The 144,179-nt window shown below is 42.7% G+C and overlaps 6 protein-coding genes across 6 annotated transcripts in view; all 6 read left to right on the top strand.

Moving 5' to 3' along the window:
- Positions 1 to 9,045: 9,045 nt before the first annotated feature.
- mr1-like (major histocompatibility complex, class I-related -like) lies at positions 9,046 to 31,351 on the top strand. The gene is given in 6 exon segments (NM_001130199.1): positions 9,046 to 9,118; positions 18,015 to 18,272; positions 19,982 to 20,257; positions 21,584 to 21,853; positions 25,262 to 25,369; positions 29,929 to 31,351. Coding segments are annotated over 6 exon segments (1,014 nt in total). The 5' UTR covers positions 9,046 to 9,063; the 3' UTR covers positions 29,976 to 31,351.
- A 3,946-nt stretch (positions 31,352 to 35,297) lies between these two features.
- LOC100494130 (major histocompatibility complex class I-related gene protein) lies at positions 35,298 to 43,382 on the top strand. The gene is made up of 6 exons (XM_004918936.4): positions 35,298 to 35,519; positions 35,624 to 35,881; positions 39,229 to 39,513; positions 40,618 to 40,890; positions 40,979 to 41,080; positions 42,229 to 43,382. The coding sequence occupies exons 1-6, from the start codon at positions 35,465 to 35,467 to the stop codon at positions 42,273 to 42,275; spliced, it is 1,020 nt and encodes a 339-aa protein (XP_004918993.1). The 5' UTR covers positions 35,298 to 35,464; the 3' UTR covers positions 42,276 to 43,382.
- A 2,496-nt stretch (positions 43,383 to 45,878) lies between these two features.
- On the top strand, positions 45,879 to 63,508 carry LOC100496024 (major histocompatibility complex class I-related gene protein-like). Its single transcript, XM_031891824.1, has 6 exons — positions 45,879 to 45,998; positions 57,048 to 57,311; positions 59,414 to 59,698; positions 60,727 to 60,999; positions 62,007 to 62,105; positions 63,495 to 63,508. The coding sequence occupies exons 1-6, from the start codon at positions 45,929 to 45,931 to the stop codon at positions 63,506 to 63,508; spliced, it is 1,005 nt and encodes a 334-aa protein (XP_031747684.1). The 5' UTR covers positions 45,879 to 45,928.
- Positions 63,509 to 87,612: 24,104 nt separating this feature from the next.
- Positions 87,613 to 92,288, top strand: LOC100495868 (major histocompatibility complex class I-related gene protein). The gene is made up of 3 exons (XM_031890985.1): positions 87,613 to 87,652; positions 89,311 to 89,592; positions 91,822 to 92,288. Exons 1-3 carry the CDS (start codon positions 87,613 to 87,615, stop codon positions 92,190 to 92,192), a joined length of 693 nt encoding a protein of 230 aa, XP_031746845.1. The 3' UTR covers positions 92,193 to 92,288.
- Positions 92,289 to 109,499: 17,211 nt separating this feature from the next.
- LOC100495703 (major histocompatibility complex class I-related gene protein) lies at positions 109,500 to 129,127 on the top strand. The gene is made up of 6 exons (XM_002940066.5): positions 109,500 to 109,617; positions 117,902 to 118,159; positions 119,104 to 119,385; positions 120,387 to 120,659; positions 126,301 to 126,411; positions 128,909 to 129,127. The coding sequence occupies exons 1-6, from the start codon at positions 109,545 to 109,547 to the stop codon at positions 129,001 to 129,003; spliced, it is 1,092 nt and encodes a 363-aa protein (XP_002940112.2). The 5' UTR covers positions 109,500 to 109,544; the 3' UTR covers positions 129,004 to 129,127.
- Positions 129,128 to 142,359: 13,232 nt separating this feature from the next.
- Positions 142,360 to 144,179, top strand: part of LOC101734387 (major histocompatibility complex class I-related gene protein-like) — a 9,691-nt gene continuing 7,871 nt past the window's right edge. Inside the window, exon 1 of the mRNA XM_031890828.1 lies at positions 142,360 to 142,870. Coding sequence (XP_031746688.1) covers positions 142,816 to 142,870 — 55 coding nt within the window. The 5' untranslated portion in view covers positions 142,360 to 142,815. The remainder of the gene's footprint in view (positions 142,871 to 144,179) is intronic.

The raw sequence follows: 144,179 nt of genomic DNA, 5'->3' as shown, positions 1-144,179 counted from the left end.
GGGAAATACTTATGGGCAAATAATCAATAGTTAACAGTTTGATTGAACCCTAAGCATTGAGGTATTAAAACTTATTAAATAAATTAATTAAAATTCCTCTCATATATAATAGCTAAGTCTGTAACATACAATTAGTGATGGGTGAAATGTTTCGCAAGGCATGGATTCGCAGCGAATTGTTTTTGCGAAACAGATGGAATCATTTGCAGCGGAAAAATTTGCCACACATCCAAAAATTGTCACGGGCATCAAAAGAATAGTTGCGTATCAAAATAAATAGTCGTGGGCATCAAAAGAATAGTCGCGCGTCAAAAGAATAGTCACGCGTCAAAAGAATAGTCGCGACAATTCATTTCTCGCCCCCGGCCATTCCAGATGCGACTCTCAGACACATCCCTTACAGATTCCATCATGGAGATGAGATTACAGCTAAACACGAAAAAATTATATTTCCACAGCACACAGTTTAAGAGCTAGTTCAAACATAGAAATTAATTTAAAAATACAGGTGCCTGTCTGCAAAAAGCAATACAGGTTCCCCCACATAAAAACTGCTCACCGCTCAAATCCTCTGGCCCAGGTACAACCTGCCCCGGCCCCTGCGCTCAGGTGGAAAAACTCACGGCCAGGGGGAACCCACTCCCAAACAAGAAAGCATTATGCTTACCAAACGGTCCTGTTGGCCCGGTGCTCCTGCCCCGAGTCTGTAGCCAGGGGACAAATCTCGTCTCAAAATTTCACACATGGGCAGTGCACTCCAGGTCGTATAAAAAGCCGCAACAGTTGGTATTAAAATCGACCAACCTTTATTTGCATCTAAACACGCAGCTTGAGGCCTTACACATTCCGTGACAGCCACTCCCTCAGAGACCTCTCTCCATTTCTTACACATAGGAAATATATACCCATAATCCTACATTGCCATTACTGCACTCACTAAAGTGCCTAGAGACTGTTGTTATTTCACTTCTTGATTCAATTAAGTTTAAATGTTCCCTATCCCTCTCCTTTAGTGTTCCCTTAGCCCTCTCCTTTAGTGTTCCCTATCTCTCTCCTTTAGTGATCCCTTAGCCCTCTCCTTTAGTGTTCCCTATCTCTCTCCTTTAGTGTTCCCTATCTCTCTCCTTTAGTGTTCCCTATCCCTCTCCTTTAGTGTTCCCTTAGCCTCCCCTTTAGTGTTCCCTTAGCCCTCTCCTTTAGTGTTCCCTATCCCTCTCCTTTAGTGTTCCCTTAGCCCTCCCCTTTAGTGTTCCCTTAGCCCTCTCCTTTAGTGTTCCCTATCTCTCTCCTTTAGTGTTCCCTTAGCCCTCTCCTTTAGTGTTCCCTTAGCCCTCTCCTTTAGTGTTCCCTATCTCTCTCCTTTAGTGTTCCCTATCCCTCTCCTTTAGTGTTCCCTTAGCCCTCTCCTTTAGTGTTCCCTATCCCTCTCCTTTAGTGTTCCCTTAGCCCTCTCCTTTAGTGTTCCCTTAGCCCTCTCCTTTAGTGTTCCCTTAGCCCTCCCCTTTAGTGTTCCCTTAGCCCTCTCCTTTAGTGTTCCCTTAGCCCTCTCCTTTAGTGTTCCCTTAGCCCTCTCCTTTAGTGTTCCCTTAGCCCTCTCCTTTAGTGTTCCCTTAGCCCTCTCCTTTAGTGTTCCTATCCTCTCCTTTAGTGTTCCCCCTTATCTCTCTCCTTTAGTGTTCCCTTAGCCCTCTCCTTTAGTGTTCCCTATCTCTTTCCTTTAGTGTTCCCTATCCCTCTCCTTTAGTGTTCCCTTAGCCCTCCCCTTTAGTGTTCCCTTAGCCCTCTCCTTTAGTGTTCCCTTAGCCCTCCCCTTTAGTGTTCCCTTAGCCCTCTCCTTTAGTGTTCCCTTAGCCCTCCCCTTTAGTGTTCCCTTAGCCCTCTCCTTTAGTGTTCCCTTAGCCATCCCCTTTAGTGTTCCCTTAGCCCTCTCCTTTAGTGTTCCCTATCCCTCTCCTTTAGTGTTCCCTATCTCTCTCCTTTAGTGTTCCCTTAGCCCTCTCCTTTAGTGTTCCCTTAGCCCTCTCCTTTAGTGTTCCCTATCTCTCTCCTTTAGTGTTCCCTTAGCCCTCTCCTTTATTGTTCCCTTAGCCCTCTCCTTTAGTGTTCCTTAGCCCTCTCCTTTAGTGTTCCCTTAGCCCTCCCCTTTAGTGTTCCCTTAGCCCTCTCCTTTAGTGTTCCCTATCTCTCTCCTTTAGTGTTCCCTTAGCCCTCTCCTTTAGTGTTCCCTTAGCCCTCTCCTTTAGTGTTCCCTATCTCTCTCCTTTAGTGTTCCCTTAGCCCTCTCCTTTATTGTTCCCTTAGCCCTCTCCTTTAGTGTTCCTTAGCCCTCTCCTTTAGTGTTCCCTTAGCCCTCTCCTTTAGTGTTCCCTTAGCCCTCTCCTTTAGTGTTCCCTTAGCCCTCCCCTTTAGTGTTCCCTATCCCTCTCCTTTAGTGTTCCCTATCTCTCTCCTTTAGTGTTTCCTTAGCCCTCCCCTTTAGTGTTCCCTTAGCCCTCTCCTTTAGTGTTCCCTATCTCTCTCCTTTAGTGTTCCCTTAGCCCTCTCCTTTAGTGTTCCCTTAGCCCTCCCCTTTAGTGTTCCCTTAGCCCTCTCCTTTAGTGTTCCCTTAGCCCTCCCCTTTAGTGTTTCCTTAGCCCTCTCCTTTAGTGTTCCCTTAGCCCTCCCCTTTAGTGTTCCCTATCCCTCTCCTTTAGTGTTCCCTATCTCTCTCCTTTAGTGTTTCCTTAGCCCTCCCCTTTAGTGTTCCCTTAGCCCTCTCCTTTAGTGTTCCCTATCTCTCTCCTTTAGTGTTCCCTTAGCCCTCTCCTTTAGTGTTCCCTTAGCCCTCCCCTTTAGTGTTCCCTTAGCCCTCTCCTTTAGTGTTCCCTTAGCCCTCTCCTTTAGTGTTCCCTTAGCCCTCCCCTTTAGTGTTCCCTTAGCCCTCTCCTTTAGTGTTCCCTTAGCCCTCTCCTTTAGTGTTCCCTTAGCCCTCTCCTTTAGTGTTCCCTTAGCCCTCTCCTTTAGTGTTCCCTTAGCCCTCTCCTTTAGTGTTCCCTATCCCTCTCCTTTAGTGTTCCCTTAGCCCTCTCCATTAGTGTTCCCTATCCCTCTCCTTTAGTGTTCCCTTAGCCCTCTCCTTTAGTGTTCCCTTAGCCCTCTCCTTTAGTGTTCCCTTAGCCCTCTCCTTTAGTGTTCCCTATCCCTCTCCTTTAGTGTTCCCTTAGCCCTCTCCTTTAGTGTTCCCTTAGCCTTCCCCTTTAGTGTTCCCTTAGCCCTCCCCTTTAGTGTTCCCTATCCCTCTCCTTTAGTGTTCCCTTAGCCCTCCCCTTTAGTGTTCCCTTAGCCCTCCCCTTTAGTGTTCCCTATCCCTCTCCTTTAGTGTTCCCTTAGCCCTCCCCTTTAGTGTTCCCTTAGCCCTCTCCATTAGTGTTCCCTTAGCCCTCTCCTTTAGTGTTCCCTATCCCTCTCCTTTAGTGTTCCCTTAGCCCTCTCCTTTAGTGTTCCCTTAGCCCTCTCCTTTAGTGTTCCCTATCCCTCTCCTTTAGTGTTCCCTTAGCCCTCTCCTTTAGTGTTCCCTATCTCTCTCCTTTAGTGTTCCCTTAGCCCTCTCCTTTAGTGTTCCCTATCCCTCTCCTTTAGTGTTCCCTTAGCCCTCTCCTTTAGTGTTCCCTATCTCTCTCCTTTAGTGTTCCCTTAGCCCTCTCCTTTAGTGTTCCCTTAGCCCTCTCCTTTAGTGTTCCCTATCCCTCTCCTTTAGTGTTCCCTTAGCCCTCTCCTTTAGTGTTCCCTATCTCTCTCCTTTAGTGTTCCCTTAGCCCTCTCCTTTAGTGTTCCCTTAGCCCTCTCCTTTAGTGTTCCCTATCTCTCTCCTTTAGTGTTCCCTTAGCCCTCTCCTTTAGTGTTCCCTTAGCCCTCTCCTTTAGTGTTCCCTATCCCTCTCCTTTAGTGTTCCCTTAGCCCTCTCCTTTAGTGTTCCCTATCTCTCTCCTTTAGTGTTCCCTTAGCCCTCTCCTTTAGTGTTCCCTTAGCCCTCTCCTTTAGTGTTCCCTATCCCTCTCCTTTAGTGTTCCCTTAGCCCTCTCCTTTAGTGTTCCCTATCTCTCTCCTTTAGTGTTCCCTTAGCCCTCTCCTTTAGTGTTCCCTTAGCCCTCTCCTTTAGTGTTCCCTATCTCTCTCCTTTAGTGTTCCCTTAGCCCTCTCCTTTAGTGTTCCCTTAGCCCTCTCCTTTAGTGTTCCCTATCTCTCTCCTTTAGTGTTCCCTATCCCTCTTCTTTAGTGTTCCCTATCCCTCTCCTTTAGTGTTCCCTTAGCCCTCTCCTTTAGTGTTCCCTATCCCTCTTCTTTAGTGTTCCCTATCTCTCTCCTTTAGTGTTCCCTTAGCCCTCTCCTTTAGTGTTCCCTATCCCTCTCCTTTAGTGTTCCCTTAGCCCTCTCCTTTAGTGTTCCCTTAGCCCTCTCCTTTAGTGTTCCCTATCCCTCTCCTTTAGTGTTCCCTTAGCCCTCTCCTTTAGTGTTCCCTATCTCTCTCCTTTAGTGTTCCCTTAGCCCTCTCCTTTAGTGTTCCCTTAGCCCTCTCCTTTAGTGTTCCTTAGCCCTCTCCTTTAGTGTTCCCTTAGCCCTCTCCTTTAGTGTTCCCTATCTCTCTCCTTTAGTGTTCCCTTAGCCCTCTCCTTTAGTGTTCCCTATCCCTCTCCTTTAGTGTTCCCTTAGCCCTCTCCTTTAGTGTTCCCTATCCCTCTCCTTTAGTGTTCCCTTAGCCCTCTCCTTTAGTGTTCCCTTAGCCCTCTCCTTTAGTGTTCCCTATCCCTCTCCTTTAGTGTTCCCTTAGCCCTCTCCTTTAGTGTTCCCTTAGCCCTCTCCTTTAGTGTTCCCTTAGCCCTCCCCTTTAGTGTTCCCTTAGCCCTCTCCTTTAGTGTTCCCTTAGCCCTCTCCTTTAGTGTTCCCTTAGCCCTCTCCTTTAGTGTTCCCTATCCCTCTCCTTTAGTGTTCCCTTAGCCCTCTCCTTTAGTGTTCCCTTAGCCCTCTCCTTTAGTGTTCCCTTAGCCCTCTCCTTTAGTGTTCCCTATCCCTCTCCTTTAGTATTCCCTTAGCCCTCTCCTTTAGTGTTCCCTTAGCCCTCTCCTTTAGTGTTCCCTTAGCCCTCTCCTTTAGTGTTCCCTATCCCTCCCCTTTAGTGTTCCCTTAGCCCTCTCCTTTAGTGTTCCCTTAGCCCTCTCCTTTAGTGTTCCCTTAGCCCTCTCCTTTAGTGTTCCCTTAGCCCTCTCCTTTAGTGTTCCCTATCTCCCTCCTTTAGTGTTCCCTTAGCCCTCTCCTTTAGTGTTCCCTTAGCCCTCTCCTTTAGTGTTCCCTATCCCTCTCCTTTAGTGTTCCCTTAGCCCTCTCCTTTAGTGTTCCCTTAGCCCTCTCCTTTAGTGTTCCCTTAGCCCTCCCCTTTAGTGTTCCCTTAGCCCTCTCCTTTAGTGTTCCCTTAGCCCTCTCCTTTAGTGTTCCCTTAGCCCTCTCCTTTAGTGTTCCCTATCCCTCTCCTTTAGTGTTCCCTTAGCCCTCTCCTTTAGTGTTCCCTTAGCCCTCTCCTTTAGTGTTCCCTTAGCCCTCTCCTTTAGTGTTCCCTATCCCTCTCCTTTAGTATTCCCTTAGCCCTCTCCTTTAGTGTTCCCTTAGCCCTCTCCTTTAGTGTTCCCTTAGCCCTCTCCTTTAGTGTTCCCTATCCCTCCCCTTTAGTGTTCCCTTAGCCCTCTCCTTTAGTGTTCCCTTAGCCCTCTCCTTTAGTGTTCCCTTAGCCCTCTCCTTTAGTGTTCCCTTAGCCCTCTCCTTTAGTGTTCCCTATCTCCCTCCTTTAGTGTTCCCTTAGCCCTCTCCTTTAGTGTTCCCTATCCCTCTCCTTTAGTGTTCCCTTAGCCCTCTCCTTTAGTGTTCCCTTAGCCCTCTCCTTTAGTGTTCCCTTAGCCCTCTCCTTTAGTGTTCCCTATCTCCCTCCTTTAGTGTTCCCTTAGCCCTCTCCTTTAGTGTTCCCTTAGCCCTCTCCTTTAGTGTTCCCTATCTCCCTCCTTTAGTGTTCCCTTAGCCCTCTCCTTTAGTGTTCCCTATCTCTCTCCTTTAGTGTTCCCTTAGCACTCTCCTTTAGTGTTCCCTATCTCTCTCCTTTAGTGTTCCCTTAGCCCTCCCCTTTAGTGTTCCCTTAGCCCTCCCCTTTAGTGTTCCCTTAGCCCTCTCCTTTAGTGTTCCCTTAGCCCTCTCCTTTAGTGATCTGGTGGTACAGCCAGCGTATTGCTTTGAACATCTCGTGTAGGTATACAACTGACTTAGTATTGCAGTTTATATAACTCCTTATATAACGCTTATTCCTTGCACTGCACCTATACATCCCTTTACTTTGTAACCAAGTGGTTCTCTAATCCCCCCGCACATACAGACTAGGAGCTAAAATTTCTCGCTACCATCCAAAAACCTGAATCAAGGACTTCTTTAGGCTTGGTCAGTATACAACACCAGCAGATATTTTCCTATAATCTGTTTAATCTGATCAAACTGTAAATTGTACTTAGTTATAAGCATCACTGGGCTGGCCTCTTTTCTTTCTCTGAAATTCTTATCATAGTCTCTTCTCCTATATTTAAGCAATTCCTGTCTATCAGTTTCCATTGCAAAGTTCATAGCATAGCCCCTGTCCAGAAACCTATCATGCAACTTGCAGACCTCCTTAACAAATTCCCCATCAGAACTACGGTTCCTGTGCAAGGGAAAAAACTGACTCATTAGAATGCCCCTATTAAGGTGCAGAGGATGGCATGAATCAGCTCTCAAAAGGGAATTTCCAGAGCAAGGTTTTATATACTGTTGTCTCTATCTCCCCTTCTTTAATGGTGAGTGAAAAATGGTTTGCATTACAGACACTGGTATACTGTAGGGTTAGAGCCATATTATTAAGACCTTTAACAAAGTCATTAAAATGCTCCTCAGTTCCATCCCACATGAATAACAAGTCGTCGATGTAGCGACGATAAACTACCGCATGGTCGATACCAGGTGCATCACCCCCAAGGATACGGGTCTCCTCCCACCACCCCATGTAGACATTGGCATAAGTGGGTGCAAATCACGCCCCCATGTCAGTTCCACTCTCCTGGAGGTAATTCACCCCACCGAACATGAAGTAGTTATGTGTGAGAAGATACCAAATTGCTTCCACAATGAATTCTTTCACTTCCTCAGTATATCAACTGTACTTATCTAAGTGCTTTAACCCCACTTGTATGTGGTATATGATTGGTCTACCTTTAGGTGGTATATCCCCTTTATGAACTTGGTGGTAAAACACTGGTATCTGGGGGTGCTTGGGCACTAACACCTCCCACATACTCCTTGTTACAAGACCTACATTTTCACCATGAAATACCAACTACCTCAACATTTCCCTGAATGCTTTTGTGGGGTTGGTTTGAAGCACTCTATAAGTCTCAGTATCACTTAGCTGTCTCACTGCTTCCTTTTCATAATCTGATGAGTTAAGCACAACAATCATTCCACCCTTATTAGCTTTCTTGAAAACCAGTGCCTTATCCGCTTTCAAATCATTCAGTAAATGTGCCCTGTGTATTGGTTGCTTGCTGGGTAACAAGCCCCTAACCCTCTGTGAACAAGAAACAACACAGAGCGGCTTCAAGAACAAGATCCCCTCTGTACAGCAGGACACAGAGACCCATTAATTGTGCTGTGGCTTTAGGCAGTCTAACAGCACAGATTTGGGATTGCTGAAGATACCAGTAAGCACTCTGTGTGGGCTGCAGCTCACTAACATGCATATTGCCCAGTACAGAAAACAGTAATTCGGCTGAAGCTTTTAGTATGCTTATTGCCCAAATCGTCACCCGGTCAGTAATTCAGTTTGCTGTAGCGTCCCAGGCGATCAGCAGAACAATGGGAAGGGAGCAAGCTAGCAGCTCCCAGTAATGTGTAGCGCTGGCTGAAAGCTCAGACTCAGGCACACTTTACTGCTGCGCTGCAAGTTGGAGTGATATCCCCCCCTCACCCCCAGCAGCCAATCAGCAGAACAATGGGAAGGGAGCAAGATAGCAGCTCCCAGTAGGTATCAGAATAGCACTCAATAGTAAGAAATCCAAGTCCGGCTTGGGACTCCTCCAGTTACATGGGAGTAGGAGAAACAATAGGTTAGCTGAAAGCAGTTCTAATGTGTAGCGCTGGCTGAAAGCCCAGATTCAGGCACAATGCACTGAGATGGCGCCTACACACCAATAAGAATAAAGGTTTAAATGGCAGATGGAATTATTTGTTATGTAAACAGTGTAATTTAGAAATAAAAAGTACCCCATAAAAATCAAAATCCTTTTAAATATGCATAAAACAGGGTTCCACAATCAGTGCAGAACATAGGGGCAGATTTATCAAATCACGAGTTCGAATCCTGAATGGGAAAAATTCGGATTGGAAATGAAAATTTCTGAAGATCGCAAATATCACGAAAATGCTTACGAAAAAAATCGTATTAGTCACGATAATATCGTATTGGTGATCCGAAAGTCACAAAATTTTCATACTGTACAATTGTAAACAGCGGTAAAACCTTTTTGATTTTTTCGTGCACCGTACGAAAAGTCATGCGGCGTACGACAAAATCGTGCGGATGCCCGAAAAATTCACCAAAAATACGCTCGGAGCGTTCGTGCCTTTGTAAATGTGCCCCATAGTGTAACAATACAAATCAGCTACTGAGGATTGTACAATAAAACATACAACATAAATATTGTCACATTAATACATGACAGTAGTATACACATTGCCACAAAATAATATTCATTATAAATAAATTCATTACTTCAATCTGATTAATTCATTCATTTAATTCTATCCCCATCTCAGATTTCAACAGCCTTTAGCACAGCCTGTGGCATTTCTAGCAAGCGCATAGATCTCCTGCAAAATGCCCTTTCTGCCTAGTAACAGTGACTGTTGTATTTATCATTGGACAGAATTGATTCCATGTCTAATCAGGGCTTAAGCTCTTGAAACAGAGCAGGTTATTGTGATTATTACTCCGAGTGACAGTATAGGAAGCACAGTGACAGAATGGCTTGTTATATCTCTCTAGTGTTCCTTCTGGGCTTCCCTGCCGTGTATTCTGGTGAGTCTGATTGTATTGTTATAGGGCATTTCTGTACTCCTGATACCTTGGGTTATTCCCCACCCAACTGACTAGGACAGGCTCCTACCTTCCTTTCCTTTATTAGAAGAGAATATAAGGACCCGCTCCCCAGCAGACCGTGTTTTTTTCCCTAATGACTAGACTTTTTGGCTCACCTGGGTGACATATTCACCCTGCCAGGGCAAGTTTCTTTGGGTCCCCCCTCAGCTCTGCTTCTAAGCCGGGGACCCAGTGGGAGTCCCATTAGGTGGCTGGGACAGATGATGCCTATTAAGGCTAAAATATCTATGGGAATGGCTGCCAGGGCTCTAAGGTTTCATTCTGCTGCTGTTCTTTTCTGCTATTTCTCTCCCATATTGCTCATTTACCTGTGCAGATTCTGTATTCAAACTACAGTGTAGGTCATTTATAAAGTTTATGCAGTGCATATTTTTTTGAAATAGGGTTGTTTTGCACCTATTTTACCCTTAACGGTTACATTTTGCACTGCTGTTTCCATTTTTGCTATGAAATGCACATTACGCCAAAAAGCTCATAAATGGCTCACAAATAAGATTAAGGTTTGCACGATGGCCACTGTGCATGTTGGTTGTGCGCAGAGTTGGAAGTTATAGTTCTACCATGCTTATAGGGTTATAAGGCTGGCGTTTACATTCTAAAGTGTGCCATACACGCACTGATAATATTGTACAAAACCTCGTTTTGTACGATATTCGGTGCGTGTATGGCGGCTCAACAAGGCCACCGATATCGCAAAAGGCTGTGGATTCTTCGATCGGCCAGGCAACAATAGGACCAATGGTCGCACGAAAGATCAAAATTGTTACGTGTATGGTCACCTTAAGGCTAATGATAAACAGAGCGAGTTAGTTGCCCGTGAGTTCTGACGTCACACAAAGTTTCCTCCTGCAGCGGAAAGCTAAAGTGATGTGTTGGCCTTTCCACCAGCGACTCCTATTGTTGCCCTCTGTGTGCCATTAGCCTAAGGGCCATGGTGGACAGGGAGATTAGTCGTTCGTGGCAGCAGAGATTAACCGAGGGCAACAATAGGAGTCGCTGGAGTCGCTCCCCAAAATGCCCTCCCTCTGGCAATAATGTGAATCATCGCGAGAAACTCTTATAAGTGATCAGCACAAGTGGATAATTGACTCCACAGCAGAGTCTTCAGGTCTGATAGATCAGTAAGAGCCTAATAAGATAATGTCCATGACACAGAGGACAGAACATATTTGGGAGAGGTTGAAAAGGCTGTAGGCCCTATAAGTAACATAGTAACATAGTAAGTTGGGTTGAAAAAAGACATACGTCCATCACGTTCAACCATAATGCCTATATATAACCTGCCTAACTGCTAGTTGATCCCGAGGAAGGCAAAAAACCCCATCTGAAGCCTCTCTAATTTGCTGCAGAGGGGAAAAAATTCCTTCCTGACTCCAAGATGGCAATCGGCCCAGTCCCTGGATCAACTTGTACTAAGAGCTATCCCCCCTACCCCTGTATTCCCTCACTTGTACTGAGAGCTATCCCCCTACCCCTGTATTCCCTCACTTGTACTGAGAGCTATCTCCCATACCCCTGTATTCCCTCACTTGTACTGAGAGCTATCCCCCCTACCCCTGTATTCCCTCACTTGTACTGAGAGCTATCTCCCATACTCCTGTATTCCCTCACTTGTACTGAGAGCTATCTCCCCTACCCCTGTATTCCCTCACTTGTACTGAGAGCTATCCCCCCTACCCCTGTATTCCCTCACTTGTACTGAGAGTTATCCCCCATAACCCTGTATTCCCTCACTTGTACTGAGAGCTATCTCCCCTACCCCTGTATTCCCTCACTTGTACTGAGAGCTATCCCCCCTACCCCTGTATTCCCTCACTTGTACTGAGAGCTATCTCCCATACCCCTGTATTCCCTCACTTGTACTGAGAGCTATCTCCCATACCCCTGTATTCCCTCACTTGTACTGAGAGCTATCTCCCATACCCCTGTATTCCCTCACTTGTACTGAGAGCTATCTCCCATACCCCTGTATTCCCTCACTTGTACTGAGAGCTATCCCCCATACCCCTGTATTCCCTCACTTGTACTGAGAGCTATCTCCCATACCCCTGTATTCCCTCACTTGTACTGAGAGCTATCCCCCATACCCCTGTATTCCCTCACTTGTACTGAGAGCTATCTCCCCTACCCCTGTATTCCCTCACTTGTACCGAGAGCTATCCCCCCTACCCCTGTATTCCCTCATTTGTACTGAGAGCTATCTCCCATACCCCTGTATTCCCTCACTTGTACTGAGAGCTATCCCCCATACCCCTGTATTCCCTCACTTGTACTGAGAGCTATCTCCCCTACCCCTGTATTCCCTCACTTGTACTGAGAGCTATCTCCCCTACCCCTGTATTCCCTCACTTGTACTGAGAGCTATCTCCCATAACCCAGTATTCCCTCACTTGTACTGAGAGCTATCTCCCCTACCCCTGTATTCCCTCACTTGTACTGAGAGCTATCCCCCCTACCCCTGTATTCCCTCACTTGTACTGAGAGCTATCCCCCCTACCCCTGTATTCCCTCACTTGTACTGAGAGCTATCCCCCCTACCCCTGTATTCCCTCACTTGTACTGAGAGCTATCCCCCCTACCCCTGTATTCCCTCACTTGTACTGAGAGCTATCTCCCATACCCCTGTATTCCCTCACTTGTACTGAGAGCTATCCCCCCTACCCCTGTATTCCCTCACTTGTACTGAGAGCTATCTCCCCTACCCCTGTATTCCCTCACTTGTACTGAGAGCTATCCCCCTACCCCTGTATTCCCTCACTTGTACTGAGAGCTATCTCCCCTACCCCTGTATTCCCTCACTTGTACTGAGCGCTATCTCCCATAACCCTGTATTCCCTCACTTGCTAAGAATCCATCCAGCCCCTTCTTAAAGCTATATAATGTATCAGCCAGTACGACTGATTCGGGGAGGGAATTCCAGAACCTCACAGCTCTCACAGTAACAAATCCTTTCCCAATATTTAAATGGAACCTCCCTTCTTCTAAACGGAGTGGGTGCCCTCGTGCCCGTTGGAAGGACCTACTGGTAAATAAAACATTAGAAAGGTTATTATATGATCCCCTTATATATTTATACATAGTTATCATGTCACCCCTTAAAGGAGACATATCCTATAAAAATGATGAATGTACCAGGGAATTATACTCCTCTAGATATAGAAGGATTGTGCTTAAAAAGTTGTGTTTCTGATTTATTGAGAAATTCCCCCCAAACCCCACTAGCCCCGCCCATCTGTTCCACTTCCTGCTGGCTGAATTCTCTGGATGAGCTGGGGAGCCGGCGGCCCTCCGTACCCTGCACTGTAGGATAGGAACCAATCAGCAGCTGGGCTGACCTGATAGGGAACTGCAGCCTGTCTGTGCTTTTGTGACTGCAGGGCTGTGATTGGCTCTCCCCCTCCTACTGTGCTTCTGGCAGAGACCGTTAGGACACGCCCACTCTCCATTTCACACTGGACAGAGAAGTGAGAGGATCTATAGGGAGCTCCAATAAAGGGGCCATTGTTACAGATAGGATTAATTTTTAGCCCAAAGGGAAACCAGCACCGGATATTATTCATAATTGCCTACAAAATTAGCCATTTTTCCCATTTATCCAATATGTCTCCTTTAAGCGCCTCTTCTCCAGTGTAAACAGACCCAACTTGGCCAGCCTTTCCCCATAACTGAGACTTTCCATACCCTTTACCAGCTTAGTTGCCCTTCTCTGGACCCTCTCTAACTCAATAATGTCCCGTTTGAGCACTGGAGACCAAAACTGAACAGCATATTCTAGATGGAGCCTTACCAGCGCTCTGTAAAGGGGAAGAATAACCCCCTCCTCCCGTGAATCTATACCCTTTTTAATACAGCTCAAAACCTTGTTTGCCCTTGCAGACCTTGCCTTGTTGTCATCATCCTGGTGTCACAGGACAAAAAAAGAAAGAATTTCTTCACTTTTTCATGTTTAAGAATCCAAAAAGTACTGAACCATTCTAGACTTCAGGAGGGTGAAATTTCAAGATTGGGCCATTTAAGTGGATAAGGAACTTGATCTTCCATAGACCTCACAGATGCCTACTATCAAGTACCTATAACCTGGTGGATTAAGGTTCTTGATCCCTGCAGTTTAGGTCCCTGCTTCACGTCACCTCACTCTTATCTGGTCTTGTTAAGTCTAAGGATATTTTCCAAGGTTCTTAGGGGTTTTCTCAGGAGCCATGGTATGTAGAATTTCCTATGTGGATGCCCTCCATGTGTGGTCCCAAAGGGAAAAAGGTTCTTTTAATAATTCAGGTTAAGGTGGTGGAAGTATCCAATCAACATGGCCAAAGGGGGTCTGATGAAGAGAGCTTGGCAGAAGCCCTACCACTGATACTCTCCTTTGTCATTTGTCAGTTGTCCCGGACTGGCCGCTCAGAATATGAGTTCTAATATTGACCAGAAGGATAGTGAGTGTCCATACTCTATTAACTCCCTCAGCTCGTTCAGTAGGTTGAAATATCAACAGATCTGTTCCATTAACTTGTAGTCTGGGAAATTGGGAGGTCAGATTATTGTTCGTTTAGGAGAACAATAAGAAGGAATACAGAATTAAGTTTGTTAAAAAATGTCAAAACTGTCTTAATCAAATGTGCGTATTCTACAGGCTGGGCCTTAGTGCTGGAAAAGTTTAAAATTCAGCTATTCTAGTCCAGAAGGGTATAAAGCTCTCCATTGATAAACTTATTCAAAGACTGAAGGACATGTATCTCATTACCCCCAAGTGGATACTTACAGTCCCTTAAGTACTGTCAAAGTTTCTGTTCATACCTCCTGTGATGGGGCGAGACCTCCGTCCTGGCATGTGTAAAATCTCTTAAAGGAGAAGGAAAGGCTAATAAAGAGTTAATCTCAAGCTGCAGGCATACCTTCAGTTCTCTCAATAGTGCCCTTAAGTCTCCCCATATTTCTCCCGTTCAGATGATCAGAAGCCAAACAGGAAGAAAAAATGCTGAATTGTGTAGAAAAAGTTCCCATTATGCCTTGCTCCCCTATGAGTCAGCTTCCTGCTGATTGGCTCAGACCCACATTCCTGGGGGGGTGGGAGGGAGCTCTTAGCATTCTTGAGGGAGGGGGGAGCAGGAGAGGGGAGAGAGTTGCGTGTCTCTGGCAGAGGAAAACAGACACAACAAATCTTTTGACAGGGAACTCAGTGCAGCGTTTCTGTGAGTTGTTAATGCTATGTGAATCACTCTCGTAACGAAACACCAGAGGAAAACTTGTAGTAAGCTCGTGCCCCACCCTACCCCTTTATATAGTCCAACTGTCCTTGTTTTTGTCAGTTTTAGGCAGTTAGGCAGTTGCCCTCATGGCCTTTTAAGGTCATCCATCTGTTCTTCTGCTTTTCCTGTTGGTGTCGACACAACGCTGGGGGTGAGCAGGTGCGATCTTAGTCTTGTATCGTTTCATTTCCTTGTACCTTGCTGCATAGCTCGTGTCCTTAACCACAAGTGGAAGCTGCAACTCAAGCAAAAATAGATCAAAGGCAGGGGCATGAAGGGGATTTTGGTGTTTGCACACACAACATTGAACTTTATCATTTGTGACATTTATGTTATATTGCATAGATATGGGATGTCTTTAACAGAGTGCTTATGGCTGTATTTACATAGACCTTTCTGATAAAGCTTACTGAGTAGTGATGGGCGAAATGTTTCGCCAGGCATGGATTTGCGGCGAATTTACGCGTTTCGCCATTGGCGGATTGTTTCGCGAAACGGATGAAAAAATTCGCCGAGGAAAAATTCGCCGCACGTCCAAAAATTGTCGTCGGCGTCAAAAAAGAATTGTCGCAAGATAATAGCCGCGTGCGACGAAACACTAGCCGCGCGACAAAATAATAGCCGCGGGCAACGAAACAATAGCCGCGCGACAAAATAATAGCCGCGGGCGATGAAACAATAGCCGCGCGACAAAATAATAGCCGCGGGCGACGAAACAATAGCCGCGCGACAAAATAATAGCCGCGGGCGACGAAACAATAGCCGCGCGACAAAATAATAGCCGCGGGCGACGAAACAATAGCCTCGCGACAAAATAATAGCCGCGGGCGACGAAACAATAGCCGCGCGACAAAATAATAGCCGCGGGCGACGAAACAATAGCCTCGCGACAAAATAATAGCCGCGGGCGACGAAACAATAGCCGCGCGACAAAATAATAGCCGCGGGCGACGAAACAATAGCCGCACGACAAAATAATAGCCGCGGGCGACGAAACAATAGCCGCGCGACAAAATAATAGCCGCGGGCGACAAATTTTTTTTGTCGCACGACATTTTCGCCGTTTCGCGAATTTTTCGCCGTTTCGCGGATCTTTTTAAAGATTTGCGAATTTTTCGGCGAAGCGAAACGGAACAGATTCGCTCATCACTAGTACTGAGTTTTTACTTTCTCCTTTAAAGGGGACCTGTCTGCCAGACATAAAAAGCTGTATAATAAAAGTGCTTTTCAAATGAAACATGAAAAGGTGTTTAAAAATCCCAGCTGTCAGTCATATATTGCCTTCCCCGCCTCTTTGCCTTGGGCACATAGACGTTTCCATTCTGCCTTTCCTAGATGTCATCGGGGGACCTAGTTACAATCTTGAGCACTGTCAAGGTCTCTAATCGTACCTTTGCAATATGTGTTGATGTATAAGGCAATATTTGCCAATATACTTTATAGTATATTGTGTGGAAAGGGCTTCAGCCCTAATAAGCACAAATGTCTCTAGGGTTTAAATTACTTGAGCGCATTTAAGTCCAAAAGCTGGAGATATCTGCCCCACAGGGGACCTCTTTACAATCTTAAAGTGCAAAAATCTCCAAGGATGAGCTTACTTGAAGGCCAGATCTTTTTGTTCCCCCATGTGGCCCCTGTAAGAAAGAATGGGATGTGTTCCTTCCTACCCCCCCTGCAGTGGAACGCAGGAGAACCCACCACAGGGAAGAGCAGGTAGAAACGCTTGTGTGTACGAGCCCTAAGGCTAATGTCTCTCATCTGCCCCATGCCCCTCATGAGTTGTTAGCTAATTGGCCCATATATAGAGGCAAACTGACAACATGAATGACAAAATAAGCCATATATACTCTTGGCCTGTAGTTGTGGTCTTGTACCAATTAACCTGCATAGACCCCTAATATAATCTGATTATTGTATTTGGAGGGGGGGTTAGAAAATCAGATCGGCCTGTTTCAGCCCTATGTAACTCTTGTTTGTTAAACCAAACTCAAACTACATCATGCCATCTGCCTAACGCTGTCTGTATTAAGGGAAATACATAGAAGATGAACACTTGTATGTGAGTCCTATTTGACACACTGTTGTGCAACTGTTTTGTGGTCTTCCTCCTCTGTTTTCATGGGAAAACATGTTTGTTATAAAAACCCATCAGTTAATAGAGCTTCTCCAGCAGAATCCTGCATTGTGATCTGTTTTTCCCATGGGGCTAGCCATATTCTTCATTTCCCAGGGTGCCCCAGCCATGTGACCTGTGCTCTGATAAATATCAGTCACACTTTACTGCTGCGCTGCAAGTTGGAGCAATATCCCCCCCCCCAGCAGCCGATCAGCAGAACAATGAGAAGGCAACAAGATGGCGGCTCCCTGACATCTGTATTGTTAAAAAGCCAAGTTCCGTTCATAACTCCTCCAGTTACACTGAGTAAGAGAAACAATATCTTATTTGTTCTAATGTGTAGCGCTGGCTGAAAGCTCAGACTCAGGCACAATGCACTGAGATGGCGCTTACACACCAATTAGAATAAAAGTTTAGAGGGAATTATTTGCTATGTAACAGTACAATATAGCAATAAAATGTATACCATAAACATCATGACAGTTTCCCTGTAACCTTAGGAAGTTAGGGTAATGTTAGGGGGCTGCCTGTGGCTGGTAGAACTGGAAAAGGGATGTGGGAAGGCCTTTACTGTGACAGGCCAATATCTCTCATACAGACGTGCAATGAACCAAGACAGACTTTTATTAAAGCAGCTTCTCACAGGGGGCAATGTACAACACTGGGGCACTGGGAACCCGACATTCTCCAAATAATCAGTTACACAAAGAGGATCCTCTCTCATCCCCTCTCTCTTTCACAGCATTCCCTCTCTCTCCAAAAGCCTCCAGTGAAGCTGCCATGTGGAAAGGCACTAGCAGAGCGTCATTAAGCGTTTAGGGGTCTCTGACTCCTAATTTTATTTCCCCTCTTTTCTGTTGAGCCCAGCATACAGGGCACAAGCTTCTCCCAGCAGTCTCACAGCCCATAGGTTCCTCACTAACCTGAACACTCAAGTCCCTAACTGGCGCACAATCACCCCTGGGTACTTACCCCCTGAAACACTTTCCTCATCTCTTCAGACTCCTTGTCACCACAGACTGCCCAGCTAACTAACAACTACCTACCACCTCTGAGGTGGTCCCAATACTGAACTCCTACTCACCCTACCACCTGCTGGTTAAACTAGTAAATTACCCACATATTTACATTTAAAATAAAGCTTTATTTAACCTCCTTACAGTCAGACTGGCCCTCTTGGTGCCCACCAGGGAACCTGACACTTGGGATCAACTCAAAAAATATAACTGTACGTGTAAAATGTTATAGTTGTTATATAGGTGAATAATGGGAGAAAGGTTTGCTGGCAGTTATTCTTGGCTGGGCCTACTAGGGTGTGGGCCCTCCTGGAAATGCTCTAGTACCCTGGGAGCCCATTGGACCCTGCTATGCTACCAGTTGGCGAGAAAGAAAACTTGTTTCCCAGTTGTTCTTATCACTGATCCAGTTAACGTTTTTCTGTTTTTGTTTTTTTTAGGCAGTCACACACTACAATTTTATGTAGCCGTATCATCCACTGCTTACCCAGGCCTGCTGCAATATTCAATCATTGCGTATGTGGATGACGTGCGGTACGGAAGGTACAACAGTGACACGCGCCGCTGTGAGTCTTTGATTCAGTCTCCGATGGTATTTTCTGAACACTTGGATGGTCAGACCAACATGGCACAACAAACTGAAATAACCCAAAAAGTGCTCATGAACTTAATTATTGATCTTTTAAACAAGACTCATGGTAAGAATAATATTCAAATATAATACCTGAACACAAATTAAAATGTGTGTTTATATCATACCAGCCAGAGTCTGTCATGCTATTGTGCACTGCATAGAGATCTCTACCTGAATTTTTTGAAGACATTTCACTACTCATCCGAGCAGCTTCTTCAGTTCAACTGACTGGTATGGGAAGGTCTCAGCATATGTACTCTTCCACTAATCCAATCACAATGGTGCACTGTAACTCTTCAGAGAGGTGACACCTGAAACTCACAGAGGTGTGAATGCTGTGGGGTTACTGTGATAGGATTACCAAAGTATCATGCAACTCATAGAGACAGGTGTTACTTGTGAAAGTTGCATGAATGGATGTGAGAAAAGTTCTGAAGCCTCCAAGGTACAGGTGCTAGAACAGCATTGTATGTAGCAGACAGTGTTGAAGGCCTCTGTTTAGGGATGGTTTCTCCACTTCAACATGAATAGCCTGTTTTACACCTCTTTCAAACCAGTGGTCTTCTTTGTCCAAAATTTGGATGTTGCTAATATCCAAGGAGTGTCCCTTGTCTTTTAGCCATAGAAATACAGCAGAGTTCTGCCCTGTAGAGTTTGCCCTCCTATTCTGAGCCATTCGCTTGCAGATTAGTTGCTTTGTCTCCCCAATGTATAGGTCTGTGCACTCCTCGTTACACTGGACTGTGTGGACAACGTTGCTTTATTTTTCCTTTGGTGTTGGATCCTTTGGGTGTACAAGTGTCTCAAACACTTGTCAAAGGCCCAGTCTGGGTAGCCTCAAGCTTTTAGTGCTCCTCTGAGATGTTTGTGTTCCTTGTCACACTATCCGCCCTGTGGTGTAGAATTCTAATGACACCCAGTTTGTGTTCCAGCGGAGGGTGGGAATTGGACAACAGATATTGATCCGTTTAATTGAACAGTCCAAAAAAGCAAGTTTGTTCTTATGGACATTTTTCCCTTGTGTTATTGTCCACTGAGTTAATGTATTCTGAAAAAGCTGCCACTTCATTGGATCTGATTTTAACCCAAGGGTCATCTACAAAACTGAACCAGTGACTTGGTTGAATTATGGCCTTCCTTTCCACTTCCTCCATATACAAGTTGGCTACAATGGGAGAAACTGGTGAACCCATTGCAGAGCCATGTTTCTGCCTGTAAAATTGGTCCTTGTATTTGAAGTAAGTGGTGTTAAGGCACAATTGCCTCTGTGGGTAGGTATACGTGTGAATAGTGTAGTGATATCATATAATATCATTGTTTCTTCTGCCTCTAGTTTAACTCCATGAATCTTGGTGACAAACTATTTGGCATTTTGGATATGATGCACTGTTTTACCTACCAATGGGGCTAAGATGTTGGCCAAGTATTTTGCTGCTGTAAGTCACTGAATTGATGCTGCTGCCAATAGGCTCCATCTTTGGGGCTCCATCTTTGTGTAACATCTTCAATGATTACTTAGCAAGTCCATTTGTTTTAGATTTATTTATACTAGATATACCATGACCTGGATGAATGAAAATCTTCATAGTCAAAACAATATTGTTTCTCCCAATTGGAGTACAGTCTCTATTAGCCCACAATTTTTATATGATTGGTGCCCATTGCAATAGTGAGTCTGGCTGACAATAGTAACATGGTGTCATTTGTGTGCCTGACTATACTTATTAGGCTTTGACCAGAATTTCTATGTAACTCTGAACCTTTGTATTGCAGATATTAATTACGTGATTCAAACCAAGGCTGCCTGTGTGCTGCATGAAGATGGTACAGTTGATGTATACGAAGAGGTGGCTTTAGATGGCAAAGAGCTCGTAGTGTTTGATAAAGAGAGAGTGGAGTTTGTACCTGCGACCCAAAAGGCCGTGCTACTGGCACAGTGGTTGAATAAACAGGCATTTGCAATGGAAGATAAAATATTCATGGAAAATGAGTGCACTCAGCATTTGACATTGTATCTACCATATATAAAGAGTTACTTGGATGAGAAAGGTGAGCTCACAAACCAACATTTCTACTATGCAAATGCACTTTAAAGGGGATGTTCACCTGAAAAATGAATTTGTACAAGGTAACAGGATTCTAACTGCTCTACATTTGATGAAATATAAGGATTAGAATCCACTCCTTAATTTGTATTTACTTAAACCTTGGAACAGTACAGAATCATCCACAAGCAAAAATATGTTCTTTTAGGGGTCAGTTTGGTTAAGGCCACACTAAAGTAAATAAATATTCATATTCAGTTCTTTCAATTCCCCAACTACATCTGGGAACCCCCCAAATTCAGTTCATGACTAATATTCACACACACATATGTTATCACTGAACATTTTGAAGTGGGTTCTAGCTGCCTGAGAGATGTATGAGCGAAGGATCCAGGCACAAGTGTTACATGAAACCCATTGAGGCAGGTATTAGATATTTGTGTTACCTACCTTCCAGGGCTGTATCTATATATAGGCACCCGTGGGGGGTGCCACTCGGCCCCCCCTCAGGAACTGACTTTGGCTCTTGGCTTACTGAGCATGCTCAGTTCTGCTTGGATTATTAAACAAGTCCTCCAGTCTATCAGCCAATGAAGAGATGACACTACTGATTTGCATTGAAACTCTACTCTCGCTGTGTACTCTGCTTGAAAAACATATTTTTTTCTCCCAACCTTCTCTCCTGAGCTCAGTTTAATGACTGCAGTGCTCAATCAAAGCAGGACTTTTTATCAAAGTAAGTTCTGCCTGTGTAAGCCTGCATTCTTTATGTGTACATGTGCTGTTTGCAGATGTAAATGTCACATACTGTATGATGTGTCAGAAGGAAAATGGCCACTGGGTGAAAGCTGCTATTTGTTTTAGGAAAATGTGATGGTGGTGATGAAGTGGTGTTTTGACCACGAAACGCGTTAAGCCATGAGGTGAGGATGCTCTGCTCTGTTTTTAACTGATGGAAATAAATATGTGATTTTATATATGAGTTATCCAGTGCTCCGCTTCTTCATTGATTTGCTTTGGATATTCTGGCCTTATCGGGGGCGGCACGAAGCGTGGCAGCACGGAAAAATACTTACAGTTGGCTATCCTGGTGAGTGCTCCCCCCCCTTTTCCATATCTGCATGCTGGCAAACAGAGGGAATATATGCAGTACAGGTGGGGTAGATGTGCTCAGTATATATTGCCCTTAAAAAAAAAAAATAGAAAAAAGTGGCACTGGACCTAAATACAGCACTGCTATGTTCCCTAACAAGCTCAGATGAGTGGTGACGTATTTTCAAGAATATTCACTCTATGTACTTAATGTTTATATTCTTCTTTTTCCTAACAGTGCCCCGTGTTAAATTGTCAAGCTCAGAGTCAGAGAGCGGCACAGAGCTGCACTGCCGGGTGTATGGGTTCTACCCCCGAGATGTGGAAGTGAAGTGGATAAAGAATGGGAGAGATGAGATTCACTCAGAGGAGGCAGCACAGATCCTGCCAAACCCTGATGGCACCTATCAGATCAGAGTCAGTGTGGGGGTAACACCAGAGGAGGGCGCCACTTACTCCTGCCATATAGATCACAGCAGTTTGGAGAACCCTCTGATTGTTCCCTTTGGTGAGTGTTTTAAACTGTTACAATTCACCATCTGATAAATGTGCTTATAAGAATCCCATAGGAATAAATAGAAATTGGGTGAATTTTTCTGTGGTGAGCTTTAGTCTCACATTTTGAGAAAGCTATCCCTTAGGGTAAGAACTTCCAAGGGATAGAAAGTATGGAATGGAAAAAATAAAATAAAGGATTAACCCACAAGGAGGGAGAAATGCAATAGAAAATTACCTCTATGGGAGATGTTAAGATAGGTTGCCAAACTAGCTAACTTGTACCCAGGTCTAAAAGAGTGAGACCTCTAGTGGCTAAATCTAACACATATTGCTATATCCTTTATCTTTTAAAGAAAACAAACATGTATAACTACAAACATTGTTCATAATAACAGTGCTTAACTTACAATGTTATGTTGTGGCCAGTCATACATAATCCTTGAGGTGGGCTGGCACATATTTACAGCTCTTGACACATACGGTATTTCTTTAGACGAATGAAGCACTTCGGAGACATGCAAATCATTGTCTGTTGTGGGCTGTCCATTTTCTTGGTATGACAACTCTTTCTCCCTTGAATATGATGCCCTGACGTATTGACAGTTCATCTTTGATGTGAAAAAAGGGAGAAATTTCAACAGGGGTATATTGTTTATAGTTTGGCCAACCCTATAAAATGGTAGTCTTTAGAATTTGCATTGTGGAATCGTGTTCTGTGCATGTTTGTATCTCTTTAAGTCTATCTTTACTGATGGTCACAATAGCCTTGTCACCTCCATGTGAGTTAAGAAGGTAGGACCTGCTCAGATCCACTTTTAAGCCACTTGATGTCATAAGATGCCCTATATATGGCCTATATATGGCACGTCACGTCAGTCATTTTCCAGGTTGAGTTTAATACCTTTTTGTCTATATCTTTCTAGAAGCTTGATCATTTTCAGATCATGATCCCGGGTGGCAGATTCTAGGCTGTCACCTTTACCAACAAGTGCCTCTAGAACTTAATGTTAGCCTTCGCTGAAATACTTCTGGAGCTGGACTGATTCCCATTGGCTTTCTGAGCCATCTCTATCTCCCAAATGGGGTGGAAAAAGTGGTCAAGTAACTTGATTTCTCAACTAGTTCCACATGCCAGAATCCATTTTTAACATCACATACTGAAAATATCCGGGCTTCTGATAATTCTGGCAGAATATATTCTATTGTAGGCATTGGGTAATGATTCCTTTTTAGGGCTTTGTTAAGTGGTTTAGGATCTATACGTATCCTTAGTTTGCCTGATGGTTTCTTTACTATTACCAAGTTACTTATCCAGTCAGTGCCCTTCTGTACTGATTCTATAATGTGCCTGTGGTGTAAATCCTGAAGTTCTTCTTTAGTGGTTGCATCAAAGCTACAGGCACTCTCCTTGTGGTTAGCCTCAATGGTGCTATGGCAGTATTGACCTCCAGTTTATATTTGCCTTCCAAGCACCCATCCCCTTTAAACAGGTCAGCATAGTTTGCTTGTATTATCTGTAAATCTAAATCACAGTCTGGAGAACTTGCAGAGCCCCGTAGAGCCATTATGTTGTGAAACTGTACTTTTATTAAAGTCCATAGCCTGAACAGCTTTTACTCCCAGCAGTGGAATATTGATTTGAGTCATTAACCATTGGTGGTTTTATCACATTTACACTTTCTGCTTCCAGGCCCGGATTTGTGGAAAGGCCACAAAGGCCCGGGCCTAGGGCGGCACAAGGTTAGGGGCGGCATGCCACCCTGCTGCAACAGTTTTTTTAAAATTTGGCTCCCATACGGAGCAGTCGGGACCTCTCCCCACTGCTCCGTATGGGAGCTTAAATGTGCGTTTGCACATGCGCATTGATCGCGCATGCGCACTGGAGGGAGAGGGCGCCGCGCGATTGCGCATGCGCACTCGTGGGGGGGGCGGGGGCGGCCTCGGGGCACTGACAAGGTAAATCCAGCCCTGTCTGCTGCTGACTGTAGTTGCAGCCACATTATGTCTCTGTGCTGTCAGTCTGTGCCCTGCGTGACTGTATTTGCAGCTCTGTGCTGTGACTTGCTGCTCTGCCTGCACTGGGCTGAGAAATGATTTCTTTTGCCACAGAGCCTGCATGTCTGGCCATAAGCAGGGCATTTCTCTTTGTCTCTTTCATGCCTTTTAACACAGTATTTACACAGAATTGATACTCCCTGGATTTTATATCTTATTTTGCCTTTGCCGGTTACTGCATGTACCATATTAAGATGGGCCCTCAATCATTTTCAGACAATCTTTTGTCAGCTCAGAGACTCTGCAGATCTGGAGACATTTTTCCAGGCCCAAATTCTCTTCCCTAAGCAGGCTCTCTCTCAGGTGTGTGTCCCGGATTCCACATACTAGTCTGTCTCTTATAAGGGAATCTCGTATATCCCCAAATTCACAAGTGGATGCTAGTATTTTTAGTTCTGTGATATATGTGTCAATATTTTCCCCAGGCTCCTGATTCCTTGAAAAGAATGTATATTTTTCCACAGTTTCATTCTTTTTTGGATCACAGTATTTATCAAATATCTGGATTATGTCTCTTAAAGTGGGATTATCATCTCTGCCACTTGTTATGCCTAAAGTCTGGGAGATTTCTCTGCCCTTTTCCCCAATCAAAAAATGAAAGAGCTTTATTTTGCGGTTCTCATCACTGGGTGCTACTGTGAGGTCCACATACAGGCGGAACTCCTCTCTATCAAGATGATACAATCTCAGGATCAGCACAAACATTATTAGATGATTCTAACAGAAGCCATTACTGCTGAACACACTCTCTGCAGCTACCCACAAGTCTCTGTTAGCTAACTTGTACCCAGGTCTAAAATAGTGAGACCTCTAGTGGCTAAATCTAACATCATATTGCTACAGGAGGAATTAAAATATAGAGAAATTCCAAAAGGTTACAGAGAGATGGGTCTATGGATGGGCAATAGATACAGTATAGCATCGGGGGGGGGGCAAAGGGATCGTAGGCAGGGTATAACCTTATGAGAAGGATGGGGGTTTTTATGTTGAAAACTTTACAAAATATAATTAACAGAGCTAAGGACAACATGCCGACTAACAGTACAAATATCAGAGACAATCACATTTCCCCCGCCCAGTCCACTGGCCAGAAATCCTGAGGAAGGACTGTAAATCTTAGCAAATCCCATCCCAGCCCAGGTGTTTGCTGCGGAGGCGCTGAAGCTGCTGAAGGGAAAACAGAAGGAAGGCTGGTGTCAATATGCATATAAATATGGTAATACATAGGGTTATATACACATGTAACGTGTGTTTTTGGGATATGCCGGTACTGCCAAATCATATGTGTGTGTGTGTAATTCAGTGATTATGGGTGTGAGTGTGTCTGTCAGTAATGATCTGCCTCTCTCTATTCATTCTGTAGAAACAGAGATCAAGAATTCACATATTACTTACATCCTTATTGCTGTCGGTGTGATTGTTCTCTTCCTTGCTTTTGGCCTGGGATTTTTTATACAAAGAAAAATGAAAGGTATTATTTTATATATATTTTTTTTTTTTTTTTGACATTGTTATATTGTACATGATAAGAATATTGGAAGTCACTGAGGGGTTCTGTGCCCATATAAAGGCACAAGGCTGCAGGCTGAGTTATACAGGGAACTCTGAGTATCACTCATGTATTATAAGGGATAATGTACCCCCTACTGTAAATGATAAGGATATTAGCAGTCACTGAGGGGTTCTGTGCCCATATAAAGGCACAAGGCTGCAGGCTGAGTTATACAGGGAACTCTGAGTATCACTCATGTATTATAAGGGATAATGTACCCCCTACTGTAAATGATAAGGATATTAGCAGACACTGAGGGGTTCTGTGCCCATATAAAGGCACAAGGCTGCAGGCTGAGTTATACAGGGAACTCTGAGTATCACTCATGTATTATAAGGGGTAATGTACCCCCTACTGTAAATGATAAGGATATTAGCAGTCACTGAGGGGTTCTGTGCCCATATAAAGGCACAAGGCTGCAGGCTGAGTTATACAGGGAACTCTGAGTATCACTCATGTATTATAAGGGATAATGTACCCCCTACTGTAAATGATAAGGATATTAGCAGACACTGAGGGGTTCTGTGTCCATATAAAGGCACAAGGCTGCAGGCTGAGTTATACAGGGAACTCTGAGTATCACTCACAGGGCTGCCATCAGAAATCACGGGGCCCATCACAAGAAAATTTTCTGGGCCCCCCTCCACCCACGTCCTGCCCCTCAATGGCCCCTCCCATTAGTAAAAAGGACACACAGACATTGGTAGCCAGGGCCCCCTAAAACAGTGGTAGCCCGGGGCCCCCTAAAACATTAGTAGCCAGCATCTCCCCAGCATCCTCCAGTTAACCCCCCTCCCTTGTCCTCCTGTTCCTCCCCCTCAGCATCCTCCAGCTCCCACCTGCCCAAGCATCCTCAGGCTCCCCCCTGCTCCCACCAGCATCCTCCAGCTCCCCCCAGTGGCTTCCTGCGGTTCCCCCCTCTTGATATGTGCCCAAGCTCCCCCCAACATCTGCACAGCTCCCCCAGCATCCTCCAGCCACCCCACCAGCGACTTCCTTCAGCTCCCTCCCCACCAGCGACTGCCTCCAGCCCCCCCCAGCAACTTCCTTGAGCTCCCCCCCAACAGCGGCTTCCTCTAGCCCCCCCCAACAGCTACTTCCTCCAGCTCCCCCCCAACAGCTACTTCCTCCAGCCCCCCCAGCAACTTCCTCGAGCCCCCCCAAACAGCTACTTCCTCCAGCCCCCCCCACAACATCAGCTTCCTCCAGCCCCCCCAGCAACTTCCTCGACCCCCCCAACAGCTACTTCCTCCAGCTCCCCCCCAACAGCGGCTTCCTCCAGCCCCCCCAGCAACTTCCTCCAGCCCCCCTAGCAACTTCCTCCAGCCCCCCCCACAACATCAGCTTCCTCCAGCCCCCCCAGCAACTTCCTCCAGCCCCCCCCACAACATCAGCTTCCTCCAGCAACTTCCTCGACCCCCCCAACAGGTACTTCCTCTAGCTCCCCCCCACACCCAGTGACTCTCTCCAGCCCCCTCCCAGCGGCTTCCTCCAGCTCCCCCACAGCGACTTCGTCCAGTCCCCCGCCCCACACCCAGCGACTCCCTCCAGCTCCCATGCGGCTTCCTCCAGCTCACCTTCCTCTTCTGCGTCCTCGCGATCTGTGCCCGGCCCTCCGCTGATCTGCACCTTTCATATGGTTGCGCCCCGTGCGTATGGACGCACGGGGCGCAACCAATCAAATTTCCCACTGGCCACCAATGACAGCCAGGGCCCGGAGTTCTTTAAAGGGGGCCCGAGCTAAAAAAAAACCTGTCACGGCCGGGCCCCCTTTAAAGCGAGGATATCGTCCGGGCCCGGCACAACAGTACCCCCTGTGCCCCCCTGATGGCGGCCCTGATCACTCATGTATTATAAGGGATAATGTACCCCCTACTGTAAATGATAAGGATATTAGCAGTCACTGAGGGGTTCTGTGCCCATATAAAGGCACAAGGCTGCAGGCTGAGTTATACAGGGAACTCTGAGTATCACTCATGTATTATAAGGGATAATGTACCCCCTACTGTAAATGATAAGGATATTAGCAGTCACTGAGGGGTTCTGTGCCCATATAAAGGCACAAGGCTGCAGGCTGAGTTATACAGGGAACTCTGAGTATCACTCATGTATTATAAGGGATAATGTACCCCCTACTGTAAATGATAAGGATATTAGCAGTCACTGAGGGGTTCTGTGCCCATATAAAGGCACAAGGCTGCAGGCTGAGTTATACAGGGAACTCTGAGTATCACTCATGTATTATAAGGGATAATGTACCCCCTACTGTAAATGATAAGGATATTAGCAGTCACTGAGGGGTTCTGTGCCCATATAAAGGCACAAGGCTGCAGGCTGAGTTATACAGGGAACTCTGAGTATCACTCATATATAACAGGTATATGGGGGTTACCCCAAAACTTGTCTGCTTCTATGATTATGCTATAGTCCAGACCCTGGTAAGGACCTAATTTCCAGCAACGCCCGGTAGGCACTTATTGAATTAGAATAAATGTATCCTCAGGTAGGCCTCTCACTTAAAGGGGACCTGTCACCCTAAGAAAAAACTCCAAATTCTTTTCTATCATGCTAGTCAAGCAAAATAACCCTTATTTACACTATACAGATAGTATAAATCTTGTTGCCTTCAGTCTTGGAACTATTCAATCACAGCAAGCAGGCAACTGCCATTTTGTGGACACTGTTAGTAAGGCAAAATTTGCATCACACCAAAATCTTGTTAAAGGACCAGATGCCGATACCCATGCACTGGCTACATAATTAGGTGATGGGGAGGGAGTTGAAAAGTGTGAAGTGCAGTGACATCTAGGAAGTGCTGAATGGAAAGCTAAAGGTATTGTCTGTCCCGCCTCTATGCCTAAAGGCGGGGCAGGCAATATATGATTGACAGTTGGGATTTTTAAATGTCTTTATAAAGGGTATGAATGTGTTATTTAAAAAAAGGAATTTGGGTTTCATGTTTAACTTGAAAAGGGCTTTTATTATTCAGCTTTTTATGTCTGGGTGACAGGACCACTTTAATATGGAGGAAGGGTTTCCACACCGATAAGTGCACAGAGCATTCACTCTCTCAATAACTTTTGGGCAACAATCCATCTTAAAAACCGTGGGACAATTGCTTTTGGAGGTGTGTGCTCAATTGATTGTAACCCCTATTTGGCTGTAAAACAGTCAAACCATGGCTAGTATAGGTATTAGAGCATGGGGTACATGCGACTCAATACTTTAGGGTGGGCCTTCCCTATATGGAAGGGAACTACAACTAACTACAACTCACTGTAGCTGTGTGCCGTGCAATTTAGCAAATAATGGTTGCCAGAAGGTTCTTGCAGTTGAATAAATAATAACTGAGACAAATAGAAATGCAGGGTTAGGTTAGATACTCACAATGCAGATACGGATGTAATAATAGTAGTTCTCTCTGAGAGAGGATGCACACCGGTTTATCCCACCTCTTTGGGAGTCTGGGCAGGGTAAATGCACCTGGGCAGCTTGGCACCCCTTTGGAAGCAGTCAGGATAGATACCTCAGTCCTCAGGTTGATAACCCCTAGCGTGAGAGTCCTACAGCCGACTGTGGATCAGGGTTTAGGTACTGCCTGTCTCCTATGTCTTAACCGTGGCCCTATGCTGAGGCAACATTGCCTGTATGGAAGGGTACTTCCAGCTACTTTCCTTGGTGGAGCAGAAACTGCTCTTGCTTCCTTCCTTCTCTATCTCAGTTTCCTAGAAAGTGCTTCACAATAGTAATTATCTAACTAGTCCTCATTCACGGGGTCCCTGTCCCCGACTTCACTAGAGTAGGTGATGACTCGAGGGTAAAGTATGGCTTTACTGGGGCCCTGTTGATCCCAGGCTCAGTGGACCTTCACCTGAGACACAGAGGCAGCCGAAGAAGAAGACCCACCCCCCTGCTAAACACTATATTGGAGTGCAAAGGGTCAAAGAGTCAACCTGCTAACCAATAAGACACATATGTAAAACTATAAACTGGATACATGGGTCTTTGCCCAGTAACAGCATAAACTAAGGAAGTTGTAGGGTTTAAATCCATAGGGGCATATTAACCCTATGGGCCCCTGCATGACTATGCAGCATATATCACAAGTGGCAGCAGGTCTTTACTCATATAGTACTCACAAGACCTCGTATAAATAAATATATGTACTATTAATTTGACAGGGACCTTTTCCACCAGGGAGTCCAGGTTATTAGCTCCCTATAATTCCCAAATATCGCCCATTAGCAAGCTTCATCCTTTGTGGAACCAGCAAACCTTGACCATCATACCTGCTGGGGCCCCTACTGGAACCAAGACTCTGAAAGGAATCTCTGTACCCCCTTAATGGCGGACCTACACTTTCTTTATTTGAGGCGTGCCAGAATGATATTGCCAATAAGTAGTAGAAAGGTCCATGTATAGCAGGATATGAAAATGCAATACTGCGATTCTCCAAATAAATACTTTTATTTTTATAGGATTGAAAGGCAGCCGGCAGAGTGTGAGCTCAGAGGAACAAGACTAAGATTCAAGTGCACAGCAACAGATTTTTTTTGTAACACTCTCTAATGGGAATCGTGTGAACTTTATTCATCTGCCACTGAAATGTTATAAATGGGCCAATATCAAGCACAAAATGGAGCCTGTTATATACAGAAACCTTGTAGATGGAAGCAAAGAGAACATACCTCCCAACTGTGCCAATTTTTGCGGGACAGTCCCTTTTTTAACAGCTCCGCCCACAGTCCCTCATTTCTCTTTGATCTCCTGCACTGAACTCTAAAAAAAATACAAAATTTCATGCAAATACAGTGGGAGAACATACCAAAAGTGTTATAATAAGTGTTTTTTGTTTTTAAATTAAATGTAAAGCAATGCAGCTCTTCTAGCTAGATTTTGTAAAACTATTTCTTTATACATGATATGGTAACATTTCTATGAGCCAGGTAAATGCATTTTGTGGATATAGAGGTTCATTATCCCTGTCATAAATCATAACGGAAGTACAATTTTCATGTTGCCAAAATAAATATTGCGCCAATCCATTTATCATAGTCACGTTTCATTTTGTGGCTATAACACATTTTTTTGTGCACAGAATTTATTTTGTAATTATGAAAAAATATCTAAATGGCCATAGAATTTATTTTACTTTACAAAATGTTTTGCATTCCAAAATGCCTTTTCCTGGGACATAATTAATTTTGTTAATTCTGAAATGTGTTTAACCACAAAAGTAACATTGTCAGCATAATATAATGCCTGGATTTTGAATTTACAAAATGCAAGCAGTACAACCCACCAGAGACTTTGGGTTTGGGTTCCTTGCCCTAATCCTACAGCTAGAAGGAAAGTATTAACCATATAATCAAAATCAGGACAGGCACTCAAAGAAATTCCAACCGTGATGGTTCAATGAAGTAAAAACATACATGTATTAAGTATCAGATGTCCATAAAAAGCCTGGAATTGGAATTTTTGGAGTGTCTGTCCAGATTTTAATAATATGTATAAAGTTACCCCTGTGAGGTTTGACATAATATCTTATATTATCATACTGATATAATCATTTATTCATATATCCATATACTTTGATATACCTTGAAGCTTATTATACGCCATTTTAGAAAGGTATCTCTATTTTGTGACTGCAAACAGCAAGGCTCGAACATCCCACAAAAGTTTGTTTTTCCCAAAAAGTACCCTTGCACGGCTGGCACCTTACGAAATATATGGTTTGAAATATATCTTATTCTTATCTGTATACTGACGGATCCATTACTTTTTGTATACTAAGGAGGGCTCGTTCTATTTTTATAATAAATTCATTTGTATCTGCATGTACACAAAAGGTATAAAAGTTATTAGTATGTAAGAATAAATTGAACAAGTTTGAACTGCCTCCGTGGTTGCGTCCTTCCTGTTCCCGTATACATCTTGTCCTGGCATGAGAGCTCCCAAAGGCGTGACTTTTTCGTATGTCCCGAGATTTTTTCGTCACCGTTACGACTTTATGGGATTGGTTTTTCCGCCGTTTACAATTGCTCAATACGAAAAAAACGCGGCGGCAATGAAAAAGTCTCGCAAAATACGATAAAGTTGTGACGGCAACGGAAAAATTGCGCAAAATCCGAAAAACCCGCGACGGCGACGAAATTTTTGTTTCCAATCCAATTTTTTCCCATTCAGGATTCGGATTCGCGGATTAGTAAATGTGCCCCTTAGTCTGCGGTCAGGAACCCTAACAACCCCATCATTTATTTTGCTTTTAATTGTATGTATGTATATCTTTATTTATAAAGCACTACTTATGTACGCAGCGCTGTACAGTAGAATAGATTAATACAAACAGGGGGTTATTAAGGTAATAATAGATAAATACACAGTAAAACAATAAATACAATTAAATAAATACAAATAAATAAAAGATACAGTTGCAATAAGTCAAAGAGTCAAAGACACAAGAGGATGGAGGTCCCTGCCCCGTAGAGCTTACAATCTATATGGGAGGGTAAGAGTCAAAGACACAAGAGGATGGAGGTCCCTGCCCCGTAGAGCTTACAATCTATATGGGAGGGTAAGAGTCAAAGGCACAAGAGGATGGAGGTCCCTGCCCCGTAGAGCTTACAATCTATATGGGAGGGTAAGAATCAAAGGCACAAGAGGATGGAGGTCCCTGCCCCATAGAGCTTACAATCTATATGGGAGGGTAAGAGTCAAAGACACAAGAGGATGGAGGTCCCTGCCCCGTAGAGCTTACAATCTATATGGGAGGGTAAGAGTCAAAGGCACAAGAGGATGGGGGTCCCTGCCCCGTAGAGCTTACAATCTATATGGGAGGGTAAGAGTCAAAGGCACAAGAGGATGGAGGTCCCTGCCCCGTAGAGCTTACAATCTATATGGGAGGGTAAGAATCAAAGGCACAAGAGGATGGAGGTCCCTGCCCCATAGAGCTTACAATCTATATGGGAGGGTAAGAGTCAAAGACACAAGAGGATGGAGGTCCCTGCCCCGTAGAGCTTACAATCTATATGGGAGGGTAAGAGTCAAAGGCACAAGAGGATGGAGGTCCCTGCCCCGTAGAGCTTACAATCTATATGGGAGGGTAAGAGTCAAAGGCAAAAGAGGATGGGGGTCCCTGCCCCATAGAGCTTACAATCTATATGGGAGGGTAAGAGTCAAAGGCACAAGAGGAAGGAGGTCCCTGCCCCGTAGAGCTTACAATCTATATCTATATTGTATTTATATATAAATACACATGTAGAGGGCCAGGCCCTCCAGTCATCCCCTCAGGAATACCTGCTAAGATATCATTATAATGTGGCTGAATGATCTAACTGGCCATGGAGTGGGAATCGCATGAAGGGAGGTCTGGGAATGTAGGAGACTCCGAAGGAGCCTGACTTTGGTTCCCAATTAAAAGGAAGGTACCCTTAGAAACTATAAAAGCCTACCCTTAAGTACTCCATGCAAGACTGTCCAGCAGAATAGGGAGGGTGCTACCTCTGCTGAGCTCATTCAGGAGTTGTGCTTTGGAGCCCCAACACCCCACATTGAGTCAAAGCCATTGTGGACCAAGCTGGAAGATGCCCAAGAAGTGACCGACACCTCTGATAAGAGTGATCATCTGAAAATGATGGGCCAAGTTGCTGGGCTGCAATGCAAAATAATTTATTAACGTTAAATGTTATCGGTACAGACCTTTCCGCTAGATTTTGAGTGTTTTGGTTTTTGCTATAAACCTCATACTAACTACTAAGTCATGTCCCTATTGAGACCTGTTTGCAGACAACATTACTCTTGATTTCAGTGCTGTCAGTGTGGTGCTCTCTTTAGGCCCGTGGCACACCCACTTGTATGTATGTATGTATAACTTTATTTATAAAGCGCCACAAGGGTACGCAGCGCTGTACAGTCTTACAATATACACAATTACACACAGGGAGAACAAGTGATATAATAAATAAATACAATAAATATATATATATAAGTGCCATGTGGTAAGAGACACAGTAGGAAGGAGGTCCCTGCCCCGTAGAGCTTACAAGCATGGGAAGGCTTTGCCAATGGCAGAGCAGTCACTTATCACTATATTTCTAATGGCCAGCACCTTCCAACAACATTTTGCATCTACCTGTGCCGGTAAAATCCCACATTGTTAAGTACCATTGGGTCACAGCCTGTGTATGGTTGATTTGTAGATTGTAAGCTCTTTTGGGCAGGGCTCTCTTCACGTCGGTTACTGATTGCTTTATATGTTACTCTGTATGTCCAATGTATGTAACCCACTTATTGTACAGTGCTGCGGGGTATGTTGGTGCTTTATAAATAAATGTTAATAATAATAATAATAATAATGTAGAGTGTAAGCTCTTTTGGGCAGGGCTCCCTTCCCCTCCTGTATCGGTTACTGATTGCTTTATATGTTACTCTGTATGTCCAATGTATGGAACCCACTTATTGTACAGCGCTGTGGGATATGTTGGCGCTTTATAAATAAATGTTAATAATAATAATAATAATAATAATAATAATAATAATGGAAGCTCACCACCTTTACCCAAACCTTCTGAATTATTGGTTGGATCATATGTGTTACCTGTTGGCTGAGTGTGTTCGCTGTTGCACAGAGTCTATTGCCAACATTATTTTACTGATTGGAAATTAAAAAATGGGTCAGGCTTTTTATAATAAGTCACACTGATCCCCCCCGAATACGGTAACATTTACTCCTATCATAGTAGTCGTTAAAGCAAGGCACAGAAACAGATTTTTGGTTCACAATCTTTGTTACCCGTAATCTGAATCTGAATAAGTCCCAGAATCCATCTTTAAGATGGAACAAGGTGAGGGAGGGGTGGAATGATTCTGCCAGCCTGAGGGGCTCCCTTTGCCTGTGTATAATATATAGTTATAGAAGGTAAGATGCAGGATTTTAAAATATTCCCAAGTGAATAAGGATCAAGGCAAAAAGGGAGATATATTTTCCCCTTAAGTGCAAGTACCAAGCTGTATAATTAGGCTTGCCATTTGTCTGCTCAAAATGGTACTGCCCAATGGCGCTCCTCTCTCCTACTGAGCTGTGTCCAAAATGGCGCTGGCACGGAGGTAAGGGCATGATATCATATAAATAAAGAGACACCAAAGACCTGAATAAAGTACTTTCTTGCAAGTTCCTAGGAGCACTCTAAATTGCTATTTCTGACTGTTTTGGTTGCCGACCCTTTGGCCATACACGTTAAGATCCGCTTGCCTGGCAAGGTCGCCAAGCGAGCGGATCTTCTCCCAATATCCCCACCTATGGGTGGGCGATATTGGGGGAATATAGGCTAATCTGGTCGCTTGGCCCTGGGGCCAAACTATCAAATTATGATGACTGTTAAGGACGCAGACGGTTCGGGGACCACGGTTCGGGGATCCGACTGAATCTTTTAACCTGCCTGATCGATATCTGCCCAATTTCAGGCCAGATATCGGTCGGGCAGGCCCGTCGGTAGTGCCCATACACGGGCAGATAAGCTGCCGAATTTGTCTAAAGGACTGATATTAGCAGCTACAATCGGCCCGTGTAAGGCCACCTTATCTCTGACTGCCTTTTGGATCCTGCATATTGGACTATTTGTTTACCTGAACTATAGCTTTCTCCTGACTACAAACCTGCATAGTGTCGAGCCGGCCCTGACAGACTTACTTCCAATGATAACAAAAGGAAATCTGTATGAAATGCAGACAAGCAGTCTCTTCACTTATGCGTTTCCTTGAACATTTAAAAGAAACTTAACCCTTTATTGTAGTTGAAGTGTTTTCTGAGCCTCGTACGTCTCTCTCACCAGGGCTCTGTTCAACAATTCAACAAAAGTCGCTGATTTTCTGTAAGCTTCATACTCTGCCTAGTAACAACCACAATACATTTTATCATTGGACTGAATTGTTTCCTTGTCCAATCAGTGCTGACCTGGGGAACTAAGCAGGTTATGGCTTAGTTACAGGCAGTGTAGGAAGCAGAGTAAGAGAATGGCTTGTTATATCTCTCTAGTGTTCCTTCTGGGCTTCCCTGCCGTGTATTCTGGTGAGTCGGATTTCCCCTTGTATTGCCCCAGGCTGCTGTTACATGTCTATTTAGGAATCTGAGGAATGCAACAAAGTGTTCACAGCTGCTTTCCTGTTTCCTAGGCAGTCACTCTTTGCACTACTATATATCCATGCTTTCAGCACCGGCCCATGAAGTGCCCCAGTATTCCATTGTGGTATATGCCGACGGCTTACCAATTGGGCGATATAACAGTGACTTACATCGGGCTCAGTTTCTGATTCCATCTCTGAATGTACTTACTGAGCACTTGGAGCTGCAGACTAAATTTGCACAAAGGTGGCAGGTTTATCAGGAACGCAAGATGGCGTTTCTAATGGGGTTCTTAAACAGGACATCCGGTGAGTGTAACAATAGCACAGGTATATTGTGTGGGCACAACTTGGTCTTTAGGGTTGGCTCCTGTAACATATAACAAGGTTACAGATGTATAGAAACATTGGGGTAACAGTCACCCTGCTATAGTTCCAGGGGTACCCAGGGCACAAATAAGCACTCACCCCAAATCCCCCCCTAACTGGCCTTCAGGCTGGGCCCCCTTAGCCCATAACAAGGTTACAGATATATAGAAACATTGGGGTAACAGTCACCCTGCTATAGTTCCAGGGGTACCCGGGGCACAAATAAGCACTCACCCCAAATCCCCCCCTAACTGGCCTTCAGGCTGGGCCCCCTTAGCCCATAACAAGGTTACAGATGTATAGAAACATTGGGGTAACAGTCACCCTGCTATAGTTCCAGGGGTACCCAGGGCACAAATAAGCACTCACCCCAAATCCCCCCCTAACTGGCCTTCAGGCTGGGCCCCCTTAGCCCATAACAAGGTTACAGATATATAGAAACATTGGGGTAACAGTCACCCCGCTATAGTTCCAGGGGTACCCAGGGCACAAATAAGCACTCACCCCAAATCCCCCCCTAACTGGCCTTCAGGCTGGGCCCCTTTAGCTCATAACAAGGTTACAGATGTATAGAAATATTGGGGTAACAGTCACCCTGCTATAGTTCCAGGGGTACCCAGGGCCCAAATAAGCACTCACCCCAAATCCCCCCCTAACTGGCCTTCAGGCTGGGCCCCCTTAGCCCATAACAAGGTTACAGATATATAGAAACATTGGGGTAACAGTCACCCTGCTATAGTTCCAGGGGTACCCATGGCACAAATAAGCACTCACCCCAAATCCCCCCCTAACTGGCCTTCAGGCTGGGCCCCCTTAGCCCATAACAGGGTTACAGATATATAGAAACATTGGGGTAACAGTCACCCCGCTATAGTTCCAGGGGTACCCAGGGCACAAATAAGCACTCACCCCAAATCCCCCCCTAACTGGCCTTCAGGCTGGGCCCCCTTAGCCCATAACAAGGTTACAGATATATAGAAGCATTGGGGTAACAGTCGCCCTGCTATAGTTCCAGGGGTACCCAGGGCACAAATAAGCACTCACCCCAAATCCCCCCCTAACTGGCCTTCAGGCTGGGCCCCCTTAGCCCATAACAAGGTTACAGATATATAGAAACATTGGGGTAACAGTCCCCCTGCTATAGTTCCAGGGGTACCCAGGGCACAAATCCCCCCTAACTGGCCTTCAGGCTGGGCCCCCTTAGCCCAAACAAGGTTACAGATATATAGAAACATTGGGGTAACAGTCCCCCTGCTATAGTTCCAGGGGTACCTAGGGCACAAATAAGCACTCACCCCAAATCCCCCCCTAACTGGCCTTCAGGCTGGGCCCCCTTAGCCCATAACAAGGTTACAGATATATAGAAACATTGGGGTAACAGTCCCCCTGCTATAGTTCCAGGGGTACCTAGGGCACAAATAAGCACTCACCCCAAATCCCCCCTAACTGGCCTTCAGGCTGGGCCCCCTTAGCCCATAACAAGGTTACAGATATATAGAAACATTGGGGTAACAGTCACCCTGCTATAGTTCCAGGGGTACCCAGGGCCCAAATAAGCACTCACCCCAAATCCCCCCCTAACTGGCCTTCAGGCTGGGCCCCCTTAGCCCATAACAAGGTTACAGATATATAGAAACATTGGGGTAACAGTCACCCCGCTATAGTTCCAGGGGTACCCAGGGCACAAATAAGCACTCACCCCAAATCCCCCCCTAACTGGCCTTCAGGCTGGGCCCCCTTAGCCCATAACAAGGTTACAGATATATAGAAGCATTGGGGTAACAGTCGCCCTGCTATAGTTCCAGGGGTACCCAGGGCACAAATAAGCACTCACCCCAAATCCCCCCCTAACTGGCCTTCAGGCTGGGCCCCCTTAGCCCAAACAAGGTTACAGATATATAGAAACATTGGGGTAACAGTCCCCCTGCTATAGTTCCAGGGGTACCTAGGGCACAAATAAGCACTCACCCCAAATCCCCCCCTAACTGGCCTTCAGGCTGGGCCCCCTTAGCCCATAACAAGGTTACAGATATATAGAAACATTGGGGTAACAGTCCCCCTGCTATAGTTCCAGGGGTACCTAGGGCACAAATAAGCACTCACCCCAAATCCCCCCCTAACTGGCCTTCAGGCTGGGCCCCCTTAGCCCATAACAAGGTTACAGATATATAGAAACATTGGGGTAACAGTCACCCTGCTATAGTTCCAGGGGTACCCAGGGCACAAATAAGCACTCACCCCAAATCCCCCCCTAACTGGCCTTCAGGCTGGGCCCCCTTAGCCCATAACAAGGTTACAGATATATAGAAACATTGGGGTAACAGTCACCCTGCTATAGTTCCAGGGGTACCCAGGGCACAAATAAGCACTCACCCCAAATCCCCCCCTAACTGGCCTTCAGGCTGGGCCCCCTTAGCCCATAACAAGGTTACAGATATATAGAAACATTGGGGTAACAGTCACCCCGCTATAGTTCCAGGGGTACCCAGGGCACAAATAAGCACTCACCCCAAATCCCCCCCTAACTGGCCTTCAGGCTGGGCCCCCTTAGCCCATAACAAGGTTACAGATATATAGAAACATTGGGGTAACAGTCACCCCGCTATAGTTCCAGGGGTACCCAGGGCACAAATAATCACTCACCCCAAATCCCCCCCTAACTGGCCTTCAGGCTGGGCCCCCTTAGCCCATAACAAGGTTACAGATATATAGAAACATTGGGGTAACAGTCACCCCGCTATAGTTCCAGGGGTACCCAGGGCACAAATAAGCACTCACCCCAAATCCCCCCCTAACTGGCCTTCAGGCTGGGCCCCCTTAGCCCATAACAAGGTTACAGATATATAGAAACATTGGGGTAACAGTCACCCTGCTATAGTTCCAGGGGTACCCAGGGCACAAATAAGCACTCACCCCAAATCCCCCCCTAACTGGCCTTCAGGCTGGGCCCCCTTAGCCCATAACAAGGTTACAGATATATAGAAACATTGGGGTAACAGTCACCCCGCTATAGTTCCAGGGGTACCCAGGGCACAAATAAGCACTCACCCCAAATCCCCCCCTAACTGGCCTTCAGGCTGGGCCCCCTTAGCCCATAACAAGGTTACAGATATATAGAAACATTGGGGTAACAGTCACCCCGCTATAGTTCCAGGGGTACCCAGGGCACAAATAAGCACTCACCCCAAATCCCCCCCTAACTGGCCTTCAGGCTGGGCCCCCTTAGCCCATAACAAGGTTACAGATATATGTTTTGAATAGATATCAAGCTCACTTTTGGTTTCCAGACAGGGGCACAATCCATATCTACCAGAGGAAGTTTTCCTGTGAGTTGGAAGAAGACGGCACCATTGGGGGATATCAGGAATTTGCACTTGATGGCAGGGAGGTTATTACGTTCGATAGAGAGAATGAAGTGTTTGTGCCGGCGACACAAGAGGCCGTGACTATGCTGCCGCGGTGGAATCAGTATCTCGGCAATGCAAAAGGGAATAAGATGTACATGGAAAATGAATGTATTGAACATATAAAACTCTACCTCCCTTTAATAATGATGGACTTAGAGAAGAAAGGTGAGACTACAGAGAGATTACATACATAGTAATACACTGTCATTTAGGTTGAGAAAAGAAAACACATATCACTGAATTCAGCCTTATGGTCTAAATGAAAACTCACCAACTGCCTAGTTGATCTAAAGGAAGGCAAAAAAAAAAGTTCTCAAACCACCTTAGAGAGAATATTCCCCAACTGCACAGCTCCCCCCAATGTAACCAGCCCCTTTATATGGAACCTCCTTTCTTCTGATCTCATGGTTTATTATGACGACCACTTACAGTACATAATTATACCTGTACATAGTTATGTTATCCTCTTCCCTAGTATAAACAGACCCAACTTGGCCAGTCTCTCCCCATAACTGAGACTTTCCATACCCTTTACCAGCTTAGTTGCCCTTCTCTGGACCCTCTCTAACTCAATAATGTCCCATTTGAGCACTGGAGACCAAAACTGAACAGCATATTCTAGATGGGGCCTTACCAGCGCTCTGTAAAGGGGAAGAATAACCCCCTCCTCCCGTGAATCTATACCCCTTTTAATACAGCTCAATACCCTGTTTGCCCTTGCAGCTGCTGCCTGGCATTGCTTGCTACAGCCAAGTTTATTATCTACAAGGACTCCAAGGTCCTTCTCCATTATGGATTTGCCTAGTGCAGTCCCATTAAGGGTATACGGGGCTGCACATTGTTACATCCCAGGTGCATGACCTTACATTTATCCACATTAAATCCCATCTGCCACTTAGCTGCCCAGATTGCCAGTTTGCCCAGGCCCTGCTGCAAGGTGCCACATCCTGGATAGAACTGACTGGGCTGCAGAGTTTTGTGCCATCTGCAAACACTGATACATTACCCATAACACCCTCCCCTAAGTCATTTATGAACAAATTAAACAAAAGTGGCCCCAGTACAGAACCCTGAGGGACCCACTGAGAACCTTATTCCAAGTAGAGAATGTACCACTGAAAAGTTGTATATTTTATTTCTCATTGATTGTGTCTCCAGACCATTTCTTCTCTGTCTCCCTTTATATAAAGATCTGTATAAGCTGGGCTGTGTTACAGTGCTTGGGTGGCCCCATTGCATTTGAGTAAATTCTCCTCTTTATTCTGCCAGTGAAGCCCAAAGTGAAGGTTTCCATCTCAGAATCAGACAGCGGAGTTGAACTGCACTGCCGGGTGTATGGGTTCTACCCCCGAGATGTGGAAGTGAAGTGGATAAAGAATGGGAGAGATGAGATTCACTCAGAGGAGGCAGCACAGATCCTGCCAAACCCTGATGGCACCTATCAGATCAGAGTCAGTGTGGGGGTAACACCAGAGGGGGGCGCCACTTACTCCTGCCATATAGATCACAGCAGCTTGGAGAAGGCACTGGTTGTGCCCTTTGGTGAGTAACTTTATATAGCGTCCTGCTAATGTGTAGATGTTTTATTGACTTTATCTGTCAGTCATTATCTGCTGCTTTTATTTTGTAGAAGGAGAAACCAAAGGATACGTTATTTACATTGTAATTGGCGTTGTTGTGGCTGCTCTCCTTGCTCTTTGCCTGGGACTTTTTATACAAAGAAAGATGAATGGTAATGTTTCATTTTGTCTGCAAAATAGAATGTACTGTAAATGATAAGGATATTAGCAGTCACTGAGGGGTTCTGTGCCCATATAAAGGCACAAGGCTGCAGGCTGAGTTATACAGGGAACTCTGAGTATCACTCATGTATTATAAGGGATAATGTACCCCCTACTGTAAATGATAAGGATATTAGCAGTCACTGAGGGGTTCTGTGCCCCCCATATAAAGGCACAAGGCTGCAGGCTGAGTTATACAGGGAACTCTGAGTATCACTCATGTATTATAAGGGATAATGTACCCCCTACTGTAAATGATAAGGATATTAGCAGTCACTGAGGGGTTCTGTGCCCATATAAAGGCACAAGGCTGCAGGCTGAGTTATACAGGGAACTCTGAGTATCACTCATGTATTATAAGGGATAATGTACCCCCTACTGTAAATGATAAGGATATTAGCAGTCACTGAGGGGTTCTGTGCCCATATAAAGGCACAAGGCTGCAGGCTGAGTTATACAGGGAACTCTGAGTATCACTCATGTATTATAAGGGATAATGTACCCCCTACTGTAAATGATAAGGATATTAGCAGTCACTGAGGGGTTCTGTGCCCATATAAAGGCACAAGGCTGCAGGCTGAGTTATACAGGGAACTCTGAGTATCACTCATGTATTATAAGGGATAATGTACCCCCTACTGTAAATGATAAGGATATTAGCAGTCACTGAGGGGTTATGTGCCCATATAAATGCACAAGGCTGCAGGCTGAGTTATACAGGGAACTCTGAGTATCACTCATGTATTATAAGGGATAATGTACCCCCTACTGTAAATGATAAGGATATTAGCAGTCACTGAGGAGTTCTGTGCCCATATAAAGGCACAAGGCTGCAGGCTGAGTTATACAGGGAACTCTGAGTATCACTCATGTATTATAAGGGATAATGTACCCCCTACTGTAAATGATAAGGATATTAGCAGTCACTGAGGGGTTCTGTGCCCATATAAAGGCACAAGGCTGCAGGCTGAGTTATACAGGGAACTCTGAGTATCACTCATGTATTATAAGGATATTAAAAGTCACTGAAGGGTTCTGGGACCTTATAAAGACATCTAATTCAGTTCTCTGACTAAAAGACCCTTTTTAATTTTTTTAGGATTCAAAGGCAGCCGGCAGAGCGTAAGCACAGATGAACAAGATTAAACTCCATATCAGAGTCCAGGCAGATTTTTCAACACCAAATAATGTGAATATTTTTTACCCTATTGTCAAAAGTCTGTTACGTACAGTTGATCTTTCTCGGGGAAGGCGCACACAGCCTATGGGCGGATATGACTATTCTGAAGTATAAGCGAATACCTCGGGAAGTGTATCATGAAATGAGGGCATTATAAGTCTCATCTATTTCCATAGAGGTTGGTTTGACTACTTTAACCCTTATGGGAGATGGGAGTCAGAAGGGCACTGCTGAATATGCTTTGGCCCAAGGCTAACTGGAATAGGCCACACAGTGACCCTATGTTTTACCTTTTTTCACCCAAACAGTAGACTAAGGATTCAGTTCAAGGGCTTTACAGATTATTTACTTTTTGCCTGGTCTAAATTGACAAGACTATAAATACAGTGAAAGCCCATTGGGTATATTTATCAATAAGTGAAATTAGAGCTCACTGCAGTCTGCTAGAGTGAAATTCTACATTTCTATGGCATTTTTAAAAACATATTTATCACAGTGTAAACTTTCATTTTTATTGATTAATACGCTTTTAAAAATCCCATAGAAATGAATGGAGAGCGGCAGAACTTCACTCAGCAAAACTAGAAAACTCTGTGTTGGAACTGGAATAGGAAACCGCCTGCTGGGGGTATAGGTTAAATGGGCTGCACCCCCATGGATTTACTAAGGATTATGATCAGTATCTTATTGTGTATTTGCTTTGCTAACATTGATTAGAGTTGGAAATCATAGAAGAATGTGAACTTGTTTGCACTTTTATATTATTCTACAGGTCCTAGGTATTTACACTGCTTTGTGACTGTTACATATTTATATTTATTTTTATGATGATATGAAGGTTGTAATAATGTTGTAATACTGTTAATAATTGTAATCTTAAATGGGAAAATATTGTTGGTTAAAACCCTGCACTATGTATATATTTACCATAATGGTAACAATTTCAGTCTTGGTGCCACCTCGAGTACGACTCAATTTCGGTGGCCATACAGGTTAAGATCCGCCCACCTGGCAAGGTTGCCAAGTGAATGGATCTTCTCCCGATATCCCCACGTACGGGTGGGCGATATCGGGTGAATTCAGGCTAATTCGGTCATTTGGCCCCGGGGCCAAATAATCGAATTAGAACGCCGGTAATAGGCGCAATCGATTCAGAGACCGCATAAACGAGCCAATGTGGTCCTCGATCCAACTAACCTTTTTTAACCTGCCCAATCGATATCTGCCCAATTTCAGGCCAGATATTGGTTGGGCAGACCCGTCGTTCCTGCCCCTACACGGGCTGATAAGCTGCCGAATCAGTCTAAGGGCTCTGGCACACGGGGGAGATTAGTCGCCCGCGATTAACTCCCTGTTCGCGGGCGACTAATCTCCCCGAGTTGCCTACCCCTGCCATCCCACCGGCGAACACGTAAGACGCGGCGGGGCAATTTCAGGGAATCTGCGAAAAAGACTCGCGAGTCTTTTTCGGCGATTTGCGCGAAATCGCGCCGCCGCGTCTGCCATCCCGCCGGCGACTTACATGTTCGCCGGTGGGATGGCAGGGGTAGGCAACTCGGGGAGATTAATCGCCCGCGAACAGGGAGTTAATCGCGGGCGACTAATCTCCCCCGTGTGCCAGAGCCCTAAGGGACCGATATTGGCAGCTACAATCGGCCCATGTATGGCCACCTTAATTGCTTATCTGTAATCATCAATGGTGTTGTACATGTAGGGGGATTAAGGTTTTGTCAACCTTTATTTAATGTACAGGGCTGGACTGGCTGCCGGGGCACCAGGAAAAAATCCAGTGGGCCCCACTGGCCCATAACTGATCCCTACCGCAGTCCCCCAGCCCACAGATCCCCCTCTCCACGCCTCAACCCCCCCTTAACACACCTAAGGTAAGAATTAAGTATGCGTGCTCGGGGTGGGTGGGTTGGGCAGGCAGTGGGGCCCTGGGGGGGCAAGGTGGGGGTCCAACCCTGTTCATGTAGTCCCCTCGGAGGGTTCTTGACAGCTTGGAGCGAATCCTGAGTTACAGTTTTGATGTTCCTGTTTAATAGTATTTCCCTGGCAGTTCAGTAACTGACCAGTGGTATCAAGGTCCTCATATTTTGTCTATTTTGGTTCCCCCTAAGTTGAGGATTAGGTGTGCTGAAGAGCCTGGGGCAGAGGTAGGTTCCAGTAGGTGCAGTGAAATATTCTAGGAGTGTGAGGCAGGATCAGGGTAGTTAGTAGAGCAGCCAAAGGCTCCAACAAGGAGTCCAGGAAGGGTTAGTGCCCTCCAGTGTTAATGCTGCCAGGATAGGGATTCGAGTAGTCAGGCTAAGGAAGAGGAGGTTCCTGGAGTTATACCCACTGTGAGCTTTGCCTAGTGTTTGGGATTGTTTTACCAATCTGTACCATCTCTGAGGTGCTTTGAACACTACAGCAGAGATTGTGAGAGTGCCATCTATGGGAAGAGTATATTTAAGTATTGATGAAGTGATTGATGTTTCTACCATTTAACTATCACCAGCAAAGAGACCGTGAACCATTAAAGAGTCATCATTTAGTTCTAAGAACTATTATCGCCCAAGTTATTTGGGATCTCAAGTTCAATGTGGGCAACCAGTACAGCAAAGGCCCACCTACCAGGAAAGAGCTGAATGTAACCCATGCTCTACCAGGAGTTGCAGGGAGTTACAACAGGCAGAAGCAAGTTGTGGGTAAGACTAAGGTAGGTAGAAGTTGCCAGTAAGCAGGCCATTTTGAAAAAGCTGTTACATACAAATGTGGCATTAATATCTGATAAAAGGGTATAATGACACTATATACAGGTATGGGATCCCTTATCTGGAAACCCGTTATCCAGAAAGCTCCGAATTACGGAATGCCCGTCTCCCATAGACTCCATTTTAATCAAATAATTCAGAATTTTAAAACGGATTTCCTTTTTCTTTTTTTTTTTACGGAAAGACCCCTTATCCAGAATACCCTTGGTCCCGAGCATTCTGTATAACGGGTCCTATACCTGTATTATTGTAGGTGCTACACTTGTTTGTTTATGACATTGTTACCATGTGACTATAAGGGCATTTACAGGTGATGGCGAGAGTGTATTGTACCTGTAGCCTTAATAAATGGCACATTGATTATAAACTGTGTGATTTTTATATTATTTCATATTCACCTCCACTGATTTATATGAAAATAACAGGTATGTATTGCTCCTTTTTGGACAGTGGCAGCAGAAACAGCTTTCAGGCAATTCTCAGAGTCATAAACAATAGAATGCAGTTTTGGGTGATTTGCACCCATGTACCCCTGTCCTGTTCCCCGGGTGCCGCACTCTGTTGGACTCTCAGCTCTCTATAATTATTATTAACATTTATTTATAAAGCGCCAGCATATTCCATAGCGCTGTACAATAAGGCACAGCAGAATCAGCAGCAGAAACCACTGTCTATAAATAAACTTTCTCCATTCAGCATAGCAACAGTGACTGATCTATTTTCTTATTGGACACAATACCTGCCCCCGCCCAATCAGGTCAAAGTAAGAGACTTTTATGAGTGAAACTGGTTATCTCTAAGGTTAGTCCATATGATAAAGAGGAGACAATGGGCTGAATGGGGCTGTGTAACTGCCGTGTGTAATGGATCCCAAGAGAATGGTTTGGCTCGTGTGTCTCATCCTCAGCCTCGGCATCTCACCCGTTTATTGTGGTAAGTTAGTTGTGCCTCCTTCTGTGTTATGGTACCAGCTGTGACTTATTGTATGTGGGTTAGCAGGTGTATTAGCAGCAAATACAGTAGGAACTGACTTAATTGGTTACATTACAACACCGAAACAACTAAAGCCTAGATGGGGTAATGTTGATATACGGATTCATTTATAAATACGTGTAATTTTGCACCTTGTCCTAATTAAATTTGCACCTGGCACCCATAGGTGCTCCCAGAATGGTGCATAATAAGCTGCACTTCTCTCTGCATACAGACAGGCCTGGGCACCCCCGGGCATTACCCTAGCTTGCTCATCATTCAGAAGCTGCATGCCGGGGTGCCATGGGAGGCAATGCGTTTAGAGCACCGTACTTGCACAGGGAACCCCTCAGCCTGTGTGCCCTGCTGTTTGCCCCTCACAGAACTTGCTAATCTCAAATGATTAATGCTTGGGGTTCCTGCCCTTGGATCCAGCCATGGGTAACTGAGACCAGTATAGTGTTATTGTCACCATCTTGCTCTACTGACACCATCTTCTACTCTACTTGCTATCTTCCTATCTAATACCTATGGCTGCCCTACTGTGGGTGGAGTTTTTAATGTGCCACCCTGTGCTCCTGTATACAACATACTCTCCTGTTTTGCTCTAATGTGTGGAATCTAACAAACAGGGGTATGGCACATCTGGCCTTTGCAAGAACATCGTCCACTAAATATTCCTCAAGGAATTTGTCTTTTTTGTGCTTTAAAATATAACTACACTGAATAAGCAACATGTAATTAGCTTGTATTTCTGCTGCAAAAGTCTCATAACCGCTGCCTAATAAAAATGCCCTTTAGCCCATGATATCTAGAGGCACATTGGCGGTGGGAAGGGCTGGGAGAGCGGTTACATTACTGGCAGAATAAATACATACAGTTTTTCCAATCAAAGGCGCCTGTTTGATAATTTATTACTTTATAGCTTTTTTACAGCATTCGGCCTCTCCTCTAGTTGGCACTTATTACACTAGAAAGCAGACGGTTTATAATAAGGAAGGTTATAACTGATTAATGAAAGAGCAATGTTTATGAAATGTATCTCATGTGGGGCTGAATATGCTTCAACCCTGGTACCGGGTATATATAATAGGTATGTGCTATATACGCCCTTTAAAGCCAGATACAAGCAAGAATAGGACTCCCTTAATCTTAAAGCGACAGGGATGTGGAGAGACAGTGTTGGACTGGCCCATCAGGGTTACAGGAAAACTCCCGGTGGGCCCAGGTGTCAGTGGGACCTGATGCTTCTGAATATTTGGCCAATTGCATGGTCATTCCCTATTTCTGGGGAAAAGAGATGGAAGGATAGAGAAAAGAGACTTGGATAATGAAGAAGTTGAGGAGGAGAGGTAGAGCGAGGAGGGGAATAATAGTTTAGAGAGTGGGCCTATGGTCCCAAGGTTTTCTGGTATCTCAGTCCGACACTGTGGAGAGAACATATAGACAGACCAGTGATCCCCAACCAGTTGCTCGCAAGGAACATGTCGCTCACCAACCCCTTTGATGTTGGCCTCAAAGTAGGTGCCTATTTTTAATCTCTGGCTTGAAGACAGCCAATTACAGCCCATATTCTGCATCCCCAAAGGACTTTTTTCATGCTTGTGTGGCTCACCAACCCTTTTTACATCTGAGTGTGGCTCATATTGGCTGTCAAACCACAGTGCTAAAGATTACTAGGGGCCATATTTACTTTTAAAGACCATCTCTATTAGTTTATGAACATAAAATTGTTTATGAACAGCCTGGTTTGCACCATAAAATTAAAGCATGGTATCCAATGGAAAAAGCAACAGAATCTCTTTAGGATTAAATGGCACAGTGACCCACAGAATTACACAGTACATTGCCCACCCAGCAATAAATACACAGTAATCCCACCATTACACGGCACAGTGACCCACAGAATTACACAGTACATTGCCCACCCAGCAATAAATACACAGTAATCCCACCATTACACGGCACAGTGACCCACAGAATTACACAGTACATTGCCCACCCAGCAATAAATACACAGTAATCCCACCATTACACGGCACAGTGACCCACAGAATTACACAGTACATTGCCCACCCAGCAATAAATACACAGTAATCCCACCATTACACGGCACAGTGACCCACAGAATTACACAGTACATTGCCCACCCAGCAATAAATACACAGTAATCCCACCATTACACGGCACAGTGACCCACAGAATTACACAGTACATTGCCCACCCAGCAATAAATACACAGTAATCCCACCATTACACGGCACAGTGACCCACAGAATTACACAGTACATTACCCACCCAGCAATAAATACACAGTAATCCCACCATTACACGGCACAGTGACCCACAGAATTACATAGTACATTGCCCACCCAGCAATAAATACACAGTAATCCCACCATTACACGGCACAGTGACCCACAGAATTACACAGTACATTGCCCACCCAGCAATAAATACACAGTAATCCCACCATTACACGGCACAGTGACCCACAGAATTACATACAATAATCCCACCATTACATGGCACAGTGACCCATAGCATTAAAGGGTACAAAGACCCCCCTTTATAAAGGACAATGGATTTTGAAAGACAGCAGGTCTCACAGTGCAACATTCTTTTTTGAAGTTGGGTGACTGGATCCCTGAATATAGCTAGAAATGCCATATTTTATATACTGTACTTACTGCACCAGCCTAAAGGTCCGGCATCCCAATAGCAGTAATGATTGAGGCCTTCAAACTTGTTACAGGAGCTGCCCATCTTGGAAAGTGTCAGTGGCACTGCACATGCTCAGTTGGCTCTGGGCAGCTGTTAAGAAGCTGAACTTAGGAGTTGTCACTAATTATCAAGCGGAAAATGAGGTTGGCTTGTATTATAAGCTGATGCTGATTATTACATTCTGATCCTAATTACTCTGAGCTGCCATTTAATAATTATCTGTATTAATTACTAATCATCCTTACTTTGTGACATTATTATTCTGTATATATACAGTATATAGTGAGTGGGCCCTAAGCTCAGGTTATACTGTGACATTTATAGTGTATATATACAGTATATAGTGAGTGGGACCCTAAGCTCAGGTTATACTGTGACATTTATAGTGTATATATACAGTATATAGTGAGTGGGACCCTAAGCTCAGGTTATACTGTGACATTTATAGTGTATATATACAGTATATAGTGAGTGGGGCCCTAAGCTCAGGTTATACTGTGACATTTATAGTGTATATATACAGTATAGTGTGACATTTATAGTGTATATATACAGTATAGTGTGACATTTATAGTGTATATATACAGTATATAGTGAGTGGGCCCTAAGCTCAGGTTATACTGTGATATTTATAGTGTATATATACAGTATATAGTGAGTGGGCCCTAAGCTCAGGTTATACTGTGACATTTATAGTGTATATATACAGTATAGTGTGACATTTATAGTGTATATATACAGTATAGTGTGATATTTATAGTGTATATATACAGTATAGTGTGATATTTATATTGTATATATACAGTATAGTGTGACATTTATATTGTATATATACAGTATAGTGTGATATTTATAGTGTATATATACAGTATAGTGTGACATTTATAGTGTATATATACAGTATAGTGTGATATTTATAGTGTGTATATACAGTATAGTGTGACATTTATATTCTATATATACAGTATAGTGTGACATTTATTTTGTATATATACAGTATAGTGTGATATTTATATTCTATATATACAGTATAGTGTGATATTTATATTCTATATATACAGTATAGTGTGATATTTATAGTGTATATATACAGTATAGTGTGACATTTATATTGTATATATACAGTATAGTGTGATATTTATATTCTATATATACAGTATAGTGTGATATTTATATTCTATATATACAGTATAGTGTGACAGTTATATTGTATATATACAGTATAGTGTGATATTTATAGTGTATATATACAGTATAGTGTGACAGTTATAGTGTATATATACAGTATAGTGTGATATTTATATTCTATATATACAGTATAGTGTGATATTTATATTCTATATATACAGTATAGTGTGACAGTTATATTGTATATATACAGTATAGTGTGATATTTATAGTGTATATATACAGTATAGTGTGACAGTTATAGTGTATATATACAGTATAGTGTGATATTTATATTCTATATATACAGTATAGTGTGATATTTATATTCTATATATACAGTATAGTGTGATATTTATATTCTATATATACAGTATAGTGTGATATTTATATTCTATATATACAGTATAGTGTGATATTTATATTCTATATATACAGTATAGTGTGATATTTATAGTGTATATATACAGTATAGTGTGATATTTATATTCTATATATACAGTATAGTGTGATATTTATATTCTATATATACAGTATAGTGTGACATTTATATTGTATATATACAGTATAGTGTGATATTTATAGTGTATATATACAGTATAGTGTGACATTTATATTGTATATATACAGTATAGTGTGATATTTATAGTGTATATATACAGTATAGTGTGATATTTATATTCTATATATACAGTATAGTGTGATATTTATATTCTATATATACAGTATAGTGTGACATTTATATTGTATATATACAGTATAGTGTGATATTTATAGTGTATATATACAGTATAGTGTGATATTTATATTCTATATATACAGTATAGTGTGATATTTATATTGTATATATACAGTATAGTGTGACATTTATATTGTATATATACAGTATAGTGTGATATTTATAGTGTATATATACAGTATATAGTGAGAGGGCCCCTAAGCTCAGGTTATACTGTGACATTTATATTCTATATATACAGTATATAGTGAGTGGGTCCCTAAGCTCAGGTTATACTGTGACATTTATAGTGTATATATACAGTATATAGTGAATGGGCCCCTAAGCTCAGGTAAGTGCCAGTAGCACAGAGTATGGGCAGGGAATCAGCAGAAAAGAAGATGGGGGGCTACTGGGGCATCTTTGGGGGCACATTCTTCCCTGCTAAAGGGCTGTGGGTGCCTTGGGCTGGTACAGTCATGGCCAACATCAGAAATCACGGGGCCCCTCACAACAAAATTTTCTGGGCCCCCACTCCTCCCACGCCCCCAATGGCCCCTCCCCCAGTGACCCCTCCCATCAATACAAAGAACACACAGACATTGGTAGTCAGGGTCATTTATATTCTATATATACAGTATAGTGTGACATTTATTTTGTATATATACAGTATAGTGTGATATTTATATTCTATATATACAGTATAGTGTGATATTTATATTGTATATATACAGTATAGTGTGATATTTATAGTGTATATATACAGTATAGTGTGACATTTATATTGTATATATACAGTATAGTGTGATATTTATATTCTATATATACAGTATAGTGTGATATTTATATTCTATATATACAGTATAGTGTGACAGTTATATTGTATATATACAGTATAGTGTGATATTTATAGTGTATATATACAGTATAGTGTGACAGTTATAGTGTATATATACAGTATAGTGTGATATTTATATTCTATATATACAGTATAGTGTGATATTTATATTCTATATATACAGTATAGTGTGACAGTTATATTGTATATATACAGTATAGTGTGATATTTATAGTGTATATATACAGTATAGTGTGACAGTTATAGTGTATATATACAGTATAGTGTGATATTTATATTCTATATATACAGTATAGTGTGATATTTATATTCTATATATACAGTATAGTGTGATATTTATATTCTATATATACAGTATAGTGTGATATTTATATTCTATATATACAGTATAGTGTGATATTTATATTCTATATATACAGTATAGTGTGATATTTATAGTGTATATATACAGTATAGTGTGATATTTATATTCTATATATACAGTATAGTGTGATATTTATATTCTATATATACAGTATAGTGTGACATTTATATTGTATATATACAGTATAGTGTGATATTTATAGTGTATATATACAGTATAGTGTGACATTTATATTGTATATATACAGTATAGTGTGATATTTATAGTGTATATATACAGTATAGTGTGATATTTATATTCTATATATACAGTATAGTGTGATATTTATATTCTATATATACAGTATAGTGTGACATTTATATTGTATATATACAGTATAGTGTGATATTTATAGTGTATATATACAGTATAGTGTGATATTTATATTCTATATATACAGTATAGTGTGATATTTATATTGTATATATACAGTATAGTGTGACATTTATATTGTATATATACAGTATAGTGTGATATTTATAGTGTATATATACAGTATAGTGTGATATTTATATTCTATATATACAGTATAGTGTGATATTTATATTCTATATATACAGTATAGTGTGACATTTATATTGTATATATACAGTATAGTGTGATATTTATAGTGTATATATACAGTATAGTGTGATATTTATATTCTATATATACAGTATAGTGTGATATTTATAGTGTATATATACAGTATAGTGTGACATTTATATTGTATATATACAGTATAGTGTGACAGTTATAGTGTATATATACAGTATAGTGTGATATTTATAGTGTATATATACAGTATAGTGTGAAATTTATATTCTATATATACAGTATAGTGTGACATTTATATTGTATATATACAGTATAGTGTGATATTTATATTGTATATATACAGTATAGTGTGATATTTATATTCTATATATACAGTATAGTGTGATATTTATAGTGTATATATACAGTATAGTGTGACATTTATAGTGTATATATACAGTATAGTGTGATATTTATAGTGTATATATACAGTATAGTGTGACATTTATATTCTATATATACAGTATAGTGTGACATTTATATTGTATATATACAGTATAGTGTGATATTTATATTGTATATATACAGTATAGTGTGATATTTATAGTGTATATATACAGTATAGTGTGACATTTATATTGTATATATACAGTATAGTGTGATATTTATATTGTATATATACAGTATAGTGTGACATTTATATTGTATATATACAGTATAGTGTGACATTTATATTGTATATATACAGTATAGTGTGATATTTATAGTGTATATATACAGTATAGTGTGACATTTATATTGTATATATACAGTATAGTGTGACATTTATATTGTATATATACAGTATAGTGTGATATTTATATTGTATATACAGTATAGTGTGATATTTATATTGTATATATACAGTATAGTGTGATATTTATATTGTATATATACAGTATAGTGTGACATTTATATTCTATATATACAGTATAGTGTGATATTTATATTCTATATATACAGTATAGTGTGATATTTATATTGTATATATACAGTATAGTGTGACATTTATATTGTATATATACAGTATAGTGTGATATTTATAGTGTATATATACAGTATAGTGTGACATTTATAGTGTATATATACAGTATAGTGTGATATTTATAGTGTATATATACAGTATAGTGTGACATTTATATTGTATATATACAGTATAGTGTGACATTTATATTGTATATATACAGTATAGTGTGATATTTATATTGTATATATACAGTATAGTGTGATATTTATAGTGTATATATACAGTATAGTGTGACATTTATATTGTATATATACAGTATAGTGTGATATTTATATTGTATATATACAGTATAGTGTGACATTTATATTGTATATATACAGTATAGTGTGACATTTATATTGTATATATACAGTATAGTGTGATATTTATATTGTATATACAGTATAGTGTGACATTTATATTGTATATATACAGTATAGTGTGACATTTATATTGTATATATACAGTATAGTGTGATATTTATAGTGTATATATACAGTATAGTGTGACATTTATATTGTATATATACAGTATAGTGTGACATTTATATTGTATATATACAGTATAGTGTGATATTTATATTGTATATACAGTATAGTGTGATATTTATATTCTATATATACAGTATAGTGTGATATTTATATTCTATATATACAGTATAGTGTGACATTTATATTCTATATATACAGTATAGTGTGATATTTATATTCTATATATACAGTATAGTGTGACATTTATATTGTATATATACAGTATAGTGTGATATTTATATTGTATATATACAGTATAGTGTGATATTTATATTGTATATATACAGTATAGTGTGACATTTATATTCTATATATACAGTATAGTGTGATATTTATATTGTATATATACAGTATAGTGTGATATTTATATTGTATATATACAGTATAGTGAGACATTTATAGTGTATATATACAGTATAGTGTGATATTTATAGTGTATATATACAGTATAGTGTGACATTTATATTGTATATATACAGTATAGTGTGACATTTATATTGTATATATACAGTATAGTGTGACATTTATATTCTATATATACAGTATAGTGTGATATTTATAGTGTATATATACAGTATAGTGTGACATTTATATTGTATATATACAGTATAGTGTGACATTTATATTCTATATATACAGTATAGTGTGATATTTATAGTGTATATATACAGTATAGTGTGACATTTATATTGTATATATACAGTACAGTGTGACATTTATAGTGTATATATACAGTATATAGTGAGAGGGCCCCTAAGCTCAGGTTATACTGTGACATTTATATTCTATATATACAGTATATAGTGAGTGGGTCCCTAAGCTCAGGTTATACTGTGACATTTATAGTGTATATATACAGTATATAGTGAATGGGCCCCTAAGCTCAGGTAAGTGCCAGTAGCACAGAGTATGGGCAGGGAATCAGCAGAAAAGAAGATGGGGGGCTACTGGGGCATCTTTGGGGGCACATTCTTCCCTGCTAAAGGGCTGTGGGTGCCTTGGGCTGGTACAGTCATGGCCAACATCAGAAATCACGGGGCCCCTCACAACAAAATTTTCTGGGCCCCCACTCCTCCCACGCCCCCAATGGCCCCTCCCCCAGTGACCCCTCCCATCAATACAAAGAACACACAGACATTGGTAGTCAGGGTCCCCCAAAAACATTGGTAGCCTGGGGTTATGATTTGCATTGGTGCCGGGGCAGGGATCCCCTAAAACATTGGCGGTCCTCCCCCAGTGTCCTCATACTATGGCCCACTCCACGCTGCTTCCTTATGACAGGGCGTGGAGTTGATTAAAGGGGGCCAAAGCTATGAAAACTCTAGCACGGCCGTAACCCCTTTAGTAAAAGTTAAAAACACCTGGGACGACTCTTCCCCCTGTGCTTGATGACGGCCTTGGTACAGTACCCCAAAACATAAGGAACAGCATTTCTACTCTACTTCTTTATTTGACTTTCTGGTTCCCAGACACTTCCTGTTCCTGTTTATGCCGCTCTGCTCCCTGCCATGACTTGCCCAGTCCTTCTGGTTCCTATTGGCCTGTATCCTGCAACTCCCAGTAGCCTGAGTCCTTCTTAGTCCTCAACAGTTTTCCTTTTCCATTATCCACCCCCCTTTATAAATATACCGCGCTCTTAATACTCTGTGAAATTATAAATCAGCCACTCAAAAAAAATTGACAAAAGCTATTGAGAAAACAGCAGCTGTCAGTCAGTAACTGCCGTGCATCTGTGCTGTCATTTACTGTATCTGCCCCAGATCTGAGCAGAGAGATTAAAGGAAATATCTCCTTCCTTTTGTCTGCCCCCCACTCTCTAAGGCCCCCCTAAACCCATTGATCTCCAGCCCCACCCTCACTCACTGTGCCCCAGGTGCTTATCTCTCATCTCTGCCCCTTTCCTTGAGCATTATATATTGCACCCTTAGAGCTTCATCTGAATTAACTGCTGACTCTTAATAACAATTAACTCCCACTGATAAAAATAAAGCCCCCAAAGGGCTATAGCATCTGTAATCCCCATGGGGTTCTTCATTCTAAAATTAACTTGTAGCATGATGTCGAGAATGCTATTCTGAGACAATTTGCAATTGGTTGCGATTTTTCCATTATTTGTGGTTTTTGAATTATTTAGCTGCTGGTTCAACTCTCCAGTTTGGAATTTCAGCACCTATCTTGTTTGCTAGGGTCTAAATTACCCTAGCAACCAGGCAGTGGTTTGAGTGAGAGACTATGAATAAGAGATGGCCTGACTAGGGGCCAGAACTAGGGGTAGGCAGAAGAGGCAGCTGCCTAGGATGCAACGATTGGGGGGCACCAGCCAGGAGCCTCTCCTGCCTACCCCTAGTGCTACTTTGTCATTGCCTCCACCGCTTGTCATTAACGGCGGAGGCAATGACCGATCTAATCGCCCCGCCCCCCCTGCACCACCTCCTGTGCTTTGGCGCGCATGCGCGGTTCGGGGGGGCGGGGAGGTGGGCGGAGTTGGCCGACCGGGTTGCCTAGGGCGTCCGGTCGACTTGGCCCGCCTAGAAAGATAAGTATGTTTTTTTGGGTCAGTAAACCCCACCTGAAAGCTGGGAAGAGTCAGCTTTCAATTAAAAAACGATACAAAATAAAAAAATCAAGACCAATTGAAAAGTTGCTAAGAACTGGATATTCTATAACATACTAAACATGAACTTAAAGTTGAACAACCCCTTAATGATTGACTAGGGAGTGTGTTATAAGGGTTTACTGAATGGTGGAGCTGAAAGCCTGCGTCATTTTACCCTTTCAGGCCTGGCCTCCCTCATCAAGGATGGGTAAGGAGTTGTAACTAGAGGTAATTCGATATATATATATATATATAAGTCAGCTGGTATTCCAACATAAAGGGCAGTGGGTCTACAAGGGCAGGAGTGGTGTTATATAGAATGGGGCCATAGGGTCCTGATAGGGGGGGCAATAACTAATGAAAAACCATTGGTATATTATGAATAATTTATTGCAACGTAACTGTCAGTTGAAGGGACTCCTTATTTCTTATGTGCTTCTTTTTGCCCCCAGGCAAGCACGTCCTAGAGTATTACATGACAATGACATCGGCTCCTATCCCTGGAATATCGACTTTCTCAATTACCGCCCACGTGGATGGCGTGCAGCATGGCAGGTACACCAGTGAGACTGGCCGCGCCGAGCCCCTCATTCCCTCCCTTAGTATGCTGACTGAGCACCTCGACATGCAGACCCACTTTGCCCGACACTGGAAGATTTACCAAGACAAGAAGATGGCATTCCTGATGCAGTTCCTAAACAGGACAGCTGGGGAGGGTACGACAGAGATCAGTTTTCTTGAAAGCCATTGGGCCTCATATTGCTAAGTAGAAAAAAATGGCACAGTTTGTAGTTTGCTCATTTTTCACCCATAATGTGACATTTCTTCATAGATTTCCAGTATAATTAGCAGATAAATGTCGTGAACATACTGTAGCTCAGTGATCCCCAACCAGCGGCTCAGGGGTAACATGTTGCTCCCCAACCCCTCGGATGTTGCTCTCAGTGCCCCCAAACCAGGGAGTTATTTTTGAATTTCTGGTAAGGAGGCAAGTTTTGGTTGCATAAAAACCAAGTATAATGCCAAACAGAGCCTCCTGTAGGCTGCCAGCCCACATAGGGGCTATTAAGTAGCCAATTATAGCTCTTATTGGCACCCCAGGAACCTTTTTCATGCTTGTGTTGCTCCCCAACACTATGTGGCTCGTGGGTATAAAAGGTTGGGGACCCCCTGCTGTAGCTTATTGTGAGCAATACTATAACACTGGTCTCAACCTGCACTAATTTGTTAATGTTGCACCTATTGCATCATTACTGGCATAGGATGCCATGCAGATTTGCTATGGTCTCATCAGGTCTGTATAATCTGGGAGCAATGGGTGCATTGTCTCTAGGTGCAAGCAAACATGTTTAAGGTTACCCAGTGTGTCCAGTTGCTTTAAGCTTAAAGCTACTAGATACCTAAATACTACTACTGTAGATACCTTACAATTACTAGATACCTCCGATAACTCACGTGCCGCCTCCTCATGAAATCTGCACTAATGCCCCCCCTATACAAGCCTACCCGACTGATACGTGGCCTAAAATTGGCCAGATCTCAATGGGGCAGGTTTGATTTTCCATTGGATTGGGGACCTCACCCCAAACTATCAAATTAGCCTGATATTGCCCACCTTTAGATGGGCATATAGGGAGATGATCAACTAATTTGACAAATGATCGTATCTTACCAAGAACGCCCACTTTTGGCACGGGGAAGATCTTCTGCCTGGGGTCAAAGGGGAGAAGCTCACTCATTTGTATGGCTGACATGAATCCCGCCCACTTTTGGCACGGGGAAGATCTCCTGCCTGGGGTCAAAAGGGAGGAGCTCACTCATTTGTATGGCTGACATGAATCCCGCCCACTTTTGGCACGGGGAAGATCTTCTGCCTGGGGTCAAAGGGGAGGAGCTCACTCATTTGTGTGGCTGACATGAATCCCGCCCACTTTTGGCACAGGGAAGATCTCCTGCCTGGGGTCAAAGGGGAGGAGCTCACTCATTTGTATGGCTGACATGAATCCCGCCCACTTTTGGCACAGGGAAGATCTCCTGCCTGGGGTCAAAGGGGAGGAGCTCACTCATTTGTATGGCTGACATGAATCCCGCCCACTTTTGGCACAGGGAAGATCTCCTGCCTGGGGTCAAAGGGGAGGAGCTCGCTCATTTGTAAGGCTGACGTGAGGGATTTCCAAGGAAGGAAAATTCTGGAAAAAATTGTCCCTATTTCTGTAGGATTTGAAAGAAAAGCAGGACCCTACCCCTTTCTTACCCATGTCTCTTTGCCTCTGTCCCTTTTTTCATACTTTCCCCATTAAAAAATGATTTCAAATAGCCCCTTATATTGATATTCCCAAGTCTATATTTGCATATATCAGAGAGGAGAAGGCAACCAACCAATTTTAGTGTTATTCGTTGAACACAAAATCACATACTTGCAAACTGTTTCATGGCCTCCAAACTCTTCTGTATGTAGTCACAAAAGAGACTGCTAGCCCAGGACTACCTACCCTCTATAGCAGGGATCCCCAAACTTTCCACATTCAAATGGAAAAAGTGTTGGGGAGCAACACAAGCATGAAAAAGGTACCTGGTGTGCCAAATAAGGGCTGTGATTGGCTACTTAATAGCCTCTAGCCTATAGAAGGCTCTATTTGGCATTATACTTGGTTTTTATGCAACTAAAACTTGTCTCCTAACCAGAAATTAAAAAAAAAAGCACCTGCTTTGAGGCCACTGGGAGCAACACCCAAGGGGTTGGTGAGCAACATGTTGGGTCACTGGTTGGGGATCACTGCTCTATAGTGTGTGGTCTGAGTTCTATGTTTATTTGCAGGTAACCACCATGTTCACGTGTACCAGAGAAAATATATCTGTGAGCTGCAAGACAGCGGCAAAGTTCTGGGCTATCACGCATTTGTATTCAATGGGAAGGAGGTGATAGCGTTTGATAGGGAGCGAGAGGTGTTTGTGCCGATAATGCCAGAAGCCGAACTCTTGATACCAAGTTGGAATAAGTATCTGGATGACGTCAAGCACCATAAGGCCTACCTGAAAAATGTCTGTATTGAACACCTGAAGTTGTACCTCTCCTACATGTTACCCGAATTGGACAGAAAAGGTAAAGTCACGAATATTTTTTTTCCTGTTTTAGTCATTATTTCGGTTATTTTCGGCTCTATGCATGTTGGAATATTCATTTCCATTCAAAGGTCGTTGGCTAACTTCACTGCCAGAGGGTTCGGGAGCTTTCTGCACTGTTATTGCAACCCAAGCTTTCAAACATTTTCCACGTCTATAAAAGATATCGGCTTCTACAAACTACACGGGGTCACTCACTTGTCAGACGCAGGCTGGAGAGGCAGGGGGGCTGCAAGAACTGCAGGAGGGCTGGCATCATCCACAAGATCCAGAGGGGGCAAAGTTAGGAGGTGTAGGAAGTAAGACCCCCCCCACGGCCTGAACCTGTAAAACTATCCCCTTTGCACCCCAGTATCCCCCCAAATTTGTAAAATTGTCCCCTGTGCATCCGATATTCCCCAGCATAGCCCGCCCCCCGCCCTGGACTGCAGAGCCCCCTCCCCCGCTGCAACCTCCCCACCGGCAAGAAAAATGAACCCCAAAGTTCCTCCAGAACTTTCCTTCTGCACCCCAAGTTTCCCCAGCCCTGCCCCCAATCCCCACCCCTCTTGTAGCCGCCCTCACTGAAGCACTCTACTGTAGGCACACTGAAGCAAAGGATGAGACAGATTGGCAGGAAGCACTGCCAATAGGCTTTAATCTTGAAGATGTTACTGCCAGTAGTATGTGTGACCTAAAGTAAGGATGTGAAGTAGTGGCTGTAGCATTTATAGGGGTCACCGACCCCCCCAGCACAGGGTCCATTCAGAAGTAAGGGATCAGCAAACAGAATATCTCTTAAACTACAGTGTTTGCTAACTTTTTATATAAGAATGTTTTACAAAGGTGAACAACCCCTTTAATGTTGAATCCCTTAACTGAGGCCTTCAAGGGTTCTTCTTCAGGTATTGTAAGATAAGGCCCTTGTGCTGTCACCCAACTTTGACTTATACATCATTTAAATGGCAATGGTTTCCCCCTATAACTGTATTCTTGTGTAACAGAAAATGACTTCCCCCTTCTTTTCAGTTCCCCCCAAAGTGAAAACCTCAATCTCAAGATCAGACAGCGGCAAACGACTGTGCTGCCATGTGTATGGGTTCTACCCCAAAAAAGTTCACATAAAGGTGATGAAGAATGGAACGGAGGAGGTTTCCCCAGAGGAATTCAAACATATCCTGCCAAACCCTGATGGCACCTATCAGATCAGAGTCAGTGTGGGGGTAACACCAGAGGGGGGCGCCACTTACTCCTGCCATGTGGATCACAGCAGTCTGAATAGTACAATGGTTATACCTTTTGGTGAGTGGCTTTAGGTAGATGGGTATAAGAGGGGAACAAGCCTAGTGGGGATGGTTATTGATGATAAGAGTCTCTGGGGCTTTTGCCCCACAGGTTACATAAATGGAGATACAGATCTAGTACCATGGGTTTTGTGCTTGAGAAGAATCAGTTAGTCCTTATATAGTGGGTTTATTAGAACATTTAGGGGCTGATTTACTGATCCACGAACGTCCGAAAAGCGTCCGAATGCGTTTTTTTCGTAATGATCGGTATTTTGCAATTTTTTCGTCGCTGTCGCGACTTTTTCGTAGCCGTTACGAATTGTCGCGACTTTTTCGTAGCCGTCACGAAAAAAACGGAAAGGTTTGCCCGCCGTTTACTAGCGCTCAATACGAAAAAGTCGTGACAATTCGCGCAAGTCGTAACGGCAACGAAAAAATCACAAAAAATAGGAAAAAGTCGCAAAATGTTCGTTTCCAATCTGATTTTTTCCCATTCGGAATTCGGATTCGTGGATTAGTAAATCAGCCCCTTAGTAAAGGATCACATGCAGGATTATTTGGGGGGATAATGTTACAAGCAGTAATCCTTTTATACACTGATGTAAAAAAAAAATCCTTGACTCAGGTGTTACAGGAGGATTGATGGCTCCCTGGAACAGGTGCATGTTCCATACACAAAGACCATAACCTGTTCAGTTTTACTCAGAGCAACACATGAAGCACAGGCTGACTCAAGGGAGCCTTCTCCAAACGGTGTAGAGTGTTTATTTGCACCTAGCACCCTCTGGCTCTCCTGCCCTGCATGTCTTGAATGATGCAGAAGGTACAGTAGGGCATGTAAGGGGGACCCTGGCAGTTCATAAATCAGTTAGCAGAGGGACAAGTTGCTTTGTGCTCATTTTTCAATATTCACCTTGCCTAGTAACAGTACATAAGTATACAGTATAAGTATAAGTCCTATAGTTGATTTAGATGACAGTATATTTCAAGGTATTTGAATCAGTATTTTCTTTCACCGTTTAGCAGAACCAAGGGAGAGCTTCTATACCATCATTTCTTTGGGCGCTGCTGTTGTTGTCGCCCTCGTTGTCCTGGGAGTATTTATTTGTAGAAAGAAAAAAGGTATTTCTATATTTTCAGTTTTTTTTATATTGCCGCAACACAGTTGGGTACCCCCTCTGGCATTTGGACGGAAGTACACAAACTGTTGGGGTTCTCAGTTGCTTATCTACTTGTATACAGTGACAATCCCCCAAAAAACAAAAAGTTTTCAGGCCTTACCTAGCCCCTTTATTGGGACTCAATTAAGAGCCCAGGTAGGGCCTGAAATGTTGCCCTTTGTGCACGTGTATATGGGCTAAATAAACACCCTTTTTTACAAGTTCTTTGGTGTCCTTCTGGATTTTGCTCCCCTCGGCTTACTCGGCACTGGCTGGGAGGGTGCAGATGGCAGGGTGCATGTAGGAAGAAAGATGTGGGAGGAAGAAGAGTTGGCAGGGTTGAACATGTGTTCTTTCCAGATCCAGGCCATCTTACATCAACGCAGTCTGCTGTATAGAATGTTCTAGGGATGGCACTTTTTTGTCATCACTTTATTACCTAAGCTAGAGCAACCTGGAAATACAGTCCCAACTCTTTACTGAGCACTGGAAGTCATTATTCTCTATAGGTGGCTGGTTTCAGTGCTCGGTGATGGGTCAGGGATTATTCCATGTTGCTCTGGCACTGAAAGTAAAAGTTTTTTGGCAAAAAATACCATTAACTGGATATTGGGTCCTGCAGATAGTTGTTTGGTATAAGTTACAATCTTTCAGTGGGGGGAGGGGGGGTCAATTTACACACATTAACCACTCTATCTCTAGTGTAACCAATGCCAACATGCGCAGTCTTTCATAATAACTGACACTTTCCATCCCCTTAGTTGCCCTTCTCTGGACCCTCTCTAACTCAGTAATGTCCCGTTTGAGCACTGGAGACCAAAACTGAACAGCATATTCTAGTTTGGGCCTTACCAGCGCTCTGTAAAGGGGAAGAATAACCCCCCCTCCCGTGAATCTATACCCTTTTATAGAGGCTAATTTTTCTCGCTGGTATCTAAGTTGGAGATGTACAGAATACAGGATTTGCTTTGGGATTTAGCCAAATCCCAGCACTTTTATAAATCAATCAGGCTAGCCCTAAGTACCTGGCTGAACCCTATCCAAATCCTTAGCGGCATATTTATAAAAAAAATGATGATGAAAATGACCGAAAAAATTGTGGCTAGTTGTGACCAATAGTAACTTTTCAGTTCCCCGATTAATATTTTTAGTTCCCCGATTTATATTTATAAAAAAAATCTTGAATGTGTAAATGACGATCAAATAGTCTCTGCAAAAAATCACATTCATTTACAAGAGGGCTGATACATTGGGACTGGAGCAAAATCAAGGGGAAAAATCAAAGTATCAATGTGCTGAAATACTGAAGGTATATTTTCATACAATTCCAATGCCCATCGCTTCTTGATAGGGTTTGGGTGGTAAGATTTCAATCTTTTTATTTTGTGTCACTTTTTTTATTAGTTGCTCAAAATTATGGGAACAGCTGTGATTTTTACCATGATTTTGAGCAATTTCTGCCAAAATCATAACAACAATTAAAAAAAAAAAATCCATTGTAATGTCATGTGACTTTAAAGCACCGAACGGCTAAATCTGACAATTCGCCAGCTGACAGTTTGCCCCAAACTTTTTGAATTTTTGTGGGAAAACTCAAAAAATCCCGTTTCAGGTGACTTTTCCCCGCTTGGACTTTTTCAGTTCAGATTTTTTTTTTTGTAAATGATTCGTGGGAAATGAGTTTGATCAAATTTTTAAAAATAAAAAAGTGAGAAATGTTTGCGTTTTAAAAAAAATGTGCCCCTAAGGCTAATTATCAAACACAGGTTCTAACTTGCATTAGCCAGTACCAACCAATCAGATATTTTCTTTCATTTTCCAGTGGATTTTTTCAAATGGATTCCTGATTATTTGCTATTTGCACTTGTGCAATTTACCGCTTATGTTAGTAAATCACCCCCATATTCTAGTGAGCAATGCAAGAATCCAGCCTCCAGTTGCACTTTTGTATTTACTCAAGTAAAGGAACAATTTGTCCCATCTAAACAACATATATTTCATGAACTGGTGATTAATGAATGCGGAATGTCAAGGACCATTATTAAGTATCAAGCTTCCTTGTGGAGTAAAATAGGGTGTAACCACATAAATAGGGTGTAACCACATAAATAGGGTGTAATTACACCACATACAACTGATATGTGCTACATTCCCCCAGTCCAGAGTCAGACTGGGCCGCTGTGGTTGTTGCTCTGTCATTGCCATAAAGGATAGGAGTTTATATAAGCCATAGTAGAGATAAATATGAATGTAAATGAAGGGCAAAGTGCCCCAACCCTGCTATGCGGCCCTGTACTTAATGTGACACTGACTTGTCCTTATCAGTTACAGAAATCTTGTCAGTATCTAATTTTAACCCCCTGATTTATATAAAGGCACCCAAAGGCCATGCCATTACATACAGCTCTGATATAGTTGGGCGATGATACAGACTTTATATACATGGAGGTTATTATTTCAATAACTGATGTTTCCTTTTCTTACAGACAGTGATAACACCAAGCAAGATAATAATACTCATTGTCCTCCATGTTTAGAGTCCAGCAACTCAGGTTGTGTTTAATTCCCTTCTCTGTTCCTTTATTACATATAAAGATTGGGGTCACCTATGTGCCTCCCCCCTTATAAATACAGTGCTGCATGAATCACAGAGACCTGGTGCATGGTTTTAAAGCTCAGGGCCGGCTGCAAAGTGTAAAAAACACAGCAGATTGCACCCATTTTTTTGCACTTTGCAACCTGCCTTGGAACTATATCTTGGCTGTTTGTACAACTCTTTCCCCCACATGTAATAAAAGGCACTAAGTTTGCCCAGGAGCAGTAACACATAGCAACCAATAAGATGTTTGCTTTCAAACAGGTGACCAGTAAATTCTACCTGCTGATTGGTTGCTATGGGTTACTGCTCCTGGGCAAACTTAGTGCCTTTTATTACATCACCCCCTTTATGTTTTCTTTTTGTTCTGCATAATTTTTTCAAACTACATTTGCCCCTGCTTTGGTTTCACAAGCTGCCCCCTCAGTTACTGTGCTTCCTAAAGCCCAACCCATTTGTATCACTCACAAGAATTTACCCTTTAAAAAGACTGCTCCAAATTCATATAAATGTGACAGGAGTGAAGCGGCACCATTATCCCTACTTTCATGCATAATCAATGCAGCTCCCCCCCAAATTTCACCCACCTTGGTTCCTAATTTTGGGGTTTAAAGCAGTTTCTCTTGTACGAGTGAATAACAGCCTTGTTAGAATGTATTATTATTATTGTGTAGGGGTTTACCAAAAACGGGCCCTTAGGACAGGAACCCCTAGGACAGGCCACAGGGTGGTGCTGGGAAACAGGGACACTGGGATGACTGGGTTGTCAATAGTTAATAGGGTGTACACCTGTAGTTCGGGTTATGGCCACAGGGTGGTGCATAGGCCCATATAAGGGAAGCAGCAGGGGCTGTGGGGTTGGTTAGTCCAGGGACTGCTCCAGTAGTGGAGTGAGTGCCCCGGGCATAGTTCTAGATAGGAGTCCTGTAATAGATCGCTCTAGGAGTGATATGTAGGGCAGCCTAGGTTAGAATGGGTGGACATGGCCCCTCCAGGAGTAGTAGCGAGGTTAAGACCTCCCGGTATTATATCAGCCGGAGTGCAGGGAACTAAGTGGCTAGGGAAGGTGTACCAAGGCACCACTAGTCCAGGAGGCCGGATCTGAGCATGCCCAGTGAGAGTACCGGTGTGGGTCCCTGTGGGGTAACGTCCTAGCGTGAGTACCGGGGGAACTCTATGGTAGAGTGTCTTGCCGTGAGTACCGGGGAGAGCCCCTAGAGGGGAGCACATGTCGGGAGTACCATTGGGTAGGCCAACAGGAGATGGTACTCAATGAGACGTATGGAGATATACCCTGCACTGTTTATTATTGTCAAGCTGCTCCTGGAGAGGTGTCCGTCCAATAAACCTTTTCAGTTACTTCATTCATATACCCGTGTGGTGAGATCTATTAGTCCGGAGGGGCACACCAACCTATGAAGTTCCCAGGGGGTAGGAAATAAGTCCATACCACTATCCCTGGGTGGAGGCACGCCATTGCTGGGAAACGCCTGTCCCCAAAGTAAGCGGGGCTCAGGACTCCTGTAGCGCCAAGCAAGCACGCAAGTAAAGCAGTAGTACCACAGTATCTGCACAGGTGGGCTACAATTGTTTATCTTATTATTACACATATTTCTAAAAGAGAAGCCATGACTCCTCTTTCTTTGAAGCATTGGCCAGATCCCCTAACCGACCCATATCTGTAGTACAGGGATACTGTAGGGGATCTGTGGGGCAGTTTATATACCAGTTGGGTCCAATGTGTTTTACCTACAGTATTCTGCGCCTGTTTTTATTTTATTCCTATTAAATGATCATTTTATTCTTATTTTAGACTGTCAGAGCTTGAGCATAGAAGACGGCTAAGGAGCTGATATATCAATGACCGATTTGGAAATCCTGTAGGGTTACAGAATTTCAGCATTTTCTGGGATTTATCAAAGGTCGAACCGGCTGGTCTGTCGAGTCAATTATACTAATAGGCCAATGCTATGGATTCAGATGGAACCGTTAGTTATAATTGTCTGAACCTTCAGACATTCAAGATATCAGACACAAGAATGAGGGATCTGAGATAGTGAATCCCAGTTAAGACAACAATATGGATAATTTCTCTACAATTAATTTTCAGCCAATGACAGCCCATTGTTCTGTTGTTGATCGCCCTTCAGTATGAATTATTTATAGCTCCCCTTTATACAAACAGACTCAATGGCTATCAGCATAAAAGAGCCCAGCGTCCATCTCTTGGCATTATCTTGGCTACTTTCTATGGTGATCCAGATATATTCCCGCAGTCACTTTGAGGCAGCAGGTTTATTTTCTTTCAGTATATAAATACAAGTTGCCATATATTTGCCCCAGATTTATTGACTTGCTGGCCTGAATTGCTGTATAGTTACAGTAAGTTATTTAGGGCTAAACTAAAGGAGGAATGCTAAGGGCTCAGCTAAGTCTTGTACAATTAATAATTACATATATATATTAATATACTTATTTCTGCCCCAACCAGAAAACTCTTCTAGGTTTGTGCAGCCCCATCAGGTGTTTCACATTTGGAGCTGCCTTTCCACTTTCATGCTGGAAGGGCAGAAAATCATGGTCCAGGTCAGAGACTTATAAATGGCAAAAGTCAATGTTTCTGTCTCTTAATCATCTCCAACCTCGGCCACCAACCTTTTTTACTTATGAGCCACACTGTAAAAAGTGTTGGGGAGCCACACAAGCATGACAAGAGTTCTTTGGGGGTGCCAAATAAGGGCTGTGATTGGCTATTCAGTAGCCCCATGTGATTGCTGGCCTGCAAGAGGCTCTGTTTGGGGTAAAACGGTGTCCCTGGGCTTCCAAAGCCAGAGATTAATAAATGGGTCACTACTTTGAGGCCACTGGGAGCAACACCCAAGGGGTAGGTGAGCAACATGTTGCCCCCGAGCCACTGGTTGGGGATCACTGAGGTAGAGTAACATAAAAATATTTCAGATATTGGGCATGCAGGATGGAGAAAGGATTCCCTCCCATTTATTATATAATATATATAATTATATAATTATATTATATAAACAGAAAGGGCAATAGGCATTGTATAATTGCTAATCCAGTACTGATCCAATGATAATGAGAGTGGATGTGTTTATCATAGACACATGTGCTTGGTATCTACACTCCCCACAGTCTCCATTGAGAGACTCCATTCAGCCCAAACAAATTCAAATTTCTTGGAGTTAAAAAGACTCATGGTGGGTTGACCAATGCCCATTTTCTCCATTTAGCAAAGCAGCCCAGTTGCCTACATCTGACAATTTTTCTAGGGAGATGTTGGCATTGAACTATTGCACTACCAGAGAACTGCACTCAAAGGAGGTATAATGGCACCCAGCTATAATATGTGGCATTAAAAAAATACAGTTATGTAAGGGGTTTAAAGGGGACATATACCTTCTGTGGAGTCTACTTAAAGCCAAACAAACCCCAACTGTTAACTTATATTGTATCACTGCCTGTCAGGAACGGTCAACATTTGGAAGAGAAAGTAGACTGCGTGCTGGTACAGAGAGACTAAGGGGCACAATGGCTCCGGTCCTGCGCAGCTGAAAGTTCAGTGCCAGTAATAAGCAAATAGCTGAAGCCCAGGGATCCTCCCAGTGTGAGAATATAATAAGGGCAAAGTGCTGCACACTATCTGCCTCCATCTCAACAGCTCCCTCTGCTACACTGTATGTGCCGGTGTCTGTACCCAGTCTGTGAGACTGCTCCCACATTGCAGTGCCCACCCTGCCCGGCACATTCTGAGGAGCGGGGACCATACCCCATGGGCCTATAGTGTGTACCCTGCCCAGTATATGTGCTGGATTATATCCCAGTGTGTAACTGCTTGCTGCTGCTGCCCCTGAGTGCACCCTGTATCTATCATTATTACCAGCTGGAGAGAGGGGGTCTATTTGCTGCAGTATTGGAAGTGGATCCAACTGATTTAACTCCAGGACACTACTGCCCAATGACTCGCCAGGAGAGACTGGTTTGATAGTTACCAATCCATGTTGCTGTTTTACTGTTTCGTCAGTACATGAATGGTTGGCTGCACCATTGACACCACTGTTCCCTATTCATTGAGGAGCATTATAATTATTTCTGCAAGAGTTACTTTTAGTTCTGCATATTCCATTGTTATTGCAATAAAGCATTAAAACCACCAAGCCTTTTGAGCATTACCTGCTGGCAAGCCCCTGAAGGTCACACACTCTCCATGGCTTCTGCTGTTTACCTCCCTCTGTTATAACCAGCGGCCGGCCATGTGTGCATTCAGGAGGTCAAGATGGGGTGTGTGAAAAATTAGGATTTAAAGGTTTTTGTATTCTTATCTGGATTTGTTCTGCATTCTTATTCATCTGTGCTTTTTATATTCAGATCTTTTAATAAAAAAGATATTTGTGCTTTTTTTTAATTTATTTCTTCATGGTAGAAAAATCCATGAAAATAACACAAACTCGAATTTGATTAAATCTGCCTCCCCAGTTTCTGTTCAATGTATCATTTTATAATGGTTCTGAGACCAAATTTAACTAATGAAGCTTTGAGTGAATTTAACCCATAACCGGCTTCTTTGTTTGGTTATACAGTAACTGTTCTATTTATTAATGTGAAACCTCAGTTTGGGATACTGGAGCATGTTGATTATCTTCAAAGTCTTGCGCTTTTATAATGTACAGTAAGGTGCACCATGATTATCATATGTATATACATAAAAACAAGTAGGAACAAATCAGATTTGCTGAGAATCTGTGCACTTTTTATAAACCCCCCAGTGGGTAAAGAAGAAGAAGCGCAGTGGATGTATGAGCTGCTTCCTTAGAATCTTCCGTATTACAAGTAAGAACAGGTATGTAAAAGAACAGTAAGAAACAGTAAGAAAACTCAGGATGAGGATAAATCAAGCACCCAGGATGGAGAATATAAAGAATACTCAGAGAGCATGGAGAAAAGTGCAGAAGGAAAGAAACACTCAGTAGTATAAATAGTCAAAATAACACAAAATACAGTGAGAAAGCTGTTGAATAGTGATGGGCGAAATGTTTCGCCAGGCATGGATTCGCGCACGACCAAAAATTGTCGCCGGCGTCAAAAAAGAATAGTCACGGGCGTCAAAAGAATAGTTGCACAATGAAATAATTGCCGCGGGCGTCAAAAGAATAGTCGCACGACAAAATAATAGCCGCGGGTGACAAAAGAATAGCCGTGCGACGAAATAATAGCCGCGGGTGACAAAAGAATAGCCGTGCGACAAAATAATAGCCGCGGGTGACAAAAGAATAGCCGTGCGACGAAATAATAGCCGGGCGACAAAATAATAGCCGCGGGCGACGAAACAATAGCCTCGCGACAAAATAATAGCTGCGGGCGACAAAAGAATAGTCGCGGGCGACAATTTTTTTTGTCGCACGACATTTTCACCATTTCGCGAATTTTTCGCCGTTTCGCGGATCTTTTGAATGATTCGCGAATTTTTCGGCGAAGCGAAATGGAACAGATTCGCTCATCACTACTGTAGAAAAATTACAATTGTTGAAAAAGTAGAAAAAACAGAAATGGTGAGATCATTGGGAAAATAGATGCTAAAAAAAGTGATGAGAGTAGAGAGGGAATATATAATAGTGATGAGAGTAGAGAGGGAATAGATAATAGTGATGAGAGTAGAGAGGGAATAGATAATAGTGATGAGAGTAGAGAGGGAATAGATAAAAGTGATGAGAGTAGAGAGGGAATAGATAATAGTGATGAGAGTAGAGAGGGAATATATAATAGTGATGAGAGTAGAGAGGGAATAGATAATAGTGATGAGAGTAGAGAGGGAATAGATAATAGTGATGAGAGTAGAGAGGGAAAAGATAATAGTGATGAGAGTAGAGAGGGAATAGATAATAGTGATGAGAGTAGAGAGGGAATAGATAAAAGTGATGAGAGTAGAGAGGGAATAGATAATAGTGATGAGAGTAGAGAGGGAATAGATAATAGTGATGAGAGTAGAGAGGGAATAGATAATAGTGATGAGAGTAGAGAGGGAAAAGATAATAGTGATGAGAGTAGAGAGGGAATAGATAATAGTGATGAGAGTAGAGAGGGAAAAGATAATAGTGATGAGAGTAGAGAGGGAATAGATAATAGTGATGAGAGTAGAGAGGGAATAGATAATAGTGATGAGAGTAGAGAGGGAATAGATAATAGTGATGAGAGTAGAGAGGGAATAGATAATAGTGATGAGAGTAGAGAGGGAATAGATAATAGTGATGAGAGTAGAGAGGGAATAGATAATAGTGATGAGAGTAGAGAGGGAAAAGATAATAGTGATGAGAGTAGAGAGGGAATAGATAATAGTGATGAGAGTAGAGAGGGAAAAGATAATAGTGATGAGAGTAGAGAGGGAATATAAAATAGTGATGAGAGTAGAGAGGGAATATAAAATAGTGATGAGAGTAGAGAGGAAGTAGAAAATACAGAGAATAGGGAGAAAAACAAAGAAGAAAATACTGAGACTGAGAAAGAAAAAGACCCTATAAAGGAAAGAAAAATTTGCAAAACGTGTTTGTCGCAGCCTATTTTGACGCGGCTGCACCCATATTGAAATGGCTGAGCCCAATTTTATGCGACCGCATCTATTTTTGCCACACCCGCTACTTTTTCATGGATGTTTCGCAAAACAATTCACCAACGGCAAAATGCAGAAATTCACTGCGAATCCATGCCTGCTGAAAAAATTTGCTCATCCCTAAACCCCACCACTTTCTTTAAAGCAGGGGTGCCCAGACTTTGTCACCCAGTGATCTACTCTTGCTGTCTGGCCTCCGTCATGAGATCTACCACAGTGCAACGTCTCTCATTTGGTGCAATAAGCAAGAAAAAGTATCAATCGATGTTTAACAAATACACACAGCAATATATAAATGCAGTGCCATATTCACATTTAATGCCCACATAACATTCAAGTGCCAAGTTTAATGGGAAAGGATTGGAGTAGTTTTTACTTCCCTTCTCCATGGGCCACTTTGTAGTCTGCACACAGAAACATATATAACATGGGAACAAATATATACAGGGTCCCGGTGGGAACAATCTTCTATACTGGGATGGCTTGAGCAGCCGCACTCAAAAGCTCCAGTATGCTGGGGGGAAAAAAGAAGTGGCGGGATGTCCCCCCCCCTGCATTCTACCTTTTGGGCACCCCTGGTGTAAAGCATGTGAAATTTGCTGAGAAACTAGATATCTATTTGTCAGGACCTGCTCAACCCTGCTCAGCACCACCATCTTTAATCTCAATGCAAACAGAATGTTCCTAACTGGAGTGCTTCTGTCAGTACCCCTCCCCCAGGGGGCCACTGGACCACCATGACCAGGTTTCTTTGGAAACTGTTTGAAAAACTTCTGTATTAATTGAGGAGAATGAACAATTGAATGCTTTACCCCAGGACCACTCCTCAGGGCCAAACCCTTTCCACTTGATGAGAAACTGTAATGAACCTCTGGAAAATCTTATGTGCAGAATTTTCTCAACCTCATATTCTTACAGGAGCGGGAGGAGGTTGCCTAGAGGAGAAACAGATTGCAGGCTTAATAAGAGGCACATGAAACATAAGGGAAGCGCATTTCAGGAGGAAGTTGAAGTCGGACAGCCACTGGATTGATAATTTGTAGATAGTAGACATGTGGGCCACATGATCATTGGCATCTGGTACATCAGAAAGGAGGGAAGTCCTGGGGAAAGGTTTGGGGATGTTGGCCATCATCACACAGGAAAGGTGAGCGAGGTCCGGGCCCCTGAGGAGGCAGACCAGTGGGTATCAGATACCCCAGTTCGACACTGTCCAGATGGCAGACATGTGGGCCTCGTGATCATCGGTGGCTGGAACATCAGGAAGTCCTGGGAACATCAGAAAGTCCTGGGAACATCAGAAAGGAGGAAGACATTACATTACATTAACATTTATTTATAAAGCGCCAACATTTTCCGCTGCGCTGTACAATGTACAAAGACCCAGGGAAAGGCTTGGGGATGTTGACCATAGACACTCAGGAAAGGTGATCTCCCAGTAGGGGCATGACAGGCATTGTTATGAGCCTATTTCCCCTATGGGAGATGATCCGACCAGCATAGGCGGATTTTCCATAAGGCTTGGGGTGGCTAAGCCTCCCCAAACCAGCTTTGGCACCTTAAAACCAGGGTTCCTTTCTGCACTGCCCTGCAAATGTTCTCCGGTTCTGCAGAAATCAGCTGTGCTCTGATTGGATCTTTCTTCTTATGGATTCTCCAATCAGAGCACAGCTTTTTTGACAGACAGTAAAATTGACCAATCAAGGCGCAGATGCAGACAGGGATCGGGAGATTTTGCAAACTGGAAGCAGTGCAAAATTGAAGACTAAAAAAAAGAAGAATCTGCAGGCTGTAAACTTTATCCAAGAACCAACTTTGAACTTTTGCTGCAGTTTTCATCCCGCAGGTACTAAACACTGGTACTATACTGTATATGTTCTAAAGACTGACCCACTAGCTGAAATATAATTGTTTTTTGTCACTTGACATCTATAATATCCCTATCCCCTACCCTAACAGATGGAGGGTTAACTTTTCCCCCTGACAAAGCTCATTGTGCTTTTATATATTTGTTAAGGTTTTTTGCTCCTTCTATTTTTCTTTTACTTTTGTCATTGTTTTGTTCATTTATAGTAAGTTACAGTGGGGCCAATGTTGTGTATCAGTGCCAGTGTTATAGTGCCAGGGCCTGAATATCTGCCCTCAGTACCCACTGCTCCTCATGGCATATAATGTGCTGGTTTTGTATATAAAGACTGTGTCTCACTGTATATAACATGCCTGGGATGTCAGTACCTGCTGCTTTCTCTCTCTAAACCTAACTTAAACACATCTAAAGGGGAGGTTCACTTTTAAGTTAACTTGTAGTATGTTATAGAATGGCCTATTCCTAGCAACTTTGAAATTGGTCTTCCTAGTTAATTTCCTAGTCTAATTCCTAGTTAAGTTTTTGAATAATTTGCCTTTCTCTTCTGCCTCTTTCCAGCTTTCAAATGAGGGTCACTGACCAAAAAGTATTGCTCTGTGAAGCTACAGTTTTATTTTTCCATGCAGCCCCTTAACTATTCATATTCCCATCTCTTGTTTAAACCACTACCTGGTAAATAAGACCCTAGCAACCAGATAGCTGCTGAAATACCAAATGGAGAGCTGCTGAACAAAAAGCTAAATAATCGAAAAACTATTAAAAATAAAAGAGGACCAATTTGCAAATTGTCTCAGAATATCAGTGTCTACATCATATTAATTTAAAGGTGAACTACCCCTTGAAGCTAACTGAACACAAATGTATAGAGAACCCCTAACAGAAGTGTGCGTATGAATGCTTTTACATCCTAAACATTTTAGGGTTAAAAAAAGCACCCCCACCCGCACTTTTGCACAGTATCCCTGGGAGTCAGTGGGAACGGCAAGAGGTAGTTGGGAGGTTAATTTTTTACACCGGCAGTGAATCCACTAAGTGTCACATTAGCTGTAGGTCAGTCTGTGTATGGGCCATCTTTAGCCTCCCCAAACAAAAAAGTCACCCTCCGCCTATGCCGACCAGTCATCCTGGCAAAGAGAAGCATGGCAGAGAGCTTGTTTTACTCGTTCAGCAGCTCTGTTCAACTGAGGGTGAAAAGCAGAGGAGATGCCAAGGGATTTGCATAAGGACTGTCCCAATTTGCCAATGGGCTTCTAGATATCAAAATAGGAAGATAACAAGTACAATAGAAGAAGGTTCAGTAAAATGAAGTACACATTGGCTGTGGGAAGGGCTGGGAGAGCAGTTACATTGCTGGCAGAATAAATACATTTCCCAATCATACAACTGATATTTATTATTTTATTTGATCTGTATCTATTTTATTTGCCTGTGAAACCTTCTTCCAACACTATCTTCCAATGCAGAGTATGCCGAGGTTTCTTACATGGTAGAAACTGATAAACCTGGTACCTAAATATGCAGTGCTACTATCTAATAGACTGCTAAGGAACAAACTTCAGGAACCACCTAGGAATAAAAATACTAACACACAAGTATAGCAATAACAGCAATCAATATAACAAAAAGATTACAGTAAGTCTAATGACAGTACAGAACTATCAACTGAAGACACTGGGGCCCTTTGGTTGACTAAATAAGCACAGGCTAATGGGCAGACTAGCACAGTATATTTAAAGTAATGTCCCTAAATTGGCTCCAGGTAGGCATGCTTCTTACTTTCCCTTACCTTTTTTTGGATCATGGAAGCTCCCAAAGCTCCCAACATGTACCTGTCACTTGGAACCCTGACATGGGCCACTCACTTATAGTTCTACCAGAATGCTTCCAATCTCAGATTCCTTACTGGGACTTCTCAAGAACTGTCTCACTATTAATATAGCTAAACACCTCGGGGCACATTTACTAATCCATGAACGGACCGAATACATCCAAATGCGTTTTTTTCGTAACGATCGGTATTTTGCGACTTTTTCGTCGCCGTCGCGACTTTTTCGTATATTTTCCGTGACTTTTTCATTGCCGCTATGACTTTATCGTATTTAGCGAGACTTTTTTGGCGCCGTCGCGAAAAAATCGGATTGGTTTTTCCGGCGCTTACAATTGCTCAATACGAAAAAAACGCGACGGCGGCAAAAAAGTCACGCTAAATACGATAAAGTCGTAGTGCCGACGAAAAAGTTGTGGAAAATATACGAAAAAGTCGCGACGGCGGCGAAAAAGTCGCAAAATACTGATCGTTACAAAAAAGTCGCAAAATTTTCGTTTCCAACCCGATTTTTTCCCATTCGGGATTCGGATTCGTGGATTAGTAAATGTGCCCCCTTGACTGGTCTTGCAGCTTCTGCAGAACGTAATTCTACTTCCTTTCTATAGACATATTCAACAAAAACCGAATATAAAAATCTCTAGTAGGAATCAATTATAGTCTAGAAGTCTGACCCCTTTATTGTAATGCCACTGAGTAAGCACCAGGGACACATACCACCCCTGTCTTAACCTCTGCATCTCCCTAAACATATTTTCCCTGTGATATTTTTCCCTTTACTAGAGAAGGATATTATAAAGCCAGCAGAGGACACTTCCCTTCCATAGCTCAGCAGAAAAGTCCATTCTCACCTTCTTCACTAAGCCAGCTTAACTACAGAAGTACCTATACGTAATGGAGAGCAAGAGGTGCAGCTTCTTTTGAAAAGGATAAAGATTGCAGTTTTTGGGAAAGTCTTGATTACTGTAGAGTGTAACTAAAATTTATTAAACTGCTGAAAATGTAAAAGGAACCCTTTTTCAAATTTGCAATTTAATTTAACACAAGGCAAAACCTCTTTTGATACAGAACAATACCTTGTTGCCCTGTTCTGCTGCAACATCGCTTGGCACAAGTACCCCTAGGGCTTTCCCCAACAATGGTGAATTTAACTTAATCCATTTAAGGGTATAAGTGGCTGAATATACATAAATTCAGGTGTATGGCCTTGATGTGTATGGTATTGAATCTCACCTGCCGCTTTAATTAGGCTGCATAGTAATTAATTAACAAATTAACCCTTTAAGACCCCACCAAGAACCCTATTCCAAGTAGAGAAAGTACCATTAACAAAATATGCATTATTTGTCAATTAAAAGAGTAGATATAATGCATTTTAATATGTATTTATTGTTCATGTTCAGTAAAGTTTATAATGATGTACACTTACCCTTTAATAATGTTTCCTCTTTATCTCCGGTCACTTTCTGTTACACACCCAGAAACTAATTTATTATGCATAAAGAAAGCTTCCTTCTTTTAATTAATAACCATGCCTGCCATGTAATGTATTTCCTTATTGGGTAAAGCATTTACACCTGCACATCAATGTAAAGTACCAAACTGGGTCAGTAGCCCATAACCCACATAGACAGGAGAGCTGCCTGCTGTTGTTCAGTAGGAACATACAGAGTTTATTAACTCCATTTCAACCACCACTTACAGAGGGAGAGGAGTGTGTGGAACAGCAAAAGAAAACTTTGTTTTAAAAGAGCAGAAAGATGTACACTGTCTCTTTAACAAAATGATTCACTTAATAGGTATCTCTTCTATCAGTTTTCTTTTACTCGCCCAGCAATGCAAAAACCAGAATTATATCTTTTCCATAAAGACACCTCCCTTTCTTTTCATTAATAACTAGGCGTAACCTATATTTTTTATTGTATACCTGCACATTCATGTACAGAATCAAACTTGTTCAGCTGCTCATAACCCACATAGACAGGAGAGCTGCCGGTAACATGTTCCCACTGTATATACATATCTGTGCTTTATAAAGGAGCCGGGGGGATGGCTCTGGCTGTGTGCCTGGTGATTACTCTTGCTGTATCAGCGGCACATTGTGGTGAGTAGAACTATAATTCTCTGCCTTTCCATTCTGCTTTCTGCCTTATAGTTCTTACTGCTATCATATGGCAGTAAGTTAATAATAAGCAAAGGGTGTAGCCTGTACCTGCTGGGGATGCTGGGCAACGAAAGTTCCATGGTTTTAATAAAATGATCATATTTCTATGGAAAAAGGATTTCAACCTATTAATACATTTAAGCCTATTAGTAGCAAATGTACAGTGAGATCAGAAAGTAGCCCAATGACCTGTAGTAAAACGTAGGGAAGCAGGGGCATGACAGAGACATAGCCAATCCCAGTTGCAGGGGATTGGTGGATTCATAGTGGGGTATAACCGTTCCCGCTTCTCAATCCATTTTAGCATAGTAAAATGCCCACCCTCCCTCCCTATAGAGGTGGAGGCAGCGGAGTGTCGTTGGCGGGGTGATTGAGTTGGGGAAAACAATGGTTGGGTTAGGAGGGGAGTTTTATAGTTAATTGGGGCTGGCATGCTTGGAACCTCAGGGGTAAGAAAGTGGATCAGGAGGTGAGTTTGTTGGGTAGTTGGTTTCCGGGCTAGAAGGGCAGCTGGCGGCGCCAGTTGCTCTGCGCAGTTATTGGATTGTTACAGTGTATGGTTCTTTAAAAGTTGGTTTGTTTGTTATACAAACATTTGTGTTATGTTTGAGATGTTTTGTTTCACATTTGCTATTTATGTTATGTTTTGAATTAAAACTTTGATTGTTATTAATAAATGTTCTGCGGCCATTTTATCCCAAGAATTGGTGTCCATGTTTATTGGGGATGGTAAGTAAACAGGTAAAAAGGAGGGTGTTGGTTGGGAGAAGGGCGGGTCAGGATCCGACGTTACTCATGTCATGTTTATCCATAAAATAAACACAGAGCTGGCAGATTGAGGCTACAGAGCGGTTTAGTTGTCCATGATAGTTCCCTGCTACCACTTGTGACTAATCGCTCCGAAATGCCTTTCCACCGGCAACAAAGGTATCACTTTGGCTTTATGAAGTTAACAAAATCTCCTCCTGCAGCCAACTCCACACGAACAATGTGCTGGCCTGTAGCCAGAAGCTAAAGCTGCAGTCTTGTTAGTACAATATTATTATTATTATTATTATTAACATTCCACACCTGTGCATACAGCATATATATTTATGGGTTTATGCTTTAGTTTAGATAAAGGGGAAATCATTTTTTCAATTACATTTTTTTGACATTTTCAATCCTTTTTTTATTGGTTAGAAAGTAGCCGGGTTACACTGCTAATACCCATTTTTTTGCCAAAGCAACGTTATGCCTATTCCTGGTAGTTAATGCCAGTAATTGCAAAGGTGCTCTCATTTTAACTTGTGGTATATAAATCTATTTTGCTATCTGATATTTCTGTAACTATATATGTATAATAAATACTAAAATTGCTTTATTAACAGTTTTTCTAATTGTTATACTTGTGGTGTTGTCTCTTTCTCCTCTCATTCTATCTTATCCCTTTCCTTCATATCTGCCTATTTATATAACATATATTTAGGGGCTTTACCAAAATGTATGATTAGAGCTTATATCTGTCTCTTAGTGTCACATTTACTTCTGCTCTGTTGTTTTTTTGTTTGCTTGCTGCTGCCTGCAAAATTGACAAAAGCAAGGAATTTCAGGTGTAAAAGGGGAAACTGATTTCTTCTGTAAGCAGCACAAATAAACAAATGAATGTATCTATATAGCAATGATATAACACAGCACTAACAGAGTTTACACATTAGTCCCTGCCCCAGTGAGCTTACAATCTAAGGTCCCTATCCCATTCCCATCAGTCCCTGCCCCAGTGGAAAATTCAATCTAAAATCCCTATCACATTCCCATCAGTCCCTGCCCCAGTGGAGCTTACAATCTAAGGTCCCTATCACATTCCCATCAGCCCCTGCCCCAGTGAGCTTACAATCTAAGGTCCCTATCACATTCCCATCAGCCCCTGCCCCAGTGAGCTTACAATCTAAGGTCCCTATCACATTCCCATCAGTCCCTGCCCCAGTGAGCTTACAATCTAAGGCCCCTATCACATTCCCATCAGTCCCTGCCCCAGTGCAGTTTACAATCTAAGGTCCCTATCACATTCCCATCAGTCCCTGCCCCAGTGAGCTTACAATCTAAGGTCCCTATCACATTCCCATCAGTCCCTGCCCCAGTGAGCTTACAATCTAAGGTCCCTATCACATTCCCATCAGTCCCTGCCCCAGTGAGCTTACAATCTAAGGTCCCTATCACATTCCCATCAGTCCCTGCCCCAGTGAGCTTACAATCTAAGGTCCCTATCACATTCCCATCAGTCCCTGCCCCAGTGAGCTTACAATCTAAGGTCCCTATCACATTCCCATCAGTCCCTGCCCCAGTGGAGCTTACAATCTAAGGCCCCTATCACATTCCCATCAGTCCCTGCCCCAGTGCAGTTTACAATCTAAGGTCCCTATCACATTCCCATCAGTCCCTGCCCCAGTGGAGCTTACAATCTAAGGTCCCTATCACATTCCCATCAGTCCCTGCCCCAGTGAGCTTACAATCTAAGGTCCCTATCACATTCCCATCAGCCCCTGCCCCAGTGAGCTTACAATCTAAGGCCCCTATCACATTCCCATCAGTCCCTGCCCCAGTGAGCTTACAATCTAAGGTACCTATCCCATTCCCATCAGTCCCTGCCCCAGTGAGCTTACAATCTAAGGTCCCTATCACATTCCCATCAGTCCCTGCCCCAGTGAGCTTACAATCTAAGGTCCCTATCACATTCCCATCAGCCCCTGCCCCAGTGAGCTTACAATCTAAGGTCCCTATCCCATTCCCATCAGTCCCTGCCCCAGTGGAGCTTACAATCTAAGGCCCCTATCACATTCCCATCAGCCCCTGCCCCAGTGAGCTTACAGTCTAAGGCCCCTATCACATTCCCATCAGCCCCTGCCCCAGTTTTGTGCAGTCTAAATATACTAATTAAATAATCCAAAATGTCAGAATAACAGAATGTGTGTCTTGCAAGTTTCCATAAAGATTTACATAAGGCAGGTAGGGTAGTACCTGAGGTAGTACTTACTCAGCAAGTGCCCACTCCAACAGTACAAGACCTTTGCAGTGGTGCCCCCATAGGACCCTACTTATTGCCATACAGAAGAGTTTATAATTTATTGCAAAGAAAGAGAGGTGGCAGTCTGGTAGAACAGTTGGTAGGACGCTTTAATAGTCCAAATTGGATAGATGGACATGGATTAGTGTGGCAGGTTGTGGCAGTGGTATTTATAGACACAACAGTGTGCGAAATTAACAGGGTAATGGTCATGCTATTAGTAGTAATCTGAAAAAAGAAGAAACACCGGTTATAGGTGGACAGATGATGAGCTCAGATTTATGTAGGTTTAGTTTGAGGTGGCGTTGGTTCATCCAGGAGGAGATAAATAGCAGGCAGTTCCGCAATCTGGGTCTAAATGTCAGTGGTTAATTAAGGGAATTTTAAATATATTTGGATGGCACCTCCCCCTACTTGCCTCCAACCTTATATAATATTAAGAAGTGCAAGCAAAAACAGGTTGCAACAGTTCCTTATTACCTGCTGGCAGACAGGCAGCAGTAAGGATTGGGCAGAACTGCACTAACTGAACTTGTGCTCTGCTATTTTTTGTGCTCTCGTGCTCTTGCTCTTCTGTCCTAGGTCTTGGTAGATTGCTGCAGCATAAATAATAACAAATCCAACCCATAAAACTTAATTTTATATTCAACTTCCATTTATCCCTCACAAACGGAATCATTCACATTTCTACAAACTGTACGCCCCAGGACTTCTACAAAAGCAAAGTAGATTTTACCCACATACCGTTTGCCCTCCCTACAGACACCAAAAAGTCCCCTCCATCCCCTTTTAATCCTGTCACTAAGTCTGAATTTTCTTCTGACAATGATTTTTAAAGAATCACTGTGCCTAATATTAGATATCATTTTCTTTTAGAATATACTGTGCATAATGGTGGATACCACATTTCAAAAAAACCCATGTACTTTAACACATGTGCTCTTCTTTGTAAATAACCACAATTGTCATGTACTTAACTTTAATTATATGTACATTGTGATTAGTCAACCTCTTTGAAATACAATTGGCTATTTTTTCTTTAGATTTTTAAGTTTGTGGATTGTTATTCAGCCTATGACTAAGTACCCTCTTAGGTACGAAACGCGTAAGGCTTTATAGCATTATGTGTAAGTTAAAATAAACCATACTGATGCTACTTTAAGACTATTATTTGAATTCCAGAGTGCCTGCCTGTCTTTTCGATTCCCTATATTGGCTCCCTAAGCTGAAGGTCTGGGGCATGAGCCCCCAGACCCATTACCTCAACGGGTAACATTCTACCTCATTTTTTGAAAACATAACTGTAGGAAGGGAGCACTGAATGCTGCTTTTGCATTGGATAAGATAAAATCTAAGTCTAAAATATCTAGTATAAATAAATTTAAAGCAACTGGATCCGAGCAGCTTCTTCAGATCAACTGACTGGTATGGGAAGTCCTCAGCATATGTACTCTTCCACTAATCCAATCACAATGGCACTTTGTAACTCTTCAGAGAGGTGACACCTGCAACTCACAGAGGTGTGAATGCTGTGGAGTTACTTTGAAAGGATTACCAAAGTATCATGCAACTCTTCAAAGCAGGTGTTACTTTTTGGAGTTGCATGAATAACACCCTCGGCAGCAGAACGAAACTCAGTCCCAACCAAGTATGTTTATTGTTAGATTTGTGCCTTAACACCACATACTTTAGATACAAGGACCAATTATACAGGCAGAAACATGGCTGTGCAATGGGTTCACCAGTTTCTCCCATTGTAGCCAACTTGTATATGGAGGATGTGGAAAGGAAGGTCATAATTACATTCAAGGGATTTACATCAAGTCACTGGTTCAGGTATGTAGATGACACGTGGGTTAAAATCAGATCCAACGAAGTGGCGGCCTTTTCAGAATACATTAACTCAGTGGACAACAATATCAAGTTCACAAGGGAGGATGTCCATGAGAACAAACTTGCTTTTTTGGACTGTTTGATATCCATTCAAGAGGGGGGTATCTTGAAAACAGAAGTATACAGGAAACCCACTCACATGGATCAATATCTGTTGTTCGATTCCCACCCTCCGCTGGAACACAAACTGGGTGTCATTAGAACTCTACACCACAGGGCGGAAAGTGTGACAACCGATACAGAGTCCAAGGACAAGGAATGTAAAATTCTCAGAGGAGCACTGAAAGCTTGTGGCTACCCAGACTGGGCCTTTGTCAAAACAAGAGCAACTAAGCCCAAAAGGAACACCAAAAGGAATAACCGTCCTGAGGCAGAGAGAAGGCGCAATATAGTCATCCCATATGTAGCAGGAGTGTCGGAGAAACTCAGGAGAATTTTCAACAAACACCACATCCCTGTGTTTTTCAAACCTAGCAACACACTGAGACAAAAACTTGTACACCCAAAGGATGCAACAGCAAAGGAAAAACAAAGCAATGTTGTATACGCAGTCCAGTGTAGCGAGGAGTGCACAGACCTTTACATTGGGGAGACAAAGCAACTGCTCTCCAAGCGAATGGCTCAGCATAGGAGGGCGAACACTACAGGCCAGGACTGTATTTCTGCACCTAAAAGACAAGGGACACTCCTTTGAAAACAGCAACGTCCAAATTTTGGACAAAGAAGACCACTGGTTTGAAAGAGGTGTAAAAGAGGCCATTCATGTCAAAGTGGAGAAACCATCCCTTAACAGAGGCGGGGGACTTCGACACCATCTGTCTGCTACATACAATGCTGTTCTAACATCTGTACCCCGGCAGTTTCAGAACTCTTCACACATCCATTCATGCGACTCCAAAAAGTAACACCTGTTTGAAGAGTTGCATGATACTTTGGTAATCCTATCACAGTAACTCCCCAGCATTCACACCTCTGTGAGTTTCAGATGTCACCTCTCTGAAGAGTTACAGTGCGCCATTGTGATTGGATTAGTGGAAAAGTACATATGCTGAGGACTTCCCATACCAGTCAGTTGAACTGAAGAAGCTGCTCGGATGAGTAGTGAAACGTCTTCAATGATTACCAAACAAGTCCAGTTGCTTTAAATTTATTTATACTAGATATACCATGACCTGGATGAATGAAAATCTTCATAGACTAAATCTAAAATACAATTTTTTACATTTAAACACTTCTCCTATCTGGTTTAGATGCATAAAAAATATAAACCATCCAACTTAATCTGATCAGATTTTGCATTACAGTATAGAGCAGGGGTGGCCAGACTTTTCTCATTGGCGTTGGACTGATGACTGGGGGATGCGGAAGTGCGGCGTGAATGTGTACATGACACAGTGTACGCATTCACACAGCACTTCTGCATCCCCGGCTTCATCGTGGTCCACCAGAAATCTACGGGGATTGACTGGTGGACCGCAATCGACGTATCGGCCACCCCTGGTATATAGCATCAGATTTGGTTGCATCCCACAATACCTCCTACTGTTGCATGGCAAGATTTTGTGAGTCAGATAATGTGTGAAGTACAAAATCTCCTTTACACAATACAGTATATACCGGATTTCTAAAGGAGCAAGACCTTTATTAGGTGATATTGAATTCAAAAAGGTTTAAGATATCTTGTTTGAACCTCCAAAATATGTCTATCAAAGACCTATATATTACTGAAAGATATCTATATAAAAAGCATAGCCCTATTAAAACTTGTTACCCCCAAAGGAATGACACCAAACCATAGAGAATTGGATAGAGAAAGGCCACAACTCTTGAGAACTACATGATAACATTAAAGAGGACTTGTCACCCAGGCAAAAAAAGCTGTATAAAAAAAATCCTTTTCAATTAAACAGTTATTTTTATTAACACACCCATACCCATTATAAAGGAATTTAAAAATCCCAGCTGCCAATCATATATTGCCTGCCCCGCCTCTATGTCTTAGGCAGACAATTACTTTCACTTTCAATGCAGAACTTATTAGATGTTGCTCACCACTCACCAATTGTGTAGCCAGTGCATGGGCATGGGTATCAGACCCCCCCCCATTCTATCACATAAACAAGATTTTGGCATGATACAAAGTTTGCTTAATAACAGTGTCCACAAAATGGTGCCTGCCTGCTTGCTGTAATTGTGTGATTCCTACGATGAAGAAATTAATTTCTACAGTGTAGGTGAAGTTTATTTTGCTTGACAAACACAATAGAAAACAATTTGTAATTATTTCTTAGGGTGACAAGTCCCCTTTAACACCATAATTCATCACATGCTAGGTGCCTTCTATTCTAGCCCAGTTGAAAATCCCACAATCCAACAGAACATGACTAATGTGTCTGAATCGGCTAATAATCTGCATATGGATTATTTGACATTTACCCATTCCCACAGGTATCTTAACATTGCCTAACCTCCAGAATATTTTGAACTCCAAGCAAGACAGAGTCAGCTGGTTTATTTTGTACACCAGGGATTGCTTGGCCTTTTAAGAAATGTTAAGTTTTAATGAGTCAACAAGGCAACAAGTTGACTAACGGTGGTGAAGAGGGTGACATATTGATTACTTGGACCACTCCAAGGTTCTATTCCCTCATTCATCAAGTTCCCATACAGAAATGAGAAGTGATGAATGATTCTGTAAGCACCGGCTTCTCTCTCTTTTGGGATTGAGAGATCAAATCTGGCCTTTGGCCAACTGATCTTTAGTGCAGTGAGAGCACTTGATTTAGTTCCTGGTGTGAGATGTGGAGGAAATGCCAGCTTGGGTGCCAACATCCCCACTCACAGGTCCACTATTTTCTGACCCCATTCGAGGTCAAGGTGAACTGCCAATTTCTGTCAAATGCAGGGACCCATAGGGTTAACAAGTCCCTATGGCTGTAAGCCCTACCACTTCATTATGTCTGTGCTGTTACTGGGCAAATCAGCTTAGAGCTTGTTTTATGCTTATTGGTTAGATGAGTTGACCACACCTCTTGCAAACTCATATAGTGTTTAGCAGGAGGGTGTGGCTTCCTCTTAGGCTGCATCTGCTGACCCAGGTGGGAGTTCCACTGAGCCTGGGATCAACAGGGCCCCAGTAAAGCCTCATACCCTAGAGTATGCATTTACTCTAGAGAAGTCGGGGACAGGGACCCCGTGAATGAGGACCAGTTAGACAGCAAGTTGTGTTGAGCACTTTCTAGGTGATAGTGAGGGAAGGAAGCTAGAGCAGTTTGGCTCAGAGGAAAGTAGCTGTGGGACTCCCTTCCAGACAGGCACTGTTGCCTTAGCGTAGGGCCACGGTTTAGCCATAGGAGGCAGGGAGTGTGTGAACCCTGATCCAGAGTTGCTGTGGGGCCTTAAGGGCTAAAGGTATTCAACCTGAGGGGTTTGGTATCCAAGCTGACTGTTCCGGAGGGTGGGCATCCTCTCTGTGCTATCCTTAGAGCATTTCTATTCTAACTGCTGTATGTGAGTATTTCTCCTATTGATTGTCTTTGGCAATAAACCGATTTTATTGTTCAACTGCAAGAACCTTCTGGCGCCCATTTGTTATTCTGCACTGCACACAGCTACAGTGAGTTATAGTTGCACTACACCATAGCTCCGTTTGGTTACTTCCACATAGCGAAGGCCCATCCTGAAGGATTGAGTCGCATGTACCCCATGCTCTAGGCCTATCTAGCCATGCTGTTGGCTTGGTTACAGCCAAGAAAGGGTTACACATAGGTAAACCTGGCCACCATAAGACCTATAAGCTTCCACTACAATAACATTACTGTATGTTTACTAAAGAATGCCATGAACAAATACAGTTTTTTAGTGCATACTAACAAACATATACATTTGAAGCTAGTTGGTGAAGGTTCTGGCTATGGAACATCTCCTACTCTTTTTGCTATTGCCTTTTTTCCCATTTGTTAAAAACAGTTCTTAGAGGATGGTCAATGACAAAAATGTGACAAGGCTTGCTGGATGCAGTCTTGACCTGTGTTTTGTCTGTCTGATACTGTGATGGAGAGGGAACATAAGGAGATAAGGCTGGCCATAAACCCTACTAATATTTCCTATACCTTACTTCTTTCTTTTCCCCACTGCTTTCTTCTTCCTTATAGTGTGCTTCATGGCGCTCCTAAGAGATATTTGATGAGGTTAAGACCCAAAGACATGGCAGCCTGAACCTCTGCAGGTTCTGCAGGTGGATCACAGAGACCTTCATCCTTCCCATGAATACATCATGGTGGGACAGTTTGGCTCTACATTCAGAAATACAAGAATTCCAATCCAACAATAGGTTCAGAGCACAGTCAGCCCCAAGATGCAAGTGCTTTAAGAATGACCACTAAGGGGTGTACTTCTAGCTCTAGCAATTGCATGCTGGGGGGAGGTTCAACTAAAATTCTAAGGGATTTGGTGTGAACAGGTGGTAATATGGGACAGGAATGGTATATATATATATATTATACATTCCAGCCTTTGCTTCTCATTCAACTTTCCCTTTCAACCAATGACAAAAGGGGCTTGTTATATTCTGGACTCTGTATTAACTAAAAGAGGTTCAAAGCAGCTGATAGCAGAACAAGTTTTACTTAGAACAAAAACATGGCTGGAATGCCAACAAGTTGGGAGGAAGGAAAGGATAGACAGGGAGATGCTAAGGGGAAGATAACCAGCAAAACAGGATGTCACATATCAGCTGTACATGTAACAGCGCCATCTAGTGATCTTACATTAACAGTCAATACACAACAAGGCTGATTTAGAAACATACAGTAGGTGCTATAATTGCAGGAGTGGAAGTCAGGTCTCTGCTTTCATTTTCCATCTTGTAGTAGACTTTTCAAAACCATTAGCTGATTGGTTGCTACTGGCAACTACACTCATGCAATTTAGCACCTGCATTCGTAAATCAGCCTCAAAGTGCTGGTCTATATTTGTATAATCTATTGTTTGTCCCATTCTCAGTTATATACTATTCTCTTCATAAAAAATAAACCTTTTTAATTGTTACCATTTATGTTTGTTCTCCTAGGAAGTCACACTCTGCTGTATCATATCACTATTGTATCAGCACCGACCACTGGGGTTCCTCAGTATTCTATTATTATGTATGTGGATGGCGTGCAGTATGGGAGGTACAACAGTGACATACGTCAGGCTGAAACTTCGATTCCATCCCTGAGGGAACTTTCTAAACACATAGAAAAGCAAACTCAATATGTTCAGGAATATGAAATGAGTCAAAGACACAAGCTGAAATTTCTAATAGGATTTTATAATAACACAAAAAGTAGGTGTAAAATCTACTGTAACATATTCATTCTTCTTGGATATAGAAGGGTGTCCCCATAATATAAACACTGCTTAGAGGAAGATATTTGGCTCAAGTAATCATAAAGGAAACCTTGTGTGAGTCAAGGACCATGTGCAGGGTTTTTGAGGAAAAAATCCTCTTTAGCCGAGGTATTTTCCCTGAAAAGCAGCTTTTAAGTTTCTTCCCCTATTGATAACATTTCCCCTATTGATAACATTTTTTTCTTGCATTTAACCCCATGGTGGCCTTTTACCTAATTTCTTTTACACCTTCCTACTAGTTTTTATATTATTTTGTAAACAGGACTTACATATTATGAAAAAGAGCCGGCACTGGCACTCAATAGAAATTATAAGCAGGTCAAGCCCTTGCAAGTTTATTTCAAACGTGCAACGTTTCGGAGCCAAATGCCCCTTTGTCAAGCATGCTTATGGCTCCGAAACATTGCATGTGTGTGTAGGGACCCATAGGTATTAGAGTCCCTATGGCTTTAATTCCCTACTGCCTCTTTCCTATTACTGTTGCTGGGCAAAGTCCCATGTATCTAGTTCACTATACCTTATGCCTTATTGGTTTAGTTAGGATGATCACTCCCCTTGCAGACTGATAAAGTGTCTAGCAAGGAGGGGTGGCTTCCTCTTTGGCTGCCTTCTGACTCTCAGGTAACAACTCCATTGAGCCTGGGATCAGAATTGGCCCCAGTAAAGCCACCTGCCCTAGAGTAGCCCTTTGGTGCTCTAGTGAAAGTCGGGGACAGGGCCCCATGAATGAGGTGAAGTAAGTGGTAGGATAGATCCTGTCATAGCACACTTTAGATAGTGTGATATAGTTAGGGCTATCTAGCAAGAGCAGTATTGGCTCCAACATAGGAGAAAGTTAAGGGTTCAGCATACCCAGGCTCTGTTTGCCTTGCTGTAGGGACCGCAGTTCAGACACAGGTATCAGGCAGTATCTTCCCCTGATCCACTGGCTGTAGGGATCCGGTCCAGTAAAGGGTGATCATTCTAAGGAGTTTTGCTTGTTCCACATCTGCTTCCCTTGTGGTGTTACTCTGCTTCTGCCTATAACAACTGCCACTAAATGTATGTTATCTACCTCAACCATTGTGAGTATAACCCTGCTTCAACCTTGTCTGTGACAATAAACGTTCTACAGTTATTCAGCAAAGAACCTTCTGGCATCCTAATTACTACCTCTACACCATAGAGCATCAGGGAGTTGTAGTTCAACAACATCCTCATCGTCAAAATAGCTCCTATAGGTCATCTCCCACTTAGGGGAGGCCCATCCTGGGAATAGGGGATCGCATGTAACACATGCTCTACTAAATACAAGCCTGGATTAACCCCTAACCCATCTGCCAAACAGGTGTTACATGTGCAATAAACTTGCAAGGGCTTGCCCTGCTTATAATTGCTTTGGGGTGCCAGTGCCGGCTCTTTTTCAGACTATTTGGGAGGGAGCCGATCCCTCCAGTGTTTGTGCACCAAGCTTCACTGTTTGGAGAGCCAAGGTGTGCGGGTAAGATTTTTTCTTTTTTGCTATAAAGCAATGCTCCAGTTAGGGTTTATGCCTAACTAAAATGGATCATAACATTTATTTTCTCATTTATTTATTCATTTTATTTATTGAATGCAGAGCGGCATTGGCGTTTTTCAGCGTATTATAAATGAATGGATGATGGAGCCAATAGCTGCAATTAAAGTTTTTTTTTTTTTTTTTTAAATCTTTAAAAGATGTCTATTAAAGTATGGGATGCATGAACTTGGACCATGACTGATATATCTGTGTACATTTTGGATTGCAGGTGATAGAGATACCCATATCTACCAGAGTAGGCTTGCCTGTGAGCTGCATGATGATGGCACCATAGGTGGATACCAGGAGATTGCCTTTGATGGGAAGGCGCTTTTAATATTCGATAAGGAGAATGTCACTTATGTGCCTGTAACACAGGAGGCTGAGATTGTGGCTCAACTATGGAATAAACATTACGATTCAACTAATACTAAGCTGTACATGGAGAATGACTGCATTGAGCACCTGAAGCTGTATCTCCCTTATATATCCACTGACTTGGAGCGGAAAGGTGAGATCACAGAGTAGTGCTTGACCATTTTTAGAAGAAGTGTACCTTCTATGATGGTGCTTTAATACTGTAATTTATGTAGCATTTTTTAGTGTAGCTTCTAAAGTGCACTTGAAATATAATTTGCCTCTAAAGTTAAGTGCATGCAAATTTGGATCAGTGGCATTCTGCTGGAGGGCCATATACTTATGCTTATAAAATATTATAATAATAGGTCTTAAGGGAATTGTTAGGGCAATCAATATTCAAATATGTGTAGAAAAGCATTCAGAACACCAAATATATTTTTTAAATATAAAATTCATGCATTATATACTTTTGTTGACATTGCCTTTGAGAACTAAAAATTCCATGCAACAATCACAAAAATAATTTGTGCCTTATAAAAGGCATTCTGTGAACACAAAACATTTTGTAGTTGCAAAGTACATTTTTTCAAAACAAAATAAATTCTTTAGTAACAAAAATAACTTTGTTCATGTGAATTTTATAAATATAAATTCTGCGCACGAAAAAAAAATAAAGTATTCAAAAGTCAAAATTAAATTTGTCTGTAATAATTTACTTTGTTATGAAAAAAATATTTTTGAAATCACAGAATGCATTTTGTGCAAATTCTTCTTTTTATATTAGGGTGCATTTTCCAGGCTGGCACTATTGGAGTCATATGCCATTTTTTTCAATAACAGTGCAAATGGATTATAAAATATTAATTTTGTTAGACAAATTGTGTTTTGTACCTTCATATGTATGCTTGCATTATTGGGATTATTTTTGTAATCGCAAAATGATCCTTGTGAGGATGTTTTTTGTACTGAAAAAAAATGTTGTGACTACAAAATAATTTTCTGCTGATAATTTTCAATAGCCCTTGAAACAATGTTGATTTCAGCTAGTTGGACTTATTATACAGCATTCTCACACTTGGTGGGGCTGCCTCTTTGGCTGCATCTGCTGACCCAGGTGGAAGTTCCACTGAGCCTGGAATCAACAGGGCCCCAGTAAAGCCTTTTACCCTAGAGGCTGCATCCAGCTCTAGTGAAGTCAGGGTCAGGGACCCGTGAATGAGGAATAGTAAGTATCAGGATAGTTTATAAGAGCTCTTTCTAGGAAAGTTAGATAGTGAGATTAGTTAGAAAGAGCAGTTTCGGCTCCAACCAGGAGAGATTAGCTGGAAGTACTCTTCCCTACAGGCACTGTTCCTTAGAGCAGGACACAGTTAAGACGCAGGTATCAGGTCAGTTCCTATCCCTGATCCATAGTTGGCTGTGAGGGATCCTTGGCTGCTAAGGGACACCCTGAGGATACAGATACTGGGCCAGGCTACATTCCACAGGGAGGCCGTGCTGGTTGGTGGCTTGTACCTTGCCCAAGCTCAGCTAAGGTGGGACGAACTGGTGGACACCATATCTTTCTACCTTCTGGGCTATTATCCTATAACTCCTCTGATTATTGTACTAACCCTGTGGATCATTTGTCTTAGACAATAAACAAGTTAAGTTCTGTTTTACCATAAAGAACCTTCTGGCGCCCATTCTTTCCATTACTTTGCACGCAGCCTAAGTAAGCTGTAGTTGCACTACACCCCAAAGATATTTCCACATAACAAAAGCCCATCTGGCATGTAGAGTCCTATGTACCCCATGTTCTAAAGCCAATCTAGCTGGTGTTACCTGTTTTCACAGCCAAGTAGGGGTTACATATACATATATATATATATGTTTGTTTGGTTTAAACAGACATACATGATCATTCTACAAATGGAACAGAAACCATGATAGGATAGGAAGGGGAAAACTACAATAATATATAATATTGCATTACTATTAAATTGCAGAATATATAAAGGAAAGTATTCTGTCTCCTTTTTATCAGAAACATATTGAATGTGACTGTAATTTGCCCAGTAATTAAAGAAATTATTATGCAAAGTGTTTAACAAAGTGACAACAACCAAGTGATGATCAGAAGGTAATTGTTTTTAACGGACAAGGAAATCACTGGGGGGGCAATTTGCTAGGCAGCACTGAGTGATTATGATCACTATCATTGGACCCTAGGCCTGAGGTACAGTATATATTTCTGTTAGCACGCAAGACTGCTGGGAATTTGGAAAATGTGTTTTATAGGGATAAAAAACATCGTTATTTGCAGCTAAGTTACACCTCTGATGTTTCAGCTTCTTTTCCATTTTCTTTCAATTGCTTGTGTCTTTTCTCTTCCTGCCAGTTCCCCCCAATGTGAAGGTTTCCAACTCAGAGTCAGAGAGCGGCACCAAACTGCACTGCCGGGTGTATGGGTTCTACCCCCGAGATGTGGAAGTGAAGTGGATAAAGAATGGGAGAGATGAGATTCACTCAGAGGAGGCAGCACAGATCCTGCCAAACCCTGATGGCACCTATCAGATCAGAGTCAGTGTGGGGGTAACACCAGAGGGGGGCGCCACTTACTCCTGCCATATAGATCACAGCAGTTTGGAGAAGCCACTGGTTGTAAAATTTGGTGAGTTTTTTGTACTCTTGTTTAGTTTTTATAAACAGGACTCTACAGTTCTAATGCAAGTTAGTGTCTGCTTTGCCTATTGGCACAGCCCACAGTGAGAACCCTGAAACCTCTTCTGCCTTCCCCTACTCCTAAATCTCTTGCCCCCTACTGCCTTGATATATTGTGTTCCCCTCCAAAAATGTCATTGTGCACATAGGAGCAGAGTGGGGTGGGAGGAGGCAAGGCATCTGGCCAGGTTGCCTAGGGTGCCCAGTCGGGGTGGCCCACCCATGGGAGAGATGTTGCAATAAAGAGTCTGAGGGGAGTTGCCAAGAGTGGGGAATGGAGAGGCAGAAGGACAGTTGCAGAGTGGTGGGTGGCGCGCAGGCAGATTACGCTAGGGGTTTTCCTTGAGATGCCTCCATCATTACTGGTGGTGCTGAGCTGCCCTGTGATTGGACAGGTGGCATCAGTCAGCCTTCAGTCAGTAGTTGGAGCATTAACCAGGAGAAATATTTAAAAAAAAACTCAAAACCATACAGTGAGAAATGAAAAATAGAATAAATTCAAGATTTATACTATAACAGTGCTGTCCAACTGGCGGCCCGCGGGCCGCATGCGGCCCGCGACCCCCCTCTGTGTGGCCCCCCACCTGTCTGGCTGCTTTGATGGCTTACCTTTGAGTAAGCATTAAATGGTATCAGTACTGAGATTAACTGGCCCCCCTGCATGGTTCTCACCTCAGATTCAGGCTGTAATCCCTCTGTATTGTTTAAAAATGTAATCCCCTGTGTTGTTCACACCTTTTAATACCTGCATTGTTCACCCCCTGCAGTGTTCACACCTCAGGCTCAGACTGTAATCACTCCCATTGTTCACTTCTTCACACCTCAGACATAGGTACTGTAGGCAGAGTATGGCACATACAGCCAGCATAGGGCAGGCAGAGTATGGCACACACAGGAAGGGTAGGGCAGGCAGAGTATGGCACAAAGAAGCAGTGTAGGACAGGCAGAGTATGGCACACACAGACAGCATAGGACAGGCAGAGTGCTGCCTGTGTGTGCCATACTCTGCTTGCCCTATGCTGCTTGTGGGAGGTGAACCTGGCAGGGGTTTGTTGTGGGAGTTTGTTAGCAGTTGGAAATAGCCATTAAATGGTCCCTAAAGTGTGTAATGATGTACTGGGGGTTGCTCTGCTATCCACAGGGGAGCAGGAGGCATATGGAATTTAAGGGTATATCTTAATATGACATAATACTTTCACATATGAATGATGGTTGATATCCCCACAGTAAGGACCAAGCATTTGGGATTTTGCTGTGCTACCACCATTGTGATAAAATAGGTGTGGTTTGAAGTGGGTGTGGTTTCAAAAAGGGGAGTGGTCAAAACTGGCTTCCATTAGTGGCCCTCCACCATGTATGCTAGAGAAATTCCGGCCCTCGGAACCGTAGAAGTTGGACAGCACTGTACTATAATATACTGTTTGTTGTATTATTTCTTACTATACTGTATATTAGGAATTATTGTATTGTATTAATCCATGTTTTTTTTTTAATAGTCAACTTTTATTGAATTTTTTTATAAACAAGAGAAATGATAGAGAGAAGGAGGGAGGAGAGGAGGGGAAGTAGGGAATGGAGAGCGTATTGTGGTGCTTTAGACCGTTGTTGCTGGAGACTCCAGCCATGGGTTCCAAATCTTCTCGAACTTTAGTGGGCATCCTCTGGCTAGGTATGTTAACCTGTAGAGTTCAAGTTGAGAGTTAATCAATTTTATCCATTTATTCAAAGTAGGAGGTTGGGGACCCATCCAGTGTAGGGCCACAGTTTTCTTAGCATAGAATAGCAGAGCTCTCATAAGTGATCTCGAGGCTGTCTTTGGTAGTAGGGAGTCTACGAGGCCCAGCAAGCATGTGATTGGGTTTAAAACTTGAGGTAAGGAAAGTTCGTCTGCTAGGAAGCGCATAACTTGTTGCCAGAATCTCTGGATGTCTGGGCAATTCCAAAGCAAGTGCATATAATCCGCATCAGGTTCATTGCAGCGAAGGCATCGGGAGTGTTCCAAGCGACCCATCTGGTATAGTTTCTTAGGTGTTAAGTATGTTTGGTGTATAATTTTGAACTGAATTAGTTTGTCTCTTGTGTTTATTAATGGGAAATAAAGATTGTCTATCACCTCTTCCCAGTCATCTGGGTCTAGGTGGAGGCCGCTTGTTTCCCATTTGAGTTTGACTCTGGGTCTGGGGTCATATTTGTGAGAAGTGATTGCTGCATATGTTTTGGAGAGGGTTTTACGCTTGTCTGGAGCAGAGATTATGTTTTCTACTGTCGTGTATTCTATGGGGTGGGTGTATTAATCCATGTTTGACTGATTAATCCATTTTTCCAAATATTTTTTTCTTCAGTTGTTTTCTCATGATGCTCACTAAATTACTACCTATGAAAAGATTTTCCTTCAAACCAATATCAGATCCTTACATTTTTTTTACTATACATTTCCTTTTTTAACATTCAACAGAACCCAACAATGGAAGATATTTATATATCATCATTTCTGTCATTGTGACGTTGCTCCTCCTCCTCCTCCCGTTTGCCCTGGGATTATGTATATACAGAAAAAGAAAGACAAAAGGTATTTATTTCAATATTAAAATATCATTATATTAGATATATAACAACGGTTTATGATCCAGAAGAGGGTACAGCATGTTGTTACTCTCGGCTCTGGGCACTGGGGGCTCTGGAAAGTGAAAGGACTAAGCAGGCAAGTCACACTCTGTCATAAGCAACTTGGGCACCAGGGGTCATTTATAAACATTGGGCAGATGGGCACCTTGCCAGTAACTGATGGCAAGAGATAGAATCATTAGAATCGTTATTTTACTTGCAGCTGTCTAAAAAACATAATCACTGATTGGTTGTCATGGGTAGCAGCCCAAGTATAATTGAGCCTGTACGTCACTGAACTCATAGGATCCCTACAGTTATTAACCAGATAAGGCAGCGGAAAAGTAACCTGGTGAGGTTTAGACGGGCTAAAATGAGCCAAAGAGCCCTTTTCAAATACAAGATATGCACCGAGAGCCTACTTAGAACAGACGGTAGCCACATGCCGTGACTCTCACTCAAGGAATATTGGGCAAAGACATGCAAATCACTATGTGACCAACTATGGATCCAGAACCGCTGGATTATCAGTAGGCAGGGAACAATTCCCTTCCATAGTGCCACAGTGAGCTTCTCTCCAAAATACTACTAATTGTGTATCTCTTTTCCTTGTGTATATGTAACAAAATGTAATGCACTAGACAATTAAATTAGTGCAATGACAATACCATTGGGTGTTGTATAGCTTTAATTTACATTGGATTCTGTATGTATGTATATCTTTATTTATAAAGCACTACTTATGTACGCAGCGCTGTATAGTAGAACAATAGACTAAGACAACAGGGTATTATTAAAGTAATAGATAAATACAAAGTATTACAATAAATACAAATAAATACAAGATACAGTTGCAATAAGTTAAGAATCAGAGAGACAAGAGGATGAAGGTTGCTGCCCCGTAGAGCTTACAATCTATATGGGAGGGTAAGAGTCAAAGACACAAGAGGATGGAGGTCCCTGCCCCATAGAGCTTACAATCTAGATGGGAGGGTAAGAGTCAAAGACACAAGAGGATGGAGGTCCCTGCCCCGTAGAGCTTACAATCTATATGGGAGGGTAAGAGTTAAAGACACAAGAGGATGGAGGTCCCTGCCCCGTAGAGCTTACAATCTATATGGGAGGGTAAGAGTCAAAGACACAAGAGGGTGGAGGTCCCTGCCCCGTAGAGCTTACAATCTATATGGGAGGGTAAGAGTCAAATGCACAAGAGGATGGAGGTCCCTGCCCCGTAGAGCTTACAATCTATATGGGAGGGTAAGAGTCAAAGACACAAGAGGATGAAGGTTGCTGCCCCGTAGAGCTTACAATCTATATGGGAGGGTAAGAGTCAAAGACACAAGAGGATGGAGGTCCCTGCCCCGTAGAGCTTACAATCTATATGGGAGGGTAAGAGTCAAAGGCACAAGAGGATGGAGGTCCCTGCCCCATAGAGCTTACAATCTATATGGGAGGGTAAGAGTTAAAGACACAAGAGGATGGAGGTCCCTGCCCCGTAGAGCTTACAATCTATATGGGAGGGTAAGAGTCAAAGACACAAGAGGGTGGAGGTCCCTGCCCCGTAGAGCTTACAATCTATATGGGAGGGTAAGAGTCAAATGCACAAGAGGATGGAGGTCCCTGCCCCGTAGAGCTTACAATCCATATGGGAGGGTAAGAGTCAAATGCACAAGAGGATGGAGGTCCCTTCCCCATAGAGCTTACAATCTATATGGGAGGGTAAGAGTCAAAGACACAAGAGAATGGAGGTCCCTGCCCCGTAGAGCTTACAATCTATATGGGAGGGTAAGAGTCAAAGGTACAAGAGGATGGAGGTCCCTGCCCCGTAGAGCTTACAATCTATATGGGAGGGTAAGAGTCAAAGACACAAGAGGATGGAGGTCCCTGCCCCGTAGAGCTTACAATCTATATGGGAGGGTAAGAGTCAAAGGTACAAGAGGATGGAGGTCCCTGCCCCGTAGAGCTTACAATCTATATGGGAGGGTAAGAGTCAAAGGCACAAGAGGATGGAGGTCCCTGCCCCGTAGAGCTTACAATCTATATGGGAGGGTAAGAGTCAAAGGTACAAGAGGATGGAGGTCCCTGCCCCGTAGAGCTTACAATCTATATGGGAGGGTAAGAGTCAAAGACACAAGAGGATGGAGGTCCCTGCCCCGTAGAGCTTACAATCTATATGGGAGGGTAAGAGTCAAATGCACAAGAGGATGGAGGTCCCTGCCCTGTAGAGCTTACAATCTGTATGGGAGGGTAAGAGTCAAAGACACAAGAGGATGGAGGTCCCTGCCCTGTAGAGCTTACAATCTAAATGGGAGGGTAACTTACAGACACAAATAGGAGGATAGTAGTGCTGTAGGTCACAGTGGGTGACTGCAACATAAGTGCTGGTTCCCAGAAATGGAATTATATTGTAGGCCTGCACTTGTTTTATGTTTTAGTTATCAAACTTGCAGTTTAAACCTTACCTACACAGTTACACTAGCTTTATCATCAGTTCTCATAGCCCTCCTAATGTGTTATGATCCCCTAATAATAAGCCAAAATGAGACATGCCCTAGCACCTCAGAGGAAATGTTATGACACCATTTGGGACAAAGTCAAAAGAACAGGACCATAAATGGCACTCTTCATAAGTACATAACCAGTACACAGAGGTGATAAACTTATAGTAGCATACAGTAGGTATTATAACTATGTACTAAGCATAACTGAGCAGAAACAGCCCTGAGTTTGCTTATAGCTGAGATATTCTGTAGGAACATGGGAGAGTATAGTGGCATACAGTATATAGACAGCATTGCAGGGCAGCCAGTGATGACATTTCCCTCTACAGCTCCAGTTTTTTAATACCCATATCTCCTCCGTGTAGTTGGTTATGCCCAACCAGCCCTGATTGGCCAGTACAATTGGACAGCCCGCATCCAGTTCTGATTGGCCAGCCTCCCCCGCCAGTCAGGAAATAACAAGGCAGAGGTAAGAAAGAAAAGAGAGAAATGTGAGAGTGAAGAGATTGGGAGAAACACAAATTTGTTGCACATTGAAAATTTGAACTAAATCGATGGGTCTTGTGAAAATACCTCTCCCTTCACTAACATGCACATCACAGCATATAAAACACTGCACTTGTGGCAAGGGAGAGGTATGTTTGTGAAATTTGTCGTCCACATAGCGAAGAGTATCCCCAGTCTCCCAATGTGCCATAACCATTAGCACTGCTGGTGTCATGTCTTGCTCTTGTTGGTTACACAGTGCACCAATATGGTTTCTTCTGGTTTTTAACCATTAGGCCTCGGGAGCGCTGATAATTTTGTTGCACAGGGCTCCGTGATTTCTGATGGCAGCCCTGCATGCAACTATACTTTGTTTTATTATAAATTATGTTTTTTGTTTTCTTTTAGATTCTCATGGCAGCCAGGAACCTCTGAGTATCTGTGGGGATATCATGAACATTGATGTGTGCCCCAAGGGGCAGGAAGAGCAGATAACTGATAGCCCGCCGGAGGGATTAAAGAACTTTGATGAGATGCGATATAATTCCAGTTGCGAACAAATTCAGCTGCTCAAAAGCAATTACAGATGGAAGAGAATTCACCTGAGAATGCTGATTATGAGCACTATGGCAGCCATCTTGTTGTCATCTTACATGTAGACTTCATTGTGTCCAGAGAGCTGGGGAATTTTTCAGCAATCAGTATTGGTTAGAGCAGGGATCCCCAATCTTTTTTTTACCACACTCAGATGTAAAAAGTGTTGGGGCCACACAAGCAACCCAAGTTATTCGGGGATGCCAAATAAGGGCTGTGATTGGCTATTTGTTAGCCACATGTGGACTGCTAGCCTGCTCTGTGTTTCCACTTGCCCCCAATACAGAAATGTAAAAATGGGCAAAGACTTTATGGCCACTGGGAGCAACATCAAAGAGGGGGGTGAGCGACATGTTGCCCCTGAGCCACTGGTTGGGGATCACTGGTTGAGAGGAGCAGAGGGGCCTAAGCCTTATTTCTTGTAACAGTAACATTACTTATTGGAAACTAAATGGCTAGCCTTAAAATGCGTAACCAGGGGCATACTAATTAAACATGGAGCCAGGTTAAAAAAAGATAGGCAAAGCAATTTAAATAGACTCTACGCAGAAATTCGACAATTGGAATCACAACATCAAACCAGTCTAGATAAGGATAGCCTACAAGCCCTCACCAATAAACGATTAGAGCTAAAGCAATATCTTAATACCCAAACAAAATTTGCCATGATAAGATTAAAGCAAAAATACTATGAATTTGGCAATAAATCTTGGAAGCTTCTGGCTAGAGCATTAAAAGATAGGCAAACAAACCAATATATACATAAAATAAAAAATGCAAAGGTGAGATACAAGTGCTTCCGGAAAAAATAGCATTGACATTTAAACATTATTATGAAAGTCTCTACAATATCCCCCAAACGACTAAACAACACATACTATCAGCTAAGATTAGGGATTACTTAGCGAAATATCCTCTCCCTAAACTTGATTCCCCCACCTTAGAAAAGCTATGTGCACCATTCCATACCCAAGAAATACTAGATGCAATCACACAAATACAGCCACATAAAGCCCCGGGACCGGAAGGGTTTACAGGCCAATTTTATAAACAATTTGCTCTCCCTCTCACCCCCTTGTTCCTCAATTTCATTAATGAAATAGGCCCGGCCCAGGCACTAAATACAGAATTCCTCTCAGCTCATATCTCAGTTATACATAAACAAGGTAAAGACCCCACTAGCTGTAGCAGCTACAGACCAATATCCCTGTTGAACACAGACCTAAAGCTCTACACAAAAATCATAGCAATGAGACTTAACCCCCTCTTACCTTTCCTTATTCATAAGGACCAGGTGGGTTTTGTTAAAGGGAGAGAAGGCAAGGAGAACACTATGAAAATTCTGCATTTGATTGCTCTAGCTCAGAGGCACCATATACCTTCTCTGCTTCTATCTACAGATGCAGAGAAGGCTTTTGATTAAGTAAATTGGGCATTTTTGAAGCATATGTTAGAGGGCCTAGGCCTAACTGACACATTCAGGGATAAAATAATGGCCCTATACTCGGTCCCTATGGCACAGATAAAAATTAATGGTATCAGGTCAGACTCTCTCCATATCAGAAATGGGACGAGACAGGGCTGCCCGCTGTCCCCCCTATTGTATGTTTTATGTATGGAACATCTACTAATAGCACTTAGAGCAAATAAAGATATTAAAGGTCTGACAGTGGGATTACATGAGTACAAAGCAGCAGTGTTTGCAGACGATCTTATGCTGTTTGTGACAAAACCTCACATCTCCATGCCATGCATCATGAAAGAATTACAACTTTATGGGGACATCTCTAACTACAAGATTAATATGTCCAAATCAGAAGTATTACCAATTTTCCTACCTAAACAAATGGAAACGTTGTTAAGAATGAACTTTGCATTCAATTGGCAGAGGGACAAAATTAGATACCTGGGAATATTAGTCCCACGGAACCTAGCCAATATTTATTCATACAACTACAAACCCCTGCTTATTACAATAGAGAAACTGCTACAGAACTGGGACCTCCAACACTTCACCTGGACGGGTCGGATTAGTATAATTAAAATGTCGATACTACCCAAGATCTTATACCTCTGCCAGACACTTCCTATCTGCCTACCAAAAAGTTTCTTTCAAGCACTGGAAACCATTATCAACAGATTTATCTGGTGTAAAAAACGTACCAGGCTAAGGAAATCCATTCTATACATGCTCAAACTCCTAGGCGGACTAAGCCTACCGGATCTCGCCTCATATTATCAAGCAACCTTATTGACAAAGTTAACTGAACATTCACAATCAACAGTAAACAAACAATGGAAAACTCTGGAAAATCACTGGGCTACACTCCCTGTACAAAATATTCTATGGAACAAGGACATTAATCCTAAATTATACGTAGGTAATAACCCCCAGATTCAAGCCTTAATTTCGTTCTGGAGACTGTTTAATTCGAAATACAACCTGGTCCCTTACCCTTCTCCAATGATCCCACTAAGCCTAAACCCAGAATATCCCCCTGGTCTAATAGATAACGGTCTCTCCTATGCCTTTGGATTACAAAACTTACAATTGTACCATGTACTGGAATCCCCGGACAAACCCTCTATGGTAAAAGCAAATGTATCACTGTGGAACAACAGAGACCATTGGAGATACACCCAAATTCAACATTATTTGAACAAAAGTCCTAATCTGCAACAAGCAAATAGAGCTCTCACGGACTTTGAAAAACTATGCGATTCTAAAATACCCAATAATCACTTGATTTCCCGACTTTACAAATTGATACTATCAAAAAAATACCCAAACCTACCTTATTTTACACGTACCTGGAACGAAGAACTCCAACTGAACCTGCAGGAAGAAGAGTGGAAAAAAACTTTTAGACTTATAGCAAAATGTTCCATTAGCAACAGATACCAAGAAAACTCCTACAAAATTCTCTCAAGATGGTACAGGACCCCCTCCCAACTATACCAAATGGGTCTACTGTCAAACAATAAATGTTGGAGATGTCATTCTGCCCAGGGATCCATATCTCATATTTGGTTTGCGTGCCCTGTACTGTCTAACTTTTGGAATGCTGTACAAACAACCTGTCAGGAGATCCTGGGTTGCCAGGTAAAACTTACCCCCCAATTAATACTTCTACATTGTACCAATATGCCTGAGCATATCTTCAAACGCAGCCTCCTATTACAAATGCTGCTAGCAGCAAAGATTCTTATCCCGAGACATTGGAGGGATGTAAATCCGCCCACCTTAGAAGAATGGATCCTTACTATAAAAGATATATATATAATGGAGGAGATCACCTCCTCACTACATGAGAAACAACAGGAGTTTGTGATGACCTGGCAACCCTGGGTATCCTACCTGCACTCCCATAACAACCTGTAACTTAATTATAACATTATAACTGAGCCACAATGAAACACCTACTACTTACCATATATGTGCCAGCCAGCCTTAGCCTTAGGCTCCCTTTCTTCTTTTCCTTCCTTCCTTTATCTTTCTCTGTCTCTTCCCCACATGGCTCCCTTTCCTTCTTCTCCATAGGTAGTCAATGGCTCCTTTAATTAACCTGTCGTGTTGTACATGTTTTTGGTTTTTTCTTTTTTGATTTCACCACTGCAAGGCAATTTACCACTGCTTTATAGCTTATTACGCAAGAAACGTTATAACCGTAACTATAACTTTCAATATGCTGTACTAATAAAATCTTGTTGAAATACAAAAACATTACTTATTGGAGTTAGTTAACTAACTGGAGGATGGGGCAAATCTCTGGTGGATCCTGGAGGTGCCAGGGGGCACATGGGAAAGAAGCAGAACCTGGGAAGAGTCTGGTCCTAGAGCCCAAACTAAAGGGAGGTTCACCAGAGGCAATAAGGCACATCCTACAGCCAGCCAGAGAGACTGTCAAGGACAACAGGGAGGGTGCTACCCCTGGAGCTCCACCTCAAGGTGACCAATGCCACTGTTAAGGTTCTCAGTGGTTCAACAGAATTGCCAAACCCTCTGAGCATTTGTTTAATAAGTCCCCGATGGGAGGCTCCAGTGAGGCCTTTTTTTTGCATAGAAAAGACATTTTGGAAAAGATAGTAAGGGTTTATGTAATAAAAAGTACTAAGTTTGCCCAGGAACAGTAACCCATAGCAACCAATCAGCAGGTAGCATTTACTGGTCACCTGTTGAAAAACATACATCTTATTGGTTGCTGCTCCTGGCAAACTTAGTGCCTTTTATTACGTATGGGGGTTTGTGCAGCAATTGAACTGTGTTTTAAAAATCCCACCTGTAAGCAATTCAGGGGCTGCCACTTTAAAATACTGTGGTAGTTAGTGGGCTGGTACTGTATTGCTAGTCAGTTATACAGACCCCCATGTAGGTGTTCTACTACTCTGCAGTTTTCCCTATAAAAGTTAATTTGCTACATTTGTGTTATGATACCCAAGAGCTTTGATCTTCCTGTAACATATACAGTGGATAAGGTGCCCTTTACTGTGATTTAAAAAGATATCATCTATTATCATCTTTATAAATAATAGCAGGGGCTCCTTTATTCAATATAATTAGCCGTTCTGGATGACCCAGTTAAAGGGGCCACAGTGCAAATCCACAAAACATTGCATTAAATGAATGAACCATGCTGCTACTTATTCCTGAGAGTCCGAGGGTTAAGAGTGCAGTACCTTTTTTATCTTTATATGCAGCATATATATTGCAAGAAAGGCACAACCATGATGTTATTATCAACAAACACCACATATTATCTATACATTTATATTAACTATAAAAAGTGACTATATCTTTAATACACACACATATATATATATATTTATTAGAGATGCACCGAACCCCGGATTTGGTTTGGGATTCGCCCAAATCCAGGCTTTTTTAACGGACTTGGTTTCAGCCGAATCCCTGGTCCCGGGCGAACCGAATCAGAATCCTAATTAGCATAAATGAACATACACTAATTAGCATTCAGAAAGCGTTACATTGTCAGGTGAAAAGGTTTCTCTTCGCTGCGCGCTTCTCGCGATTTTTAACCCCTTCTGATCCTAATTACCACATGTTAATTCTGATTCGGTTCGGGATTCGGCCAAATCCTTCAGAGTGGGTTCGGTGCATCCCTAATATTTATATATATCCTATCCAGTTTATACTACTGCAATCTCCTACTAACCGACCCCCCAGACTCCCACCTCTCTCCCCTGCAATCAGTCTTACACCCTGCTGCTGGGATCCCCCTGCTCTCTCCTAGGAGGGAACCTGTTTATTCCATGGTAATATCCCAATCATGGCTGCCAGTTAAGCAAAGGATAGCATACAAATTCCATCTGCTAACATTCATATGGCACTGCCATCTCTTAACTTAAACCTTTCTACCTTGCTGCTCCCCAATTCCTAATTCCATCCCCAAATTCCTTCATAAGGAACAATCTCTCAAACTCATTAACTAGGGATGAACCGAATCCACTTTTTCCGGATTCGGCTGGACCCAGAATCCTTCTTAAGAGATTCGGCTGAATACCAAACCGAATTCTAGTTTGCATATACAAATTAGATTACAGAAGGGTTAAATGTTACAGAAGGGTTACATTTTCAACTTCTGCGTTTACTTGACAAAAAGTCACATGGTTTTTTGAGGATTTGGTTTCAGTTCTGCCAGGAGTGTGGATTCGGCTGAATCCTGTTGAAAAAGGTAGAATCTTGGCCTAAGGTTACCCACCCACTTAGACTGTAAGCTCTACGGGGCAGGGACCTCCTTCCTACTGTGTACCACGTGGCACTTATTCCATGCGTATTTATACTTATTTATTAATACACATGTCCTCCCTATGTGTAATTTTGCACATTGTAAGATTGTACAGCGCTGCAGATCTTTATAGTGCTTTATAAATAAAGTTATATATAAACAAGAGCTTTGTTCACTCAGGCTGAAAAGACAGTACAGGAGTTGGGTCTGGTTAGTCACCACCTGTAAAAAGTGGATGGGGCTTGGAGCAGGGCAATTTGCGTTAACAAGGGCTGTGAAAAAGACTACAATTGTTTATTTTCTTATTTAATGTTTGAGAAGTGCATGAGGACTGGGTTTTCACATGCGGAAATTAGAGGAGTAACTGGATTCTGGTCTAGACATGCTCTTCTTTCTTAGGGAGCAGCACTGGTTCTAATCTGGTAGATCAGAAGGGGAAAAACTGAACAAACTAATACAAGGCATGATAAATATACCTAAGGAATAGCAATATCAGCATTATCTGTAGAAATAATCTTATACCAAAGCCAAATGTGGGAACCCCCCAGCAGTCATGTGTAGTTATAGATAAACAGGCAGCCATACCCTAAGCCATACATGGTACATAAAAGTGTATAAATAAGGAGATATACAGTAGACTAGAGCATCAGATTATACATTCTCATTGGGCATATGTTGTGCCCAGCATTCTTGGGGTAGTTTCCTCATCTAACCTCCTAGTTAGTGCGTTTCCTAAACTAACCTTTTAGTTAATAGAAAGGAATTTTCTCTGCAGTTTTTTTTTTTACCAGACAAGGATATTTCATACTTGATAGAGGGCACTTCTCTTCCTTTCCATAGATCAACAGGGAAGTCTATACTCACCTTTCTGCATTAGGGAGAATTTCCTAGACAGACTAGAGCTAATGACTAGGTCCCATTGTATGTAGGAAAGACCACAACGCTGCAGCCATTACACTGTATTGGAACTGGCACAATTGTACAAGGAGTCAAGTTTTTTGTTTGTAATTTACTGTAGTACAAGGTTAATCCAGGGACTGCCCCACCGACACCAATAAATCAAGAAGAGATTTTCCCCTTATGAGGCATATTACAGTGTATACAGTTTTCACCATTATTCATTGGATTCACACACTCTAGAACAGTGATCCCCAACCAGTGGCTCGGGGCAACATGTCACCTTCCCCTTGGGTGTTGCTCTCAGTGCCCCCAAACCAGGGAGTTATTTTCCTGACTTGGGGGCAAGTTTTGGTTGAATAAAAACAAGATTTCCTACCAAATAAAGCCCCTGTAAGCTGATAGGGTGCATAGAGGCTCCCTAATAGCCAATCACAGCCCTTATTTGCCTCCTCCATGAACTTTTATGGTGCTTGTGTTGCTCTCCAAGTCTTTTTACATTTGGCTGTGGCTCACGAGTAAGAAAGGTTGGGGAACCCTGATCTAGAATGACCCCAGGATGGTTTGTCCAGGGAACTTTACAGGAAATCAGCAAAACAGCTGATGAGAAGAAAGCAAATAAAAGGTAAGGAAAACAAGATGCCAGTGATCTGCCCTGTAACGTCCTTTTAAAAAGGGATGTAGTAAATGCCACTGCTACCTGCCCCACCGCAATGTTGTAGGCATACATGGTATCTCACAACGCAAGTGGCCACTTTTAGTCCCCAGCTGCCTAACAGGGACAACCAAGATAGCAGGTGTAACACAGTGCAAACTTCCATGGCTCTTCAGAGAAAGAGAGGCTGAACTTTCCGTGGTGTTGGTACCCATACACTGGGACAGGTAAGCCTAAAAGAAAAATTCTAACCTGAGAACAGGCGCACCCCATCAGCTTCAGAGGATAAAAAATTTGTATTTTTTTTTAAAGTTTACAACTTTTGCGTATTTTCTGCGATATTTTCATTAATTTGCGCAAATTTTTCATACTTTGCGACAAAGACGTATTGTTGCGCCGAGTACGAAAGTTTCAGATTTATTCAAGCTTCGGTATGGTGCCTTTCCTTGGGCCAGGTTGGAGCTGCAGAGTGCCATTGAGCCCTATGGGAGGCTTTCCTTGGGCCGGGTTGGAGCTGCAGAGTGCCATTGAGCCCTATGGGAGACTTTCCTTGGGCCGGGTTGGAGCTGCAGAGTGCCATTGAGCCCTATGGGAGACTTTCCTTGGGCCGGGTTGGAGCTGCAGAGTGCCATTGAGCCCTATGGGAGACTTTCCTTGGGCCGGGTTGGAGCTGCAGAGTGCCATTGAGCCCTATGGGAGACTTTCCTTGGGCCAGGTTGTAGCTGCAGAGTGCCATTGAGCCCTATGGGAGACTTTCCTTGGGCCGGGTTGGAGCTGCAGAGTGCCATTGAGCCCTATGGGAGACTTTCCTTGGGCCAGGTTGTAGCTGCAGAGTGCCATTGAGCCCTATGGGAGACTTTCCTTGGGCCGGGTTGGAGCTGCAGAGTGCCATTGAGCCCTATGGGAGGCTTTCCTTGGGCCGGGTTGGAGCTGCAGAGTGCCATTGAGCCCTATGGGAGGCTTTCCTTGGGTCGGGTTGGAGCTGCAGAGTGCCATTGAGCCCTATGGGAGGCTTTCCTTGGGCCGGGTTGGAGCTGCAGAGTGCCATTGAGCCCTATGGGAGGCTTTCCTTGGGCCGGGTTGGAGCTGCAGAGTGCCATTGAGCCCTATGGGAGGCTTTCCTTGGGTCGGGTTGGAGCTGCAGAGTGCCATTGAGCCCTATGGGAGGCTTTCCTTGGGCCGGGTTGGAGCTGCAGAGTGCCATTGAGCCCTATGGGAGACTTTCCTTGGGCCGGGTTGGAGCTGCAGAGTGCCATTGAGCCCTATGGGAGGCTTTCCTTGGGCCAGGTTGGAGCTGCAGAGTGCCATTGAGCCCTATGGGAGACTTTCCTTGGGCCGGGTTGGAGCTGCAGAGTGCCATTGAGCCCTATGGGAGACTTTCCTTGGGCCGGGTTGGAGCTGCAGAGTGCCATTGAGCCCTATGGGAGACTTTCCTTGGGCCGGGTTGGAGCTGCAGAGTGCCATTGAGCCCTATGGGAGACTTTCCTTGGGCCAGGTTGGAGCTGCAGAGTGCCATTGAGCCCTATGGGAGACTTTCCTTGGGCCGGGTTGGAGCTGCAGAGTGCCATTGAGCCCTATGGGAGACTTTCCTTGGGCCGGGTTGGAGCTGCAGAGTGCCATTGAGCCCTATGGGAGGCTTCCAAAATCATGCACTGAAGGATCAAAGTCAGAAAGGTTTTTGTGCCGTTTATGATCGTTTGGATATGAATTTTCGCAAATCGTACTCGTAATACGTACTTTAATTAATGTGGCCCATAATGTACATTTGGCCCGGTGGATTGCAGAACTGCTTTGGGGGATGTCTGCAATGGAAAAGGTGACTTGGGCTCAGATGGAGGAATAGACGAGCAGATGTGCGCTGGACTTGGACCTCTTGTGCCTAAGAGGTGGTAAAGTATAATGGGAGACTATGCAAAGGGGCCATTGTGAACAGGAGGCTGTGACTGTTTAGATATGGCATAATTATAAGATGTTGCAAAGTGTCTGGAATGGAGGTATAATATAAGCGACAGTATATGGAATATAATCACAATTAAGGTCCCTCCTTAATTGTAATTAATAGCGCACAGTGAACTGCAACTCACAACCACTTGTACAGCTTGTGCAGGAGTGTTGTTTGCTAAATATACCTGAGCCCAATCATGGAAAAGTGCAATTATATGCTGCAAGCATCTGGAATGGATGCATAATATAGGTGAGAGCACATGGGATATAACTTCAATCAAGGTTCTAATTAAATTGCATCTGCAGCGCATGGTGAACTATAACTCACATACAGCACGTGCATGAGTATTGTTTGCTAAACAACATGAGCCCAATCACCTTAAGTATAACTGAGAGTAGTAGTTACAAAGTAATTACTTTGGACACTGCATGGACCAAGTGTAGACAATTCTTTTGCAGACAGAGGATATAACTCAATTGAAATCTGAATCAGGATATAATGATACAAGCATTTTAAGATCTACTACCTAGGCAAATAACAACCGCTGACTAAATCCCTCTCCTATTAGTATATGAAATTTTTCTTTTTTATGAAATGTTGATTTTTAATATGAATTCTATTTAATTAAATACTTTTGATTCATTTTAAGGTACAGGTATCGGGCTCCTTATCCGGAAACCCATTATCTAGAAAGTTCCGAAATATGGAAAGGCCATCTTCCATAGACTCCATTTTAATTAAATAATTCACATTTGTAAAAATGATTCCCTTTTCTCTGTAATAATAAAACAGTACCTGTACTTGATCCGAACTAAGATATAATTACCCCTTATTGGGGGCAGAACAGCCCTATTGGGTTTATTTAATGGTTAAATGATTCCCTTTTCTCTGTAATAATAAAACAGTACCTGTACTTGATCCCAACTAAGATATAATTACCCCTTATTGGGGCAGAACAACCCTATTGGGTTTATTTAATGGTTAAATGATTCCCTTTTCTCTGTAATAATAAAACAGTACCTGTACTTGATCCCAACTAAGATATAATTACCCCTTATTGAGGCAGAACAGCCCTATTGGGTTTATTTAATGGTTAAATGATTCCCTTTTCTCTGTAATAATAAAACAGTACCTGTACTTGATCCCAACTAAGATATAATTACCCCTTATTGGGGGCAGAACAGCCCTATTGGGTTTATTTCATGGTTAAATGATTCCCTTTTCTCTGTAATAATAAAACAGTACCTGTACTTGATCCCAACTAAGATATAATTACCCCTTATTGAGGCAGAACAGCCCTATTGGGTTTATTTCATGGTTAAATGATTCCCTTTTCTCTGTAATAATAAAACAGTACCTGTACTTGATCCCAACTAAGATATAATTACCCCTTATTGGGGGCAGAACAGCCCTATTGGGTTTATTTAATGGTTAAATGATTCCCTTTTCTCTGTAATAATAAAACAGTACCTGTACTTGATCCCAACTAAGATATAATTACCCCTTATTGGGGGCAGAACAGCCCTATTGGGTTTATTTCATGGTTAAATGATTCCCTTTTCTCTGTAATAATAAAACAGTACCTGTACTTGATCCCAACTAAGATATAATTACCCCTTATTGGGGGCAGAACAGCCCTATTGGGTTTATTCAATATTTAAATGAATTTTAGCAGACTTAAGTTCTGGAGATCCAAATTATGGAAACATCCCTTATCCGAAAAACCCCAGGTCACAGCATTCTGGATAACAGGTCCCATTCTTGTAATCTCTCTTATTACACTGTATAAGTGAGAATAACCTGTATGATGGTTTCACTTGAAAAAAAAACTCATTTTATGTCTGCCTGGTAACAGTGACAGGGCTGTATCTGTGTTCCTATTGGACAGAAACTTTAGCTCAGCCCATTCAATGTAACCTACTTAAATTCCTGAAATGAAAGCAGTCACGAGTTGGTTGCCTATTGTGTATAATGGATAACAAGGGTACGGTTTGTGCGGCTGTTCTGCTGGTGCTTCAGTTTTATCTCCCCGCTGTATATTGTGGTAAGTAGGAATGGACTCTGCTCTCAGCTGTCCCATCTCTCTAATAATAGCAGCAGGTTACCGGCCCCAATGCCAGGAAGCAAATACTGTAAGGAAGTTAGCATTTTGAGAAACAATAGAATGCATTTATTCCCAACCTGTAGTCTCCCAGTTGCTGTCGGGGGCATTAAAGGGGACCTGTCTCCCTAAGAAATAATTCCAAATCCATTTCTATATTGTTAGTTGAGCAACATAAACTTTACTTACACTATATAAATTATTACATTTATTTTTCCTTCAGTCTTGGCATAAACAGGCCGGCGCCATTTTGTTTACACTGTTATTAAAGCAAGCTTTGTATCACCCCAAAATCTTATACATTTGCCATATAGGGGATATATAAAGTGCTGAATGGAAAGTAAAAGTAATTTTTATTAAATATCTGAGCTGTCAATCATATATTGCCTGCCCTGCTTCTATGCAGGGGTGCTAAATCCTGAATGCAAAGTATTTATATATGAACATTAATAGTTACTAAATTATATTGGGTTAATATAGTGCCAAAATCCACGCCACAAATTATCAACTATAAACTAACTACTGCGGTGTTATCTCACAAGCAGCTCTCCTCCAACCTAATCCCAAAATGAAACACACCGTGTTATGGAGTTAGTGCTTTCTTGTGAAACACATCTCACTATTTTAGTCAAACTCAATATCACCTTTTATTGTTAAAACAAATTTTTTACATTTACATTCCTGTAACACTTGGGTGGCTAAATAGGGGTATTATTTCCAGGCTAGTTGAACATTAGAGCATGTGTTCCAGCAACCCCCTTTCCCAGGATGGGCCTCCGCTATATGGGAGCTATGTCAGGGGCTGGAAGGTGTTGTTGTACTATAACTCACACTGGTGTTGTGCGGTAGTTTAGAGTAATAGGACGCCAGGAGCTCTTGTATAGAACTGAACAGTGCTTTATTTGACAATGTCACATATAGAATAGTGCAGCAGGGTATATACTCACAGACACAGCAGATTGAATGGTCACAGAGAATAACAGCAGATGTGACACTTAAGGAACAGTATAACCCACTTGAACGATATGCAGAGTATTAGCTGTATGCCCAGGAATGGATGCCCTTTACTGGAACGGATCCCCTCCAGCCAACTATGGTTCAGGGTAAGGAACTGCCTGAATCCTGCGTCTTAACTGTGGTCCCTACAGCAAGGCATACAGAGCCTGGGTTAGACTAAACCCTTACAGTCTCCTTTGATGGGGCTAGTGCTGCCCTTACTAAATAAGCTGACTATGCTCACCACTCCTAGAAGGTGCTATTACATATAACTGACTGTGCTGGCTTTACCTCGTTCACGGGGCCATGTCCCCGACTTAGCACTAGGGTATAAGGTCCCCTAGGGTACAAATGGCTTCTGGGCCTATGTCCGGTCCAGGCTCAGTTGGGGCTCTGCCTAGGACACAGCATGCAGCCAAAAGAGGAAGACACTTCCTTGTGCAAGACACTATATAGTCTGCCAAGGGGAGTGGTCAACCTGGGCTAAACCTATAGGGGGTAGCCTAATAACTGTAATCTGAGTGTAGAGGGCTCTGCCCTATAACAGTACAGATAAGATTAGATAAGGGATAACACCATAGGGAGCTTAACCCTATGGGTCCCTACATTCCCTTGTGCATACACTATACCAATATAGTGTTTACTCTAACATCATACTGTATTATATCAGGTTAACACCGGGTTCGATTGGTAAACTTCAATCTCAAACCTATATATTAAGTATCCCTCATATAGGTATAAATAGAGGGCATATTGATTCCTTAAGCAGAATATACAGTAGTTGATATATACACAACCACTATTATGTGTATTAGATTAAAGAGAAGGAATATATGTATACAACATAAGTCAAAACAAAATAAATATCCGGAAAAAATATATATGTGCGAGATACACAAAAACCAATGTTATAGTTATATGTACAAGTTATGGAGATAGGGAATGTGTATACAGAATGGGTTGAATCAAATTTTGTAGCTTGACTTTATACTTTCTTACCAATACACATCTTTCTAGCTTAGAACTGTATAAGGGTGTGCAGCGTTCATAGGAACAAGCCCAGTATGGGTTAAATGTTTTCAAGTGTACTACATTAAACTGACCCTTGTCCTTCTGTTAGGTGGGTTGACAAAAGACCAACTATGTAACTATTAATACAGGTATCGGACCCCTTATCCTGAAACCCATTATCCAGAAAGTTCCGAAATACGGAAAGGCCATCTCCCATAGACTCCAGGGGCATTAATCAAATAATTCACATTTTTAAAAATGATTCCCTTTTCTCTGTAATAATAAAACAGTACCTGTACTTGATCCCAACTAAGATATAATTACCCCTTATTGGGGCAGAACAGTCCTATTGGGTTTATTTCATGGTTAAATGATTCCCTTTTCTCTGTAATAATAAAACAGTACCTGTACTTGATCCCAACTAAGATATAATTACCCCTTATTGGGGGCAGAACAGCCCTATTGGGTTTATTTAATGGTTAAATGATTCCCTTTTCTCTGTAATAATAAAACTGTACCTGTACTTGATCCCAACTAAGATATAATTACCCCTTATTGGGGGCAGAACAGCCCTATTGGGTTTATTTCATGGTTAAATGATTCCCTTTTCTCTGTAATAATAAAACAGTACCTGTACTTGATCCCAACTAAGATATAATTACCCCTTATTGGGGGCAGAACAGCCCTATTGGGTTTATTTCATGGTTAAATGATTCCCTTTTCTCTGTAATAATAAAACAGTACCTGTACTTGATCCCAACTAAGATATAATTACCCCTTATTGGGGCAGAACAGCCCTATTGGGTTTATTTCATGGTTAAATGATTCCCTTTCTCTGTAATAATAAAACAGTACCTGTACTTGATCCCAACTAAGATATAATTACCCCTTATTGGGGCAGAACAGCCCTATTGGGTTTATTTAATGGTTAAATTATTCCCTTTTCTCTGTAATAATAAAACAGTACCTGTACTTGATCCCAACTAAGATATAATTACCCCTTATTGGGGGCAGAACAGCCCTATTGGGTTTATTTCATGGTTAAATGATTCCCTTTTCTCTGTAATAATAAAACAGTACCTGTACTTGATCCCAACTAAGATATAATTACCCCTTATTGGGGGCAGAACAGCCCTATTGGGTTTATTTAATGGTTAAATGATTCCCTTTTCTCTGTAATAATAAAATAAAGATATAATTACCCCTTATTGGAGGTAAAACAATTCAGTTGGGTTTAAATAACATTTAAATTATTTTTTAGTAGAACTAAAATATGTAGATCCAAATTACAGAAAGACCCTCATGCGGAAACATTCTGGATAGCAGGTCCTATACCATACAATTCAACTTTTCAGAAATCCTACCTGAAATCCTAACTGAAAGCTGATCCAGAAAAAGAAAAGAAGAAGAAAAAACAATGTAAAGCTTTTCCAACTTGCCTGCCAGGGACTCCCTGGTTCAGAACCAGGACAGGAGCTCAAAGCTAAGGCTGATGCCACACGTGGCGTTTTTACGCTGCGTATTTTCTACTTCTCTCGGCGGCTGAAAAACGCCCGATATCATCCATAGAAATTTGCTTGAAAAGACTCGAAGCAAACCACAAAATGCGTAAATATGCTAGAAAACCCCTTAGCACAGATTTTTCAAGCGTAGGCCGAAATACGCCAGTATTTGCAAAGCAAGCTATTCCTATGTATACACAAAGGCAGCTGCCAGACCTAGCGGATATACGCAGCGTTTTTCGCTGTTTCACACTATTAGCACCATGGAAACGGGATTCGCTTACGTCACCAGTACTAGGCTGAAAAACACCATGTGTGGCTTGTGCGGCGTTTTTAGGCCGAGACAAAACGCAGCGGAAAAACGCCATGTGTGGCATCAGCCTTAGACAAAGCAGATTGGCTAATGATCCAGTACCAGCGTATGGAAGAGACAGACTTAAATAGCCCCTTAACTGGGTTATTGCCTGCAGCGGGCTCATGGGCATGGTTTCCCCAGAACACTGACAGGGGAATAAGTTATTGGAATAACCTGACCTGACAGCATGTCCTATGGCTCAGTCCAGAGGGGCTGCAGGCCAGTATGCACAGGGTCTCTGATTCAAACTCTGGATGCTCCTGATTGCCTCAATGTGGGAAAACGGCTTCCTTCCTGATTACCAAGTTCCTGGATGACTTGCTATTCTAGATGTTTATATTTATATATGTAGGGGTTTACCAAAAATGGGCCCTTAGGACAGACACCCCTAGACTAGGCCACTGGTTGGTGCTAGTTAACAGGGACACTGGGATGACTGGGTTCTACATAGTTAACAGGGAGTATACCTGTAGTTCGGGTTATGGCCACTGGGTGGTGCATAGGCCCATATAAAGGGTTGCAGCCATGTGCTGTGGGCCATCTTGAGCCACCTTAGGCTGGGATAGCTCCTGGGACTAGGAGCTCCCCAGACACCGTTACTAGATAGACAGTTTATGTAATAGGACATTCTAGGACTGTCATGTAGGACACCAAGGTAGAATGGGCGGATATTGCCCCTCCAGGAGTGGTAGTGGGGTTAAGACCCCCCAGCATTACATCTGCTGGAGTGCAGGGCATTAAGTGGCTAGGTAGGTGGATCAAGTCCCCGCTAGTCCAGGAGTCCGGATCTGAGGGTGCCATACGATAGTACCGGTGTGGGTCCTTGTGGTGTAACGTCCTAGCATGGGTACTGGGAGAACTCCATAAGGGAGGGTCTTGCCAATAGTACCGGGGATAGCACCTAGATGGGAGCACATCTGGGAAACCCGTGAGGTAGTACCAACAGGAAAAGGTTCTCAATGAGAAGTAAGGAGATATGCCCTGCCATGTGTATAAATGATATGCTGCTCCTGGAGAGGTCTCTGCCTGAATAAACCTTCACATTCATTTCATATACAATACTGTGTCTGCTGTGAATATCTACCTAGCCCAGAGGACCACTACCCAGCTGGTAAGGAATAACTCCAAGAGGGAGTGTATCACACCGGGAGTACGTGGGTCCCAGAGGGGCATAGCATCCTGATCGTTTCCCAGGGGGTGGATTACAGTTCCACAACACCATCCCTGGGTGGAGGCACGCCATGAAAGGGGAGAAATCCCTGTAAACCCCCATAGTAAGCGGGGGCTCAGGACTCCTGTAGCGCCAAAGTATCGTGCTCCAACAGGTAGTGCCACAGAATCTGCTAAAGTGGGCTACATATATGTAACCCTTTCTTGGCTGTAACAAGCCAACAGCATGGCTAGATAGGGCTAGAGCATGGGGTACACGCGACTCAGTCCTTCAGGATGGGCCTTCGCTATGTGGAAGTAACCAAACGGAGCTATGGTGTAGTGCAACTACAACTCACTGTAGCTGTGTGCAGTGCAGAATAACAAATGGGCGCCAGAAGGTTCTTGCAGTTTAACAGTAGAACTGGTTTATTTTCAGCAACAAGCAACTTGCAGGGTTATGCAATATACTCACACATCAGTTAGCATAGCTTTCTCTGAGGACAGCACAGAGAGGGGGCACACCCGCTCCTCCCAACTCCCCTTGAGCCCGGGCAGGGTCAGTGCCACCGGTTCAGTTGCTCACTCTGTGGAACAGTCAGCTGGATACCACACTCCTCAGGCCCCACGGCAACTCTGGATCAGGGTTCACTCTACCTGCCTCCTATGTCTAAACCGTGGCCCTACACTAAGGCAACAGTGCCTGTCTGGGACTCCCACAGCTACTTTCCTCTGAGCCAAACTGCTCTTCCTTCTCTCACTATCTCACTTTCCTAGAAAGTGCTCCACAAAACTTGCTATCTAACTGGTCCTCATTCACAGGGTCCCTGTCCCCGACTTCACCAGAGTGGCTGACACACTCTGGGGCACATGGCTTTACTGGAGGCCTAGTCTTCTGCCTCCAGGCTCAGTGCTCCTCTCTCTCAGGACACAGGCAGCCAAAGAGACAGACCCACCCCCTGCTAAACACTATATCTGTGTCCCAGGGGAGTGGTCTCCCTATTAAAGGAACAGTAACACCAAAAAATGAAAGTGTATAAAAGTAACTAAAATATAATGTGCTGCTGCCCTGCACTGGTAAAAGTTGTGTGTTTACTTCAGAAAGTCTACTATAGTTTATATAAATAAGCTGCTATGTAGCCATGTAGGCAGCCATTCAAAGGAGAAAAGGCACAGGCACATAGCAGATAACAGATAAAACACTATTGTATTCTCCAGATCTTATCCGTTATCTGCTATGTAACCTGTGCCTTTTCTCCTTTTTTCCAGCTTGAATGGCTGCCCCCGTGGCTACACAGCAGCTTATTATATAAATTATAGTAGTGTTACTGTAGCAAACACACCAGTTTTACCAGTGCAGGGCAACAGTGCATTATATTTTTATTACTTTAAAGCTCTTTCATTTTTTGGTGTTACTGTTCCTTTAACCAATAATCACACATATGAACTCAAAACCGATACATGGGTCTTTGCCCAGTAACAGCACAAAACCAGGAAGCTGCAGGGTTTAAAGCCATAGGGACTAGTTAACCATATGGATCCCTACATATATTTTCTTGTTTATTCTTTAGAGGGAGCAACTGTATTTTAAAGGTGAAGGCACAGGGAGCCATTTGTAGCAGCTACTAGTCATGGCTACTAAATGCCAGAAAATCCCCTACTATAGACAATACTGAGAATTGCCTCTGCTAAACACACAGAGACAATTATCAGTAAATGATCAGCATTGTCTATTAGTAGCCATGGCAAGTAACTGCTACTAGTAGATTAACCACGGTTTACACTCTGGGTGTTTTTGGACTACAACACCCAGAATATAATAAAGGGTTGAACCCTTTCCCCAGCTCCCCAGAACCCTCCAATAAGAATCCCAGCTTATCTGTACAAATCTAGCTCCATGTTATTTGTTCCTGCAGTTGGAATTAGGATTAGGCACAGGTTTCCTTATGTCTGATTTCAGTGTAATATAATGAGGCCTTAATTATTATTATTATCAACATGTAAAAGTGCCAACATATTCCACTGCGCTGTACAATAAGTGTGTTTCATACAATGAAGCGGGCCCTGTCTAAAAAAGCTTACAATCTATAAGGTAATAATGTAATATTACTTACTGTAAGATAGCAAGATGGCTCACATAGGCCACATTTACTAGTGACATAGACAGCGTCTGTAAGAAAAAAATAATGCCAGAGCCTGCTCACTAAACTGAGAACATTTCTGTCCCTGTATATTTTTGGCTCACAGTCAGGGCTGTATTTCAGCCCCCTACCAGCCTAGGCACTGCACCTAGCCCCACCCCCAGGCTTGATTGGTGCATGAGCAGAAGAACCCAGTATAATTGCCTTATACGAGAAACACCAGGAATTGTTCTCTGGGAGAGATAAACATATTATTAATGAATTGACTGAATTCATTACTTGAATATATATTTTTTCTTAAATACATTTAATAATACATGTATACACTGCTAATAAATATTATTTGATAGAAATTATTTATTAGTGCGGCCATAGGCAGTGGCTCCAAAAAACATATGTAGATTATGTAGGCCAAAATGAGCACCAAAACAGCAAGATGGCTACACTTGTGTAAATAATACCACTTATCACAAGACAAGTTTGTTGCATTGCACATTAGTAAACCTGCGAGCAGCATTCATTTTGGGGCAAGAACATTTGCAACATTAAAGGGCAGTGAGCAGGGTACTATGTGTGATCCTAAATATTCTGAACATTCTGTTTTATAATATTAAAGTCTGTTTAAGCATAGCTGTTTGATTCTGCCCCAGCAGCTGGATAACTCCTAGTAGAGTGGGCTCTGCCAGTGGTTCTAGTGACACAGAACCTGTAGTAGACCTAGTATCATGCATAATAAGAGAAGCTGGGGTTTCACGGTATTGCAAGGATGGTTCAGGAGGGCTTATATGAGCTCAAAGTTATGAGCAATGTAGGTAGTTGCAGAGAGTGTCTGGTTCCCAGGGCAGCCAAAAAAAGTTGGTTACTACATCCTAACTCAGTGCACATCCAGGCCACTCCCTGACCAATACACTATGGTGCAATTTAGCACCTAGGTTTGTAAATCAGCTCCAAAGTGCTTCTCTAAACTTGTTTTTGTAATTTGACTCTCTATTGTTTCTCCTATCTCAGTTCAATACTTTTTCCTTCCCAAATATTGCCATTATAAAATGTAAAAGTGCGTACATTTCTTTTAGGAAGTCACACTCTGCACTATCATATCACTGTGGTATCAGCTCCGACCCCTGGGGTTCCTCAGTATTCTATTATTATGTATGTGGACGGTGTGCAGTATGGAAGGTACAACAGTGACATACGTCAGGCTCAGTCCTTCTCTCCATCGCTGAACCACCTTTCCGAGCACTTGGAGATGCAGACCAAATTTGCTCAGACATCTGAGGTTTGGCAAAGGCACAAGCTCAACTTTCTAATGGGAGTTTTCAATAAGACAAAAAGTAAGTATAAAATATACTGCAGAACCAGGTTAACATAGATGCTCTCTGCACTGGGAGCTGGGTATTTAATCCAGTGCAGCATTCCCCAAGGCACAAGTGCATATTAAGCATGTTAAGTAGTGATGAGCAAAATTTTTTCACCAGGCATGCATTTGTGGTGAATTTCCAGGTTTTGCCACATATTGTTTCCATGTAACAGGTGTCAAAATTTGCAGCGGAAAAATAAAATTTGTCGTGCTACAAAACATTGACCCCCTTGTCAAAAAAAATTTGTTTGCATCATTTTTTGGATGCGTTTTTTGACATGAGAAATTTTCACCGTTTCGTGAATCTTTTGAAAGTTTTGCAAATTTTTCGCCAAAGCGAAATGGGACAAAGTTCTGCTCTTAAGCTGTTTAGCACTCAAACATTTGCAGTTTGGGAATCAGTAGATGATTCCTCTATAAACTTGCAGCACACAATGTCCCAGTACGACATATCCCTTATATCCCTGCATTACAATGCAATTCCAATGGGGCCTCCTTAAAACCCTCACTCTGGAGTAAACAGGTTTATTCACTCACTAACTCCCCCTGTGCACATATCATTTATCCTATTTCCACTACACTCTACTCTTCTTACACTAATGTCAGTGAGGTTCACTATGTCAAGATTCATTCATAAAGATATTTAGAATATGAACATTTTAACCCAAATGTGAAAAACTCTAGTTCAATAAGCACAATTTTCACTGCAGGTAGCTGTAAATCAATGCTACAATGGTATTTACCCACAGCAGACTCTGTGTTCCATATGCCTCAAGAGTTTAGAGGTTATTTATGGAATACAGAATTCATAGGGATTCCCTTTTTTTCTCCAACTTTAAAGTGCAGATGTGCATTAGACTATTGTCAAAACATGGTAAATATGGACGTGGAACATATAGCATGACTTTTTGATCGCAGGTAATGGGAATATCCATATCTACCAGAGGAAGTGTGCCTGTGAGCTGCATGATGATGGCACCATTGGTGGATACCAGGAGATTGCCTTTGATGGGAAAGATTTTTTAGTATTTGATAAGGAAAAAGTGGTGTATGTGCCTGTAACACACGAGGCTGTGATGGTATCTCACCTTTGGAATAAACGTTATGATCCAACCAGTAGTAAGAAGTACATGGAGACTGACTGCATTCAGCACATGGAGATGTATCTCCCGTATATATCCACTGACTTGGAGAAGAAAGGTGAGATCTTAGAACAATGCTTGTCAATACTTAAAAACCTGTTTTACAAGATAACTGCCCCTTCAATTAAGTTACTCCAATACTGTGCTGTATGTAGTATTTTTGCAGTGTAGATTATTAAGAAAAATCTATTATATTTGCCTCTGAAGTAAGTGCTTCCCTACTCACTGGGTTCAATGGCACCCTGCTGAAGGGCCTTTATGTTCATGCTGATTGGCTGCTAAAAAAGGCAGTGCTGGATTTTGTTACTGGCCATGCCATATCCGCTCCTCTCTTAATAGTCAGACAGTAGAATTAATGCCATTCACATGAGCAAGGAAGAGACAGGCGTGTGCAGTTTGCACTAGGATACTAGCATGTCAGTAAATACATATAATTTAATATGTATTGGTGAGCGTTTGTGTGCCTTTATGCAGTTTAAGTCGCATACTTTTTGCCTTTAGAAAAGACAACAAATTCAATAGCCACACAATTAATTTTTTACTTTTTGTCAAAAAATTTAATTTTTTTAGGAGTAGTTGAACTGCATAGAATAGTCATATTCGGGGAAATGTAATTCAACTCTGTAATGAAAAGACAATGCAAAAATGTATGCCTTAGCGTAGATGCAATAAAGCATTTGTGAAATAGGAAACTGTTTAGTAACCACTTTTAACAGTGGAAGAGAGTTTGCAAATGTTACAGTTTGCACCTGTGTGCAGTGTATATAACAATACTTATTACTAAAAAAGTTATGTTTGCTACAGAAGATTACACCCCCTGCAAGTGTGCCTTAAAAGTGCACAATTCCCAATTCAAATTAGCAATGCAATAATAATCTAATGAAGAACATTACAATGGGAAATGCACATTTTTATTCTTATTTGTGCAATTTATTTCCATCTATGACATTTATTACTTCCATAAAGACCAATTAGACTGTTAGACCACCGTCATTATTTGTAGCTTTTCAGCATGTTTTTTTTTTTATTTGTAATTAAAGGCTTTTTTCTTCCTGCCAGTTCCCCCCAAAGTGCAGATTTCCAGCTCAGAGTCAGAGAATGGCACAGAGCTGCACTGCCGGGTGTATGGGTTCTACCCCCGAGATGTGGAAGTGAAGTGGATAAAGAATGGGAGAGATGAGATTCACTCAGAGGAGGCAGCACAGATCCTGCCAAACCCTGATGGCACCTATCAGATCAGAGTCAGTGTGGGGGTAACACCAGAGGGGGGCGCCACTTACTCCTGCCATATAGATCACAGCAGCTTGGAGAAGGCACTGGTTGTGCCCTTTGGTGAGTGACTTTAAGCTGATGGGTGTATGTAGGAAAATTACACTAAGCACAACTGGACACATTGATCAAAAAGTTATATTACAACAGTCTGTCAGAAGGAAATTCATTTGTTCTGTATTGATTTCTTGGGTAATTATAACAGGGTGAAAGTGACCATTTCATAATTAAGAAACTAAAAATCCCATAGTAATGAATAGAGAGCAGTGGAATTCCAGATATGGGATCTATCCGTAATCTGGATCACCATACTATAACTACTAAAACTGTATAAATATTAAATGTTATTATTTTGTTTTAACATTAATTATACATAATATAAATTAATTAGTAATGCATTTGGTAAGAATTAATATAGAAGGTAAAGTTGGCCTGGGTGCAATCCTCAAAAATACGAAACAAAAGTTGAACATGAAGAAGTCGCTCTCACAGGTCTTATGTGCAAAAATACAGAGTTTTTTTATTACATGGTGAACTGACGTTTCGGCTGAACGCTTCAGCCTTTCTCAAAGGGAAAGGCTTTGAGAAAGGCTCAAATGGCCTGGCTATGGATGGTCTGATGAGGTTGCTGAATTTGTCACCTTCCCGCAGTCCCTGGTTGCATATTTAATTAAGGGACTCTGCGGGAGTCGGTGACTAGATGTGGATAGTGCATATTGGGTTAATTAGGGGTGTCTGGTGGACGCAAGCAAGATGTTGCCAGGTTTGACAATTTACCATGCCAGGTTTACCTCTTATAATGCAAGGGCAATGTTGCCTGGCATGACAATCAAATAGCAAGATAATGAACACAAAGCACACAGGGTATAAATAGGGGCAAGTCCAGAGGTCACTCCCCCAACAAATTACTGGATCCAAGTAGGGACATTCCACAATCCTACTTATAGAATACCCATCGACCAGGGTTCCCCCTTCAGAAAATAAAAGTGCATAACATGTATGGGGTATCCATATTGGAAACAACATGCAAGATGACACATGTGCTTATAACCTCTTTGCAGCACCATAGCAATTCCCTTTAAGAAAAAATGGTTATATAATACTAGAAATACTTTCTTAAAGCAATGCTTCCTTTTAGATAAGTGCATACAGGTCATATTCTCTAATAAGCCCCCGTGGCCGTAATGTCTGCAAGTTGTGAATGCAAAACTTCTCTCGTTTCTGGAGTTGTAAGGGTCTGTTGCCCCCAGTCTGCGCCAGACCGCGTGGGCACTTGAGCATATACACTACATATTCAGAGTCACATGTATAGTGACCTTTAATAACAAACTTGCGACTGGTTTAAGGATGAGTGAAAGAATCTGTGTGTGTTACACAGATGTACCCTTGTGGTAGGTGTAACCAGTGCTCAAGTGTAACACGCACACATTCTTTCACTCATCCTTAAACCAGTCGCAAGTTTGTTATTAAAGGTCACTATACATGTGACTCTGAATATGTAGTGTATATGCTCAAGTGCCCATGCGGTCTGGCGTATGTAGGAGAGACAATCCAACCTGTTCATGATCGAATCAGTCAGCACAAATCCACTCAGGAAGGAAGTGGTTAAGTTACCGCTTCCTGCACATTTTTGCACAGCTCGCCATACAGTGGCTGCACTGAGGTTTCTTGTGATAGAGTATATTGCAACAGACTCTTACAACTCCAGAAACGAGAGAAGTTTTGGATTCACAACTTGCAGACATTACATCCACGGGGGCTTAATAGAGAGTATTTTCATTTTTCTTTGCTTATATTAGGAATGTTACATGCTATGCACTTTTATTTTCTGAAGAGGGAACCCTGGTCGATAGGTATTCTATATCTACAACTCCAGAAATGAGAGAAGTTTTGGATTCACTACTTGCAGACATTACGGCCACGGGGGCTTATTAGAGAATATGACCTGTATGCATTTATCTAAAAGGAAGCATTGCTTTAAGCAAATATTTCTATTATTATATAACCATTTTTTCTAAAGGGAATGGCTATGGCGCTGCACATGTGTCATCTTGCATGTTGTTTCCAATATGGATACCCCATACATGTTATGCACTTTTATTTTCTGAAGGGGGAACCCTGGTCGATGGGTATTCTATAAATAGGATTGTGAAATGTCCCTACTTGGATCCAGTAATTTGTTGGGGGAGTGACCTTTGGACTTGCCCCTATTTATACCCTGTGAGCTTTGTGTTCATTATCTTGCTACTTGGTAAAGAGGCGGGAGCCACGAAACATTGTAAGTAATGCAATTGTTCTGCATAATGCAGTAAAGATTTTTTTCTTTTTTTCATTCGAACAAGTCTGGACCTTTTTGTTTCTTTCTATATCTATATGTAACACCTATTTGGCCAGTAAAGGGTAAATCCAGACTAGTATTAGGCAGGGCATGTGTTACATGCGATCCCCCTTTCCCAGGATGGGCCTCCGCTAAATGGGAGATGACCTTTAGGAGCTGTTTTGGAGATGAGGATGGTGTTGAACTACACCTCCCTGATGCTGTATGGTGTAGTGGTAGTAAATAGGATGCCAGAAGGTTCTTTGCTGATGAACTATTGAACATTTATTATTACAGACAAGGTTGATGCAGGGTAATACTCACAATACCGAAGTAGATGGTACAGCAGTTAGTAATAGTTGTAGTTATGCAAGGCAGGGTAACACCACAGTGGAGGTAGATAAGGAGATATAGGCAATCCTAAGGATGGTCACCTAGTACTGGGCTGGATCCCTACAGCAACGTTGGATCAGGGGTAGATACTGCCTGATACCTGTGTCTGAACTGCGGTCCTACAGTAAGGCAAACAGAGTCTGGGTATTGCTAAACCCTTTTACTTTCTCCTATGTTGGAGTGAATGCTGCTCATGCTAGATAGCCCTGACTATCTCACACTATATAGAGTGTGCTATTACAGGATCTATCCCTCCACTAACTACACCTCATTCACGGGGCCCTGTCCCCGACTTTCACTAGAGTACCAAGGGGCTACTCTAGGGCAAATGGCTTTACTGGGGCCAAGTCTGATCCCAGGCTCGATGGAGATGTCACCTGAGAGTCAGAAGGCAGCCAAAGAGGAAGCCCTCCTCCTTGCAAGACACTTTATCAGTCTGCAAGGGGAGTGGTCATCCTAACTAAACCAATAAGGCACAAAGTAGTATGAACTAGATACATGGTGCTTTGCCCAGCAACAGCACTGGGAAATAGGCAGTAGGGATTTAAAGCCATAGGGACTCTAATACCTATGGGTCCCTACATATATGTATATATACAGGTATATATATATATATATATATATATAAATAAAATCCTTTCAGATCACATGATCTTAAATATCTCCCCATACTATTCTTTCACTATTCCTAATTCAACTAAAGGGGAGAAAAACTAAATTGAAAAACAGTGGAACCGTACCAAAAACATAAAAACCATACAAATCATAATCTTTATTTAAGCCAACACATTTAACTGATGTATCCATCACACCTCCCTTATAAGTTCCCAGTCTCCCCCAAGTCTAGGTTGGGGGACACACTCCAAGACCATATAGTTTAAATCAAATTCAGTATGTCCTGCCTCAACATAATGTTTAGAGACCAGCAATTTGTTATTACCTTTCCTAATTGTTGACCTATGTTGTGATAAGGGATGCACCAAATCCAGGATTCCAGACTTTTTTGGCAGGGTTCAGTTCCTGCCAAATCCATGGGCCTGGCCGAACTGAATCATAATTAACACAAATTAGCATATGCTAATTAGCATTCAGAAGGGTTAAATGTTAGGGGGGAATTTTTTTGCCACGTGCACTGATTTTTTAACAGTTCAGTATTCGCCCAATGTGTCGGGGTGGGTTTAGCCGAACCCCAAAAAGTGGGTTTGGTGCATCCCTAGTTGTGAGATACATGTCTTCAACTGCACGTATATGGACAGAATCATGTATACCACAAATTTTGACAGACATGTGAAATATCCCTTAAGCTTGAAATCCCGTCCAGCCTGGGGGTGTCTGAAAACTGTCCCTTTATTCATACAACAAGATTGTTACAAGACAAACAGGGAAACATTCCCCGTGATCTTGAACCAATGTATGTTTGTGTCAGTCCTGTAGAACCCTGGGTATCCAAGTATACCAACTGATTTCCTAGAGTTTTCCCTTTCCAATAAGAAATCAAAGGAGGGTTGGAAAACTCATTGATCTCTGGGTATGTGGATCCAGGGTATCGCCAATGGCTCTGTAGCACAGAAGCGACAGTCACACTGGCTCCATTGTACTGAGTAACAAAGGGAATCTGTGGATCACCCTCTCTGTGTTTTTCATTCTCACCTTTCACTTTGCTCTTCCCCCGTCATGTGAGAGATAACCCCTCATCAAAAATGTATTGTACATCTCTTCTATTTGTTCCCTTTTATCCGATTCTATCTGATTTACCAGTCTCTCAACCTGAGAAAACTGACTTATAGGTTTTGAATTATTTGTGTGCACCGGATGCCGACTTTTATAATGCAGTAACTGGTTTCTATCAGTTGATTTGGAGTATAACTGCGTAGCAAATCCATCTTTATCCTTTATCACCCAAATACCCAAAAACTGTATAGACGCATTGTCCATATGCAGCATATAGGAACTATTTGAAAAGGTAATCCATATATACATATATTTATGTAAAATAAACCCAATAGTTTTGCCACCAATCTGGATTCATGCAGCTTAGTTACCATCAGGTATAAATCATTTTTGGAATAATTAGAAACAGAGATGGTCATCATAATTCAGAGCTGGATATCCTGGATTCCTCTTTCCAGATAATAGATTCCATAACTATATTTACAACAAGAAGTAAGATTACCTGAGACAGTGAAAAGAAAGCCCAACTTTGAATCATCTCTTTCTAGTCACAGTGCAACCCCAGGTCCCTCGAGGACTCTCCATTGTGTTTATTTAACAAACGCCGACCATCTACTGTGAATAAAAAGTGGCTGAGATTTTAATTTTCTTTATATCTTTTTCTTCTGTCTTCCAATTAGTTATGTAAATGAACTCACTATATTACTACTGGTAAATAGATATTACCTTCTGTATATCTTCATGCTGTAAGGAGATCACATGTAAAACATATACTTTGATAATCCCATGAATAATGGTTAATTTCCAGCTGTGGTTGGTTATGCTATTCAGGGGCGGGCCAAGCCGTCCGGGCGCCCTAGGCAACCCGGTCGGCCACCCCGCCCCCTCCGTTGGTGCGCATGCGCAGTTGGGGGAGGTGCAATGCCGTGGGTCATTGCCCCTGCCGCTTGTCATTAGCGGCGGGGGCAATGGCAAAGTAGGGGAACTAGTGGTAGGCAGCAGAAGCTTCTGCCTGGCGCCCCCTAATCAATGCGCCCTAGGCAGCTGCCTCTTCTGCCTACCCCTAGTTCCGGCCCTGATGCTATTGTTCATATGTGGTTTATAAAGTTTATTTTAAGAAGACATATCTGGGACTGGGAGAGGGAGTAATATGACTAGTTTGCCAGGGGTCAGTTAGTTAAAGAAGTCTGTGTAGGGAAAGTCCTTTCTCCAGGGACAGAGAACTGCAAAGTGTAACCCACATGAAGCTCAGTTCATTTAATTTCTGGAGTTCTTCCATTAATTCTTTAACAATCCTTTTTTTATTTAATTCCCAATAAACAGAATCCAACAATGAAAGTCGTTTGTATATCATCATCTCTGTCAGTGTGGTACTACTGCTCCTCCTCCTCCTCCTGATTATCCTGGGAATATATATATGCAGAAAGAGAAAAGGTACTTATTTTCACTTAACTCTATTTTATATAATGGATATAGAACTCACTTTTGGCCCTGGAAATCAGTGTAAGGGTACAGCAGGTAGGTACACTTTCTCCGGGCACTGGGGCTTCTGCAACGGGACAAACATACAGTAGGCAGAACCCTTACCCTCAAAAGCAATTTAGGAACCATAGATACTTAATTGCTCATTTCAGTGGCGTAGCGAGGGGGGTGCCGAGGGGGCCATGGCCCCGGGCGGCGTATCAGAAGGGGCGGCGGCGGCTCCTTCTCTCTTACAGGCAACAGGCGCTTTTATAAGGTTGCGCCCGTGCGTATGACGTCACACGTCAGCGACGAGGCGCAACCTTATAGAAGCGCCTGTTGCCTGTAAGAGAGAAGGAGCCGCCGCCGATGGTCTGTTGGGGGTATGTACTATGGGGGAAATTGGGGGCACTGTGTGGGGGCTACTGTCTATGGGGAAATTGGGGCACTTTCCATGGGGGGGGGGCAGGTCTTTGTGGGGTATTGTGTATGGGGGCACTTCCTATTGGGGGCACTGTGTATGGGGCAATTGGGGCTCTGTGTATGAGGGCACTTTCTATTGGGGGGCAAGGTCTTTGGCGGGTATTGTCTATGGGGACACTGTGTATGGTGCAATTGGGGCACTGTGTATGGGGGCACTTCCTATTGGGGGCACTTTGTATGGGGCAATTGGGGGCACTGTTTATGGGGGCACTGTGTATGGGGGCACTTTCTATTGGGGGAACTGTGTATGGGGCAATTGGGGCACTGTGTATGGGGGCACTTTCTGTGGGGGGGGGCAAGGTCTTTGGGGGGTACTGTCTATGGGGGAACTGTGTATGGGGAAATTGGGGCACTGTGTATGGGGCACTTCCTATTGGGGGCACTGTCTAAGGGCAATTGGGGGCACTGTGTGGAGGGGGCTGTCTATGGGGACACTGTGTATGGTGCAATTGGGGCACTGTGTATGGGGGCACTTCCTATTGGGGGCACTTTGTATGGGGCAATTGGGGGCACTGTTTATGGGGGCACTGTGTATGGGGGCACTTTCTATTGGGGGAACTGTGTATGGGGCAATTGGGGCACTGTGTATGGGGGCACTTTCTGTGGGGGGGGGCAAGGTCTTTGGGGGGTACTGTCTATGGGGGAACTGTGTATGGGGAAATTGGGGCACTGTGTATGGGGGCACTTCCTATTGGGGGCACTGTCTAAGGGCAATTGGGGGCACTGTGTGGAGGGGGCTGTCTATGGGGACACTGTGTATGGGGCAATTGGAGGCACTGTCTATGGGGAAATTGGGGCACTTTCTATGGGCAATTGGAGGCAATGTGTGTGGGGGGCACTGTGTATGGGGCAATTGGGGGCACTGTGTATGGGGGTACTGTCTATGGGGCAGTTGTATGGGGGGACCGTGGCCAGAATAGCGTTAGGGGGGCCTGGCCAGCATAGTGTTAGGGGGCACTGTGGTAGGGTGACCCTAATACTTTTTATGTCTGTGTGTCCTGTACTGATGGGAGGGGCCCCGTGATTTCTGATGGCGGCCCTGCCACCATGGGCAGCCAGGGACGCACAGCTGAATCCACTTTTGACAATTATGACATGCGTACCGCATTTCAAATTCAATCAAAAAAAAAAAAAATTTAATGCTGCTTTTTTTATTTTGTCTATTTTTTTTAAGAATAACTAAATAGAGGGGCGGCAAATTTCCGGTCGGCCCCAGGCGACGAAAGCCCACGCTACGCCACTGGCTCATTTACAAGTGTGAGTGCTCTAAAATAGATGTGAAGCGGTGGGGATATTGAGGCTATGCATTAAAGGTCTTTGCTTCTTACACTTCATCTGTCCTGCCTCTTCTGATACAAGGGAACCATCCAATTACCCCCACCCTGAATGTGGCAGTAATTCCAGGGATCTCTTGAGGGGATGCATCAATAGACCAAGCAGAATAGTAATTAGGGAATAGGACATGTATCCAGTGTTTGGATCATTCCTCCAGAAATGACAAAAATAGCCACTCTAAGTTGCTTAATCCATGGCAAAGTGTGTACTGCATATTTTGATGTATCAGGCACAAAGTATTGTGCTAAGATTTAGAGATTTGTTGGAAAATTCAGGTTTTTGTATTGGCAAAATATTAGCAAAGCTGCAGTAGAATTTTGGCGTGCAATTTGTATTGCCAGAAAAAAAACTGCATTTGTTTCACACGGGATAAAATGCAAGGGAAAAATGCCCACTGACTGCAATGCATTTGGCACGACAAAAAACATTCAGTGACTCCAAAATATTTAGCATGAGAAAAAACATGCCAAAAACAGCTTAATTGATTTAGCAAAATGTCGCAAAATTTGCTGTGGTTTCTGCAAACTTTTCTGTAAAGCAAAACAGGACAGATTCGCTGATGACTATTCATATTGATGGATATAACTGTTTTTTTTTTTTGTTCAGATTATTATTGTTCATGGTGAATAAACACATTTTCTTTCCCTTTCAGACTCCAGAGGCAGCTATCAGAGTGGGAGCAAAGAATCAGAAGTTGTATTTTGTGTATATGAATATGATGTCACAATGACAGGATCTGTGGGATAATGGGACAAAATCTGCCACAACATGTTTTTTGATTCAGACATAATAAAAAAAACACAAATACAAGAGTATTGTAGAAAAGCTTTCGGAGCTCTAAGCCCCTTCGTCAGGCGAAATACAAAGGAAAACTGGAATGGCACAACATTTATACTGATAGATCAGAGAGAAGTGTTCATTAACAATAAATTAGAAAGTTACAGATAGATAGAGATAACTTGTGAAGATAGTAAAAGTAATTAATGCTTATTAGGGTGGGTTGTAAATAGTCCAGGGGTCTGGATTCAGTCAGGTCAGATAGTGTGACAAGAAACCTGACCCCAAATTAATGCCCTGTCTATCCTTATAAATATTATATATACCCACCCTAATAAACATTAATTACTTTTATTATCTTCACAAGTTATCTCTATCTGTAACTTCCTAATTTATTGCTCATGAACACTTCTCTCTGATCTATCAGTATAAATGTTGTGCCATTCCAGTTTTCCTTTGTATTTTTCCTGATGAAGGGGCCTTAGAGCTCCGAAAGCTTGCAATGTATTTTTAGGGCTCTGGCACACGGGGAGATTAGTTGCCTGCGACAAATCCCCCTTGTCGCGGTTGACTAATCTCCCGAAATGCCATCCCACCGGCGAAAATGTAAATCGCAACTCTGGTACACTGATACAGGTTATATTAAAGGCCATCTATTTTCTATTGGAACACAACTATTTTATCTTTGATGCCTGTTTCTACCTGCAGAGCTGTGGTACGGCAATGGGGGCAAAATTTGCCCTCTAGTACGCCAACCTCTACAAGGGTTGGTGGGAGGACACCCACATCTCTGTAGCAATGAGAGGGCATCTTAAGATGTATTTGCGGTATTTAGATGATCTGTTATGTATTTGGGGAGGAGATCAGGAACAGTTTGAGAACCTTGTACAAAATATCAATAATAATAATAATAATAATCTAAATTTAGGTTCACCAGTCTATATAACAGGGAGAGAATAGAGTTTCTAGATGTACAATTAATGGCAGTGGGCAAGGAGATTCATACTATTATTTTCCAGAAGCCATGTAGTGGCAATATACATGCATCTTCATGCCTTTCAAAGAGCCTGATAGAGGGGATACCTGTTAGCCAGTTCCTGAGGTTGCGCAGTAACTGCTCAACAGTAAAAACCTTTTGTGATCAGACTGGGGATATGGGTAGGAGATTTATGGAACGAGATTATAAACACCAAGTGGTAGTGAAGGCCTACCAGAGAGCTCTGAATGTGGAGAGAAAGTAGCTGCTAGCCTGGGTAGGTGAGAAAAAGAGTCATAAATGAGCAAATAAAATTCCATTCGACACTAGATATAGTTAACAATACTATAGGATTTTCAACGTTCTTAAACAATATTTGCCTATATTATATGCAGATCATGATTTCTTGAGTGTATTGAATCAGGGAAAAGTGCTATTCCTAAGCGAGCTCATACACTTAAAGATTTAGTGTCATCAAGTTTGTTTACTGATTTGGCAAATAAGAATAAAAATAGTCGAAATTTCCTTAGTGGTAGTTATAGGTGTGTATAGGTGTGTAACTTGCCAACATACAAACAAAAAAAAAGAATTTAAATCAACTGTTACAAATAAGATCTTTAAGATCAGAGATAACATTAATTGTAATATTTCTACAGTCATCTACAGTATTTAGTTACCTGTTTGAGGTGCCAGAAGCCGTATGTGGGTTGTACCAATAGATCCCTAAAAGAAAGAATAAGGGAACATTTAAGTCAGAGAAATAATCCCTTAGCAACACAGAAAAGCAATATAACAAGCACTTTACACTATGCAATAGGAGTGACACTCATTTATTTTCAGCCCAAGGAATTGAGAGGGTGAGATTGGGAGTGAGGGGGAGGGGGGGGGGAATTACTTTTACTTAGTCTTCCAGCAAGAAGGGAGGTTTTTTGGATTTTTTATTTACAAACACATTTACCCTTGGGACTTAATTATGAGTTTGATGCCACATGTTTTACTTGAGAGTAAGGAATCCATGTCCTTCTTATTTTTCAATTCTAATTTAAAAAAAAAAAATTTGTGCAAACTTAAAAATGTTAAAACTCTAAAACTTTAGAGCTCAAAAAAAAAAAATAATAATTTTTACCTGAGAGTGAAAGTTGTCCTCCTCCTCCTCTCTCCACTGTAAATAATGCAAATACACTTTTAAACAATTTTGAAAGCTTTGATTGATGTATGTCTGGAATCCCACCTCTATAACGAGGCTAAATATGTCAGGTAATATTGTCAGGTACAGTATTACTGTTTTCTTGAAACATTTTGAAAAACTTTGAATGTTTGTTTGTATTTGGCCATTTTATTATTTAATTATTGCTGTTAAAATGGAACCAATGGGCAGTAAACGATTAAATTTCTATTTTTTGATGTTACTAAAGCTGTATGTATTATAGAAAGCCAATGTTTTTTTTAAAAAAAATCATGAAAAACCCTGTCAATAAATACAGTATATAAAACCTTTTTGATGTGTAGAGAGTGGAGTCTCTCTTTAAATGATAATGATTTTAATGATGGGTGGGGTTACTTTGTGCTTTAGAACCCATTGGGTGACAACTATGACTAAGTACTGGTAGGGTACGAAACACCTAAGGGGCGGCATATTGAGGGGTTTGTATGCTTTTAATAATGATTTTTGAATGAAATGTGATTTTTGTTTTTTTTTAACTTTTGTGTTTGGGATACTTTTGGACTTTGCTGTTTATATTATTTTGATATATATAATAATACCCTAATTAGTGTCAGTACATTTCTCAGGGAGTAAGAGAGATCCCTGTGTATGGGGATTGCAGTACTGCTACTTTAATTGATTACCAGTGTTTCCTACACTACAAGTCGTGATTAGTAATAAGCAATTTTTTTCGGAAGGCATGGATTCACAGCGAATTTCCGCATTTCACCACTGGCAAATTGTTCTGCGAAACTTCCGTGAAAATTCGCAGTGGAAAATACGCGGCATGTCAAAAAAAGCCGCGGTCGTGTCAAATTGGGCGCAGTCGCATAAAAAGATTGGGCGTGGTCAACAACAAAATCGCGCAACAGATGCGTTTTGCAGCCACTGTTCGACATCCTCCCCTGGTCACGCGTAACTGAAATGTGTTAGGGGAGGAACACCTGTGGGTAGGGGAGCGCCGACAGGGGTCGGGTCTGGACCATGGCCTACCGGGTTTTTCCCCGGTGTCCCAGTCTGACCCTGGGGTACCAAGAAAATACCCAGTGGCCCAGACCCGATCCCCGCAGGGCGCTCCACAAATCGGCCGGAGGAGGACAAGTAAGGGAGTGTTGGCAGGAAAAGCTGGACTCAAGGCCCTTAACTTACTGCCTACCCTTTACGCTATATTGATTTCAATATGACAATCCACTGCTGGTAACTAGACCATTAACTACTTTTTTGCAAGAATAGTTGCGGGCGTCAAAAGAATAGTAACACGTCCAAAATTGGCACAAGAATAGTCGTGCATCCAAAAATTGTTGTAAATAGTCTCAGGTGTCAAAAGAATAGTCGCACGGGCAAAATTGTTGCAAGAATAGTTGCAAGCGGCAAAAGAATAGTCACACGTTCAAATTGTCGCAAGAATAGTCGCAGGCATCAAAAGAATAGTCGCACGTCAAAAGAATAATCGCAGGCGACAATTTTTTTTCCGTGCAACATTTTCGCCGTTTCGTGAATCTTTTGAAAGATTCGCAAATTTATTGGCAAAGCGAAACGGGACAGATGTGCACAAAGCCTAACTCTATGGAAAAACCCAACATGAGCAATGTGGAAAGCCCAAAAAAGATGCAAAATAGGTAAGATATGAGTTTTGTCAGGTAGATATAGGCTATGCCTCTTTTCTAAATAGTCTTTTTTTGTCACATTTAAAGTGTAAAAAGATGACAGTTCAAGTCATCCAACTAAATCCCCCTTTCCTCAAGTCCTTGTAGAACGTTGTTTATCAAGAAGAGAATAGTTGAATCTACCTGAGACAATAATGCCTTTTTCCAGATGTTTTCCAATTAAGGCAGCCATCAGGGACAGATGGTTTTTCTGGTGGGGCCCAACTGTAACATTTGTGCCTCCATCCCTCCTCCCCAATGGCTGCCTTTATTCTCTTTGATCCTAAGGAAAGACAATTAAGTGTTGGAGTAGGAATGTGTATAATAGCTCTGCAAAATTGTTCATTTTTTATATTTGCATTAATTTAAAAGACAATTCAACAATTTTTTCCCATTTCATTATTTAGGTCTCTGTCCTCGATTTGGCCCAAACACTTAAACTATATAAGTCTTTATTACTTGTGGCCTTAATTATGGAATGAGAGTACATGTATGAGAGCCAGAGGGTATTTTTTGCATAGGAGCAGTAGATAATTATAGTTTGGCATTAGGTAAAATAAGCAGTAGGTGTACCGCAATATTTCTTTTTATTCCTATTTCACCCCAAATCTCTGTTACAAATGTGTGACAAAAGCTGCCTTGTGTTTGGTCTCATTAATGAATTTTTCTGCAGGCATTTGTGTGTAAAGAAGTGGAATTTATTACTCCTGAAAAAAATAAAGACAACATTATAATACTTTATGGCATCAATACAATACAATATCTCGTGCATTTAAAGTTCATACATTTATAACACTGATAATAGAATCAAAACCAATAAGCACAGCCGTGTGCCCTAAATATCCCATAAGCCTCCCTGTTTAATGTGACTTGCTGATATTCCCTTTGTTACCCACCAGTGAGCCACAATGGTGTCACCCCATTGACATCACCTTCTTCCCAACCATAACAAGGGCAGGTAGGAGCTGTACAAGAATGCAATTTACCAGTCATGGTAGCTTTTATTGAATAAGAGACAATAACACCAAGATCTGAAGCTAAACATGAGATTCTGCATTTGATCCTCAAACTAATACATCACATTCAACCCTCACCGGAACTTCCTTTCTACCTATTTCCCCACCTTTTTCACCCTGACTTTATTATTTACTCACCCCCTTTGTCCATTTCCCACCCTCTCCACCCTCCTTCTTCTATTTCTCTCCCCTTTCCACTCTCTTTTCCCCGTTTCAATGGAAATTCCCTCACCAGTGGTCCAATGTCAGTGATGGAGCAGGCCCACAAATGACTTGTTGGATGAGCTTCTTCTTGCTCAGTTCACTGTATGCTAGGTCATAAGAAAATACCAAATAACAGTTTTTAAAATTAATTGTTTAATTTACATAAGGGACAATATTATTCTATGTCGCATCTGGACACATAAATGCCCTCTACCCTTTCTAGATATACCATGAATTACTTACAGAGATAACCTTCTGCCATTTCCCCAAAGACCACTTGTCAACCTAGAAAAAAGGCAAATATTAGAGAAGAATATAAGCAGAGCACATAACAAATTCCAGTTACAGACCATTTAGATATATCCGCTATCTATCCAAAGCCCATAAAGTGTAAGGAGTCAAATGGACTTTCTAAAATTTGTCTGCTTTGGGCACTTAGAAATCATTCACTTCAGACACCCCTCCCATAACAGAGGGGTATGCGACCTGAGTGAGCAAAACATTACCTGCAGTTTGCCCCATGTAGGCTATATACATTTTACCAAAAGTTGGTATCAGCTCTAAATATAAACACAAAAGGGCTGATTTATTAATCCACAAATCCAATCCGAATAGGAAAAATTTAGATTGGAAAACGAACATTTTGCGACTTTTTCTTAGCCGTTACGACTTGCGCAAATTGACGCGACTTTTTCATAGCCATTATGACTTTCGTGAATTATCGCAACTTTTTCATAGCCATTATGACTTTCGTGAATTATCACGACATTTTCATAGCCATTACGACTTTCGTGAATTATCGCAACTTTTTCATAGCCATTATGACTTTCGTGAATTGTCGTGACTTTTTCATAGCCATTACGACTTTCGTGAATTATCGCGACTTTTTCATAGCCATTATGACTTTCGTGAATTATCACGACATTTTCATAGCCATTACGACTTTCGTGAATTATCGCAACTTTTTCATAGCCATTATGACTTTTTTGAATTGTCGTGACTTTTTCATAGCCATTATGACTTTCGTGAATTATCGCAACTTTTTCATAGCCATTATGACTTTCGTGAATTGTCGTGACTTTTTCATAGCCATTACGACTTTCGTGAATTATCGCGACTTTTTCATAGCCATTATGACTTTCGTGAATTGTCGTGACTTTTTCATAGCCATTACGACTTTCGCAAATTGTCGCGACTTTTTCGTATTGAGCGCTCGAAAAAGTCGCAAAATACAGACGCTTTTCAGACGTTCGTGGATTAGTAAATGTGCCCCATAGAGAAGACATCACAATATTTTATGGTTCTGTTCAACGCTGGTCTTTCCAAACCAGGCAGCTCCCTGTACTTCCAGTTCCATGTATAATGTTGTTCCAGCAATGCTACTGCTCGTTCCTCCCAGGGTGGCAAAATCAGCTTAAATTTTATAAGAAAAGAATTCACTTTAATGTTACTTTGTAAACAGAAGCCACAGATAAACACTATGGTGATACCAAAATAAACAAATGATTTTATTTATAGACTTGCCTACAGGGAAATTTTTTTTCTGGAGAAAGCAATTGTGCTTCTCATTTTTGATGTTCTTGCAACACAGATGGAATTGGACCATGAAACACTCTCACTTTACATTCACTAAAGCTTTAGATCATCCATCCTTTGTTCAGATTCCCCGTATCACTTACCTATCTCAGCATGATATTCTCAGGCCTCAGATCATGATGAAATCTTCAGTTATAGGTCCTGGGAAAATACACAAATTAAGTGAAAATATAAATATTTGTCATGCTCTGGAACTATTTAAATCTATCTAGAACAGTGCTGTCCAACTTCTGTGGTACCGAGGGCCGGAATTTTTCCAGCCTCCGTGGTGGAGGGCCGATAATGGAAGCTAGTTTTGACCACTCCCCTTTTTAAAACCACACCCATGTTGTCGCATGACCATAGCCATATTAATGGTGGTAGTACAGCAAAAACCTGCCATACTCTGCCTTCCCTACCCTGCCTGTGTGTGCCATAGCCTGCCTGTGTGTGCCATACTCTGCCTACCCTACCCTGCCTGTGTGTGCCATACTCTGCCTGCCCTACCCTGCCTGTGTGTGCCATACTCTGCCTACCCTACCCTGCCTGTGTGTGCCATACTCTGCCTGCCCTACCCTGCCTGTGTGTGCCATACTCTGCCTGCCCTACGCTGCCTGTGTGTGCCATATTCTGCCTGCCCTATGCTGCCTGTGTGTGCCATACTCTGCCTGCCCTACTCTGCCTGTGTGTGCCATACTCTGCCTGCCCTATCCTGCCTGTGTGTGCCATACTCTGTCTGCCCTATGCTGTCTGTGTGTGCCATACTCTGCCTGCCCTATGCTGCTTGTGTGTGCCATACTCTGCCTGCCCTACCCTGCCTGTGTGTGCCATACTCTGCCTGCCCTATGCTGCCTGTGTGTGCCCTACCCTGCCTATGTGTGCCATACCCTGCATGTGCCGTGCCATACTCTGCCTTCCCTACCCTGCCTGTGTGTGCCATACTCTGCCTTCCCTACCCTGCCTGTGTGTGCCATACTCTGCCTGCCCTATGCTGCCTGTGTGTGCCATACTCTGCCTGTCCTATGCTGCCTGTGTGTATGGCACACACAGGCAGCCTACAGTGACACAATGCTGGCACTGCTCCTACAGTCTGCACAATAACTATATATTAAAAAACTTTTTAATTGCAGTACCACCACAGTATATGTTCTTTTTATAGTGTGCAGGGATTATTTGTGGGTTTCTACTGCTCCTGAGGTGTGAACAGATAAACAATGTGGGTGATTACAACCTGAACCTAAGGTGTGAACACTGCAGGGGGTGAACAATGCAGGGATTACATTTTAAACAATACACGGGGTTTACAGCCTAAATCTGAGGTGAGAACCATGTGGGGGGGCAGTTAATCTCAGTACTGATACCATTTAAAGCTTACACAAAGGTAAATTATCAAAGCAGCCAGACAGGTGGGGGGCCACCCAAAGGGGGGTAGCGGGCCGCCAGTTGGACAGCACTGATTTATACATTTAAATAATGTAAACGGCTGCGGGAGAGTTGCTATTTGATTAAGTTTCTATTGAGAAAGTGTGTCTCCTTTCCGTGCCCTAGCTTTAGTTTGCCTCAGGAGCTAGGCAATGCAAGTTTGGGGGCCCCAGTTGCAGTTTAAGCACCAATGTGGTATCTATTAACAGGAAAGCACCCAAACCCCATTTCTGCAGGAGTGGGGCAGATGAAAACAGCTGGGCTTAGTATTGAGCTGCTGAAGATATAGGCTTTCCCCTGAAAAGGTGCAAATTAAGCTTCTGTTTCTACAGCCTGGTGTTTTTGGTGATACCGCTACACCGGAGTTGCTATTTTTTTTTCCTTGACAGTACTAAATACCCAGGGTAATGGTTTTAACAAAGGAGAACAAATTATAGTTAGAGGTCATATTATGGGAAATGACCTATTCCATAGTAACATAGTAAGTTGGGTTGAAAAAAGACATACCTCCATCACGTTCAACCATAATGCCTATATATAACCTGCCTAACTGCTAGTTGATCCCGAGGAAGGCAAAACCCCATCTGAAGCCTCTAATTTGCCACAAAGGACCCGTTCCTCAATCAGCTTGTACTGAGAGATAAACTATCTTGCCAAACTGGAATATATATATCAGTTAGGGATGCACCGAATCCAGGATTCGGTTCAGTATTCAACCTTTTTTGACCGGGTTCAGTTTTGGGCAAATCCATGGTCCTGGCTGAACCGAATCTGAGCACTCGCCCAGCACCTGATCTGGGAACTGGCACTTATATTGTAGTGTCACCCACTGTGACCTACAGCACTTATATTTGCCTATTTGTGTCTGTTAGTTACCCTCCCATATAGATTGTAAGCTCTACGGGGCAGGGACCTCCATCCTCTTGTGCCTTTGTCTCTTACCCTCCCATATAGATTGTAAGCTCTACGGGGCAGGGACCTCCATCCTCTTGTGTCTTTGACTCTTACCCTCCCATATAGATTGTAAGCTCTACGGGGCAGGGACCTCCATCCTCTTGTGCCTTTGACTCTTACCCTCCCATATAGATTGTAAGCTCTACGGGGCAGGGACCTCCATCCTCTTGTGCCTTTGACTCTTACCCTCCCATATAGATTGTAAGCTCTACGGGGCAGGGACCTCCATCCTCTTGTGCCTTTGACTCTTACCCTCCCATATAGATTGTAAGCTCTACGGGGCAGGGACCTCCATCCTCTTGTGCCTTTGACTCTTACCCTCCCATATAGATTGTAAGCTCTACGGGGCAGGGACCTCCATCCTCTTGTGTCTTTGACTCTTACCCTCCCATATAGATTGTAAGCTCTACGGGGCAGGGACCTCCATCCTCTTGTGCCTTTGACTCTTACCCTCCCATATAGATTGTAAGCTCTACGGGGCAGGGGCCTCCATCCTCTTGTGCCTTTGACTCTTACCCTCCCATATAGATTGTAAGCTCTACGGGGCAGGGACCTCCATCCTCTTGTGTCTTTGACTCTTACCCTCCCATATAGATTGTAAGCTCTACGGGGCAGGGACCTCCATCCTCTTGTGTCTTTAACTCTTACCGTCCCATCTAGATTGTAAGCTCTACGGGGCAGGGACCTCCATCCTCTTGTGTCTTTGACTCTTACCCTCCCATATAGATTGTAAGCTCTACGGGGCAGGGACCTCCATCCTCTTGTGTCTTTGACTCTTACCCTCCCATCTAGATTGTAAGCTCTACGGGGCAGGGACCTCCATCCTCTTGTGTCTTTGACCCTTACCCTCCCATATAGATTGTAAGCTCTACGGGGCAGGGACCTCCATCCTCTTGTGTCTGTGACCCTTACCCTCCCATATAGTAACATAGTAACATAGTAACATAGTAAGTTAGGTTGAAAAAAGACATACGTCCATCAAGTTCAACCATAATGCCTATATCTAACCTGCCTAACTAAAAGTTGATCCGGAGGAAGGCAAAAAACCCCATCTGAAGCCTCTCTAATTTGCCGCAGAGGGGAAAAAATTCCTTCCTGACTCCAAGATGGCAATCGGACAAGTCCCTGGGGCAACTTGTACTGAGAGCTATCTCCCATACCCCTGTATTCCCTCACTTGTACTGAGAGCTATCTCCCATACCCCTGTATTCCCTCACTTGTACTGAGAGCTATCTCCCCTACCCCTGTATTCCCTCACTTGTACTGAGAGCTATCTCCCCTACCCCTGTATTCCCTCACTTGTACTGAGAGCTATCCCCCTACCCCTGTATTCCCTCACTTGTACTGAGAGCTATCTCCCCATACCCCTGTATTCCCTCACTTGTACTGAGAGCTATCTCCCCTACCCCTGTATTCCCTCACTTGTACTGAGAGCTATCCCCCTACCCCTGTATTCCCTCACTTGTACTGAGAGCTATCTCCCCATACCCCTGTATTCCCTCACTTGTACTGAGAGCTATCTCCCCTACCCCTGTATTCCCTCACTTGTACTGAGAGCTATCTCCCCTACCCCTGTATTCCCTCACTTGTACTGAGAGCTATCCCCCCTACCCCTGTATTCCCTCACTTGTACTGAGAGCTATCCCCCATACCCCTGTATTCCCTCACTTGTACTGAGAGCTATCCCCCCTACCCCTGTATTCCCTCACTTGTACTGAGAGCTATCTCCCCTACCCCTGTATTCCCTCACTTGTACTGAGAGCTATCTCCCATACCCCTGTATTCCCTCACTTGTACTGAGAGCTATCCCCCATACCCCTGTATTCCCTCACTTGTACTGAGAGCTATCCCCCATACCCCTGTATTCCCCTCACTTGTACTGAGAGCTATCTCCCATACCCCTGTATTCCCTCACTTGTACTGAGAGCTATCTCCCATACCCCTATATTCCCTCACTTGTACTGAGAGCTATCTCCCCTACCCCTGTATTCCCTCACTTGTACTGAGAGCTATCCCCCCTACCCCTGTATTCCCTCACTTGTACTGAGAGCTATCTCCCATACCCCTGTATTCCCTCACTTGTACTGAGAGCTATCTCCCCTACCCCTGTATTCCCTCACTTGTACTGAGAGCTATCTCCCCTACCCCTGTATTCCCTCACTTGTACTGAGAGCTATCTCCCCTACCCCTGTATTCCCTCACTTGTACTGAGAGCTATCTCCCCTACCCCTGTATTCCCTCACTTGTACTGAGAGCTATCTCCCCTACCCCTGTATTCCCTCACTTGTACTGAGAGCTATCTCCCCTACCCCTGTATTCCCTCACTTGTACTGAGAGCTATCTCCCATACCCCTGTATTCCTCACTTGTACTGAGAGCTATCTCCCCTACCCCTGTATTCCCTCACTTGTACTGAGAGCTATCTCCCCTACCCCTGTATTCCCTCACTTGTACTGAGAGCTATCCCCCTACCCCTGTATTCCCTCACTTGTACTGAGAGCTATCTCCCATACCCCTGTATTCCCTCACTTGTACTGAGAGCTATCTCCCCTACCCCTGTATTCCCTCACTTGTACTGAGAGCTATCCCCCCTACCCCTGTATTCCCTCACTTGTACTGAGAGCTATCCCCCCTACCCCTGTATTCCCTCACTTGTACTGAGAGCTATCTCCCATACCCCTGTATTCCCTCACTTGTACTGAGAGCTATCTCCCCTACCCCTGTATTCCCTCACTTGTACTGAGAGCTATCCCCCTACCCCTGTATTCCCTCACTTGTACTGAGAGCTATCTCCCCTACCCCTGTATTCCCTCACTTGTACTGAGAGCTATCCCCCTACCCCTGTATTCCCTCACTTGTACTGAGAGCTATCCCCCCTACCCCTGTATTCCCTCACTTGTACTGAGAGCTATCTCCCATACCCCTGTATTCCCTCACTTGTACTGAGAGCTATCCCCCTACCCCTGTATTCCCTCACTTGTACTGAGAGCTATCCCCCCTACCCTGTATTCCCTCACTTGTACTGAGAGCTATCTCCCCTACCCCTGTATTCCCTCACTTGTACTGAGAGCTATCTCCCCTACCCCTGTATTCCCTCACTTGTACTGAGAGCTATCTCCCCTACCCCTGTATTCCCTCACTTGTACTGAGAGCTATCTCCCCTACCCCTGTATTCCCTCACTTGTACTGAGAGCTATCCCCCCTACCCCTGTATTCCCTCACTTGTACTGAGAGCTATCCCCCCTACCCTGTATTCCCTCACTTGTACTGAGAGCTATCTCCCATAACCCTGTATTCCCTCACTTGTACTGAGAGCTATCTCCCCTACCCCTGTATTCCCTCACTTGTACTGAGAGCTATCTCCCCTACCCCTGTATTCCCTCACTTGTACTGAGAGCTATCTCCCCTACCCCTGTATTCCCTCACTTGTACTGAGAGCTATCCCCCCTACCCCTGTATTCCCTCACTTGTACTGAGAGCTATCCCCCCTACCCCTGTATTCCCTCACTTGTACTGAGAGCTATCTCCCCTACCCCTGTATTCCCTCACTTGTACTGAGAGCTATCCCCCCTACCCTGTATTCCCTCACTTGTACTGAGAGCTATCCCCCTACCCCTGTATTCCCTCACTTGTACTGAGAGCTATCTCCCCTACCCCTGTATTCCCTCACTTGTACTGAGAGCTATCTCCCCTACCCCTGTATTCCCTCACTTGTACTGAGAGCTATCTCCCCTACCCCTGTATTCCCTCACTTGTACTGAGAGCTATCTCCCATACCCCTGTATTCCCTCACTTGTACTGAGAGCTATCCCCCCTACCCCTGTATTCCCTCACTTGTACTGAGAGCTATCTCCCATACCCCTGTATTCCCTCACTTGTACTGAGATTGTAAGCTCTACGGGGCAGGGACCTCCATCCTCTTGTGTCTTTGACTCTTAACTTATTGCTGTACCTTGTATTTATTTGTATTTATTGTTATACTGTGTATTTATCTATTATTATCTAAATAACACCCTGTTTGTATTAATGTATTCTACTGTACAGCGCTGGGTACATAAGTAGTGCTTTATAAATAAAGATATACATACAATTAGGAGAAGCATACAAATAGGTATTCAACCGCACAGCCCTTAGATCAGGCTTGATGCATCAATCCTCGCAAGGCACACCGCTGAGCCATACAATACAATCCAAATATAGAGGAGAGCACCATAAAGCAGAATTCTGCTAAAATGCTATTTAATGGTTGATTTTTGTTTGAACTTTTTTTTCTCACGCTGCAATTTTTTGTGACTGTTTAACAAAAAAAAATCCACCAATGGTGAAATGCGGAAATTCACTGCAAATCTATACCTGCACTCATCACTCGTGACCTGGATTAAGTAAGGGAATCAGCTTTACAAAGCAAGAATTACACTGCATTAAATAGGATCATTGAGACCACCCCCTCATCAGATTCAGCACAGTATTTGGGTCCTGACCGGCAGTTTTAAGAATCCCTTCCTTAGTTATTCCAGCCTGTAAGCTACACAAAGGGTTAATGAGTCTCTTTCCTGTTCGTTATCGTATTCTCTGCAATCTGCAACTCACAGTACATGGAACAGCCGTTACGGCTCAATACATTTCTTGCTTTCTCTCCTTCTGCCTAGTAACAATGAGCAAACTGCTCTCTCTTCATTTTATTGGACAGAATTTTTCTCTCTCTCCAATCCCTGCAAAATACTTTATCATTTTAAAAAAAATGAAAGTGAAACTACCACTCAGTTCAACGAGAACAATGTAGGAAATGGTGTGCTTTATCGTTTTGCTATTTATTGTTTGTATCCCAGCAGTATATTGTGGTAAGTATTATCTTTATTCTTCTGTCTGACTTCTCTCTCTATTATGTTACTAACAACTTAGAAGCTTATAAACAGCTTGTGCTTTAACTGGGAATAGTATGAACTGTAATGTGGCTCCTAAATGCAAAACTTCACCAGTAAAAAAACGTATTGCGTCACTTGGCTTTAACCAGTTTGAATACTTAACCAACAGTCTGGCAGGCTGTCCCGATACACAGACCAATAAGCTGCCAGCAGGCTCTGGAGAGGCAAAGTCAGCAGCTTTAATTGGCCCATGTATTTGCAACCTAACTTACCTCTAATACAACACTAATAACCTCGTTTTTCAGCATCCTGCAGTTTTACAATGATACAGTACCTATTTTTGACAACAATAAAAAGTTCTCTGCACTCACTCATTATCAATATACTGTATATAGGGGCATTCACACATTCTGTGCATTAAGCTACAAATCAGTGCCCTCCGCTTTAAGGGATTGTTTGCCCATATATTATAGTATACTTCATGCTGTCCAACTGTATCACAGTCACCCCCGGTCTGGCCTGTCCTACACTCACTCACCCCCGGTCTGGCCTGTCCTACACTCACTCACCCCCGGTCTGGCCTGTCCTACACTCACTCACCCCCGGTCTGGCCAGTCCTACACTCACTCACCCCCAGTCTGGCCTGTCCTACACTCACTCACCCCCGGTCTGGCCTGTCCTACACTCACTCACCCCGGTCTGGCCTGTCCTACACTCACTCACCCCCGGTCTGGCCTGTCCTACACTCACTCACCCCCGGTCTGGCCAGTCCTACACTCACTCACCCCCGGTCTGGCCTGTCCTACACTCACTCACCCCCGGTCTGGCCTGTCCTACACTCACTCACCCCCGGTCTGGCCAGTCCTACACTCACTCACCCCCGGTCTGGCCTGTCCTACACTCACTCACCCCCGGTCTGGCCAGTCCTACACTCACTCACCCCCGGTCTGGCCTGTCCTACACTCACTCACCCCCGGTCTGGCCTGTCCTACACTCACTCACCCCCGGTCTGGCCTATCCTACACTCACCCCCGGTCTGGCCTGTCCTACACTCACTCACCCCCGGTCTGGCCTGTCCTACACTCACTCACCCCCAGTCTGGCCAGTCCTACACTCACTCACCCCCGGTCTGGCCAGTCCTACACTCACTCACCCCCGGTCTGGCCAGTCCTACACTCACTCATCCCCGGTCTGGCCTGTCCTACACTCACTCACCCCCGGTCTGGCTTGTCCTACACTCACTCACCCCCGGTCTGGCCTGTCCTACACTCACTCACCCCCGGTC

This window comes from Xenopus tropicalis, chromosome 8, assembly GCF_000004195.4.
Source record: "Xenopus tropicalis strain Nigerian chromosome 8, UCB_Xtro_10.0, whole genome shotgun sequence".
Classification (NCBI taxonomy): Eukaryota; Metazoa; Chordata; class Amphibia; order Anura; family Pipidae; genus Xenopus; species Xenopus tropicalis.
Note: the sequence above shows the minus strand (reverse complement) of the source record. Positions and strands in the feature narration are given on the sequence as shown.

What these genes read in the sequence shown, in the direction of transcription:
- LOC100494130 (XM_004918936.4), top strand. Translation starts at nt 35,465, where the DNA reads ATGGCTTGTTATATCTCTCTAGTGTTCCTTCTGGGCTTCCCTGCCGTG. An exon ending in GTTCTTAAACAGGACATCCG is followed by an intron (nt 35,882 to 39,228) that starts GTGAGTGTAACA and finishes TTTGGTTTCCAG; the next exon opens with ACAGGGGCACAATCCATATC. An exon ending in GGCACTGGTTGTGCCCTTTG is followed by an intron (nt 40,891 to 40,978) that starts GTGAGTAACTTT and finishes TTTATTTTGTAG; the next exon opens with AAGGAGAAACCAAAGGATAC.
- LOC100496024 (XM_031891824.1), top strand. Translation starts at nt 45,929, where the DNA reads ATGGATCCCAAGAGAATGGTTTGGCTCGTGTGTCTCATCCTCAGCCTC. An exon ending in ACCCGAATTGGACAGAAAAG is followed by an intron (nt 59,699 to 60,726) that starts GTAAAGTCACGA and finishes CCTTCTTTTCAG; the next exon opens with TTCCCCCCAAAGTGAAAACC. An exon ending in TACAATGGTTATACCTTTTG is followed by an intron (nt 61,000 to 62,006) that starts GTGAGTGGCTTT and finishes TTCACCGTTTAG; the next exon opens with CAGAACCAAGGGAGAGCTTC.
- LOC100495868 (XM_031890985.1), top strand. Translation starts at nt 87,613, where the DNA reads ATGTGCAGGGTTTTTGAGGAAAAAATCCTCTTTAGCCGAG. An exon ending in AAAAATCCTCTTTAGCCGAG is followed by an intron (nt 87,653 to 89,310) that starts GTATTTTCCCTG and finishes TTTGGATTGCAG; the next exon opens with GTGATAGAGATACCCATATC. An exon ending in CACTGACTTGGAGCGGAAAG is followed by an intron (nt 89,593 to 91,821) that starts GTGAGATCACAG and finishes TCTTCCTGCCAG; the next exon opens with TTCCCCCCAATGTGAAGGTT.
- LOC100495703 (XM_002940066.5), top strand. Translation starts at nt 109,545, where the DNA reads ATGGATAACAAGGGTACGGTTTGTGCGGCTGTTCTGCTGGTGCTTCAG. An exon ending in TCTCCCCGCTGTATATTGTG is followed by an intron (nt 109,618 to 117,901) that starts GTAAGTAGGAAT and finishes CATTTCTTTTAG; the next exon opens with GAAGTCACACTCTGCACTAT. An exon ending in TATATGCAGAAAGAGAAAAG is followed by an intron (nt 126,412 to 128,908) that starts GTACTTATTTTC and finishes TTTCCCTTTCAG; the next exon opens with ACTCCAGAGGCAGCTATCAG.